This window comes from Rhinichthys klamathensis, unplaced genomic scaffold (genome assembly GCF_029890125.1).
Source record: "Rhinichthys klamathensis goyatoka isolate OS25496 unplaced genomic scaffold, OSU_Roscu_1.1 h1tg000803l_1, whole genome shotgun sequence".
Classification (NCBI taxonomy): Eukaryota; Metazoa; Chordata; class Actinopteri; order Cypriniformes; family Leuciscidae; genus Rhinichthys; species Rhinichthys klamathensis.
In genome coordinates, this window is record NW_026607195.1 from 156,456 (window position 1) to 300,634 (window position 144,179).

The 144,179-nt window shown below is 38.9% G+C and overlaps 2 protein-coding genes across 6 annotated transcripts in view; one reads left to right on the top strand and one right to left on the bottom strand.

Annotated features, from left to right (window-relative positions):
• Positions 1-15,708: 15,708 nt before the first annotated feature.
• plcb3 (phospholipase C, beta 3 (phosphatidylinositol-specific)) lies at positions 15,709-79,866 on the top strand. Of its 4 annotated transcripts, none has more exons than XM_056243540.1 (35): positions 15,709-16,310; positions 31,961-32,044; positions 57,934-58,002; positions 58,113-58,250; positions 58,516-58,595; positions 59,880-59,933; positions 60,070-60,160; positions 61,253-61,356; positions 61,698-61,864; positions 61,963-62,109; positions 62,189-62,346; positions 63,227-63,309; positions 63,400-63,484; positions 65,280-65,427; positions 67,115-67,216; positions 67,381-67,451; positions 67,532-67,628; positions 67,760-67,844; positions 68,225-68,349; positions 68,464-68,618; positions 69,500-69,661; positions 69,784-69,883; positions 69,992-70,096; positions 70,626-70,720; positions 72,034-72,196; positions 72,376-72,411; positions 72,524-72,633; positions 73,428-73,537; positions 73,633-73,722; positions 74,401-74,560; positions 74,681-74,757; positions 74,834-74,914; positions 75,035-75,095; positions 76,002-76,088; positions 78,716-79,866. In XM_056243540.1, exons 1-35 carry the CDS (start codon positions 16,212-16,214, stop codon positions 79,001-79,003), a joined length of 3,867 nt encoding a protein of 1,288 aa, XP_056099515.1. In that variant the 5' UTR covers positions 15,709-16,211; the 3' UTR covers positions 79,004-79,866. The 4 variants fall into 4 exon arrangements, with proteins under 4 accessions (XP_056099515.1, XP_056099516.1, XP_056099518.1 ...); XM_056243541.1 differs by having other exon boundaries at positions 75,038-75,095; XM_056243543.1 differs by lacking the exon at positions 73,633-73,722 and having other exon boundaries at positions 75,038-75,095.
• A 16,821-nt stretch (positions 79,867-96,687) lies between these two features.
• Positions 96,688-144,179, bottom strand: part of slc8a4b (solute carrier family 8 member 4b) — an 88,901-nt gene continuing 41,409 nt past the window's right edge. For both annotated transcript variants that reach the window (XM_056243545.1, XM_056243546.1), the window contains 8 exons: positions 139,778-140,869; positions 138,356-138,619; positions 137,684-138,168; positions 104,066-104,172; positions 101,702-101,826; positions 100,597-100,696; positions 99,563-99,835; positions 96,688-97,155 (listed from right to left, as the gene is read on the bottom strand). In XM_056243545.1, coding sequence (XP_056099520.1) covers positions 96,776-97,155; positions 99,563-99,835; positions 100,597-100,696; positions 101,702-101,826; positions 104,066-104,172; positions 137,684-138,168; positions 138,356-138,619; positions 139,778-140,824 — 2,781 coding nt within the window. In that variant the 5' untranslated portion in view covers positions 140,825-140,869 and the 3' untranslated portion in view covers positions 96,688-96,775. The remainder of the gene's footprint in view (positions 97,156-99,562; positions 99,836-100,596; positions 100,697-101,701; positions 101,827-104,065; positions 104,173-137,683; positions 138,169-138,355; positions 138,620-139,777; positions 140,870-144,179) is intronic.

Consider the following 144,179-nt stretch of genomic DNA (forward strand, 5'->3'; position numbering starts at 1 on the left):
ATTATTCATCATTATTTTTTAAAATCCATGTGTCGTCATAATATTTAATTAATATAACTTCCCCTCCCTCGTCTTGCAGAGCAATTTCTTCTCTTCTCTGATGACGTGTTTACTGGCGGGTGGACAGGGCAACCTGTCACTCACACGATATCCCAGCAATAGCAAACCACAATCAATATAGTGCAACAGTGCCCGTCCACTTTTTTTGAGGGGCTTTTAGATTTAAAAAAAAACTAAATATTGAAAGTGTTATAAGCCATTAACCAAGCCAACCAGCAATGAGATGAATCATAACATTACAAACTTTCATTTGAAACAAAAAAGTATTTGAAAATTAGACAAAAATACAAAGATACAAGACTGTGTACTTAACAGCTTTAGTGAGGGAAAAAACTACAATCCCATGAAGCATTGCAAACAGCATAATCAAATTAAAAATGATGATGAAATATAAAACTACACATTTTGAGAGTTACTCGATTACGTCATTTGCAGTGCTTCATGGGAGTGGGCGGGGCTAAGAGATCTTTTGGGTTTGCTTGTTTTCGACTCTCTGTTTGGTGGAATTTTATGTACAGCATCATGGATAATGTAGTTTTTCACCACAAATTCAGCTGTTAAACAATTATTTTTAACTACGTTGAAAAATGTGAGCTGACATCTTCAGAAGCAAATACTATAAATTAACAAACTCGTATAGCTCACAGTAAAGGTTTATAAGTTATCGTTAAAAATCAATTTCCCTATGAAGAAAATGAATGGGGTTTTTAATTCTGGAATCCGACTGTTGCACTTAATTCCCGATGGACAAAATCAAGTCCCACCCAAGCTGTTTAACTTAAACACTTTATTGTTAAAAGTGTTTGGACACCCCTCCAAATCATTGAATTCAGGTGTTCCAATCACTTTCATGGCCACAGTTGTATAAAATCAAGCACCTATAGGCATGCAGACTGCTTCTACAAACATTTGTGAAAGAATGGGTCTCTCATCCATTTCAGGATCTCAGTGAATTCAAGCGTGGTACCGTGATTGCCACCTGTGCAATAAGTCCATTCGTGAAATTTCCTCACTACAAAATATTCCACGGTCAACTGTTAGTGGTATTATAACAAAGTGGAACCAATTGGGAACAACAGCAGCTCATCCACAAAGTGGTAGGCCACGTAAAATCACAGAGCGGGGTCAGCGCATGCTGAGGTATGCAGTGTGCAGAAGTCACCAACTTTCTGCAGAGTCAATAGCTAAAGACCTCCAAATTCGTGTGGCCTTCAGATTAGCTCAAGAACAGTCCGTAGAGAGCTTCATGGAATGGGGTTCCATGGCCGTGCAGCTGCATACAACCTTTACATCACAAGTGTAATGCAAAGCTTCGGATGCAGTAAACCACGCCGCCACTGGAGACGTATTCTCTGGAGTGACGAATCACGCACATTCTCTGTCTGGCGAGCCGATGGACGAGTCTGGGTTTGGCGGTTACCAGGAGAACCGTACTTGCCTGACTGCATTGTGCCAAGTGTAAAGTTTGGAGGAGGGGGTATTATGGTGTTTTTCTGGGGTTGGGCTTGGCCCCTTAGTTCCAGTGAAAGGAACTCTTAATGCTTCAACATACCAAGCCATTTTGGACAATTTCATGCTCCGAACTTTGTGGTAACACTTTGGGGATGGCCCCTTCCTGTTCCAGCATGACTGCGCACCAGTGCACAAAGCAAGGCCCATAAAGACATGGATGAGCTAGTTTGGTGTGGAGGAACTTGACTGGCCTGCACAGAGTCCTGATCTCAACCCGATAGAACACCTTTGGGATGAATTAGAGCGGAGTAGGCCAGGCCTTCTCGTCCAACATCAGTGCCTGACCTCACAAATGCGCTTCTAGAAGAATGGTCAAAAATTTCCATAAACACACTCCTAAACCTTGTGGAAAGCCTTCCCAGAGGAGTTGAAGCTGTTATAGCTTGCAAAGGGTGGGCCAACTCCATATTAAACCCTATGGATTAAGAATGGGATGTCATTAAAGTTCATGTGCATGTAAAGGCAGACGTCACAAAACTTTTGGCAATATAGTGTATGTCACAATAGGAAAGAAAAGACCCATCGTAACTTCCGTTTAATGCCACTTTAAAGGTAGCCTACACACAAACAATTTGCTAGCTACATCAGAACATTTTTTTATACAACTGATTAATGATAAAAACATTAACAGCCAATCAGAATCCAAATGACATTCAAGGCAGCATTCAAAACATAATTGCAAAACATGCTCATAATAAACAGAACATTATCGCCTGTTGGTGTGGATGCTAGTTATCACTATTGTATGACCGGGCCTTAAGAAAATCTTCTAGAAAAACCTGTTTATTTCTATTTGGAGTGGGTCGCCCCCTCATGGGTGCTGCCATATTAACTTCACATGACCAGCCATGTTGTCAAGCTATTGACTGAGTTACTAATAATGAACCGCCAACAACGTGCGACGATTGAATCTAAGAATGTCTATTATTTAATGTGTGGTATGACATGGAGAAAAACAAAAAAATAGGAACAAAAGATAAACAGCTTCACCGTGAACAAGCAGCATTTAGTAAACAAATTCATGCATCCATTCCACCACACTGGTACATTTGGGACAAATAAGAGTAAGTTATTTGTTACACAGTGACTCAGTCGTCTGCCGCTTTAAATGATTGAGCTCTTTTTAAAGGTGCTCTAAGCGATGTCACGCGTTTTTTAGGCCAAAACATTTTTTGTCACATACAGCAAACATCTCCTCACTAACCGCTGGCTGCCTGTCCCCTGAACACACTGTAAAGAAACGCGATCTCTGTAGACAGCCCAGGCTCCACAAACAGTAACAAAAGCAAACTGCGGCGACCCGCTCCCCAAAACATAACAAACTGTTCCAGCCAATGACCGACAAGAAGGGTTTGGGGGGCTAGTGTGCGGATGAGGAGGAGGGAGGGTCTAGCTAGCCTCCGTTTTGTTTGACAATAGTTCGAACGTCAACAAGAAGTGACGTCACCCAGGATCGCTTAGAGAACCTTTAAATTATTATGAATTCTGATTGGCTGTCAATGTTTTCATCGTTCATCAGCTGGGGAAAAAATCGTTCTGAATTAGTTATTATTTTATATTTAGAAGAATTCTTTAGAACTATATCATAGTTATCAAAGCTATCATCCTTGGTGTGAACAGGCTTTTACTATAGCCTATACTACGGGGCTGTTGAATGCTTGAATCTGAATGGTTGACAAACTGTGTATTTGTGCAATTATTTTCAGGGAAACGCACGGATATAGTAGTTCCAGGCAGGTCTGGACCGCATTACAGTTCCATATCAATTTGCCAAATGATTTCAGTTATTTCAAAGGTCCTTACAGCATACAGCAAAAGAACCAAAACCCACATTGACACTGACTAAGCAAATTATGTAAACAATAGGATAAAAACAACAAATTATTTCCATGTTTTTTGCCACAATGACATTTTATTATGTATGCAATAGTAAAGTATACAATACGGACACGTACTCGCACAGAAACGTTTTATCAGTGCTTCTCCAACAATTGTATCAGTAACAAAGTTTAGCAACTTAAAAACTACATGACATTAGCGAGGTAACAACGGTGCTGTTCTTGAAGCAGATAAACTTACAGTTTTGCTTGTCGAAGACTGTTGAGAGACGCACAAACTCAGGTAATTCAAACACAATTAATCTCTCTCTCTCTCTCTCTCTCAATGGCTCAAGCCTCTGTATAGCTTTAAATTTAAATTTTGGAACGAAAGCTTGGGATGAGATGCGTAAGAACTTTTTCCTACATTCAAAAGCATTTCAAAGACAAAAAAGACAAATGTCTTGAAATATAACATCTGAACAATGTTTTGATCATGTGTGGTAACCATATAGTAGCGGAATAATTGACTCCGGTCCATTGAATTATTAGAAAATAATGCATACCCGAGGTGTAGCGGCCACTCCATTTTGGGTCGTGGCTGCATTATAGTGATGGGCGGATCGATCCTAAAGTATCGATACTTCGATACTGACGTGGTATCGAAAAGAATCGTAACCTGACTCCGCCAGATGGATTTGCTCCGCATATCCATCTGGAAACCTTCCGTTGAAGTAGTTTTGGTAAGGGGCGAAAATACTGGTTAGCTGATTGGCCTATGTTGGTGATAGACGGGCCAAATCAACCAATCAGATCAACGAAGCATATGACGTACTAACAGAGCGTATCTTTTCCTCTGAGAAAAGCCTCCAGAGCAGTGTTTTGCTCTTCTTTCAGTGAAGAAATACTCTGTAATTCCGATAAAACTTGCTCGATAGCCACGCTGATGCTAGTTTCATCCGCTGAAGCCGACATGTTCTTTAGACTGAACTGACGCGCTTCTCGTTGCGTCACACCTCAACCCGCCTCAAAGCCAACGCTGATTGGACGTTCGTTTGGTGAACTGCTCCCAAATTTTCTTTAACGGAAAGTATCCAGACTGATCTGCGAGTGAAACCTTGAAAGCTCGCGAGATCAGGATGGTCTCACGAGGCTAAAAGAATCGATCCTCACATAAAAATATCGATCCAAATGTGTTTTTTTTTTACCAGTAATTTTTTATTAATTTAGCACGCAATTCAGTGCGTAAAATAAGCTTCTAAGTGGAAAAATAAGCGAATGTTAGCGGGTAATTGTGTAGGATAGAACCTTTTCTCCTAGCCATTTGTATACAAGACGAAACCAATCAATCACAGAGAGCGTTCGATGCTGGTGCTTCGCTGAGCTCACAGGCCCAGTGCGTTTGGGAAACGAAGCCTTGCTTAGATGACAGAGAAACAATCGGGAGTTATTTCGCAATAAACAAACCAAAACTGTACATAAGGGTTTAAAATGTTGACGTCAGTAAGATCTTTTTTATGAAATTAATATTTTTATTCAACAAGGATCGATGCATTAAATTGATCAAAAGAGACAGTCAAGGGTTTTACACTGTTAAAAAAAATCTACTTCATATAAATGCTGTTCTTTCAACTTTGTTCATCAAATAATTCTGCATAAAATGTTTCAGGGTTTCCAACAAAATATGAAACTGTTTTCAACATTGATAATAATAAGAAATGTTTCCTGAGCAGCAAATCAGCATATTAAAATGAATTATCATCATGACTGGAGTAATGATGCCGAAAATTCAGCCTTGATCACATGAATAAATTACAGTTTACTATGGCATAGAAAACAGATAGCCTATGTTAAATTGTTAAATTGTAATATTACAGTTTTTACTAAGAGAAATAAAAATCTTACAGACCCCAAACTTTTGAACAGTAGGCTAGTACTAGTAGGCTAGTACTATAATTAGGGTAGTTTTGTAAAAGTCACTAGTCGCGTTTACATGGACACTTATAATCGGATTGACGGCTCAATCGGACTAAAAAACCTTTATGTAAACACCTTAATCGATCCGATTGAACTCGATCCGATTGAAATTTCGATCGGATTGAAAGGGGTGGTTTACTCCTTTTGTAATCCGATCGAGAGAACATGTAAACACTTGATCGTATTGAAAACCGAAACTGAAAGGACTGCGCATGTGCAATGACGTTAAATAAACGTAATGACGTATGACGCGCTGAACGAGCTGTTTTTCCTGTTGAATAAAGTGTCATACTAATAAGTTTCCCGTCATTTTAAAATTCTCATTTCACTCGCGCGTCTGTTAGGTGAAGCAGGACAAGGTCCCATCAGTCCTTGTTTTGGATTCTCATCCACAGACGACTGGTTTTGGCCGCGTGGAGGGGCATTTTTATTGCGTGATCAGTAAGCAGCACGGCAAAACTGTCAATATGCTCTAAATTTTGACCAGAGACGAATTAATATTACGTCTGCTGTTTAAAACAAATAAAGAACCAATAGAGGAGAATATTTATGCGTGAACAGCGGGAAACTCTGTATATTCGTGCAGTGTGCGCATGTCAAAAAATCAGATCGGATTTGAAACGTGTGACATATAAACGCACATATTAACCCGATTACTTTATTTATCGTTCATGTAAACACCATGTTCGAATTCATCAATCGGATTGATTTAATTCCGATTGAACCATGTAAACGCAGCTACTGTACTGACTAATTAAAGGGGAGTTGAGAGCACAAATCACAAAATAGGACTAGTAGTCATGAAAACGTGTTCAGATTTAGCATATTAATGATGCATTCACCTCATAAATCATGACACACTGCTCTAGCACAGGAAAGTGCATACAAGTTCAAATGCATGCTTTTAAAATGAAAAAGTATCGGTATCGGTATCGATATCGGCGATACTGGCCCTGTATTTACTTGGTATCGGATCGATACAGAAATTTGCATCGCCCATCGTGCATTACCACCTCAGGTGTGCATTATTTTCTAATAATTCAAAGCCCAGTTGTAAAATATATATTTTTTAAAATCCTTATATACAGCTGACAAAGAAAGTGCCAGTAGACATTTTAGATTCAGCCGAAACTTGCTGAGTTTAAAAATGATTTTTTTTTTTTAAATAGTAAGAAGTGGAATGTTGTTAGAATGCTGTAGGCTGATTTCAGAGGTCACAGCACATTCCTACCTCTAACTGTTATGTTTTACAAGTGGCATGAAGACAATTAATTATTCAAAATGCTGTGTCTGGATCTTACAGTCCAGTAGACCCACTGCATGCTGTGACACAGTTTTTCTCATAATATGCATCTGTACACTCAGATATATGTACAGATATTTGAATATGTATGACATTATTGCTGCATTATTTTTTCTATTGAATTATACGCTGTCATGTGCTAATAAATCTAGTGTAGATTTAGTATTGCAACCCTGCTATGGTCTCTAAGTAGAATTTTATGATCCCTAGGTGTGTGAGGGTTAAGTGGGTAAAGCTGCATTCATGACTTGATTCTTGTGTGAACTTGACATAATCTTTTAAGAATGGTTAATGCCACCAGATATACTCTAACAGCTAAAAATACAATAAATAATGTCAGCTATGCCTCATGAAATAAAACACTTGTCATTTTACCCACGTGTTGTGTTGTGATGTGTACGATGAATAGTTTTATTATAAAAGGTAAAATTATTGTGTGAGCATGAACAAAAAGGAAGTACCTAGGTGAAATTACTCAAAATAAGCCTTTTCTTTTCACTCCCCCAATTGCCGCAAAGGCAAACCAGTCACCCAGGCAAACGCTCAATGTGAGAGTTCAGGCACATTAAGTCCTGAGTAATCAAAAATCGCAGCAGTACAAGGTTGAAATGAATTTATGTGTAATATTTGTGCTTCCGTCAGGACTGGAGTCTGAATTCATTTGACACAGACCGGTTCAGATTTATAGAACATTTTCTCAAAATACTGTTTGTGAAAATAAACAATGAAGTTTGCTACATCTGTTCTTGTCAAACACCTCCATAGCATTTCTCTGAAAACACACGATTCACAGCCTTCATGACTGACCCAGGATAAAATGACAACTTAATCAATTCTGACCAATAGACGTATAAAATCACACAACCAGTGAATTATCAACCAAGACATTAGTTTCAGTTGTGCTGCTACCTGGCTGAAGTGAAAGATGGCATCACAACAAACAACAGATAAAGGAAGTTAATTGCAGCAAAGTGTTTGGCAAACAGAAAATGACCTATATTAGGGGTATAACAACAGAGAGCCAGTGAAATAGGGATCTGGGAAGGAACAGAGCGATGAGGATGCCTGCAGTGGGTGGGAAGAGGAAACAAAAGCGCCATTTTGATGAGAGATTAGTTTGATTAGTCCACAGCTGTGGCCATTGAGAGAAACTGAAGGAATGATGAGGGAACCGATGCATTAATAACACAGCTGTAGTGTAAAAAAAAAGAATCTGGCTCTAACACGGTGGTTTTCAACCTTTTTGTCTCCAAGCCCCCCATTGTCCAAAACAATAGCTATTTGAAGGCAGACATTTCCAGTTGTATGGTTTACTGAACAAAAAAACAAAAAAAAATACTACAATTTCCAATCCGAAAATTGTGATATTTAATTTTAAATTCTATAAACCTTCTAAAAACATATTGAGAGGTAGCCTGTTTAAAACCAGCCCATTCGTAACTGAGTTATGGTCTGGCAAAGCATCATAGAAAAAATCATTTCCAGAGGGGCGTCACCACTGATCTATATAATGACTATTCTATATAGATCAGTGGGCGTCACCAACGGACATCGCGGATAGACCTAAAACCAATCAGAGCGATGAAGGAGATGACGTATGCAGAGCGGCGGAGAAAACCGAGTGTTTTGCTCGGTTTTTAACAAAAGGGAAACGTTCAAATCGCTTAAAACAGACGCGAATAGCTGATTCGAACGAGTGATGTTCGACGGCGGCATCCATCTTTGCAATGTAGGCTACAAAATCTGCTTCAAAATCCCAGCGCTGTCGTCATCGTGTAAAGCCCGCCCCAACGTTTCTGATTGGTGCCTCGATTTCGACGGATTGGAAATGGGCTTGAATGAGCTCTTTGCCAGACTAATGCCGCGTTCCAGGCAACTTGTAACCCGTGTTTTTTCAACTCGTAACTGGGAGTACATCGTTCCAGGCAACCTGTTACCCGTGTTTTTCCAACCTTATACCCGTGAAAGTGCACTGGAACGGCAGTCAAACCCGTGACTTCCCACCCGTGAATTCGTACTAGATCGATGTACTCCCAGTTACGAGTTGAAAAAACACGGGTTACAGGTTGCCTGGAACGCGGCATAACTTTCAGAGCAAATCTAAATTTGCCGGAAGTTGTCTGGGTTTTCCCAGGCTAATTGAGAGGGTGAATTAAAATAAGAAATATATACAAATTTAGTTGTTTTGTCAACTAAATTCTAATTCTTGTTTTGTCTTATTTTATCTTGAGATCCCCTTGGAAGTTTGCTGAGACCCCTAGTGGACCCCGGCATCCTGGCAAAGAACCAAAGGCAATTGAAAACTAATTTCTGACTAATTTAAACCACATTTGTTGGCAGCACTAATAAACATAAATATCATATAATTAAATATCATATAAATAATTGATATATCTTAAATATCATATCAATTGCATGCTATAATTTTATAACAATATAGCATGTAGCTCCTGTGTTTGGAACTTTTTGTTCCCCTGGTTGGTATTACCGTTCCAGTTATGACGTGCCACTAGATGGCAACAGTCAACTGTTTGTCCGTGGAAGACCTTGAGTCAGTCCTGCCTGAGGTTTAACAAAGAAGCTTTTGAGGAGGTTTCAGAGCATTTGGCACACATTTCTGCTATCTAAAAAGTAATGTGATCAGCCTTTGCTGCTACTGTAGACTCTGTCAGGGATTTCTCATTAGGAAAAACAGATACACAGATGAAAAAATAGAGGAGGAACTTTGTAGAAAGTTCAGATGACATCTTTAAATGGCTTTTTTTTAAATATAATCGAATGTGTTCTGGATAAGGCTGTGTGTATGTTAACTTGTGTCTCTGGGCTATAATACAATGCGTCTTTGTGAGTGCTTGGCTTTCGGTCAGAAATAGTCTGTGATTAGAGTGACTGGACCACTCAGTTATCGAAGTTACAGTTATCTCTCCTCTCATGACCTTATATTCTCATTTTTCTCCCACTCTCTCTGCAGTGGTTATTTTTCCTCATCAAACTTTCTGTTCTAGCTTTACCAAAGCTGCATGCCCTCTTGAGTCCACAAATCTCATTCTTCACAGCTGGGGTTGTAAGACACATTCAGAGCACAGAATGAGAGGCCCAGCTGGGCTTGACATTGAAAATGTGTGTGTGTGCGCGCATGTGTGTGTGTGTGTTCCAAAAAGTAATAAAAGTTGAGAACATTTACAAGGTGCACATTTGAAGGGTAACTCTTTGACTGTCTTTCTGCTTCCTGACTCTCCCTGGAGAATTACTGTATGTTCTCATCTGGGAAGAGGACACCTGTTCAGGAATGAGGAGGAGGAGGAGGGGGGTACAGTATTAAGGGCGCTGACAAGCTAGAACCTTCCAGCACCGTATGCCGCAAAAAGCAACAGGGAAAGACCTGAAGACTGATCCTATGTCTCTCAAACATCCATGGTTTCACTGGACTCGTTTGTATTATCAAAACATTTGAACTCTACTGTGACACCGTTTGTTTAGCTAATTCGTACAAGCGATTTTATCAAACTGGTATGCACAATGACATAAGCAAGAGTGCTTGTATGGAATATAATTATTTTTATTGACACACATTTACCCTTTTATTTGGCTTTATTAAAAGCCAAATACAAGGGTACAGCTCTGTCAACAAGTGATCAACATAAAGTAACTTACGGCCAGTTAAAAATATAGGCAGTTATTTTTCTTTTCCGCCAATGAAAATGGTCCCTTAAAGAAGCGAAGGCAGTATCTGTAATCGCCAAAATGTCCTGGGCTGCGTTTCCCAAAAGTATCGAAAGCATAAGTTGATTGTAGAGCAATTGCCATCAATGGTCTCTACGATTACCTTAGGCTTATGATGCTTTTGGTAAACGCAGCCATGGTCCTGTTATGCAAAATGTCAGCATATAGTGTTTCCCAATCCTGCTCCTGAAGGACCACTTTTTCTTTGCCTCCCTAGTATGCATGTTAAATTATTTTGTTTTTTAGGGCTGTCAAAATTAATGTGTTCATTTTGCGAAAACTTTTTTCAGTTTAACCCGTTAAAAATATTGATATTTTTTAACAATATTGTTTTTTTTCTGTTATCCTTTGGCTGCACTACAATATAAGATCACGCTATCATTCAATGAAGTGCTATTAAACCATTCAAGTGCAATAAGATGCAAAAAAGAACCCAAATCTGTACTACACTCTCTGTGAACTAACACCCTAAATACGTGAACAGAATGCTTCTCTCTTTGTCATTAATGTTAGTAACAAGACAAAGAGAAAATCACACACTGCTCTTGACTGAATAACTTTTGTAGCTTTAATAAGGACAATCTTCAATTTACAATTTATGTAGAGAAGACTGTGCAGTCTTTAATTATTCAGTTTCTGTATATTTACCTGTTAGACCTGAAAATCTTAAAGCACTGTTTACAGGGATACCATGGGTCAAAAAACAACTTTTTTTGTGCTGTTTGGCAGGGCAAGTAAATCTGGGCCAGTAGAAAAAAAATTAGGCTGCATCCGAAATCACATACTCTCTTGAGTAGGTACTTATTTTGAATAAGTATGTTCTTCATATATGAATGTGTGTGAGGCTGCATCGGAAATTGCATAGGACCATATGGTGCATTCAAGTTCTTCTGGGAAGTTTGTTTTTACAAGTTTGGAAAACTCAAAGAATGCGCATTATGTGTCATAATTTATGTTTCATTGTTGTTGTTGTTGTTGTTGTTGTTATTATTATTATACTGCCACAGAGAATGATGGAAAATGTAGTTTGGTCACTCATGCATCAGCTCATAAACTGGCAAAAAGAGTAGCCTATAGTGTTTTCTGGCAAATTTTATCTCTCTTCTTCATTAATAGTATAAATATGTAAAAAATACATTAAACTGTCGAAATTGAGAATTAAATTTATCATGATTGAAAACTATTTTCTTCCGCCATTGCTTCCCACTTGTAATTACGAATTTTGTTGTGACGTTCATGCATTCAACTCGTAATTACAATCTTATCTGACATGACTTGAACGCTGCCATAGTCAATGAGTATATGTGTAGTGTTTGTTTGGTGTAAATGTTTAATATATGAATATGAACATTTATACATGAGGTGTTATGGGGTGTTAGTTGTAATTAGTAGTACACTGTAAAAAGTAATACCTAGATCTAACTTATAAAAAGTGAGGCAAGTGGCTGCATTGGATGTTTTATGTTGATTCAACTTGCAGCCTTTTTTAAGTATATTGAACACTTTAACATTACTTTATACAAACGCAACAAAATCAAGTTGAGTTAACTAATAGTACTAGTATTACTCAGTTAGATAAACCTACTTGTATTGGTACAGGTAACTTATTTATGAGTTGCTACAAGTAACCTGTACTCATTTTAATTAGGTTTTATGAACTTTGTTTTCTTAGTAAAATTAACTTAATCATATGTGAATAAACATTTTAATATATTTTTTTTAATTGTCAATAACAATTACAAATTCAATTGAAGAAGAAAAAGATGAGAAGATAGATTGAAAACAATATATAATTTATTCAATGTCAACCAGTGTCACTTTTAACAGTGACTACAAAACAGCAAATAAATGTGGCCGCACATGTACACTCTAATATAAAACAAACACTGTAGAAGTGTATTTTCAACCTGTTCTGAACAGTACAGTGAAATATCCAAACTGCCCAATCTGAAATGTTTGGATCAAGGTAAATGTGAGCCATAACATCACATTGTATCACACTGGAACTGCAATGTCAAAAATGACATGATGATGGTTTAGGACGCACAGGGTCCAATCCTACAAAAAGCCTCTGATATATCTCAAGTATACACCAGTTTTGAGGGATACTTGAGGTCGAGAGCATAGGTAAGTTCAAACAGGAGGCAGCATGCTTTCGACAGGTTTGGCACACCTCTGACCACGGGCTGTCCTTATATGATAATCCCAATCGTGTCGGGGTGATGGCACATGTAAATTTTCAGTGGGCAACTGCCAAGCTCAGCGTGCACCTCTGTTTCAGCCCGACTCTATTGGTGGAGACAAAAAAGAAACAAGAGTTTGGTCAGACAAATAGGAAATGAGATGAATATTAGCAGACAGGTAGAAGAGATAAGACACAAAGTCCAAATTGTACTTTTGTTGCTAAAGGTGGTGGATACAAGATGGATACTGTGACTAGAACATGTGACCAGAGTGAAGTCTACCATGACAATGCCATAGAGTGTGGGTACTAAAATATCATGATCTACTCTAGCATGAGTGTTGTATTTTTCTGGTTCAAAGGATGCATTACAATAAACCAATTGCAATTGTCCTTGCCTGTACCTGATTGGTCATCACATTACTGTTAATTAAGCTACAGTTTAAATATCTTTCAAGAGCAAACGTAATCACCCCATATCATCACAATATTAATAAACCCACTAAGCAAAATTATGTCCAAAAGACATCTTTTCAACGTCTTTGTCACAAAGACGTGCATTGAAAAGACGTCCACTGAGGAGCCAGAATGAAAGTTTTTACGACTTTTTTTAGGTGTTCTGTAATGAACGTTCACGGAAGCTCCTTTCAAGGTTGAAAACTAGTTCAGATGTGGACAATTTTCAACATCATTTAAGGTCTCATTTGGACAATTTATACTTATTCTAGACCAAATAAACACTCTCAGGATATATTAAATTAAAACTCACATTTATTTCAATGTAATTTCCATGTGTAATTGCAAAGCAATTAACAGACAGTGAAGTTTCTTTTCATGATTTTTGGACAAACACGCACTGACACCTTTAGACAGTTTAGCATCTGTAATTTATACATATTTGGATCGTGAGAGAAATCAGATTCGAACCAGGGACCTTAAGCTGCCTGCCCTAAGTAGACTGTGTTTGTCCAAAAATCATGAAATCATTACTGTCTACTTAGGGCAGGCAGCTTAAGGTCCCTGGTTCGAATCTGATTTCTCTCACGATCCAAATATGTATAAATTACAGATGCTAAACTGTCTAAAGTTGTCAGTGTGTGTTTGTCCAAAAATCATGAAATCATTACTCTGTTTGTGAGTTGCTTTGCAATTAGAAATTACGTTGAAATAAACATGAGTTTCAATTTAATGCATCCTGAAAGTGTTTATTTGGTCCAGAAACAGTTTAAATTGTCTAAATGAGACATTAAATTACATAAAATATGTCCACATCTGAACTAGTTTTTAACCTTGTATGGAGGTTCCCTGAACGTCTATTGGACTTACAGAACACGTATAATCTGATCAAATTGTAATTGAATCTATTCTGAAGTTTGTCTTACCTGGATGTGAAGCTCGAAGACCCCAGGTAACAAAAGTGCTTGGGTATCTAAAGACCGGGAAAATGTTAGATGTTAGAAATAAGGTTAAAAAATCAGTTGTAAATGTAACTTCTTTAAGTAATAGATTAGAAATAGTTTAAAAATCTAGACCAAAAATATGTCATTAATTGACTATGCAGCATTAAAATAACGTGGATCAAATCTCTAAAATCAGACAGACTACTAAACATACATCTCTACAGTCTAATCTGTGCATCTGCTTTAGTAATGCAAAAGTATAATAACATAATCTCTGAGTCCTGTCAGACAAACACACAAAACAAAGTGTTGTCCATAAAACATCACATCTTACTTTCCCTTATTTGCCCGCACAACTATTGCCTGAAGGCTCGAAATTGCGACCGTTTCGATCGCATTTGATCCCGAAATTTAATCTGTGCAATCTAACAATATAACTGAGGGCATTTGTGCAAATAATTATTACATACGTAACTTGTATGTGTTTTTAAACGCTGCTGTTGTCTGCCGATCGACCACACTGTGCAGCCATCTTAGCTTACCATGTGTGCAGGATAGCTAGCTATACAATTTGCAAACCTAACCTCAGCTCCCTAGTGGAGTAAGCGATTTTGCGTGACTTTAGTTTACATCACCAGTCATTCGGCTAAATTTGCTCAACTTACCGTGTTAATCAGACCCTGAAATTCAGATCCGCTGCAGCGACCAAACAGTTGAAGTGCCGAGGAAGATATTGCATCTGTCTGGAGTCCCCGCCAGTGAAAAAGGGATAATGCCAACTTATTAAATTTAAAATATTTACGTTTGATGAACACACCTGTCACATCGACAGCTGCTCAAATAAATTGTGCATTGTCAACTCACTTTTATAACATTTATTGTACACAACAACCACATACAAATAACTACCCAAATAAATTGCATGGGTTTTATTTAAAATATATTGTTATATAAAAACTGATATATTTTAAGTAAAGAGGAAGTATTTTGATACTTTTTTTGTATAAAACCAATAAAATAAACTAGATTACAAATATTTAAAATATATAAAACCTACTTTGTGGGTGTAGCACTTTTTACAGTGTAGTAGCTAGTTGTTTTTGTTAATTGTTTGATGTTTGTGATTGCTTGAAACCATTTGTGATGTTTGTTTGACCATTTGATGTTTGTCAACAATATTGCTTGGCATTATTAGGGGGCATTTTTTCCCCCCAAGAAACAAAAAGTCATGCCATAGAGGGTTAAGGGTTTATCTGAAGATTGTTTAAATTTAAAGACTTAAATGTTATGATAGCTTTCGATTATAGACTTAGCCTAATGTTGAATAACTAAATTAATGACTAAAATTGAGAAGAAGAAAAAAACTATTTAATTAGTAGAGATCATATGGTATCAACGATACTGGCTTTAATAGTGCTTAGTAATAAAATAAGATGCCATCAAACAAATATTAAAAATGTCCGTCATTATGTTGTTTCTCTACATTATTTTGGAGATTAATTGGGAAAGTATTACAATATAAAAAATATATATAATAAACCTATAGCCTAATGTTAGTGCAATTAATCGAGATTAAATTTGCGATTCGTTTTTATTTTTTTAATCGATTGACAGCACTATTTTTTATTTTTTTATGAACTCAAGTGCTTTGGCCCCCAGCGAGATTCGCGTTTAACATTCTTTCTTGGAATGAGGAAAACACAGGGGCAAAACTAGGAAAGCGAAAGCAATGGTTCTTAGATACAGCAGCACATGCTTCTATAAAGACTGGAATGACAACGGAAAGACAGAAGAAAAGAAAAGAAAAACACTCCCTCGTCTGTTCGCTTTTTCTTCCTTCACTTCCTTACTCCCCCCGTCTCTCTCTCTCTCTTTCCCTGTTCTTCTCGCGCTCTCATTTAGTTCGGAGAAAACATGAAGGAAAAGAGGAGCAAATTCCAGCGGGGACCACCAAAGTCAAGTGAAAGTTTCTCCTGAGCGGGGATCTCATCATTACCAAGCGGATGGACGGACAGGAAGGAAAATATCAATTCAAGTCCTTGCCGTGATAAGCGCTTAGATTAATAAACAATCGCAAAAGTCATAAACTGCGCTCGCTCGTGAATGTGTGACAGTCGCGTCCGCGTGCGTTGAGCCAGCCGGACTCGAGGCTCTGGTTCTGGTTCTGTATACACTAAAGGTCAGAGACTTCAAACCGAGAAGCAGAGGCGTCGCCACCCGTCGATTCAGCAGCAGTCATGGCCGGGGCGAAACCGGGAGTACACGCGTTACAGCTCAAACCGGTGTCTGTCCATGAGGTGCTCAAACGGGGGAGCAAGTTTATCAAGTGGGAAGAGGTAAGAAGATCGCGTCTCTGTGATTTTATGTGGCGTGATTCCCGGCTTGTGTTACTACATGTTGAAGTAATTTACAGGAGAACATCTGACACCAAGGAGGACAGATCTTGAGTTCAACGCTCTTCCAGCAGATCGAGTTCTTGTGTTCTGGGTCTCATGTTCATAACACTCTCTCAACTTGTGTTTTATGTAGGCTAGCCTACTTGTTTGATGGTTTTCCCTCTTACCGAGTTGTTCTACTCGCAAACTAAATGATTTCTACCAAGAAATAAGATAGTGCTAAATATGTAAGAGCATGAAATTCATGAGTCGTGTCGCATATGGAGTTGAGCTTAACCCTTTAACTGCTTCTAGACATTTATAGAACAGTTTAGTGTCAAATCAAAAATACTGTGGATCAGGTCCATTTCAAACCCCATCCTCAGAGTCTTTAGAAAGGAAACCTGGTTGGGGTCTTTTAAACCTTTTCAGGAAGGAGGAAGTGAATCTCAAAAGCATTCTCACATTATTATGCTTATTTTGGGAAATTGTTTGGAATCAGAGGGAGAACTTGACAAGCCTATCATGTTTCAGAAATAGGCATAATATTAAACACCACATTTTTAAAAACCTGAATCAAAAGGTACAGTCAGTCTGTCATTTGAAAGCAATGCAGATGACCAGTGCATAGATAAAGTTGATTTATAGCAGCTATATAAATGATTGCATATAGAACACAGTTCAGGCCTTGGAGCCTTAATTGATATCATTGATATCATCCTTTGATTTAGGTATGCTACATGAAGGTAGACTTCTAAAATATATCATCCACCTCCCACAGATAGAAATCAATGTAAGATGTGCCTGTTCTGGACAATTTGAAGAACACCTACTGCTAATATGAAGGCAATCAGAATAAATGTAAAAATTGGAATGAGATCAATTATATTTCCTTATTTTGTGTTTTTAGTCACAATTGCATTCTTCTTCATCCATCCATATTTGGATCCATCACTGGAAAGGAAATAGAAAAAATAATTTCCCCTTGAGTATATCTCTGGGTTAATGCCAGCATAAACCCATATGTTTACAAGAAATCGCCATCTCTTCTAAATTCTTCTGTGTAGTTGCTCTCCTGGCAACAAAGGGTCTGTGCATGTGTGTGTGTTTACGGATCATTTTTCAAATCTCGCATTGGATAGCCATTACAGTTGTAATTATGTTGGAGGATTAGAGGGAGAAAATCTTTGCCTCTTTTCCATTATTTGATCAAATCACTGAGCGCCGCTTTAGCTGATCCCTAACAGGAGCTTAAAGAGCCAACACCTTTTGATAAGGGCAGTGTTGAGTAAGGAGAAAGTAGGCCTGTACAACTTGATGCACTCCATGTCTTAAAAGTCATTAATAATTAACTTAAGCAGCCCATAAATACTGAGTGGTTTGTGTTGAGTTCGCATGCTGCAGGTGTGTGTGTGTGTGTGTGTGCATGAGAGAGAGAGAGGCTGTCTCAAACCTTAAATATGATAGAACTTGTCTTATTGTTGTACATAGAAAGCGGCATTTCATTTGGAGTGTGTGTTTGTGCATCATTGGCAGATGAGTGTGTCTTCAATGGTATCCATAAATAAATAACTAGCTGTATTTAACTATAATAGGGTCTTATATCCTTAACTGAGGTCATAGCTATAGTTAAGGACATAATTGCCTATCTGCATAAAGCCAGTTTAACCTTCTATTGTCTTCAGGCAATTTCTGGCCCGTTTTTTTGGTAAAGAGTTTTTGCTGTTGGAACCAGACCTTAAGACTTTGTCAAGAATATCTAAACAAAAGCCAATTTTATTCTTTAAAAAAAAATTAAAATTATTATTAATTATTAATTATTATAACAATTAATAATTGACTTTATTTAAAGAATTAGCCCTTAACACATAGTTTTCTCTATGAGGAGCTGCAGCTAAAAGCCCATTGGATGTTTTCTCCCATGCTACAAGTATACTAAATACCTAAACACCTGTTATATAGCGTAACAAATAGTGTTGCATAAGTGCGGATAAAAGGATTTGTTGAGATGGGTGTGCAAAGTGACGGATCCATATTGACGGATTCAATCACAATGGCGAATTGTTTGTGTCACTCTTTATAGCTCTAAGATGTACACTGCACATTGAATAATAGCAGAATAATACAGAAGTTGTTTCAAAATATATGTGAGATTATGAAATTCCAAAAGTGATTGAAACTTACCAGGTAGTTGTGTCTCAGAGTTCTTTAACATGTTACTCAAATTGTGTTCAATATAATACTTCATATTTTTTTCTTTATCATAATATACTTGTCAAGATAAAACCACATTTTCCTTGAGGGAGTCTTTAAACACATTGCACCGTAATGAAGAACACCTGAATTTTTAATGGTTTTCAAAGATCACAGGTGAATGCTGTTAAAGGTATAGTTCACCCAAAAATGAAAATTTTGTCATCACTTACTCACCCTCAAGTTGTTCCAAACCTGTATGAGATTCTTTCTTCGGTTGAACACAAAAGACATTTTGAAGAATGTTGGTAATTAAACAGTTAATGGTAGCCATTGACTTCTATAGTAGGAAAAAAAATACAATGGAAGTCAATGGCTGCTGTCAACTGGTTATACATTCTTTAAAATATCTTCTTTTGGAGTAAATGATGACAAAATTTCATTTTTGGGTGAACTATCCCTTTAAGTTACGTATGGGAGAAACCGGTGTTACGTTTTAGCTTTATAACTCTTAAGATGAAAGGACACAGTGCTTATGATGTCATAATGCATTTTGAACGATCTTAAAATAACAGACATGGATAAAAGCTTTTAAGCTGTGCAAGCAAACTCACAATGCATGAATATGTCATGTCAGGGCTTGAACTCTTAGTGATGGTATGGCTTTTTTGTTTTGTGAAGTAATAGTCTGTGGTGTGTTTGAGTCCCTTTTATGCCTTGCATGCTTCTAATGCTGTGACCGTGCGGTTGTGTCACTGATGATGAGGACATTCACATGGTGCTTAATGTCAGACATCAACGAGAAAGAGGATGGTGCAACAGTGCCTTTCTCTTCATCTCTGCCTCTCTACCACCCTCCCTCCTGATTGTGTGCTGTTAATCTCTTCTTCTCTCTGAAAGAAACTGTAGTCAAACATTGTGGCTACTGATGTGATCTAATGATCTAAGCCTATAACACATTATCTAATTCCCAGAATGAACCGCTTTGAGTCAGACTGTAAGATGTAATGCTCTAGTGCACCTTTAAACATTTAATGGACCATTTCCCAATCTTCGACTTGTCTGGGATTGGAAGCTGGCTCGGATAGGATCCCAATTGATCACGGAATGGACTGCGGCTAAACTTAATCCCCTCCATCAAGTTTGCTGCCTCTCTGGATACATACAGAGTGCAGCTAAATAGAGTTGTTACTTCTATTCTCTGAGTGATCAATCTCACTTTGTATACAGAGTACACAAATTCACAATGTCGCATTCTACCACCAAATGTCCTCCCGAAGACTGTAGGTAGTGGAAACCGAATTTTCATTAAATCTGCAGACTTTGTGCAGCACTCAACTGAGCAACTAAACTGTAATTAGAAGCATTGAACTCTTAGAATGTTGTTTAAATCATCGACTTTAAATCACTGTCCCTGTAAATAATGTAATTTCGCTCACTGACTATATTCATAATGCCCTGGTAGGTATTTCTAGTTTTGCAAGTGCAGCTCCAATCTACTTGATTTGGGGAACGAATGACAGCTATGTAACTGTTTGTTGAAATCTGACATACTTTTTAAAATTAAACTCATTATGCAAAAAACACAGGCTAATTTAGCCCCCTATACCCTCAAATAGGGTATTGTATGAGGGGACAGCCATTTGTAGTGGTGTCCAAAACCATAGTGGACGTTATAGAGTGCACTCATTCTATCCCACATTGCACCGCAATAACGAGTGTACAGCCGATGTACGCTCACTCGTTTTCATTCACTCCTTCAATCGAACTGTATTAGTGGACTAACGTAGGGAATTCGGATTCAGCCAGCCACAGTTTTTCAGATTAATCAATCTAATGTACGTATGTTATATCGTAAACCTGGAGTGTCAAACTCAGTTCCTGGAGGGCCACAGCCCTGCAGAGTTTAGCTTAATTTAATTTAGTGCACCTGATCCAGCTAAACAAGTACCTTAGGCTTATTTGAAAACTACAGCACTGCGTCAGTAATTGAATACTTCCTTACTATGTTGTGTGTGAAAAACAGTATGCCAAAAGAGTAGTATGTCCGAATACAAAGTATTCGAAAAACAGTAGGCAAAAAGTATACCCTGATGATCAACTATTTCCACCAAGATTCCAAGTGTGTATTTAATGGACACTTTGGCTGCGTTTACACTGGCACAAAAAAATCTGATCTTCCAAATGGGGTTTTAAATCTGATACATATCCGATATCTGGACCTAGACCTACGTCTAAACACGCATATGCGATTCCCCTATGCAGTCCAAGGCAAGAACAACACGTGCATTCACAAAGATAGCTTTTTAATGTTGTATTATGAGGCAGACGTGCCTGTATTTGCTCGCTCACAGCTTTTTATTGAGGTGGGAACTTTATATTTGTCTTTGTAAAGAATAGAAATTGGGCAAACACAGAAACATTCAGGAGCTTGTTTTCAACCTCTGTCTGTGACTTTTATAAATAAAATTCGCTACTCAAAGCTACATTATATTTATCAGCATGAGGTGATCACTTCGTTGTAATTAATTAAACCAACAAGCTTCACTATTAGGTTACTCTCTCTAGCTCGCTCTGGTTAATTCATCAAAAAAAAAAATATATATATATAATATTACAGTGCTACTTTATTTCACTTCAGAATTCTGCATCTGAGCTGTAGATAAATGAAAATTACACAGGATCATGTGACGCTGAAGACTTTATTAATTGCTGCTGAAAATTCAGCTTTGCCATTACAAGAATAAGTTAAATTTGAAAATATATTAAAATAGAAACCAGTTCATTTAAATTGTAATAATATTTTGCAATATTACTGTTCCTTTTTATGATCAAATAAATGCAGCCTTGGTGAGTGTAAGAGGCCTAATGGTTAGAGATTTGGACTTTATACCCAAAGGTCGTGAGTTCGATTCTCAGTACAGACAGGAAATGACTGAGGTGCTCTTGAGCAAGACACCTGACTGAACATGGCAAGTGAGTAATTTAACATTTAAGATGGATAATTAAGTCCTTGGTTGTAGTTCAGTGAAGAAAGATAGTACTAATGCCCCTAAGCACATCAGCTAGCTGTGAACTTTGACTTGCAAATTTATCCTGTCTTCCTCTTGACAGGTGTTTGGGGTGAAAAGTGAGCACTGAGGGTCGTAGTTATGGGAATATTATGGAGCCGTGAAGAGTAAGAAACAGACAGTCATATATGAAACGGTGACAAATTCTGCATATCTTTGTGTGTGTTTGAGAGAGAAAGAGTCTCTCAGTACAGTACAGATGTAGATGTCTTGCATAACTGCTTCTCAAGCAGGAATATAAATGTTGTCCAAACCCAGTAAGGACAGTTTGTAATGAAGATACCCTCTGTCTAAACAAACCAATCTGATAGGATTCACAGGGACTAAATTATTCATCCTTTTCTCTCTGAGGGAATTCCAAAGGAAGTATTTAGGGGTTGTGATTAACTGTGTGAACTGCAAGAAACTATGCTAGTATTTCTTTCAATGGAGCAGAAAAACAGCAGCGACTTGGACACACAGGATGACTGAGTTAAAAGTTTGGCTGGTGTAAGAGGATAATTCTGAGAGGGAAGAGGGAAGGAGGGAGGGCGAACTGTGCGTGAGCGGAGAGAGGTTTCACACACGGAGGCCAAACAAGGAGATAACATGGGGGAAAAATATTGAGATGTGAGCAAGTGACGCCTGGAACTCTGAGGCACAGAGAAATGAGAGACCATTTAGGCAGAGAGGAGAAAATCACAGGAAACCCTAAAAGACCGAACATCTGATGAACACTAGATTCTCCTTCTCTTCCTGATGGCCCACTTGCTGTCTCTTTCGCTTACCAGTCTCTTTCCACTTTCATTTTTGCTTCCCCTTTCTCATTCCTCTTCATGTACTAATGCTAACTGCTCTATTTATTAGTCACACAACACGTGCATGTAAATCTGGAAACGTCACACTTTTAAGGCCACAAGTGATGTGTCCAAGGGTAAATATTGTTGTTTTGATTATACTGAGTGTGACAAAATCTGTGTGTGTGTGTGCTTAAGAGACTCTATTTGACTTTGAGGAAGAAGGGAGCTGTGCATGTTTAGTCATGTCTGGTGTGCATGTGTACACAAGAGCTTGGCACATCCTGTGAAGGGAATTGCTCCACATATTATAATATTAATGTTGTTTATGTTTTGTTGGTTCCTTAAATATCCTAATTGAGGCAGTGTGTGTTTGTGTATAGAGACTCATGACCATGCTTAGAAAGAATCTGATTTGTATCAGATTTTCCATTCTTCTTTCCTTTTACTTTTTGGGCCAGTGAGCAACCAAGCACCTAGCAACATGCTAAAGCCAATTAGCAACGCCCTGGAAACCACCCACCACACACCCTAGCATCATACTACTTTTTCACTTATAAGCACCTAGCATAGTCTTGTATGCTTACAAAGTGTACTGTGACACTTAATAGAGATTCACTAATGCATACAAAGACTATACTTTTACAAATGTAAGAGCCTCTCCTGCTTTCTTCAGAAAATTCAACCAATGTTTTTTTGTGGCTTCACATTTTCCTCTCATTCATTTCCTCCTTATGTTTTTCATTTTGTTTTTTTTTGCTCGTCTTTCCACATTTTTCTCTTTTTATTTCTCCATTCCTCACACTTCTATCTGGTGTTTGTCACACGACACCCCACGCACTCTTGGATGTTTGCATGCACACCAGAAATGTGGAGGCAAAGTTTATTTTTTTATCCAAATAAGTCCAAATTGTGTGCTATTTCCATTTGATTATTACTCTATTTCCAGATTAAGGTATATGGGAAAGCATTTGTATGACACAATCAGCAAAGAACTATCTACTGAATGTTCATTAAAATCGACTCCTTCGCAGATTATTACGTGATCAAGTTTGTTTTGATGATATCATAGTGAGTGAGTTGTTTACTTTGTGAATATTATCCCATCCATTTCCACCAGTTCTAGGTGATTTGCGTACCTGTTGCAAATGTAATAGGTAATCAGCCAATCACAGCTGCATGTAGGTCCACCTCATATTCATGTTGCACTTTTGGACATCATTGAGAATGCAGTGAGCTCAAGGGAGGACACCGTATTTTAGGACAGTATTGCTTTAGAAGAACACGTTTTGATCTTATATTTCATAATATTTTTTTGGATTGTTGATTATTTCTCATCAGAAATGTGTTGTGTATGCACTGCCTCCCTGCCTTCTCTGGGGAGAAACGCCCTTGGGGCTCACAGATGCACAATGCAAGGGGTTGGTGTGGTTTGCAACATGCAAAACTAGACCGACCTCATACCAGCATATTATTTTGGTTTGCTGCCAGAAAACTATTCAGCGAATTGAGATAATACAGGAAACAAGTAGCAACAAAGCACAAACACAAGAAAATACATAATCCGGAAGCTTTGCCTCCAGGAGCTTTTCGGTTGCGCGTGGTGATTATTCAGGATGAGAGCCGTCTATGAACCGTTTCCTGGAAAGGGCTGAGAGGGTAACACTCATCCAGGTGACCCACTGCAGCTGTATTTGCGTTTGTTGACTCTTACCACACTGCTAATGGAGTCTCACCTCACTGCAAAACAAGCCTCCACACACTTCAACAAGGTGAAGACAGAGACTGAGGAAGAACAGAGGCGTATTGCATGCTCAAACAGAACATGTGTCAGAGTCGGTGACCCACAGTTCACATATGGGTGTGTTTGACCTCTGCTCGCCCCCTCCAGCCTTTCCTCTCCTTCAGTTTTGCCCTCTCATTCAGGAAGGAGACCTTTGTGTGTGTGTGTAATTTAGACCAAGTCATTCGCTCTAATGAAAGGTTGCTGCAAATCAGTTTTTTTAGTGCATCAGAAAATGTCTCTCTTCCTCCTTCCTTTCTTTCTTTACTTTAACCTGGGACGTCTTTGGCATTTTCTTCCCACTCTGTCGTTCTTTGTTTTCAGCAGTCACTTTTATCCATCTTGGTAAATGTGTTTAAAGGTTAATTTACTCTAAAATGAATATTGTCATCATTTACGAATGCTCATATCATTACAAATTTGTATGAATTTCATTATTTTGTGGAACAGACTACCGAAGACCGTGCTGGTCACACTTTTTCTTTAAATTATGATAAATGGATACTGGCTGGCTGTTTGAAAATACTGTTTGTAAATACTTCCTTTCTTCTGCGTGACACGGAAAGTTGTGTAGGGATTTGTGTACTTGGGTAACCAAGATATTTCTGCTTTTCAATAAGTGCCACCTACTGTCAGAGAGTGATTGCATTTTTATTCAGCCTGTTGGGCTTCTTTTTTTCTTCTTCACAATGGCTGCATCCAAAATTGCATATACTTCCCTACTATATAGTAGACGAAAAACAGTATGTGAAAAACTAAGTATGACCGAATTCTTCTACTTCCGGCGAGATTCTGAAGTGTGCATGCATATGATGGGCACTTTACAATCCCATGAGGCCACGGGAGAGGATTTATGAATGGCAGTGATGTGACGTAACTGACGCTGGTAGGTCACATGATAATGACAACATGGCGAATGTAGTATATCCAGATTACATTCATACTACACATATTATTCATACTATGTAGAACGTACTTTTTAGCGGCCGTCAAGTACTTATTCAAAATAAAGATCTACTCGAGAGTATACGATTTCGGACGCAGCCATTGTCTGAACAGACAAATTTCTTGGAAACTAAATAAAGTTATATAATGTTAATGTTATATAATATAATAATGTAATATAAAGGGGGAATAATGTACAGTCAAGTGGTCATTATCTCAAAACCCCTTCCGGATGACCCATGACCCCTCTGCTTCACGTCAGGGTCTATTTAGCAATAATGAGCGACTGGCTTTACATTATCCCTCACTTACCTGCATGTATGTGTCCATGCCCTGCTAATCTGGTGAGTCCAAAGGTGAAGTCTAGACATAAAAAGCTGCATGTTGACAAGGCAGCGCATATAATATACATGCTGGCGAGCTAAACCCTGATTTAGTTTGATAGCTTTGATTATGCAGATATTCTCTGTAAAATCTTTCTTTGTTCCTCTGTCATTCTCTGTCCACTTGTCCTGCATTCCCAGACTTTGAGATGTTAAAGTCAGTCATGTCGTAGTTTGTGTGTGTATGTGCATTATGTAAGGGCTATAAAAGCAAGTAAATATTGGAGGCCAAATACACCCAAGAGCCAAGAGAGCGGGCCACTCACCCACTGAAATAGCTGACATTGTTGATGCATTAACTGTGTGCGCCTCTGTCTGAGAGAATGCACGCACTGCTGTCGTTTGCAGGCCACAAGCCTTCAGTTCACTTTAATGGTTTACCCAAATATCCATTTAAAGTTCTCTTACATGTGCACATGTCAACCATACAAAGACGAAGCTGTAATTTGGAAAAACTTGGATAAAGTTCTCCTCGCATATTAGCAAAATATGACAGAACCTCCATTAGTGGTCGTTGTCAAAGGTAAAAAGCAAAAGAAATATGTATAAAAGATATATTTATTTATAAATTACTTTAATAAATTACTTTTTATTACTTTTTTAATGTAAAGGTTTTTTCGTGTAAGGGTTTGGTTTTGTGTGTGTGTGTGCATGTCAGAATATTACATGCTTGACATTGGGAGTCAGAGAAGATTGACGGGTTTTTATAAGTCTGTACACACACACTAATGAGACCCTTACAGGGTGAAGGTCACTTCCCTCCCTTCCACACGTTTAAGTTATGTTGTTTACCCTGTTTTGTCTTTCCAAAACATTCCCAGTGCACCAAAAACACCAGTTTGTGAAGAGTAGTAACCAAGCACCTTAAAAGGATAGCTCACCCCAAAATGAAAATCATTTCATCAATTACTCACCCTTATGTCATTCCAAAATGGCATTGATTGCTTTCTTTTGCCTGAAAACAAAAGAAGACATTTTGAAGAATATTGGTAACCATACAGTTTTGGTGACCATTGTATAAAAAAAAAAAGAAGACATTTCTTAAAATATTGTTCTTTGTGTTCCACAGAAGAAAGTCACAAAGTTTGGTAATGACATGAGGATATAATTATTTTTGTGTGAGCTATCCCTTTAAGACCGTACAATCTGTTAAACACACTGGACATTTTTAACATAAAACATAACCTTGTTTTAATGTCAAATAAAATATGCTGTTTACCCAGAACAAGGTCCGCTACTTCTCATTCTTTCTGCTGTCTTTTACACTATATTCAGCTCACCTGATGTTTTTGAGAGCTCTGTGCGCACATATAGGTGCTTTAAATAAAGCTTATTCAGCAATTGCAACAGTAACATTTGTTTATGCAGTCAGCATGCAAATGCGTTGTATTGTTTTTAGAGACTGTGTGTGTGTGTGTGTGTGTGTCTGTCTCTCTCTCTCTCTCTCTCTCTCTCTCTCTCTCTCTCTCTCTCTCTCTCTCTCTCTCTCTCTCTCTCTCTCTCTCTCTCTCTCTCTCTCTCTCTCTCTCTCTCTCTCTCTCTCTCTCTCTCTCAGCACTGGGTGGGGTTTTTCAGAGAAGTTGTAAAAGAAATCTGTGCTCCTAGATTAATTTAATTATATGCAAACCTTCCACAAGACTACATCTATAGATCAGCAGCCACACGTCGCTTCACTGCTAACACATACAGATGAGATTAGCTCCTAACTGATTGTCCAAACACATTAGATTAAGTGCCCTGATGTAGTGTCTTTGAAATATTTTTAGTAATTGACTGGTGAATAATTTTTAATAAAAATAAATAAATAAATAAAAAACATAAAACACACAAATAGAGCTTTCTTTTAGCAATTAAATTTTTTTTTTTTTTTACTTGAGATACTTTTTGGGTTTGGCTGACAGGTACAACCAACCTTTTCAAAGTGCTTTTATACATGCGTTTCTGTGTAAACACTCTAAATCATCCACAATGTATAGGTAGGGGTGTGCCGGTTTCAGAATTGGTGATGACGGTTATGACGTGAGTCTAATGTGACGGTTCAACAAGCAGACACTGATTAGCTACTGGCTCTACGTTTATTTAACATGAACAGCAAGACAACTAGAAGTGAATGTGCTTTCCATTAAATGTATCACACAGTAAACAAATCCTTAACTAACAAAACAAACAAACGTTGCAATGAACGTGCTTTTTTTTTTTAATAAGTCACACACAGTAACAAAACCTTAACGAAAAAACTTTGGAATGAACTTTGCAATTTAGACGCGCAAACTGCGTGCCGGTGCGGTGAGACGTGCATGCTCGGGCAGATTCGGCTTGAAGTCTATGATTCGGACGCGGCGCCGCGCGCGCTGTTACAAAAAAAAAGCCGTGCACACAGCCAAGCCAAATGGGGTCTTGCGCACCGAACGCGTCATTTTTGCCGCGCGCACCTTCGCGATCGTGCGGACGCGTCGAGTATAAACAAGGATTCGGATATACAGATTCGGCTTGAAGTCGGCGGCGCCGCGCGCGCTGTTACAAAAAAGTCGTGCACACAGCCAAGCCAAATGGGGTCGCCGGTCTTGCGCACCGAACGCGTCATTTTTGCCGCGCGCACCTTCGCGATCGTGCGGACACAAGGCTCAGCGCGCGCTCTGATCGGTAAAGGTGCACAGACCTCTCCCGAATCATCTCCAGCAGTAGCAGCCTCCGTTTCCCTCTTAAGCTGATATTAGTATTTAAACATTCTCTATGATAAAAAATGTTTGTAAAAAATATTTTAATAGCACGGTTTTGGCGGTTATAGAGTTCTAATGACGGTGTTCAACTATAACCGTCGGTCTCACGGTTATATAATAACCGTCACACCCCTATGTATAGGTGTGTGAATGCAAATACCAGCTACACTTGCTTGATTTTCAAAATCGCATACAGTCAAAATACTACATTTGAGGAAGAACTTAGTTCTCGATATCTGCCATTTTGGCATTGCAATGTAAATTGTGTTGCTTCCACGCAAGTCCTTTCCCAAGGCCTCATGGGATAGTAAAGTTTCCTTTGTATGCGTACTTTAAAATATTGCACAATTTATAGGTCATCCAGGTACGTTTTGACTACTTTTTTATGAAGACATACTACTCTCCTAATAGCCTAATGTGTTTTTTTTTTTTTTTTGCCTGCTAAATAGTAAGAAAGATGACATGTTTGGGTGTGAAGACTGCCCGGCACTATTCTGATGTGTAACAATCACTTTTCATTACCCAAGCAGTTCCTTTCCAGTACAATAAGCCAACTAAAATACTGCATACATGTATGTGTGAGTAACATTTATGAAATTGTATTTTAAATTCCATTATTATTATTATTTTTTACCATGTCTGCTTGATGAAGAAATTAAATATCCCCATGGTCATCCTCATAATCCACTCTCAAATTCCCCCTATTGTCTTACTTCAGTCTGTACTACCATCTGGCTATTTTCACCCTTTATAGACATATCAACCGTATGGTCACGCATATTGGAAAAGTATGGGAAACTGGTGTTTCTGTATTTCTCTTATATTTTACTATATTTGTATTGTTTAGACTCCACCCTACTAACTACAACATTATGATTTGATTTCCTACTTAACTGATATCTTGTTTGACCCGATTATGTGATGACCGATCAGCAACTTTATTATTCTGTGTGACCGACTGAAGTGTGTCACCTGAAAACTTAAGTCCTATCCCTCCATGCCAAATGCAGACAGGGTGTGGGGCTTCTTTTGACAGATTTTTTTCACACTCACAGTAAGGTAAGGTCTACTGTGAGAAATCAGTTCAACTTTATGTAAAAACTTTTGGCAGTCCAGTCAAATAATGAAACATATTTATAAATGATTAAAATGCTACAAAAAGTATAATTTTCTCTTTCTCACAAGGCTGCATTTTATTTTTTAAATTTATTTAAAATGATGATTGCAATTTTAAAACAACTGTTTAAACTTTAAACAACTTTAAAACAACTGTATTTTAATATATTCTAAAATGTCATTTATTCCTGTGGCAAAGCTGATTTTTTTCCAGACTTCAGTGTCATATGATCCATCAGAAATGTTTAATGCTGATTTGGTGCTCATGAAAAGATAACTTGTTATCGCCCAAACGGTTGTGCTGCTTAATATTTTTGTGAAACCATGATACCTTTATAATAAATACACAGAAATATTTAATTAATATAGATTTGAAATTTATAAATGTCTTTATTTATTCTCTCATCCTTAATGCGTACTTACTGAAAAAAAGTATTCATGTATTTAAAAAAATCTTACTGGCCTCAAACTTTTGAACGGTAGTGTACTTTGTGTAATATAATAAATGCAAGTATACAGTTGTAATCAAATTATTCAACCCCCATTGCAAATCTGGTTTATTGGCACAATGTACAGACTTTCAGCTGTTTGCAATGAACAAATCAAACAAATGTAATTGAAATAACTCAACACAACAATGGTTTCCGCAAATTCAACTGAAAATGCAGCTTTTAATGACTTCTGCAGTCTCAAAATTATTCAACCCCCTGAATAGAATCCCTGAGAACAGCACAAATCTGCAAAACAGGTGTTGTTTCAACCACACCTGATGCAACTAATCATTGAAATATCTGAACTGACTAAGATTGTTGAGTCATGTTTGACTGCACGTTAGACATATGGCTGAGTAAAAAGAATGGTCCAACAATTTAAGAGAAGATATCGCCCTTCACAAACAAGAAACCGGATACAAAAAGATAGTGAAGGCACTAAATGTTCCTAGAAACACCGTTGGAAGCATAGTTCGCAAGTTCAAAGTTAAAGGAACAGTGGTTACATTACCTGGACGGGGCAGAAAAAGGAAGCTATCAATGGCTGCAACCAGATTTCTGAGAAGGCAGGTTCAGAAAAACCCTCGAGTGACTGCAAAAGACCTGCTGCAAGGTTTCAGCTTGTAAGGCACGTACTAAACGCATGTCAGAACTCCATGACGTACACCACTACTGACCTTAAAGGGATAGTTCACCCAAAAATTACCCCATGATTTACTCACCCTCAAGTCATGGGTGTATATTACATTCTTCTTTCAGACGAATACAACCGGAGTTATATTAAAAATGTCCTGACTCTTTATAATGGAGGTGAATTGCCATTTCTGTTTTGAAGTCCATCAAAGAGCATCCATCCATGATAAAAGTCCTCCACGCGGCTCCGGGGGGTTAATAAAGGCCTTCTGAAGCGAAGCGATGTGTTTGTGTAAGAAAAATATCCATATTTAAAACTTTATCGACTGAAATAACTAGCTTCCGGCAGATGGCCGTACGTATCGATTTATGGCGAAAGAGTAACACTTGACCCGACGCACAACGCAATGACGAACGCGGAAGCGCAGAGGATAGAGCAAAACAAAAAAACAGACATGAATTAGAAGTTTAAAACTAGCATTTTTAAAGAGAAATGTGGGAGGAACTTGAGTTTGTTGCCCAGCCCTGTTTGAACCCCCGAGAGGCGTCTTAGCTTACGCTAATCCTACATCCTACGCCACACATCGTCAATGTTACTCTTTTGGCATAAGTCGACTTGCGTGGGCCGTCTGCCGGAAGCTAGTTATTTTAGTCAATAAAGTTTTAAATATTGATATTTTTCTTAAGCGAACATGGTGTCTGTCTGGTTATACATCTCGTTTACAGCAGGGTGTTCTAAAGTACTAAAGTTGCTTGCCATGGAAGGGGTTGAATAATGTTGACACTGCTGAAGTCATTAAAAGTTGCCTTTTAAGTTTAATTTGAGGGAACCACTTCAAACATTTGTTGTGTTGAGCTATTTCACTCACTTTTGTTTGATTTGTTCATTGCAAACAGCTGAAAGTCTGTAAATTTTGCCAATAAACCTGATTTGCAATGGGGGTTGAATAATTTCGATTACAACTGTATCCTATGGTAATATGCAATTCCAGTCATATGCAGCCATCAGTTTCTGTGGCTTGTGCATTAAACTCCACTAATGTCTCGCTCTGTGGCTTTTGAGGTTTTGGTTTCAGTCATTACATTCATTTCTAAACCGCACCGTCCCTCAGGACCATCCACCCATTCCAAGCACTTCCCATTTATCTGACTTACTTTTAAACCATTATGTCTGTTTCTCTGCAATTTTGCTTATTATTGGCTCTATGTTCATCGTTGACGTGCAGTATTGGGATGGCTGCCGCTGTGACTTGGTTACTATGGTGTCAGTTTAATTAAGTTGCAGTTGAATTAACAATTAGTTGTATGTAATAAATGTTCTAAACCATGTCATTGTTTCCCAGTGATCTTCATTAGTAGTCATGTCAATGTTGTTCATATCATTAAGAGAATTACGTTATTCTGCTCTCTGTACAAGGAGTACTAATGTTGTTGGTAAAACTTTATGAATTATACTGAATGCCACCTAATTGTTTTTTTTATTTCCATTTGTGTGTTTAGGACCCCAGCATCCCACCCAGCCTCGTCACCCTCAAAGTTGACCCAGATGGATTCTTCCTCCACTGGTCTGGAGGGACCAACATGGTCAGTAATTTTCCCTTTTTTTTGCGTGTACTTGCTAATACCAGTCCTGTCATGCCACACAGTTACACAGAGTTTTGCAGAAATTCTCCTAAAATATGGCAAAATCCTGTTGTCAGGTTTCTTATTATAGGGACACAAGGTACTTTTTTATTTATTTTTTCATCCCCACAAAATCTTCACTATAAAACCTAATAAATGTCCTTACTCAATTTGCCTAAAATTGTAAAAATCTAGTAATCTGTACTTTTTGCGTACTATGCCTTTGTGACTCAGAAAAAACTAGTTTTGTATTTATATTAGGCAGAACTTAAATTGAATGAGTTACAGCAGATTTCTAATTCCAAGCATGCTTTGCTTCAGACTAGGGGTAAATGTTGAAATGAAGTGTAATTTTATGTTTTTGCACAAGATTAATATAGGGGGAGATTTGTGTTTAATGTTCTGTTTGGTTTTAAAAAGGTTATTATTAGGGATGCACTGATTTTGCCCGATACCTATAACCAATTATTCTTTTTTGAAAATTTGAAAGCCGATATTCGATATATTGGCTGATAAATCTAAATGCAAATGTTTATATAATTGAGAGCCTGATTACAAAAACAAAGGTCTCAACATGTGTCCCAAGCACACATTTATAATGTTCTCATTATAATTTTAATGTTGCCCATATGACAGACTTGCACTGCACGTTGCACTTAACTGTATTTTCTTTTTCGACGTGATTCCAATCATATTTCAAGCTATTCAAAACCATCATGGTGAACCGTGCACAGCTGAAGGAACTAATCCATTATTTATCGGCTTTAATATGTCGGCCAAATTTTCTTATTTCTTATGTATATTTCTTTACCTATTTATTACTTTGTATCACCTCCAACTGTGCAATATGTTACCTTTATCCATTCGCATATTTATTTGTATATTTGTGTTTATAGACTGTTTTTTTTTTACCTAAGGTTGGTTATTGTGTGAATACAGTTGGTTTATCATTATTATTATTATTATTATTGAAAATAATTTTACTCTATCCTATTCTATTTTCCATTCCCTATATTTTTGTGTTTTACTTTTATATTTTTAAGCTGCTGTAACACAGGAATTTCTCCAGTGTGGGATTAATAAAGTTATCCTTATGCTTAACGATAACATTAAAAATGAACATATCAACGATACCGATATGGTGGCCTATATATCGTGCATCCCAAGTTTCTGTTGTGTCTGCATTTTGGAGAGGTTACTATTGTGCTGAAGAGTAGAGCCTGTGGTCTACAACTGTTAAAAAAAGAAAATTCTGTCATCTTTGGCCTTGTGTGTACACTGTAAAGTTTCAGGAGTGACAACCATATTTAAATGCAGGAGTGAAACCCCTAACTTATAGTTCTATGTGTGTACAGAACGCGACTCCTGCTATGATTGACACCATGGTAATCATAGCAACGTTCTCATATCTGCTATTCTGACCAAAGTAATATTACAGTGACAAAACACTCCTTGTGTTCAGCAATTTTAACTAAAGCACAGTTGATTGAGGTGCTTTGTTTTGTTTATGCTTAAAGGCTGCTTCACAGAACGCGTTCTTGCAGTGTTGATAATGTCTACTAATACAGCGATAACGCTCATACAGCGATCAAATTATTAAAGTGATTTATTAAAGTGAGCAGGTGCGGGTCGCGTATTCAGATATTTTAGTCTTTTTTTCAGCATTAAGCATTTCCATTTATTCTGTTGTTTTTTACTGGCTTTTTTTTGTTCGCCAGTAGAATATCGATAGGTGTCGGCGTGACCTTGGCTGAAGTAAAATAACTATTTTTGTAGTAAAGTTGAGTAGATATGTATATTTTTACATTTTAAATGTATTACTATTTGTTTTATTAAAAAAGAGGCCATGGAGTGTGACGTTATATCAAACTAGACTTTGAGCTCACAAAATTTCTATGGACACTGTAATCATTACGTGATTTTGTAATGAATTCATCAAGCGCTCTATTGAATGGAGAAAAAGAGTACTCTTGAAAAACGAACACCAGGCATGGGCGTAGAGTACGGAGGGGACGTGTAAATTCACCCCCCACACTTCGGGCAAGTGTCCATGTAGAGGTTTTTTATGGGCCAATGTCAATAAATCTAGATTTAAATTCAAAGAGACAAGATATTCTGTGCATGACCTGATGTTTTATTCTTATCCAAAGCTGGGCAATGTAAGCATTATGGAGCTCTGAACACTGTTATGTAACGTATGTTTCATTCATACTCAAAGCCGGATAACCCACCGGCAGAAACCTAAAACGACACCTATGTCCAAGGGGGATGGAGTTTAGCGCACAAATAAAATGATCACTGAAGTGTATAGTTAAGTCAGGTTTTCAGGTATTATGTGTCTTTCAATCATACTCATGATTTGGGATTGCTCCTGTCTGCCTTGCTGCTGATCGATTGCTCCTGTCTGTCTTGCTGCTGGTTTGCGTCTGTAAACTCCGTATAGCTTTCTGTTTTGAATCTCTATTTACTATCATTGCTTTTTGTTTATATTGCTAAAAATAACTTGCTCATCAAAATATATTAGATATAGTCTAATATTGCCTATCACATTAATCTGTCATTGCTAGCTTTTATCTAAATCATTAGTATCTCGGTAGCCTGTTAACCTGCCATCCGTGCTTGCTGTTTTTTTTTTTAGTCTATCAAACAACTGTGGATCAGTCAAACACAGTGAGTAATGTCTTCTCCTGTTATTGTCACTTGCGCTTTGTGTCACATGTACAGTATAGCCTTATCTGTCAGCACAGAGGGCGTCACAAACATGTGATAAATGCAGGGAGATAGTCAGGCTGACGGAGAAGATTCCAGAACTAGAGACACGCATCCAAACTTTATTCGAGGATAGTAAGAATGCAAGGGATTTAGATACTGCTTTGGATACGACTAGCTTAGTGAACTCTGTACATTTTTCAGTTCCGGCTGTAGAGCCCGTGCAGCAGGGCAACTGGGTGACCGTGAGACGCTGTAGTCGCGGGACAAAACACCGCTCTTCCGTTCTGATTACCATAACAAATAGATTCTCCCCACTCAGTGAAACACCCACTGAGAATCCTGTTGAAAGTGCCCTAGTTATTGGCGATTCTATTACACGGAACGTGAAAATAGAGACAATAGCAACCATAGTCACATGTTTGCCGGGAGCCAGAGCGCCTGACATCAAAGCAAATTTAAAAGTGCTGGCTAATTCTAATCGTAAATTCTCTAAGATTATTATTTGTTAGTTAGTTTCGCCTACTACCCCTCCTGGGGCATAGGCCGCCAACAAGGGATCTCCAGGCATCTCTGTCCTGGGCCATTTTTTCCAGCTGACTCCAGGTCTTTCCCATGCTCTTTGTGTCTGCCTCCAAGTCTCGGCGCCAGGTATTTCTCGGTCGACCTCTGTTTCGCTTTCCTTGCGGATTCCATTTTAAGGCTTGTCTGGTGGTGTTTGTCGCTGGCTTACGTAAGGTGTGTCCAATCCATCCCCAACGTCGCTTCTTGATTTCCTCTTCTGCGGGTAGCTGGTTTGTTTTTTGCCAGAGTTCGCTATTGCTGATGGTCACTGGCCAGTGGATGCGGAGTATCTTTCGCAGGCAGCTATTGATGAACACCTGTACTTTCTTGGTGATGGTTACCATGGTCCTCCATGTTTCTGCTCCATAGAGGAGAACTGCCTTGACATTTGAATTAAAAAGTTTTATTTTGGTCTTGACGGACAGTTCCTTGGAGCTCCAGATGTTCCGGAGTTGTATGAATGCTGCACGCGCCTTTCCGATACGAGCCTTAACATCCACGTCAGTGCCCCCCTGTTTGTTGATGACACTGCCTAGGTAGATAAAGGCCTCGACCTCTTCCAGGGCTTCTCCATCAAGTGTAACTGGGGTGTTGCTGTTCTTTTAGACAGCAAAGATTATTATTTACGTCGGCATTAACGATGTTCGACTTCGCCAGTCGGAGATCACTAAAATTAACGTTAAAGAGGTGTGTGAACTCGCAAGTATGATGTCAGACACTGTAATTTGCTCTGGCCCCCTTCCTGTTCGCCGGAGTGAAGACATACTTAGTTGACTGTCCTCACTTAATGGTTGGCTGTCTAAGTGGTGTCCGCAAAATAATATAGAATTCATAGACAATTAGAAAAGTTTTTGGGGCAGACCTGACCTGTTGAAAAGAGATGGTATTCATCCCCGTTGGGATGGTGCTACTCTTATCTCTAGTAATATGGCACATAGTCTTAGAGCTCAAACATGAATTGGGGCTCAGGTCAGGAAGCAGACAGACGGGTTAAAAACCGACCATCTGCTAGCTGACTCACGTCATTGAGGTCAGATAAATCCCATCACATAGAAACTCTTTCACCTAGATATCATCATATAGAGACTGTGTCTGTTCCCCGAATTAGGAAATACAAAAAACTCCCAAAAATGTAATTGATGTTCAACAAATAAAAAATGGATATAATACAAATTAACAAATGATAAAGCTCGGGTTGCTAAATATTCAATCCCTTACTTCAAAAGCACTTATTGTTAATGATTATAACCTAGATGTGCTGTTTTTGGCAGAAACCTGGCTAAAACCAGACGATTATATTACTTTATATGAGTCCACCCCCCAAGATTATTGTTATAAACAAGAGCCTCGTCTGAAAGGCAAAGGGGGAGGTGTTGCTGTAATTTATAGTATTATCTTCAAAAGAATTATATTTGAAACAAGACTTCTCATTAATTCCGAAGTGTTGGTGCTTAATGTAACACTATCTAATGTAAATGATAAATCACGTTTGAGATTTGTGCTGGCTACTGTATACAGGCCACCATACAGACTTTATCAAAGAATTTGCTAACTTTCTATCAGAGTTAGTACTGGCTGCAGATAAAGTCCTAATTGTTGGTGATTTTAATATACATGTAGATAACGAAAAATATGCATTAGGATTGGCATTTAAAGACATTCTGAACTCTATTGGAGTTAGACAACACGTGTCAGGACCTACTCATTGTCGTAATCATACTCTAGATCTTATATTATCACATGGAATCAATGTTGATGCCGTTGAAATTCTGCAGCAGAGTAATGACATCTCAGATCATTATCTAGTCTCGTGTATACTTCATTTAGCCAAGGCTTCAAACCAGACTCCGTGTTACAAATATGTTAGACCTATCACTTCTGCCACTAAAGATTGCTTTATTAATAACATTCCTGATCAATTTAATCTTTTCAGCATCCCAGATAGCTTAGTCAAAAGTTTCTGTTGCAATATCAGTTCTTCTATCTCTTTTCCAGCACTTTAGACACAGTTGCTCCTTTGCGCTTAAAGGAGATTAAAGAAAAGAGTCCAATGCCATGGTACAACGAGCACACTCAGGCCCTTAAGTAGGCATCCAGAATGGAGTGCAACTGTAAGAAAACAGAGTTTAGAGTTTTTTCGGATTTCATGGAAAGAGAGCACGATTGCGTACAGAGAGGCCTTAAAAACTGCTAGATTGCTTATTTTTCAACCCTATTAGAAGAAAATACACAAAACCCTAGGTATTTATTTAAAACAGTGGCTAAATTAACGAAAAATAAAGCTTCAACCCCAGACGTTTCCAAGCAGCAGAGCATGACTTTATGAACTTCTTTACTTACAAGATTGATAATATCATGAAGAAAATTATAACTATGCAACCGTCTACTGCAGTATCGCATCAAACAGTGCATTGTAGTCTCCCTGAGGAAAAATACGATTCATTCATTGCTATAGCAGAGGAAGAATTTTCTAAATCGACAACATGTATATTAGACCCTATACTGACTAAGCTATTGAAAGAGATGCTTCCAGAGGTCATAGATCCTCTTCTTAAAGCTGCAGTCCGTAGCTTTTTTGGGGTTAAAAATGATCCAAAATACATATTTGATCAAATACATAACCAGCCAGTGTTCAAAACTATCTGCTTGCCTTAGCTCGATTCAAAGCGGTAAGCCTGTAATAATGTTTTTAATTCCAGTGGTACTGGTGGATTTCCGCAGGAGAATCGAGCATGTCTTTGCGTCATTACGTTACATCTGTACACATAAAAGAGGAGTCTCGGCTAGTAGGCTATATTGCGTGTGAGGATGCTGGAGGTGGAGATTTATAGCCTTTTCTCACAGCACTTGATATAATTAAACTTAGCAATTTAATGGCGGATCCAGAAAGGTTCAAACGACAATCACCAGTGACAACAGATTCACTCGCTGTAAAATGCAAAAGACTTCGTTTGGACTTCGGAGTGGCTGCAGACAAAAAGAGACTGCAACCGGACCCATGCGAAAACAAGGATACATATCGTTGTTAAAGGGATTATACGTTGTTAAAGGGATAGTTCACCCAAAAATGAAAATTAAGTCATTAATTACTCACCCTCATGCTGTTCCAACCCCGTAAGACCTTCGTTCATCTTCGGAACACAAATGAAGATGTTTTTTATTAAATTTGAGAGCTGGATCACTGCTAGGCTTCCTAAGGGAGTGAAACTTGACGGCCCAGAAAGTCATTGAAGAAAATGTTTAAATATTCCACAAAAACAAAAACAAAAATAATGACTTTATTCGACTACCGGTATTCCTTTTCTTCCTTGTGGGCCTGAGACGAGAGTTCAAGAGATTTCTACGACGCATGCGCGAGAACTGAGAAGAGGACGTTCTTCTTCTACTACTTCTTGTTTAGTTCTCGCGCATGCGTCGTGGAAATCTCTTGAACTCTCGTAATCAAAAATATCTTCATTTGTGTTCCGAAGATGAACGAAGGTCTTACGGGGTTGGAACAACATGAGGGTGAGTAATTAATGACTTAATTTTCATTTTTAGGTGAACTATCCCTTTAACATTAACAATTTGAGAACAAAGTATAATTTGCACGGTTTTGCGTGATATGATAAGCGATTGTTAGATTTAATCAGCGTGATTTACTGCAATGTCAGAACCAGAACAAAAGTGGATGTTTCTTACTTGTTCAGATGACATTTTCCGGTGAAAATTATTATGTTGGTCATACTTCCAAAAAGAATATGTGATTCTGAATGCCAGTATCGACACCGGTGCGGTGACTGACAGCCTCACAGTCTCCTCAAACACTGTTTTCATCCGCGCTGTGCGGTGTCGAGGGTGTTGAAGTACAACTCACGTAAAGTTGATAATTCCGCGAATAACTGCAATTGCAGATTTCGAACAGAGATGGCGACAAAGAGGAAAAACGCTGGACTGCAGCTTTAATATCATTAATTCATCTTTGTCATTAAAATACGTACCAAAAACTTTTAAGCTGGCTATGATTAAACCGCTTGTTAAAAAAACACAACTTGATCCTATAGAATTAGTCATTTACAGGCAGATCTCGAATCTACCTTTTCTGTCAAAGATACTAGAAAAGGCAGTATCCTCACAACTATGTTCCTTTTTAGAAATAAGGTCTAATTAGCATCTTGATATGCCACACCTGTGAGGTGGATGGATTATCTCGGCAACAGAGAATTTAGAGATTTTGCAGGTTTTCCCACTTACAAAGCTTGTAGAAGTCTGTAATTTTTATCATAGGTACTCTTCAACTGTGAGTGATGGAATCTAAAACAAACACATTGTATGATTTTTAAGTAATTAATTAGCATTTTATTGCATGACATAAGTATTTGATCACCTACCAACCAGTAAGAATTCCGGCTCTCACAGACCTGTTAGTTTCTCTTTAAGAAGCCTTCCTGTTCTCCACTCATTACCTGTATTAACTGCATCGGTTTGAACCCGTTACCTGTATAAATCAGGGATAAAATTGTAGACCTGCACAAGGCTGGGATGGGCTACAGGACAATAGGCAAGCAGCTTGGTGAGAAGGCAAAAACAATTGGCGCAATCATTAGAAAATGGAAGAAGTTCAAGATGACGGTGCCATGTATCGCGAGATCTTGGCCAACAACCTCCTTCCCTCAGTAAGAGCATTGAAGATGGGTCGTGGCTGGGTCTTCCAGCATAACAACGACCCGAAACACACAGCCAGGGCAACAAAGGAGTGGCTCCGTAAGAAGGATCTCAAGGTCCTGGAGTGGCCTAGCCAGTCTCCAGACCTGAACCCAATAGAAAATCTTTGGAGAGAGCTGAAAGTCCGTATTGTCCAGCGACAGCCCCGAAACCTGGAGATCTGGAGAAGGTCTGTATGGAGGAGTGGGCCAAAATCCCTGCTGCAGTGTGTGCAAACCTGGTCAAGAACTACAGGAAACGTATGATCTCTGTAATTGCAAACAGAGGTTTCTGTACCAAATATTAAGGTCTGCTTTTCCGATGTATCAAATACTTATGTCATGCAATACAATGCAAATGAATTACTTAAAAATCATACAATGTGATTTTCTGGATTTTTGTTTTAGATTCCATCACTCACAGTTGAAGAGTACCTATGATAAAAATTACAGACTTCTACATGCTTTGTAAGTGGGAAAATCGGCAGTGTATCAAATACTTGTTCTCCCCACTGTGTATATATATATATGTATATATATATTTATATATATAAAAAAAATTTTCAAGGCTTGCACCTTGAAACCTATTTCAAGGTTTGCGTTCTCGAGCCACCAAACAAAACACTGTTGTTGTGCGAATGAGCGGGCTGGAGCGCGTTAAGGGTTTTCTCTTATAATGGTGTCGTGTAAGCGTCCCCTAAGTTAATAACTAATGATCTTTGCAACGGAAGTGAATCGATCAAAACTAACTTTAGCTTGACAATAACTTTTGTTCTAGAGCTGCTGTAAAGGCAAAACAATCTCTGTTACTTTCATTTCCTATTATCACTGTAAAACTGCTTTGAAACTGTCCATATTGTTAAAAGCGCTATATAAATGAAGGTGACTTGACTTGAAGCATGATTGATTAGTTTTATGACTGCAGTTTTTTTTTTTTGACCCCTAACTTAATTTGACCTGTCCTCCCAATTCTGCCATATCTAGTATCAGTCCTATCTGCGTCAATTCTCTATTTCTGTCCGTGTCTCTCTCCTCCTGCCATACAGGCTACTGGCTTATCATGTGAGTGCCCATGAATGAAATTAAATTTTAGACAGTGAAATTCAATCAAAGCATCCTCCCTTCCTTTCTCTCGCTCTCTCTTTAGTTAATAGATATGTTCTTCTCCCTCTTTTCTCATGTTCTTACGCTGATCAGTGTGGCATGTGTGGTATGGGGACGCAGCTTAATCTGGTTCCAGTGAATTTAGATAAGGGACTTTCTGCAGTCTAAGAAGACACAGCACAGTGTGTGTAAAACTCGCACAAACTCGGCAGCAAATTTATGTCAGTTGCCAAGACCAATTGTTTATATTGCTAGCTGAGTATGTTATTTGGAGATTCCTTCATGTGCCGAAGGTGCTAATGTGTTTAATTCCTAAACATTGAAGCAACAAGCTGAGAATCTTCTTTTTTGGGGGGGCTGTGTATTTAAATCGATAAGGAAGTTGCATTTGTGTTCCGAATCCGATACGGTATTAGGACACTAGGCCGATCTTTGCCTGAGGAAAGACAGTAACCTTGTTTGGTGTAGGGAATATTGGCCCTGGGGAGCCCGTCCTCTCCAGTTAATAGTAAAGAGGCCACCTCATCTCATCTCTTCAGTAACTTACTCGCACATTCAGGCACATTTATATTTAATGTCGCTATTATTATATTTAATGATGCCATTATCCAACACACTCCATTTCTTTTCCTTCTAAGTACTGAAAGGTTGTTTAAAGTCAGCCACACTTCCATGAATCCAGTTTTATGTCATTCTCTGTTCCTTTTTCTCTTTTTTTTGGGCAAGTTGGATAATGTTGGTGATCTCTCACACACACGTTCTCACTGGCTCACCAGCACATGCGCAGTCAAGCTTGATCGTTTCGTCAAGAAATGAAACTTGATTTTGCAGGCACATTCACACGCGTTGTGGTAGAACCGGTTTTGAGTAGGAAAACACCCTTGCACTCTGAGAACTGTATATTTTTTTCTGCTGTTTTGTTGTTTGTGTGGCTGAGCCACAGGGTCCCTGTGCTGCCCACTGAATATTCAAGTTTGCATGTGTGTTCCGTCACAATGCTCTGTTATTCTGTGTACCATGTTTGTGGGTGTGTGATGGCATGTGTGGCCTATTTTCAAGGCAAATCGAGTAACTAGATATGACATAGCCTTCAGCTCTACAGGTAGAGACATGACTACCAGGAATCAGTTGTCTTTTAGGACTTTCTCCCATTGTCCTGGTCAATTCTTTTCCTGGGTTGCTTGTATTTATCAGTTACAACTCACACAGTATGTGTAGGGATGCGGCATGTCCAGACCCCCGTCACGTTAAAGGGGGCCTATTTTGCAAAATTCACTTTTACATGGTGTTTGAACATAAGTGTGTGTACACAACCACCCTGATAAAAATCCACCCAGTGCTTTTTAAAACATTTTTTTTATATAAATCACAAGCACTGTCTCGGTACAAGCTATTCGCAGATTCTGGGCAAACTGACATCAATTTGCACAGGCCCCGCCCACAACTGTTGACTGACACTGCAGCTTTAGCATAGATCCGCCCCGACTGAGCTGCACACAGTCCGCCACTGTTTCGACGCCGGAGCAGCTGTAGACAAGAATGTCTCCTAAGCGATTGATGTGTAATGGTGTTGGATGTAAGAATGAACACAGCAGTCGTCATCTACTCCTGACATCTGAGCTGCTGAAGATGCTGTGGATTACTTTTGTTTTTGAAGGGAACGCACCCCCCAATCTACCTAAATGAGTCTATGTATGCGCAAATCATTTTACACCAGACTGGTTTGTGAATGAGGGTCAGTAGTACAAGACTTTGCTAAAAAGTTGTTACTCAAGGATGGATATGTACCAACTGTTCTTGATCCAGCTTATAGTCTCCAAAGCGATAGACTTAACGTTACTGGCCAAGGTAGTGGCGCGCACTTTATTACAGTTCATCTGATTTGTTTTACGGATATACATTTTTGCAGTTTATTAAGCACCCGCTGAAAAGGTCTGTATATATTTGTTTAGTTGTTATGAGTGTTTTGTGTAGGTCGCTGTGTATGTTGATGATAATGAAAGGGAGAGAGAGAGAGTTTATGGATAAGACTTTAATGCGCACTTCTTGTACTGTTTTGTTCAGCTCTTACAGTGATTTTCTGCTTCATCTTTTGTGTGATGTACAATAAACTTTATAAAACTCATCAGTAAATTTTTGGTCATCATTCGGACGGGATCCGCTTCAGCAGGCTTGTGTTAATAGTGGATAAAACCAAGATGACAAATCAGTTATAACTGTAATTAAACAAAACTATACCTGTTCTATCTCCATATAGCATATAATCTCTGGCACTGTACGCATTATTGTCCGACTCCTGTTCGAACTGAACACGGCTAGTACAGTTTCTGTTCTGATATTTTCATTCCGAGATGAGATTGTCCTGACACCGGAGCCTGAGCTCATGAAGCTCCGCCCTCTTCTTGAAAGGAGGTCAGAGGCACCAGCTCATTTGCATTTAAAGGGATACACACAAAAGGCGCATTTTTGCTCATCCCCAAAAAGTGGCAATTTTAACATGCTGTAAAAAATGTTCTGTGGGGTATTTTGAGCTAAAACTTAACACACACACTCTGGGGACATCAGAGACTTATTTTACATCTTGTAAAAAGGGGCATAATAGGTGACCTCTAAGTCACAGATACCAAATGAATAGTCGCTTTTCTTTCTCTTACAAGCAAAGTCATGTCACAGGAAGGAGAAAGAGGAAAAGTGAGTGTGTGTATAAAAGTACACTACTATTCTTCCTAATTGACCGAACACGTTTGTGTGTGTCTGTGTATGTTGTATATTTTACAACTGCATTCAAGTGATATAATGTAATCAAGCTACTTGAACTACAAAAAAATGCTTCTTACCAAATACGTGCTGTAGGTCATTTATAATGGTGTGTATAAACAAAATGGGTGTATAAGCTGTCAGTAAGACAGCAGAGATCAGTCTGTGATTCTAGGCAGTGTATCTTTTCAAAAAATCAAAGAAATTACTGTGTGTGTCTTATATCGTTTTTATTGGGTGCTTTAAGAAATCGCTTTTGACTGTCTGACTTGCTAAACCATTCATTTTATGGTTATATTTCGGAAAGCATAGCACCTAACATAATAATAATAATAATAATAATAATAAAAAAACTGAATTCGATACAAAGCGGGGTTATTATATCCTATAATAAACATGGTTATCTCAGACATAAAATTTAATAAATGGCTTTTCTCAACAAAAGGAAGCTTTGCATAAAACTTGTAAACCACTGCCATTGAGGAATCAATAATAGATTAGCGTTAGCATCAAAAAGCTCCATCAGACATGCATTTGATCAGATTTTAGAAAAGTTGTGGTTCTCTAAACTAAAGGATGTGGGATTGTGTACATTAATATTGCTGTCCTTAATGGCAGACTGTGGCTTGTGATCGGAGGGTATAACAGCACTCTTGCGTTCACTCTTCTTCAATTAGCTGGATTTGTTTGTGGTAAAGCAGGATGAGTTGCCCATTTGCACTGAAGCTAATGGCTAATGATGGGAATAAGGCTGCATTAGCCTTTCCTCTGGTTCATTTTAGACCACACTCATTTAGGCTTTTCTTGCTCTCCTCATGTGTCTGTTTTCACTCTTTATACATCTTTCTTCTCTCCTCTTGCTCTCTGCGTTTCATTTTCTGTTTCTTCAGCACTGCCATTCTCTGACATGGACAGCTGGTTGTCATCAGTGAGGAACAGAAAGGCGTCAGTGTATCCGTTAATTGTAAACGGAGACATGACACTTCCTCTCTCCTTCTCTATATCTCTCTCCGTAGTATCTCCCTTCCTCTCGTTCTTTTTACTTCTCTTGGTTTCTTTCTCTCCCCCTCTCACTTTCTGCTGGCGTGGGAAAGCATACAGGAAATCGTTCAGACTGTTAGGGTAGTTTTGGAGCATAACTTGCCCTGTGCCCTCACCAATAGCATGCCCTCCAAAAAAAACAACAACACTCACTCACTCTCTCCTTCCCTCTTTCACTCATTCACGATCTCTTCTTCTTTCTTGCTCTCTCACTTTCACCTTTAGTAGTGAACAAATGGTCTGGCGTGACGACAGATTTATGCAGTGCATGTGGTCCCAAGGTCCACAATAAAAATGTGGGATTCAAAATCTGGAATTTAAATCTGGAAATCAGCAAAAAAATAATAATACTGTGTACATATATATATATACATATATATATATATAGATATAGATATAGATATAGATATAAAAAAATGGAAATTAATAAATCAATAATTACATTTAAATAATGAAAAATGACATTTAAATGTCACACTTTAAAAAGCAAATGTGTGACTAATCATCCCATTAAACTACAATGTACTGCATTTTTATGCTGATTTTATTTGTTATGGAAAAATATAAAATGTAAAATGTATATACTACTGTTTAAAAGTTTAGGGGCAATAAGATTAAAAAAAAAAAAAGATCTGAATACTTATTCAACAAAAATGTTACATTATAATGTAACGAAAGATGTCCGCTTTGAATAAATGCTGTTATTCTGTTTTTATTCATCAAAGAATCCTGAAACAAAAAAAGTATCAATTTCCACAAAAATAAGCTGTACAACCATTTTCAACATTGATAGGAAGAAACTTTTTTTCTGAAGGATCATGTGACTGACGTTAATGGCTGCTGAAAATTCAGCTTTGCTATCACAGGGATAAAATACATTTTTAATATGTATAAAAATAGAAAAGTGTTATTTGAAATGGAATAATTCACAATTTTATTGGTTATGCTGTATTTTAGATCAAATAAACGCAGCCTTGGTGAGCATAAGAGACTTCTTTCAAAAATATTTACAAATATTACAGATCCCTAGCTTTTAAATGATAGTGAATTTTATTGCAAAAATGCCAAATATAATCATTTTACCCCTTGTAAACATTTCTTTTCGCGCTCTGAAAAGTGTAGAAAACCTGAAAAACTGAACAGTCTAACCAGTTTGTCCAGACTAAGAGACCAGTCAACCTTCTTGCCTGGTTTTTAAGCTGCATTTTTTTTTTTTTTTTCAAGAGGGTCATGGACAATGAACAACAGTCTGAGAGAGTTCCATCCTTTTAAAAAGTTGTGGTTTCAATCTTCCCCGAGACACAGCATTAAAACATACCCTGTAGACTGAGTAAAGATAAGAGCGCATTTTCAAAATACCTCAGGAAAAACAAAACCCATTAATGAAACCAAACCACAGAAAAAGAGTGCGTAGGAGAGATAATGGAGGAGAGATATCAGTCAGAGAGAGCTCTTCAAAGCCGTCAGGCCTGATCCAACTCTAATCTCTGTGTTTCATTATGTATTAATCTAAGTTCAGTGGCTCCCAGCCTGTTATGGCTCATAGTGTTTCATAGTTCATTCATAAGGAAGCGCTACATTATTGGCCACTGCCACTGGTCATTATTATTTGCTGAAGGTGACTTGCCTGAAGAGACTAACGGGTGTGTAGACTTTTTATATCCTCTGTAACAGAATAACTTATACTTAGCTTATCTGCTTTAAGTATAACTTATCTGCTAATATACAGTGGCCCCAAAAGCTACTTTGACACTTAAAAGTTCACATTTAGAAATAGTTCACTCCAAAATTGAAATACTGTCATGATTTATTCACCCTCATGTTGTCGTTTCAAACCTTGATGACTTTGTATGACCTGTATTGTTATTATTATTTTGAGAAATGTTTATTTATTTATTTATTTTTTACCAACATTAAATAGCTTAAATAAATAAGTTAAATAGAAAGTCATACAGGTTTGGAATGACGTGTGTGAAAATGTAGACCGAATTTTCGTTTTTGGGGAGAACTATCCCTTTAAGTCAGACTTGATGATGAATGATTTTCATTGTTGAGAACAGTATTCCATGTGGTATATGGAAACAAATGACCTTTAACTAAATTAAATTGTACAATTATTTTGCCCCAAAAAAATGAGGTAATTTTTAGTGAATCTGTAATGGACCTATAGTCAGGGAAGATGACATATTTAATTATTAATGTTTCCAGAGTTTTTTTTTTTTTTTTTTTTTTTAAGATTTAGTTTTGGTGTTTTCTCGATTTTAAATTCAGTGCAAAGTTGTCATATTCAATATGATGTCTGCCCTGACTAAAGTTGTTACGCTCCATTACCTTCCAGTCACACACATGAATGTGGGACAGTCAAATTACAAGCAGATCCCTTAGATGTTTTGTCTATTACTCAACCAAAGTTCAAGTTTGTTGAACTCTGACCTATGAATTTGCTTGGTGAAAAGATGTTTGACAAACAGCGGTACATAATTACCCTTTGGCTCAATACAAAGAATGCAAACTTCAAAGCTACAGTTATGCATGTATTGTGGTGGTGATGATGGTATATTTTAACATTTGGGATTTGGGATATTTTATTTGCCAACAACAGAAGCGCTGGAGTGTGACATCAAATCCTGTGGCCAATATTCATTACAGTGCCTGAAGTGATTTCACACACTCAAACACCTTGTGTGACCGCAGTTTTAAGTTCATGGAGTCAGTTCCTCTCGAGTTCACAAAGGTTCCCTAACTGTAACCACTAACTATGAACGAGTCAGTGTAATGACTTTATTTAAAGGAAATGACACTGGTATGTAATGTACAGTAGTGACATTCATAAGTATAGCTTAAGTGTCCAAATACCCACCTGATCTCGTGAAAACTTATTTTACAACGTGGTGATTTTGTATATTTGTACAATGTGATTTTTATAAAAAAAAGCAGGTGAAGGTCCACCCCTAAAACTAACCGGTAGTGTATTAGCAGATTGTTTGAAAACATACAAATGAGATGTACAAATTGTGTTTGTACAATATGACGTTTTGCAACATGAGATTTTGTTGCAAATACTGGTTGATGCCATTGTAAAAATTAAACCAATCCCTCAGAAATGACACACATTTACACACACAGACAGGAAATTCGTTTTATGGGTTGATAACATAATGGTTTCCTTTCGTTCATATCCTTGTCCATCTTTCTTCCTCTACAAGTAGGCTTTTATTCCTGACATCTAATTTTCCTGTTATAGATGGTTCTGGACTCATGCCTGAAAATCAAGCCTGTACAAGCCATCATTAATACTCAGTGCTCATATGTTTCTCTCATTGTTTTCTCAAGTGTTTATATATATATACACTACCGTTCAAAAGTTTGGGGTCAGTGAGAATTTTATTTTTATTTTTTGGAGGAAAGAAATCAATACTTTTATTTATCAAGGACAGTAAAGACATTTATAATGTTACAAAAGATTCTATTTCAAACAAATGCTGTTCTTTTGAACTTCCTATTCATTAAAGAATCCTACAAAAAAACAAAAAAACTGTACAACTGACAGACCAACAACTGTTTCAACATTGATAATAATAATAAATGTTTCTTGAGCATCAAATCCTCATATTATACTGATTTGTGAAGGATCATTTGACACTGAAGACACTGACACTGGTGATGCTGAAAATTCAGCTTTGATCACAGGAATAAATTACCCTTTACTATATATTCACACAGAAAACAGCTGATTTACACTGGAATAATATTTAATACTATAACTGATTTTTGTTGTATTTTTAATCAAATAAGCGCAGCCATGGTTAGCAGAAGAGAATTCTTTTAAAAGTATTTAAAATCGTACCGACCCCAAACTTTTGAAGGGTAGTGTGTATATATACACACTTAATGTGTACTGCTCAGTTGAAAAGAGGGTTTTCACTCTTATGTGGCAAAAGAATGACAGGAATCAACAAACTCCTGACCAAGACCAATTTGATTATCTGCACTGAAGAAAGAGAAAGGAAGAAACAGAAAGACGAGAGAGAGAGAGAGGGGGATAAAGCTGGAGCGACAGTCAGGCGACAAGGTTAACAAAGCCGCCCTGTGTTGATGTGGTGCGGTGAGAGTGAGTGATTGAGGGAGAGTCACTAGAATGGAGAAATACATAATCTATTATTAATCATTTTCTGTTTGCCTGTTTCACCTTTCTCAATACAAACATGCTCCGTTCTCTGCCGACTCAAATCTAGTCTCCTGAAGCCTGACTTTTGACTATCGGCAGGATGCCTGGTCCAATCTGCAGCTCATTCTGGCCAAGAACCGCCCATTTAGACAGGAAGAGATTGCTGTATGGCGTTATAATACAGTTACAGTTGTGCTGCACCTTAATTTTCTTTACCCAAACACTGAAACCAAAATGAAAGTTTTCATTTAGCCGAAAACCAAAACTGTAAATAACGTTTATTTAATAATCAATTGATGAATCAAATTAATTTAAATTGCACATAAGGTTGTTTTGATGTCAACTTTTTAATGCTAACCTATCATTTATTTTATGCAAAATTATGTGCTTAAAGGGTAACTAAACACTAAACCAACTTTTTTTTTAATTAATGATCTGTAAGACTGGGGCTTTATTAGTGCTGTTCATTGATTCGAGTAACTTTTTTGACATTTGGGTATAAAGTGTTTTAATTCTACAATATATGGTGTAAAAACGTCTGAGTGCTGCCCTCTTCAGGTTGAATGGTGGCTACTGCAGTTGAATTTTCCTATTGGATGTTTGAGGTAGTTCGTGACGGTAGCGGTGAGAGCTGACGTAAGCAGGTTCCAGCTTACCACGCCCTTGGTACGAGCTACCACGTCCATGGCAGTATAAAAACCATATTGTTTCGTCAAAACCACTGTAGCGAGTCAGGAGTTGGAATTGCGAGTATTGAAAACGATCAGGATAGAGTGTCCGTTCATCCCCTCTATCTCCGCTGGGCTCCGCCCACTTTTCCAGCATTTTTCAAATATTGCCAGTGGGTGGAGTCAGGCTCTGACCAGGGGTTTAGTTACCCTTTAAATCAACATGAAATCACAGCATGCAGCGCTCTGCATTGAAAAGTTCAGGGCACAATGACTGACAGCCACAGCGGATGAAGAGTTTCCGTGATCTTTAATTTAACGATGTAAATATTCATCTGTCCTTCAAATTTACCTGGGATATAGTCCTCAAAAACATTGATGGTACTTTATAATATGTTTTTGCCTTTTGTGGAGCTTAACAGTAACACAACCATGACCTACGCACCATATCGGATTTGGACCAGTCCCGGATCTGTGCATTCCTAGCAGACTAAAAGATCGTTCTTTGGATTGAAGAATCTATATTGGCTCATCAAAAAGAAGATTGTTTAAAATTGAGAAAATAATATTTTCAAATCACACCTGACATGTTTACCTGTTATCCACATTGTGTGCACGAAATAGACACTGACACAGTCAAAACACTTATTACACGTCACTGTTTCTTTCAAGGATTTCAGCCAAACTTTGGCAAATCTGTTCTTCCTCAGAAGTGCTCGTTTTATCATCCAGGGCATTTTATCATGCTTCATTTCCAGGTGAACTGACGCAGCAATCCCTGCAACTAAACACCACGAGTAAGTTAATATGAGTCTTCCAAATCTCTTTTAGGAATCTTGGCTTGTTCTTCCTTTGCAGAAAAGCTTTGACAGATTGGCACAGTAGGTCTTGAACCGGTCCTGCCACATCACCTTTGTATGGGATTCAGGTCAGGACTTGAACTAGGCCACTGTAGTTCCTTAATTTAGTTTCTTGTCAGCCATTCCGATGTGGAATTGCTTCTGTGTTTTGAATCATTGTCTTGCAGTATCAATTACAATGAAGTTTCAGCTCACACTCAGATCATGATCAGACTTTCCCCTGAAGAAGTCTGGTTTATTTCTTCAGCCGGCTCTTTTAATGTGGCATTGTGAGCATGTAGACATTTTGAAGTGACCACTTCTCTTTGATTGAGTAGTTAAAAAGTAATTAAATATTTAGACTGAACACAGGCATACTTTACAGCAACCAATCCTAACATAACTAAAGCTTTGTTAGTGTACTGCACTATTTTGCATTATATACATTAGTCACATTTTCTATTACATTAATGAAATAATGATTTGTGTATTATAAGTTTCCATTGTCTATGTATTATTTAATTTTTGATATTTCAGTTAGAGAAAGATGCAGTTAAAAAAGGAATCAGGAAATAATAAATACTTCTTCATTCCACTTTACATCTAGTCTGTCTCGCTCTCTTCTTTTGTCTTTTGTTCCCCAGACATTTACTCTCAGGTTCTCTAAATTGCCCTGTGATTCAGCACATATTCCTGCTTGAGTAATTCTCAGCATAAATTGCATGTGCTGTTTTGTTGCTTTATTTACGCAGTCAGACTTCCTGGAGTTCGAAATAACCCCCATACTATTAAATAGTGCACACTGAATGCCTAAAAAATACCTGTGGTCCCTCACAGTGCATTATGGGTATTTTTTAGCCATATACCGCGTCTCAGCAGGATATGGTGTCCACAGCAGAATCACACAGGTGGATCATTTTAAATGGATTCTTAATTGTTTGATTAAGGCTTATACAAGCTAGTTTCCATTACAGATTTCAAGATAAATCCTTTTGATTAAACATTTATTATTATTATTATTATTATTATTATTAATAAATGGCACAAACTACGCAAAAGTGTCAGTCCTTCTGGTGCACCGAACATCTGAATTCACTAATTTCTAATTCACTCTTTCAAATGCACTATGATAGTGCACAAATGAGGGTATGGGGGGTGATTTAAAATATAGTTTCTGTCTGTCTGTTTTGCTTTCTCTCGCTCGTTGTTTCTTTCTCAAGTCATCAGGAATCAGTTCAAATATCAGTAACCTTGAGTGAAACAAACAGAGGAGAATGGGGGAGGGACAAAATGTGTGTCGTTCTCATGGGTGTTATCTTTTGACAGTGCCACTCAAAGCCATGGGATTTTACCATCATTACAGCTATCACACGCTCACTCTCAACACACATGTGCCCGCCCCAGTGCCAGACGCAACAGGAAGTGACTGTTGCCTGGGCTACACAAGGAAGTTACAGCATATGTTCACAGAAACACACATGGAAGTTTCCCTTTCACCAGAATCATCTGCGTGTCGTCTCTTGTGCTCATGAGTTTGTATTCATTAATCAGCAGGGGAAGGCATATTTCATTTTGAGGGCTTTCTGTTTTCGGAGATTAATTGTTGCTAGTAATTAAGGACTGACCCCACAAGATGCATCTAGAAGGCCAATCACTCGAGGGTTCAGGGCAGTGAACAGCCGCTGGGGCTTTGTGGAAGATATAATAGGAGAGGTAGTACAGGGGAAGTCACATCTGTCATGCATATGACCTCTGCACTCACTCATCTCCTCATATAAATCTCATTTTCACATGAAAGAAACTTCTTTATCTCACATGCACATAGGCAAAGACAGTAAATTGGGGTCAGGGTGTGGTAGCTTACTATTGTGTTGTACTGTTTTGCATTGTAATAATAGGATGAATGACTGTGCCCTGGAGATTCCCGCTCGCTCTCACTCTCTCTCTCTCTCTCTCTTTCTCTTTTAAGCTCATTTTTTCCCCAGCTGCTGTTGACATAACCATCCTAATTTTGTTGTGTACTTTGGAAAGTTACTGAAATTAAACCAACTTCTGTAGAAGGTCCACTATCATCTGGATATCACATCTTTTTGTGGAGACCTGCGATTTGCGTCTCTTTTAAGCAATATTCAGTTCAGTTTCATTGGTTTTTATTGGCATGATTGTTTTACAAACAAAGACAAAGCATCAATACAAAAAAATAAATAGATAAAAATAAAGTGATTCCATAAGTGGAATTAATTTAAATTTAAAAGATATGATATGATGTAAAAATATATGTATGTGTCGGTTTTATTAATTATAAAATAAACAAAAATAAAAATTTGTATTTAAAGAGACATTTAAGGAAGTGGTAATGTACAGTCAGACAGTCATTACAATAACCAAGAGGGTGATCAGGATCTGAATGCAAGTTAAATATGGGGGCAGGAAATATTGATTTGAGTTTAAAATAATTTGTTTTTCTTGTAGAGACCATGAAAAGAGAACAAAAGCACAGCTTTGTAGGAAATGCATGTTTCCTAGATGAGCTGTCAGTTATACAGTGTTTCCCTGGTCAACAGCTGTTATTCAGATATATTTAAATAGTTGCATTTCACGACTGACCAGTTGGAATCGAGTATTTCAGTGCACTGTGAAATTAACTTTGAGAACAGTCTGTAGGCCTACATACATAGACAAATAACTTGTAAACATGGTGGCCATTGGTGTGTTTTTCTGGTTTATATAAATTGACACTCTGTCAACTGTTGTCATGCTGATGTAAGTTAACAAGTCAAGACCAAAGTCGGCTGTGTGTCAGTGAAAGGTAAATGCTGTAATCCAGAACAGAGCAGGTGAATTACTCTGTGTCCGTGAGAATGCTGGCTAATAAATAAAGAGAACGGATGTTTGATCTGGAGTGAAGTCACTGCCACAAATACAAGAGTCTTTGTGTCTATAAGTATATTTGGTGTTTCTCTCACTGAACTTTATAAATGACATAATAATACTACAATGACAGTGTGAGCTAAATATTAAACTTTAGGTCAACGGTCTTCGCTCGCCAGGAATGAGGGGAATGTGTGTATGCTAGGAACAGCCGCACACTTGCATACACCGTTGTGCTTACATGCTTGCTCAATTTTCAGGAAGATATTTCACAAGTCTGAGCCTGTAGTGGTTAGTCGAATCCAACCTGTTACCATCAAGCTTACTTTACAGTTGCGCTCTGGTAAATATAGCTTTGTGCATGTCTCTCTATTTGGATATGGATTGGTTGTATTCATAGTTTATTATGTCATATTGTTTAATGAACATGTGAGCTTTAGGTTTTTGTTTTGGTATGCAGTAGGGCTGCAACAAACGATTATTTTGATAATCGATTAATCTAACGATTATTAGAACGATTAATCGACTAATCATCGATTATTTCGCAGACTAATCAGTAAGTTTGGAACGATTATTCAGCTTTTCCAATTATTTAAAACATTGAGTTATACATATTCTAACTATAATATAAAAAAAGAAAATCACTTCAGCTTTTGAAATAGTTGTTTTAATGAACTTTGAGCCAACTAAACAGGTCATTCTCTTTAAGTTTTCAGATTTCGGTCCAACTCAAATCACACACAAATGCTCTCTAAGCATTGTTTAATAGGCCCACTGCTTTTCTTAGAACTGAAACAGAAAAAGGGACATTTACTTCAGGACACAAAAAATGATAAATATTAATCTGCAAACAATTATTATAATTTTAAAATTACAATATTTTTTTACATGACAATTGAGCTGACAGAGACGTTCTCATTCACCTTTTAATTTATAGTATGAAAAAGTAACTGCCATGATATTCGTCCTATATCATAGGAAGGATAGGCCTATAACATCTCGTTTTGTAAGTCTTCATGATTATTGAACAAAATACAGGCAAGTGATAGCCTAAGACTATAATAATACCTAATATACTAATAGTGTTACAATAATAAAAACAGCCCTGACTCCTAAGCTCGATCAAGCTTTATTCTATACAAAATAAGTCATCACATTACTGTAATTATATTACTATTGATAATATTATTACTATTATTAGTAGTATTGCATTCTCTAATAAAGAGAGATTTACCGCTGGTTAGTAACGTTAAGCTCCAGCTGGAGAACACTCACTTCTCACCGGCTCCTCTTTTGCCGGGATGTTTCCTCTTGCACTCCAACATGCATGTTGTGCTCCCGTGAAAATTGCACACGACAGCATTCTTGATTTGAAGTTTTGTGAAACTTTCCCAAACCTAAACCTTGCTAGTTCGGATTCGTTTGCACTGTCATAATTCGCGCTGTATTTTCTTCTACCGCAATAGCATTTGTAAGGGCTGCACTACACTCTAGCGCTACAGCGCCGTAGCGGTCAAATCGCGGGATTGCAGGCCCTTACATTAGGTCACGTGAGATCAAACGACTACTCGACAACAAAGATATTTGTCGACAAATTTTTATTGTCGACGTTGTCGACAACGTCGACTAACCGTTGCAGCCCTAGTATGCAGGAACTCTGAGGTAGAAATCTCACATTACTTGTTTACACTCACACCCACAGAAGTGGGGAAAAAGCAGGGCTAAAAACTTTCCAATTTCACATCTCAAATAAATTGTTTTTTTATAACTTTAATGTAATTTAATGTTATGTTTTATTTATAAATCCTGAATAAATATTTCAAAAACATTCTGTTGTACATGTACTGTATGGATGGAGTGACATCACTGGCTCAGAAAATGTGGGAATGAAAAGTCCCAGTATCTGAAAATGAATCATCAAAATATAAATAAATTGTCCCAGTATCACTTCAGAGAGGTGTGTGTGTGTGTGTGTGTGCGCGTGTGTGTGCGTGCGCGTGCGACCAGTAACCCGCGACCCTCGCACATACTCTGGGGAACGGTCAACTCAGCAACTTCATCCGCACTGTTGCACTCCATGGTGGGAGGGGGACAAGAGTACAGAAAAGCGAAAGATGATGAAGAACGAGAGAGAAAGGGAGGAAGCCCTCTGCTATAGAGCAAGTACTTACAGTTCAGATCTGCTTTGTTTATTGTTGAAGTTTACAAGCACAGTCCTCCAACCGCCGGCCCAGCTCATTTACTCAGCTATTCTCTTTACGAGCCCACGAACTTTTGAGTGTTTAAGTGAGAGATGTTTATCTGAGATGTGAATCCTGAAGTGTTGAGTGAATCTGTCATGAAGTTAAAGTTCACTCTAAACTTATGACTGCTTCTCCGCATCAGTGACAGTATCCTTTACTTTGTCAGTGCTTACGTGTATGTGGTGTGTCAGGGATTCTCTGGACCTCTGTTCAGTGTTATTTCATTCCAGATTGCTCTTAAAGATCCCATGAAATTACTTGAAAAGTGCAGTTTTCTTTTTACTGTGCTGACATATTTTCCTGAAACAGACTGGACAAATTAACTGCTCTTCCTTTTTTAAGCTGTAAAACGTCACAGCTGTGAGCAGTGAGCTATGATTTGCTTCTTCCTAGTCAGTGACAGGTGTTATTGAGGGGAGGGGCATTCTTATTCTAAATATCATCTGATTGGACAGAAATCAGTGCAGTGCAGGATGAGTCATCAATATATCTCCCAGGAGAGATAAAGTGTTAAATGATCTCAATGATCTCATTGAAATCACTGATCTCAGTTGTCATGGTGCAACACCTTGAGGCGGTCTACACTAGATGCGACAAAGCGACCGTTGCAAATCTGTCTGTTCTTCGTATTAGAAGTAGTGCAACCGCTTTGAGTGCATCAAAAATAGAACGTGGCCTCAGTTTACTCTTACATCTAGCGTAGACAGTATCACTGATTGTAATGGGTTCTTATTGTCTTTTGTCACATCACATGTCATTTGCATCTGGGATAGACATGGTGTAAGTGACCACCTAGCAACCAGCCACAACACCCTACCAACATGGTGGCGAATTTTGCACAAGCAAGCACTGCTCAAATAAAGTGCTAACTACTTTTTTTATTTTTATTATTATTATCTACAAAATTGGTTCTCAACATTTTTGACTCCCTAGGACCCCACTGTCCACACAGGGATATTCAAAGGCCCCACAAATTTCCCAGTTGTTTGTGATTTACTAGTTAAGGATTAAAGATAAGGATTTAAAAAAATTACAATTTCTACCTGACCAAAATTTTAAAGCGTGGCATAACTTTAAAAGTGTGTATTTGTGTATATATATAAGTAATTTTGAGGCCCATTCGGTAGTTTGCTGAGGCCCACTAGCCCTCCTGGGGCCTGTACCATGATGGTAGTTGAACAAACTCAGGGTTGCAGGATTAGTTTCAAGTTGACAAAACCAAACCAATCCAACCAGACTTTGTTGGTAGTACCATGATGCTGAGCATCAACTTTCTCTGTCAACTCAGGCTTTGATCCTGAGTATAGGAGTTTAGGTGTGACATCAGTAGCGAACAGCCAATCACATGCTGAGAAAGAGTGAAATTCATTCAAAACTCATTTAAATTAGTTTCTCGCGAGAGAAGCAGCGCAATTCAATTATTAAATAAAAGTATTAAAATATTAAGAATTTAAACAAATTTACACAGCAAGAAGAAAATAGCTGTCTATGAAAGAGGACACCTAAAAGAAAAAGTCTCGCTACTGTATATCAGTCCAAGTAAAAGTTGTGAAGTTAGTTTATACAGTTGATAAAGTTATAGAGAATTGAACATTTTAAGCTCTTATGTAGTCATTTTATAGCTTCATCTATTGATTCTAAAGTCTATTTATATTACCTTTTATATATTTATTAATTTAAAATCTGCGTAATAATAATTGATGAACAAATTTTTTACATGTGTGATCGATTAAGCGTATAATAATTACATAAATAATTTCTAAATCATACAAATTTTTTATTCTAAATAAGCATTACTAAAAGCCAGATGATTTTGCCTTTAAAATCATTTGCTATGTAGTGACCTTTAATTTGGAGTAGAAACAGGTGGAGTGACTTTATCACTTCAGACATGTCACTTTGCTCACAGCTGATTGGTCCAAGTTCGCTTTGCAACCTCTTCCTTGGAACATAACCTGCCCCTGGACCAGGTTAGCCGTGGAGCGTAATTTCCTATGGCAATGAACACTGCTAAAAGCCAAACCACTTTCATGGTGCCTAAAACCCAGGGTTGGCGCAAACTAAACTGAAACATACCTGGCTAGCCTAAACCGGCTTCATACAGGCCCCTGGTTGAGGACCAAGAATAAACAAGAATAATTATTATTTGTTTGTATATTTGTAACACATCATCTCCTGCATATCTCTTTTTCACTGTCTTACAGGAATTTGAAATCCTGGACATCAGTCATATCAGGGACACCAGGACGGGGAGATATTCCAAGATACCAAAGGTACATTTTGAGTTGTGCCTGTGTTGGAAAAAGTCTGCGTGAACCTTTCCAAACATAACCTTCATATATCAGGAGTGTGTGTGGGTGGTAAACTTTGCCTGTGTTTGTAGGACCCACGTATACGTGAAATGTTGGGTTTGAGCAGAGAAGGGAACTCCGACTCAAAGCTGCTAACTGTTGTCTACGGCAACGACCTGGTCAACATCTCCTTCCTTAACTTCCAAGCTGTGATGGATGGCTATTGCAAGGTAACCACGGCGACCGGACCCTGTCACCTAGATACCATGTCCATGCTATCACTCCCTCTCGCTCTGTCCTGCTTTTTCACTTTCTACCTTTTTGCAAGTGTGCGCTCTGAATGAATTAACTCAGATGACTCTCATTTTATATTATTATCCTCTCTCTTCAAAACCTTTGGCACACATGACGTTTTTATTTATTCATAAGATTATCATATTTACATAAATGCTTGAGTTCATCTAAACATGTTTTGTGTTATGATTGGGTTTCCAGCTGTGGACTGACGAACTGTTTAAACTTGCCACAAACACACTCTCCCAGAATGCTTCCCGCAACACCTTCTTGTTCAAAGCGTGAGTACTCTTCTTGTGTGTGTGTGTGTTTGTGTGGTCCTGGTAAACCCTACGTTGTGGGGACACAATGTCCTCAAAAAAGATAGCAGTATCCGAAATCCTTGTTCCTGGGGGGGACATTTTTGCATCTCCGTGAGGAAACAAGCTTATAAATCATAGCAAGTTTTTTTGAAAAAGTAAAAATGCAGAAAGTTTTCTGTGATGGGTAGGATTAGTGTAAGGGGGTAAAATATACAGTTTGTACAGTATAAAAACCATTACATCTATGAAAAGTCCCTATAAAACATGAATGTGTTTTTTGAAACAATTGTGTGAGGCCAAGTGACCTTACAAAAAGTCTCAGTTGACTTCACTGAACTTAATATTTCACAGTTGCTCGTGATTAATTCTCTGAATTGATGTTATCGAAAATGTGACCTCACAATGCAACATTATTTCTCCTAATTGTGTCTGTTTCTCGTAATTGCGACTAAATCTTTAAATGTGACTTTAGATCTCCAAATGCAACTTTATTACTCATAATTGTGGCTATTTCTCACAATTGTGAGATCTTGCAAATACTACTTCCTTTCCTTTCTCTGCTACTTTATATCTTACTGTTGTGGCTTCATATCTCTAAACTGCAATCTTGTGTCTAAAAGTGTGACTCACGGTTTCAGCTTTATTTGTCAGAATTGTGACTTTTATTTCTCAAAATTGCAACTTGTGGCTTCTTTCTTTTCACATTTGCACTTTATTATATGATGCTTAAGTCACATTGTGACATAATATATCTCCTCTAATTCTCTCAACCCAAGCTCGACTGTACCCTACAAAAGTTCAAGCCAGTTTTTCACATAACTTTGGGTTTGCCTCAAGAGTTGGTTTTGTAATTGATGGTCACGTAAGGTTATATAAGGTTAGCTCACCCAAAAATGAAATTTTAAAGCTCCAGTCCCCAATCATGGAAGAATGAAGGTCATACAGGTTTGGAAAGGGTGTGTAAATGACAAAATGTAACATTTTGGGTGAACTATCTCTATAAAATTTGACAGTCCCAAATCCATTCAGCAGGACTTGGGTTCAGCTTCGTACCCTCCAAAATAAAATACCACAGCCCTTATTGTCATAGTCTTTGCCTCAGTTGGATGCAATGCTGGTGTCAGGTGTTTTATTTTTTTTTATTTTTTTTTAAGAATATGTAGTTGATGATAGGTTTATTGACAAACAGTACATTAAGCGCAAATAATCAGTGTCATCTGTTTCTCACGGTCTGCCTTTTTTTGTTGTTGTCATTTTTCATAGTTACACAAAGCTGAAGCTGCAGGTAAATCAGGATGGGAAAATCCCAGTGAAGAAGTGAGTAAACACAAGCTGTCTTACTCAAACACGGTTATGTTTCCAGTTCTTCAGGGCGTCCGTTGCTAATGTGCCACTTCTCCTTTCATCATTCCTTTCACTTCTTCTCTTTTTTTTTCTCTTTCACTTCTCTCAGCATCATGAAAATGTTCTCGGATAAGAAACGTGTGGAGAATGCGCTGGAGCACTGCGGTCTGGTCAATAGCAGAGTAATCAGTCGTGCACAGGTTGTTACACATCGAACCTTTCAGTTTTGTCTGCTGAGCTTTCATAAAAAGTGTTTGTGTCCATCTCTCTCTCATTCTCTTTTGTTGTTTCTATATATAAATGCACTGTTTTTAAATAACCCACATTCGTTTAGATTCAGAAGATCCCTTTAGTGTAATATCTTATAGCGTCTCCCTCTGTTGTCACATGTTCATTTGTTTTTCTTCTTCGTGGTGATCTGTGATCAATCCTTTTATGGTTCAGTTTGGACACAGAGGAGCTGGTCTTAGATCAGCACATGTCCACATTTCAGTCTGTCTTTTCACTGTCTTACACTGCCCTCTGCTGGTTACATTTCAGAATTAATTGACACTTAAAGGGATAGTTCGTCCAAAAATGAAAATGTTGTCATCAATTACTCACCCGCATGTTGTTCCAAACATGTAAGACTTTCGTTCATCTTCGGAACAAAAAATCTGACACGAACACGGGACACAATCACTTTATATGATGGACAGATTGAATTTAGGCTTATTCAATTTATTTAATATAGCCTAAATTCAATCTGTTCATCTTATAAATCAATCGTGTCTCTTCAGAAAATTTTGACTAAACCGCTCGATTCATATGGATTAGTTTCACGATCTCTTTATGAACTTTTTGAAGCGTCAAAGTGGTAATTCCATAGCTGCCAATAGAGGGACAGAAAGCTCTCAGATTTCATCAAACATCTTCTTTTGTGTTTTGAAGATAAACAGTCTTCTTTTCTAAAGTCAGAAGTCTTTTTTTCTAGTCATTTGTTCTAGTGAACAACCCCAACGACGTAGCACACCTCAATACATAGTGCAGATCAAATGTTTGCTTGCAACACAGAGCGATTGAAATGGATTAGATTACAGCTCTAGCCATATTGATCTGCGCTGCGCTGTCAGGTACTGTCCGCTGGTTAATGTGGATATGGGTCAGTGCTGTTGAACCCATTTTGCATCTCAGTTTGCAGATGCAAAATGGGTTCCATGGTTGGAGAAACTATGGAGACTTTGAAAATTCATTTATTTTATTTTATTTATTTGTTTATGCATTTATGTATGAATGCATTTATTTTCTCTCAGGGGGATCATGGTATAAAGTTAGAGGACTTTACCTGGGAAATGTTCCAGAACTTCCTCATCAAACTATGTCCCAGAGCAGAGGTGGAGCGTGTCTTTGTGGAGCTGTGAGTGAGCAGAGTCCAACGGCAATGACACAGATACAGTGGCCCCAAAAAAGTATTTGGACACTCGAACACATTTAAAAATGAATGAATGGCATTCCATTACATAATATATCAACCAATATCAAAGAAAGATTTCAACATTTCAAGAAAGAGTTTTTATATCATAAAATATAGAAATGCGATTCTAAATATTTGTATTAAAAAGTAACTAAACTAAATTAATATTTATTCATTATTAAGTCTGTCCAAATACTTTTTAGTGGCACTTTATGTCTTAACTATGTAAAGATCCTTTGAACAATGTGTAATTCTGTACTGTGTGTGTGTGTGTGTGTGTGTAGTGGCTCTAAAGGGAAGCCCTTCTTGTCTCTGGATCAGTTGATGGACTATATAAATCGGAGACAGAGAGATTCTCGACTAAATGAGGTTCTTTACCCACCGCTCAAACGAGATCAGGTCCGCCAAATCATGGAGAAATTTGAAACCAACGTCAGCCAGCTGGAAAGAGGTACAAAGCACACACTCACACACACACACACACACACATTTAGACATAGTGACGATGAAACTGATGGTAGTTTGTTTTACGTGTCCATGTGTGAGCAGACCAGATCTCCCTAATGGCCTTCGCAAAGTATCTTGGTGGGGACGAGAACTCTGTGGTTCCTTCTGAGAGGTTAGACATCATCGATGATATGAACCAACCCCTGTCCCACTATTTCATCAACTCTTCACACAACACATACCTCACAGGTATATACACACACACACTCTAAAACACAAATATGGTCATAAACGCACACTTACACCCATCTATCCTTTCTCGCTTTAGTGGGGCAGTTGACGGGCCTGTCGTCAGTAGAGATGTACCGGCAGGTGTTACTGACAGGGTGCCGCTGTATAGAGCTAGACTGCTGGAAGGGCCGCCCACCTGACGAAGAGCCAATCATCACGCACGGTTTCACAATGACAACTGAGATTCCATTCAAGGTGTGTTTGTGGTCCCATCTTCCACTTTACCATCTCAGTGTCCATCACTCTCATGATGCAGTCGTTTTCAGCGAATTTTCATGGCAGGAATCCAGTCATTTCGGTAGAAAGCCTTTTGGGATTGGGAATTCACATTGGGAGTTTACATGGCAGCCAGATACATTGTATGTGTCTTTCCTAAGGGCTGTGAATCTAGAAAGATATAAGCTTAAATTATACTAATATTAGTGCATCATCTGACTGCAGCATCAGTTTATAGCCATTTGTTTTTTTTTTGTGCTTTAACTGGATGGATGCGCAGTCAGTAGCCGCACAACACAAGCACATCGCCATCATTTTTTAACTTCTGAATAATAGTTTAATGAAATTTGCGAGCCTAACTCCATTCATGAGAGTGCCACATTTGATCAAAATGTTTGAATGCAATGCATTATGTTCTCTTCATCCCTTTGATCACAGTGCGTTTGGTCCAGAGTGTGTATTGCACATATTTAAACTGTTTATTGATTATAAATCGTAACGTGTGTGACAAGGTTTATATATATCAGGTCTGTCTCATCAGCGCAAATGTATTATGTGTTACATGTATAAATTGAATTATGAAGAACAATGGATTGGAGATGCTTCTTTGCGTTATAAGCCTAGTGCACACTATTTATCAGTGGCTTTCAAAAAAAGTGGTGAGGACAAATTCAACTTTGGCAAAAAGTAGTGGAGACATGTCCCACCCGCAAAATACACCTATGGTATGGACATACATCGGCACATTTAGCTAATGTGCTATCGCTAATTGCAAATGCAAGCTGACCATATATACTGCACACACACTGAACTGCAATGAGAGACCGTGTGTGTAATGTTTCAATCTTTGTGTTTTTAGGAGGTGATTGAAGCTATCGCTGAAAGTGCATTCAAGACGTCCCAATATCCTCTGATCCTGTCCTTTGAGAATCATGTGGACTCGTAAGTATAAGGCATGAGTGTGTGGATAATGGATACTGCTTGTCTTTTTTCCTATTTATGTTTTATCTTGATTATTATCTGGTCTTTTAGAGCAAAGCAGCAGGCTAAAATGGCAGAATACTGTCGCTCTATGTTCGGGGACGCGCTACTCATTGATCCACTAGACAAATATCCGGTGAGTTCTTCAACATAAAAAGAGCAGTTTTCAAATGTCAACTGTCAAATATGATATATTATTTTGTCTATTTTCTTAATAAACAAAAAATCCAAATCTAAAAAGATAGAGCAGGCACATCCCATCCATCCATCATTTTAAACTTCAAGATTTTAAAATCCTTTCAAAATTTCAGGCCAGGCCTTTTAAAGGGATACTCCACCCAAAAATGAAAATTCTTTCATCATTTACTCACCCTCAAGTTGTTGCAAACCTGTATGAGTTTCTTTCTTCTGCTGAACACAAAGGAAGATAATTGAAGAACGATGGGAACTAAACAGTTGTTTGGCACCATTGACTTCCACAGTAGAAAAAAAAAAAAAAAACTATGGAAGTCAATGGTGCCAAAGTTCCAATCGTTCTTCAAAATATCTTCCTTTGTGTTCAGCAGAAGAAAGAAACTCATACAGGTTTGCAACGACTTGAGGGTGAGTAAATGATGACAGAATTTTCATTTTTGGGTGGAGTATCCCTTTAAAGCCAACATTGCTATGCTAAACTTTACTTATCTAGTTAAGGATGATGTGCAGTCATTTGTTCATAATCACAGACTAAACCTTGACAGGGTGATCAGGACCCCAGTGCAAAAAGAAAGGGTATTGTATCATCCTGAAAGCACAGGTACTTAATGGATAAAAGAATAGGTGAATGTTAAATGTTGATTTGACCTTAAATCGTTGTATTATTGTTAGAAGAACGAGAGCATGGACAGCTGCACAGTATCCACCTTATTCCTACGCCCCATGACGCTTTGCGCGAATTATGGGTGTAACTTCCGTTAAGCTGTAAACAATCAGTGAAAGGCTCGCTCTATGAACGCAATACGTTAAAAAAGTGTCACAATGAGATGACATTAATCGACTCACCCTTCAACCATCGAACATTTAAAATGAAATTTAAAAGTTTAAAAGAATCAACAAGCCAAGGTACTTTCAACAGACCAAAAATAGCACTAAAAACGCGAGTCTTTGGTTAAATATCACTGTAGTAGGCAAATATATATCTGTATTGTAATAACAAGCCTTAATCAAAAATGTTCATTAACTTCAGCATTACGTGACACTATATCAAAGTGATTTCCGTCATTTTTGACAGATTATAAATTGCATTTACCTGTGAAAATAAACCTGGAAAGAGACGTGAGGATTTAAGGAGAATAACGAGAGATTCTTCGGGCATTCCAGTGAATTATTAATGGAATATCGTAAATTAAATTCGGGAGAACAGACCACAAATGTGGCGTATATGTTATCCTTTTTCATACTTTTACAGTGGATTGCAAAGGAAAAAATAAAAATCATCATGAGGAAAAGAAAGCAGCGACTGAAAAGAGCTCTTGCCATAGATATTCTTGTTATAACATGTCACGTTAAAATACCAAGTGTAACGTTATTCTCATGATGTCTGAAAATAAATCATGAAGGAAAATTGACAGCTCATCCAGTCAAACTGACGGATCAGCTTTATTTGTAGGGCAACCTTATGATTTGAAATGATTTGTTTTAGCCTTTTTAAATGAAAGTTCCCCAAACGGGAAGTGCCACCCATAATTCAAAACGCAGTAAGGTTGTCAGGAATAAGGTGGATAGGGAATCGCATGGCTGTGACAGTTGTTCATTATACAGTTTTGGTCATTACAAAAATATTTGACCACAGAATGCAGTGATTGACTGTGTAATAACCAAGAATAGTAAACAATCATATTTTTAGTTTGAGACTAGATATGTAGATTTTACAATCATGTTTGTTTTTACAGCTGGAACCTGGTCAACAACTGCCAAGCCCCCAGGAGCTGATGGGGAAGATCTTGATCAAGAACAAGAAGAAACACCACCACAGGGCATCTAACGGTGGGAGCATCAGACGCAAGGACGGGACAGACGAACAGTGCTCACCTTTGAATGGTGCGTAAATGCACACACACTCATACATATACACACACACACACACACACACCAAAACATAGCCTGATCTGCTCTAGATGGGGTTTTCCAGACACTGTTTTTCGCATTTGAAAAAGCTAGAGATGCATTTTTTATAAGTTGAACTTTGAACTTGTTGCGTTTTAAGAGTGCATGAGATGCAGCTAAAGACAGGAGACGGAAGCACAGTGGTCAAACGCATCTGCCCAGTGCAGTGGCGTAGCGTCTGGGTATGCATGTTTGTGCATATGGGCCCGCATCCATAAAGCTATGACGTCATTAGTTTCATTACTGTACGGCTTGATTGAAGCGCATGCGCACACATACAGAGATCATGCCGCGCACACACAGAAACATTCAGGAGCACAGAAAACTGTTGTCAACTTTTATTGCTAAAATGGCTTCACTACTGAAACGCTACATTATGTATAGTGTTATTAGTGTTATAGAGGTAATGTCGCTGTTTTTTTAAATAATTCAACACATTGCTTCACTATTAATAGACATACGCTGCTTAGACAAAGGTAATTCACAAACGCACAATCTCTCTAATTCATTCAAATAAATGTAATCTTACCAAACTACTTTATCACTATGTCTGATTTAAAGCGGGCAGAATGCTAGATCTAACGACCCGTTGACGTCACTTTTACCATTTCAGGCTTTGCGTCGGGTCGTTGCCTCCAAGTCATTGTATTGTCGGGTGGTTTGCCTCGACGTTGTACATTTAAAATCGTTTAATGCACACCTAGCCGTGGGTTATCCCTAATATGTTAGTTCGGTTCTGGTTGTGAAAAGTTCTTGGGTAGAGGTATACCACTCAAGGTTGCATTTTTATGCAACGCTTATTGGTTTATTACATTTATTTGGTAACTCAATAGACAATTTTTGACTATTACTAATACTACTCTTGTGTTGGATCTGGATGGCCTGTAACTTTACATAGATTATCTATTAGGCTACTCGGATGAAAAAGATAAGGTATAAATGTCCTTTGCGAAGCAACGCGTTTGGTCTGGTATTTTCCTGATATGCTCCATTTGCGCCTCTTCGTTGCATTTTTGTTTGGGGGCCGTTAAGATTTTTTTTGCAAATGGGCCCAGGACTGACTTGCTACGCCACTGGTCCCGTGCATGTTTTTACATAGGAAAAACATTGGAAAAGCACCATAGTGAAACAGATGTTTCCTGCATCAGCACATCGTTGTGTTGTCCTACTTGTTGTTCCTGCAAGCACTGTGCAACCTGTGATGTTCAATTTGTGAATGAAAGATGCAGATGAGCCAACTCTTTTAATAAATCAAACCCATGACTTATTTCTCATCTGATATTCTATTACAAATTATAACATATCTCTTTCATATCTGCTTGATTAGAGAGTTTGCTCATAAATGATCTGTCATCATTTACTCACCCTCTTGTCATTCCAAACTTGAATTGCTTTCTTTCTTAGCTCTAAATGATGACAAACATTTGGACTCTTTCATTATCTACTTTTGCAACTCAACTGCAGTGCAAATGTATGAGGGGCTGTTTTAAATTTGAACTCTTCTTGTGGTTCCAAAACCATTCTGGCTCATTCATGAACAATTAAATATACACATGATCCATTTTTCATTTACCGATTTCATTTCACTTTCATACCCATTCATCATGAGATTTGTGTTTAGATTGTCCGTTGTCTGATGGGGAGGTGGGCCAGAACATGTCCAATGGGGGTGAGAAGCTTGCAGAGAGGATGGCCAAAGACCTTGATATCCGCAAGTCTATTGGTGGGTTTGTGCCTAGTTGACATTGAGGTTTCAACCAATCAGGATGAAGACCGAAGTCACCTAGGCAGCAGTATAGAAGTTCATGGTCAATGCATTTGTAGTGTATATTAAATTTTCTGTGTTTTTGTGTGTGTGTGTATTATTTTTTTAATATTACCCTGTAGACGGAGAGAGTGACGAAGAGGAGGAAGAGGAACCCATTCCAGATCCAAAGAAACATAACAACACTGATGAGGTAACTTGTTTACTGTCCTGTTCACTTTTCTGCTCCCTGTCTCTTTCTATGCACATTTTTGACATGTCTCTCTGTTTCAGGGTACTGCGTACAGTGAGGTGAACGCTACTGAGGAGATGTCCACATTGGTCAACTACATAGAACCAGTCAAATTCAAATCCTTTGAGGCGGCCTGCAGTGAGTACTGATACTTTTCACATCACGGCTGTTACTATACTGTGTATTCTAGCATGGCTGAAACAGCAAAATTCTGTTGACCAATCAGAAGCCAGGACAGAATCATCCATTTTTGAACTCTCTGTTTTTAGAGAGGAATAAGTATTTTGAGATGTCTTCTTTTGTGGAGACCAAAGGCATGGACACAATGAAGAATTATCCCGGCGAGTTTGTTGAGTATCCTTCACCAGCCCAGGATATTGATCAGATATTGATTGTTAATTACTTTAACATCTTTTCTAAACTTGTCCACTTACTCTTTTTATTTGTGTTTGTTGTCCTGATCTGAATTCTCCTTCAAAGCGTTATGTGTTGTGGGCAATATAAGCCATTATATAGTGTGTACACATTTCCACCAGAAATAGCAGACCATCCAAATACCATTGGCATAATCATTTCAACATAGTGTGGTTAAGGACACACTAATTCTAATGCTAATTTGTATTTGAATCAAGACTAGTGGGTAGTGGTTTCAGTTACATATGTTTGATGTGTCATGTTTGCGCTGTCATATTCAAGTAATGTTGTTCTTCCTGAGCAAAAATGTTTTTATTCAGATACAATAAAAAGCAGTTAAGTCGCATCTACCCCAAAGGGACACGTGTGGATTCCAGTAACTATATGCCACAGCTCTTCTGGAACGTGGGCTGCCAGATGGTGGCGCTAAACTTCCAAACTCTCGGTCAGACATGCAGATAGCACTCTGTTATTGCCTTCTTTTGGATCTGTTGTTCTACATTTACGTATATTTTTGATGCCTTTGTATATTAAAATAAGCTTGAGCTCTGTTTCTCAGACTTGCCGATGCAGCTGAACATGGGGGTGTTTGAATATAACGGCCACTGTGGGTATCTACTGAAGCCGGAGTTCATGAGACGCACAGACAAACACTTTGACCCCTTTACTATGGACATTGTAGATGGCATTGTAGCCAACACAGTTAGAGTCAAGGTATTGTGTTCACATGGATCATTTTGTTTGATACAAAATTAGTTTGATGTCAAGTTATCATAATAGTATAGACCAATTTCGAGCCGACGTCACAGTTACGTCACGGCGCTAGCTGGAGGCAAAACAAAGTGAAAACTGGAGGCGGCCAATACAAACCAGCACAGATTCGGCTACATAATAAGGAGCTTAAATTATTGTTATTATTATTAAATGTCATCTTGTTGTGTTTTTGGGTGCAAGAATCGATGAAAAATGAATATGCTTGTATCTGGAATTTTTATTTCTAGAAAATATTCACATCATTAAAATTGCACCGTAATGTCACTCTTTACATTGTCGTCTTCTCGGCGCTGGCTAGGCAGAACTGTGGATCGTACCACACAAGTCTTGTACATGACCATTCAGCACATAGTTGTAGGCATCTAAAGATTTATATGCCCTCAGTTTCTTTTTCCGCTCTGTTTCTCCATCAGGTAACGTTAACGTTAGGTGTAGAAGTCAGGCCACTCAACTGGAGGTAGCGTTAACGTTAATCCTGTCAGATCGTCCATCCATTGACAGCGTGTACAGTACGGGTCAGCCAATCTGGTTACGTCGGTTAAAATTAACTTTTGCAAATAACAATCTCGTCACTCACCTGGACAGTGAGTGACCTTGCACATTAAGATAAAATCGGATTTTCTCCAGTCATTGTAAAAAAACAAGCTAACAAAACTTGCAAACTAACGTTAGGGAAACGGCCAGAGGGATCGTTCTGCCTCCACCTAAGCTCCGCCCACAAAAAACGTCACCATGTTTACCAACTGAAAATTGGTCTATAGTAATAGTTTTATGTAGCATGTACAATCAGATCACATCTCATCTTTCACTCACACACACAGATCGTCTCAGGCCAGTTTCTGAGTGATAAGAAGGCCAGTGTTTACGTGGAGATAGACATGTTTGGACTTCCTGCAGACACTAAAAGAAAATTTCGAACGAAAACTTCTAACAACAACTCTCTGGACCCAATCTGGGATGATGAAAGCTATGTGTTCAACAAGGTAAAAAATGAAAGGAGTAGTTCATCCAATAATGAAAATTATGCCATGCACAAAACTCTGAAGCTGACTAATGCTGTACTTTTTATCAAATGAAATGAAGTATGCTTTTAATCTCTCTCTAGGTGGTATTACCCACCCTGGCATCTCTTCGATTAGCAGTGTATGAGGAAAATGGGAAGTTTCTTGGTCATCGTATCTTGCCAGTATCGGCTTTGCGCCCAGGTTTGTGCAAAATACATGGCAGTGGTTTAACAGACTTGCTGATCTGATAACTGCACTGAAGATCTGTTGGTTCGTATATGCTATATGTGTTTGTGTGTGTGTCTTTAGGATATCACTACATCAGTCTGAAGAATGAACTGAACCAACCACTCATGCTGGCATCCCTGCTTGTGTACACTGAAGTTAGGGACTACATCCCCAACGAGCACCAAGGTAGGAGAGAGATCTATTGGACTATGAATGTCATGGATGTCAGAAAGACACATGTTGCTACACAGAATTAATATTTGCAACTAGTGGTGTGTGTGTGTTTGTTTGTTTTTGGCAGATAAACATTATATACTGTATATAATATAAAAAAATTATATATATATATAATATATATATATATAGTGTTTTATTAATTCTTGTTAAACTGCTTTAAAACAGCATTAAACAGTTCCAGTGATCAAAAAGAGTGACATCACTGCATTAAGTGGTGCAAAGCTAGTTGTTCAGTTCAGTTCTGTGCATAAAAGTGACTAGTGTATTTAGCTGTAGTGTGTACAAAAATCTTTTTTATGCAAGTAGTCATTTACAGTAGCAGAAACAACTGTAGTTAAGTGTCTTACACAATGGTAATTTGAAGACTGGGATTTACACCAATAGTCTTTTGGTTACAAGCTCTGATATGCATCTAGCTTTGTAACAGAGACTTACTCTAATGTTTTTTCTCTGTCTTCCTTATTTTGTGTGTGTGAAGAATACGCAGAGGCTCTGACAAACCCCATCAAACATCTCTCTCTGCTGGCCCAGAGAGAAAAGCAGCTATTAGCACTTATGGAGGATCTCCCTTTGGTAAGTCATACTTGTTTTTGTGTTTAAGGCAGCATCAACTTCTTAGTTAGGTGCCATTTAGCAAATCGCATGTAAGTGGCGCTATATAAATTACTAGTAGAAGTACTAGTAGTTCCTGCAGTCAAATTGGAATCTCTGTAACCAGCCAGTTCTTTCTTCTGATCTCTCTTCTGGACTTGCAGGCCACCCAGAAATTGAAAAAGTGCTCACCTTTGTGTCGTTCCAAACTTTTATGATTTTCTTTATTCTATAGAACAGGGTTCTGCAAACTATGGCACGCTTGCCAACATTGGCACGCGGAGGGATAATCATTGGCACGTGATAATAGCTAAAGAGGTGTATTTATTTCATTTAAATAAAGTCCCTTGAACTTGCATACAGACGTACATTTTGAGGTAGTCTTTCCTCATAGTCACTGAGCCTGTTTTATTAAGTTAGATACTATAAAAACAATTTTAACCTTCGTTAGCAGCACGCAGATCCAACAAACCGTACTCCCGTGTACCATAAGGTTGCCAACCGCTGCTATAGAACATACTTTTTTTTATATCCTGGCCACTCTTTTTATTATAATGAAAGTGAGTGAGGTCGAGGACAGAGACTGTCAAACTCCAAAATGACCGCAAAACAAATTCACCATAAAAGTATGATATGGCTAGTGTCTGTACTACAAGTTGTGTGAAGAACAGACTGAAATTTAAGCCATTGTTCAGTGAAAACCTGAAATCCAAGTACTAGCCTACTCCTTGAGAAAAGTAGCTATGTCTTATTCATGAGCAAATCATTCTTTCGACTCATATTTTCAATTAATCAGTTGATCGAGTTGCTTTTATGGTGCTTTTTCAGTTTTTTCGAAGCTTGAAAGCCCCAGTTCCCATTTATTTAACTACTGTACATGAAAAAGAGTGATATATTCAGACTTTCTCCTTTTTTCTGAAGGTGAGGATAAATGATGGATTTTCATTTTTGGTTGAACTAATTTTGGTTGAACCATGAACTAACATTTTGCAGATATTTAATCAATTGTGAATGGATATTGTGTGTGTGTGGTCCTGGTAATCCCTACGTTATAGGGACCAAATCTCCGCAATAGAATATTAATACCAGTTATTTTTTACCTTGTGGAGACATTTTTTGGGTAACTATGAGGAAAACAGCCTATAAATTACACTGTTTTTTTTTAATGCAGAAAGTTTTCTGTGATTGGTAGGTTCACGGTTAGGGGTTAGAATATACAGTTTGCACAGTATAATAATCATTATCACTCTGGAAAGTCCTCATAAAACATGAAAACCCAACATGTGTGCGTGCAGGAAGTCAGAAGAGGGATGCTGCGATACCAGGATAAGACTGAGAAACCAGAAGAAGGAGACTGCTCTGACTCTGGCTGCGTACCCTCTGCTGACCCTTTCTGCCCTCTGCCATCTCCAACACTTCCTCCTGTAGTCAGTGATGTCATGAACCCTCCTCCATCAGGTTCGTTCTAACCTCTGAAACAATCTCTATTTGTCCTGCCATCACCCTCTCGCTCTCTCTCTACCTGTCTGCATTTTAGCCATAATGTTAGTCATGTCAGTTTTGTATTGATGTCTACTCATGAATATGCATGTACTGTCCATTAAGTGACATGTATGTCCGTGTATAATATGTTATAGGCCCAAAAGAAGATCTAGTCAACAATATTCTTAAAGGTAAGATCATACTCACCATCATTTGCTCTTCTTCATCAGTCACTCGCCTCCTGCAGAGCACTGAGAGAGGTTTCGAAATATCATGGTCAAGCTGTGTGTTTGTGTTTTGCAGTTATCGAACCTCAGTCTATTGATGAGCTCAAACAGCACAACTCCTACCAGAAGCTGATGAAGAAACAGTCCAAGGAACTCAAGGAGTTGAGCAAGAAACATGTGAAAAAGGTCAAAAGCACTTAAATTACGTTTTATGCAAGGAATGTACCATCATGGTCACGTTCAACCATCATTTTTAACTAGATAAAAGTTCATCAAGGTTAATTTTGTTGTTGGGTTGAGAAAGCCTGGTGTTTAGCAAGTTGCTAGCATGTTTCAACAATGTGCTAAAACGTGTTAGCAAAACATGTAGGCCTACACTTGTTTATTTCGAGACATTTTTCCTTTGTAAAACTGTTGCTTGTAAACCTGGTTTCTTTTGCCGTTTTTAAGCGTCTTGCATTGAAACTCCCCAAGCCTCTGTTACTAATTTGAAAGTCTTACTTTAGAAGTCGGGCTGTTTCTAAGCAGTTACAGTGTAGCAATGTTATAGAGAGAGAGAGCATGACTTAAGTCTGCCGCAGCTCTCAGTAGATAGCAAAGTTAACTTCATTTTTCAGTAGTGAGGCAAGAGCATCATTATTTAGTTTTTAGATGCTTTTATTGATGTTTTAAGTAATGAGCTATCTGGACAGTCACATGATAAAAAAACACTTTGGAGAAAATCTAATTTGTCATTTCTAGTAGTTTTTATGGCTTTTTGAAGTTCTGATCAATTGATGGAATGATATGCAACGGAAATGCAGTCAAGGATTATTCTGTTATAGAAAATGTACAATCTATAAGCCAATCTGAATCAAGCTTTCAGAAGTGCTGTGGCATAAGAATGGTGAACTTATATCAGAGCTGTAGCGCTCAAAATAAAGGCAGAAAGGCCAAAGAGTATAACTTTCTAAAAAAGAATGTGTATATGTGTGTTTCAGTTGTGGGCTCTCAGTAAGGAACAAAGGACTCGATGTACTCAGCTGAACTCTGAGCTCCAGAGGAAACGAAGTCAGGTGGAGAAGCGTGTGCGCACCAGTCTGAAGAAAAAGTGAGGGCATTGACGTTTTAACCTTAATTAATGTTAGCCAGGTAGATATTGTGCTTGTGTGACAACTGTTTGCTCTTTATTTCATATAATGAAAGAGAAAGTGACATGACGTGTAGCCAAGTATCGTGTCCCATACTCGGACTTTGCGCTCTGCATTTCACGCATCCGAGTGCACACACACAGCAGTGAGTATTGAACACACTCGTACTGTGAACACACTCACCAGGAGACATTTTTGCTGCGGCGCCTGGGGAGCGATTGGGGACCGCTTATTCAGCGCTGTTCATTCAGGTTGTGGGTTCAAGTCTCAGTACTGGCAGGAAATGTAGGTGGGGGAGCGATTGGGGAATGAACAGCGCTCTCTTCATTCACTCCCCTAGCTACATTTCCTGATGGTACTGAGACTCGAACCCACAACTTGAATGAACAGCGCTCTCTTCCACACTTAGGCTTAGGCCCTCTAATGGGTATTTTACATGTTTAAAGCAGGAAACAAACAACACCAGTAGATAAACGCAGACTGCCTCATTTTGTTACAAAAAAACAACACTCTGACCTTTCATAGAACATCTGAACTTTTTTTGCAGTTGTCCCATACTCAATGTCACAAATTTGCTTATTTGATTAGTGACCCAGAAATAGTGCAGAATCTGAAATATTTCTTCACTTTACTGTAGAACATTTCTTTGTTATAAATTGGATCAAAATCCTACTGTGATTTTGAACTTGAAACCGACCCTTGGTTTAAACAACATTGGAGAGTGTTCACTTTATGATGAGTGTTCATACAGTAATATCTTTATGAATTATTATTATTATTATTTTTTATTATAAATGTTTTTTTGTTGTTTGCATGTGCGCAGTGGGTCAGAGGAGCCCGCACAGAGGGAATTGAAAGAGCTGGATCTGGAGCTAGAGAGACAGAAAGAGCAGTTCAGAGAGGAGCAGCTGCAGGAGCTTCTTGCGCTCAGACAGGCACAACATCAGACAGAGAAAGAGGCTAAACAATGCCACCTCAAAGAGGTATGACAAGCATAACAATAGCGCAAAGACATCGCTATCACAGCTGCTCTGAAAGGCACTAAACACACACACTCGCTGCTAAAAATGCTGATTCTTTGTGACTCTGTGCTTCTGTCTCAGGCCAATCAGAAACTGAGGGAAATCGCCCTAGAATGCCAAGCAGCCCAGATCAAAAAACTCAAGGAAGTGTGTGACAAGTAAGAAATGTTTGGTTGTGTTTTGAGGTGCATTTGTGTGTGCACAAATGCTGAAATGTCACATTTCTACTTGCAGAGAGAAGAAAGAGATACAGAAGATTTTGGAAAGGAAGAGGCTAAACAGCATCATTGAGGCCAAGAAATCTGAAAAGGAAATGTTAGTAATGGGTTTTCTCATCTCAAGGACAGTGCGTGTAGCAGTCTGGGGTTAAATGGTTAACTCACCCAAAAATAAGAGTAAAAAAAAGTAACCACCTTCTTTCATTCTCTCACTTAGCAGGGAGCTGACCGAGATCAATAGAAAACATATCAATGAATCGGTCAGCTTAATCCGTCAGGTGAGTTCTGGAAGTGTCTGGATGTAGTGTTATTTGGATTTCTGTGTAAATTACACCTTGTCCTAATTTGGTGCCACTCAAGTTTCCATTGTCTTTTTTTTTTTTTTTTTGCCTGTACTGAGAGCATAAAGGCCCATACGCACCAAACTGGCATTAAAGAACTAGTGGCAACAAAAGCCTGCCTTGGTGTCACCTCACATCGCCTGCGTCTGAGCCAAAAAGTTGTGTTTGAACACACTGCATAGACTACAGCCAGCAGCCTGCTACCACATACATTCTGTGCCTGCATGATTGGAAACAGTAGTCTGCTGCATGCGTCTTTCAAAAGGGTAACCAGAAGAGCCACGACTGTGGCTATGACTGTGGTATAAACCTTACACTCAGTAGCGGTTGCTTGCTTTCGTCGTTTTAGTTTTCTTTCTTGTGCACTGGTTCACTAAGCTGCACAGCCATTCAGAGTGATCTGTCTCACGGCTTGACTCCATCGCATAGTCAACATGCTCAATTGGCCTGAAAAGCTGCCCACGGGGGTCAAGACTAGTGCCAATGCTGTGCAACAGAGAGCAAAAACTAGGTAGACACTCAACGATGGCCGAGATTTGCCGATCGTAGAAAAATCTTAGCCAATCAGAAGATATTAGATGTTTCCGTTTGTTTCATCGCTGGGTAGATCCACCCATAGTAAACCTGACTGGTTTATTAGACAGCTTTCTTGAGTAGGACAAGCACTCGACAGAATGTCTCATCACTTTTGGACAGAAACTCAGATTATGGCTTGATGCTGTTATTGCTCCTCACCTTGTTAGGACAAAGTGTTACAGAGCCATATAAAACATACTCGAGTACAAACAATCAAGGTCAATCTTCCTCATAAAGTCCCTTAATTCCTTCTCTCTCTTTGTGTAGCTGGAAGTGTCTCAGGGGAAGCGTCAAGAGAAGTTGAAAGCCCTTCACAAGGACATCCTTCAGAAAATTGAGGAGGAGGTTCCACTGGTCAGTCCCATTCACATATCTATTCAGCCTTCAGTCCTAACATGCTAGTCCCTGTTCATCTTGATCGATTCGTCCTCTTTAACACAAAATTTAAAAATGTCCCATACTAACTAAATTCCTTAGTTACATAAGTTATAATGCCAACCAATGCCAATCATCAAGAAAAAAGCAATGGTTAATTCAGGTTCTGAAAGCTTCTTGCACTATTTGAAGTAGGGGTGGGGGGTATCCCAGACACGATTAACCAGTGTGAATTTGGTATACATTATATACAACCGGTATACATTTCTTTGCCTTGATTTTAAATTGTTCAAGCACAATAAGGTGAGAAAGAGAACTCAATTCAGTATTTGCATTCAGTTTGACAGACTGTTTTCTCAGCGCGCACACATCCGAAGCGTATGCGCAGAGAGCCGCCTGTAATACAGTTTGTAAGTTCTTTTTTCATGTCTGATTGCACTTGGTTAGTTCACCCAAAAATTAAAATTATCCTGTAATTTACTCGCCCTCAAGCCATCCTAGTTTTATATGACTTTCTTCTTTCAGTCAAACAAAATCAGGAGTTATATTAAAAAATATCCTGGCTCTTCCAAACTTTATAATGGTTGGTCTTTGAAGCCCAAATAAACGTGTCCATCCATAATAAAAATAATCAATATGGTTCCAGGGGGTTAATAAAGGAAAATATTCATATTTATAACATAATCTATAATCACTGGCTTCCGGTGACGGCCATAAGCGAGTCTAGTTCCAGCTGTAGAGTGACCTCTGACCCGACACATTATGTAGGATGTAATAGTTGTTCATGGTAATTAAAAATTCTCATTTTAGACTTCTAATTCCTGACCGGTGTTTTGATTTGCTCTATCCTGCGTTTCCACGTTCGTCAATACGTTATGCATTGGTTCAGAGGTCACTCTTCCACTGGAACTAGACTCGCTTACAGCCGTTACCGGAAGCCAGTGATTATAGTTAATAAAGTTATAAATATGGGTATTTTTCTAACAAAAATGCATCGCTTCGCTTCAGAAGGCCTTTATTAACCCCCTGGGGCCGTATGGATTACTTTTATGATGAATGGATTCGGTTTTTGGAGCTTTAAAAACTCTATTCACTCTATTTTTTTTAAATAACTGTTGTCTGAAGGAAGAAAGTCATATACACCTAAGATGGCTTGAGGATGAGTAAATTATGAGATAATTATAGTTTGCCCAAAAATTAAAAACATTTACTCGCCATCATGTCGGTTCAATTCTTTAGTTAATCTTCGAAACACAAATGAAGATGTTTTAAATGAAACCTGAGAGGTTTTATGTCCCTCCATTCAAAGTACTGCCAACCAAAGCGGTCATAAAGGCATCATAATATGAATCCCAAGTCTTGTGAAGAGATACAATCCCTTTATATGTTGAACAGATTTAATTAAGGCTTTTATTTTATTTACATTTTTGGGTGAACTGTCCTTTTGAAACGGTCAAATACTGTACACACAAAGTTATGTGCCCGTCTATCTTTAATCGTCGCTCGATCTTGGCGAGTATTCGGGTAAACAAAGTCGTTTATGTCTTAAAGCTGCAGTCGGCAAGTCTGGCAGATTGAGTGGACTTAGGCAAAGTTTTGAATGTTTACAACTCTCACGCCCCTCCCCCACTATCAACGGATACCCTCCCACCGAGTTCGTGCTCGTCAGTGCGTTTGCACCAGGTTATCTGTGAACGCGCCCGTCTCATCAGCATCCATCAACACCATGGAGTATTTGGAGGTATGCTGCCCTGGCTAATCTACCGATAGATTGCAATTGCTAACGTCATTTATACTCTAAATGAGCTTACTTGATTTGTTAGTGTTTTGAAAGCGAGATATATCCGCCATCACTCTTCGTTACTGCGCGAACTTCAGGCGTGTGCATGTGTATGTAACGTGCGCGAGGGGTGGCGTGTGCCCGATCTGTGATTGACAGTCAGATCTCACACCCCCCTGCGCTGATTGGACCCGATGATCCGGGAGCGGTGGATTTTTGCAAAACAAATAACACACTCCAGGTGGAGTTAGAAGCTCGGGTTTTTTTCTAAAACCACTTTATTTATGTTGTTCTGTTGGATTATAGTGTCGATTTCACTGAATATGATCAAAACCAATTTGCCGACGACAGCTTTAACCAGTTGCGGGGGAAATCGAATATGTATTGGATCCGTACATTCACCTAATATATCTGCTGCTGTCAGTGTCTTTAGTTTGATCAATTAAAAGAGTCACTCACTGATCTTGACCAAGTAAATTTCTCAGCTTTAATAAGAATCAATATATATATATATATATATTTAATTCATTCAGTGTTTTATTTGATTATTATTTTATTTGATTATTCAAATTTCTGCAGAGAACTGTGAAATGTAAGTGTTATCTAAAATGTTGATATTGGGACTGACAACCTTTTTTTTCCCAGTAAAAAAATAACTATATTGTGATATACATTGTTATCATGGAATAAAAATGCTAATTGTGATTGAATCTTGGTCATATCACCCAACCCTAGTTGGTCATATCGCCCAACCTTTTTGTTTTCTTTTGTTGCCTTTTTTAAATGTTTTGTGGAATGGCACTCTTAAATCCTCATGTCTTTGCAGAACCAGGCCCGTCTGACACGCGAGTGCGAGGCAGCGCTGACGCTCTTGCCAGAGGAGGTGTCTCACTTCCTGCAGGAGGTCGAGAGCAAAGGCTCTCGTAAAGACACCCTGATAGGTCAGGCCAATGACAGCCTCAGCTCTGGCCCCTCCTCCAACTGCAGCACGCCCCCTTACACCTCCCCAAACCACAGCTGTGGGAGCAACATGGGCAATGTCTCACTGCTGGAATCCTCCTCAACCTCAAACACTCCCGTCAAGTCAGAGACGGATACTACAGGAGTGTACTAGTGATACTACAATTTGTTTTATTTGTCTTTCCCATCACTCTCTCCAATCCATTTCTATCCGCAGTGGATTTAAAGAATAGACATAGTATTACTAAAACATTTTATGATTTTTTTCTGAGGATTTTTGTTGTTGTTGTTTTTTAAAACTGCATACACTTTGCCACTGTCTGTCGGAATCAAATCTGACATCTTTTTATTTTTTTTAAACCAAAGTTCTGTTTTAATGGATTGTGGATTTTATCCAGCTCTAACGACGTGGGCTCTCGTACATACTAATGCCTGTTCGTAAGACACCTGTGGAAACCAGAGGGACGGGCTTCTCCATTTCTGTTGTATATTTTGCACTTTGCAGCTTTACATGTAGTTCCACTAGTCGTCCTCAAGGTGGCAGTGTAAATTTGACAGTAAAGAATTCTGAGGCTGTGATGCTAGCGCTAGGCTATTGCTTAATCTGGTGGTACATGTTTACATAATAATGCACAGATGGACTATTGCTTTATCCACCCCCGAAAAACACAATTTCATTCATTTCATTACACCACTGCAACCGAAACATCCTGTCATGTGAATGTTTATCGGGTTTTAAATTCACTGTCAGAAAAAAATCTGCAAAAATGATACCAATAAGGGAACAGTACCTTGTCACAACTGGACAACTTTGCTCCTTATCTATCCCTATAAGGTGTATATTAGTACCTTAGAGTTGTAATATGTACTGTTAAAGTATTACAGGGAATCTTTTAGGGTTAAATATGGTGTGTTGTCCATTTAACACAGCAGTTGTAACTAAAAAAAAAAAAATTCTGGGTGTATATGGTGTTTGTTTGTGTCCCATGACACTTAAATGTTTAAGTGCCTCACATCTACTTTGCTTGAACTCTTTCACCCAGATAACTATTTCTAAAATCGTGTAATCCCACTCGCTCTCTCCCCCGTATCCTCCTCTCTGTCGTTTGGCTTAATCTAATCCCGGGCAGTGATCCCACATCTGACACTGTCTGAAATCCAGTGATGTCCAGGAAACTTCATGGGCCACCCCTTGTATTTTTTGTCCAACCGCAGATCACGGCTTGGGTGCGGTTCCATTTCGGATCCCATCTCAGGACTCTGCGTGCAAATCCCCCTTCCGGCTTTATCAACATGTTGCATAATATGCAACAAAAAACAGCATATGATTTTTTTTTTAATGTGAGATTGAAGCAAGACTTTTACAGCTTAGCTCCGCAATCCAGGGCTTTTTTAAATCCATTAGAATGCATGGCGGTTGGATTTTGCTTTCTCGTATTGTAATCTGGTCTGCTGTCACCCTCCTCTTCCTGTTTACTTTTATAAATTGGGTCAGTTTTCTGGTTCTGTGTCCAGTTGCTTTTCTTCCCCTCCTTCCTTTCACTCTCTTTGTGTCTCTCAGGGCTCCGAGGCTCAAAATTAAGACAGTTGGAGTTGACGTACATGCATTCAGTGCTAGCGTGCATCATTCACACTATAATACCAGAGCGTGTAAGTGTGTTTTATGATCTCGATCAAAGCACTTTGAGAAAGACAATGATTGCAGCACTTATGACTATCAAACCATTACATTCGCTGAGTGAGTAACATAATATGCCACATGCACGTTACGTTTCTTCTGCATGCATTGATGGAAATATTTCCTAGAGTAATTTACAAAATGTGTGTTTGTGTGTGTGAGGTAAGTGCTGGCTGCGAGAATGGACACTGCACAGTAGAGTTTAGAAGGCCAGAAAGCAAAAGGGCTGAAGTGAGATGGACAACACCATCTTTCACTATGAGAAGCGAGGGTTTGTTCGTTGAGGGTTTTATATGACTCGGCCCATTTAATGTGTTCTCGTGATAAGTCAATAGCTTTACATACCCGTATAAGCAGGGATAAATGGTACTTGCATGTAAACATTTCCTCTCTCCATGTCTCATTATCTTTGGAGAGGGACATTAGTAATGTACATACTACCAGGAAATATTAATGCGTGTATTTCAGTCGAAACCACACGAGTTTATATCGATCTACATATAATTCATTCCATTTTAGAGGTAAATGAATTTTTACTACTGACTAGAGGAGAAGTCGTGAGTGACGTCTGTCTTTTTGCTTGTCTAAGGCTGATCTAGTGTCCCAACAACACGCACACATTCTACAGTCGTCCCAAGCACCATTCAGCTGTCTTTTACTATCTGTCTGTCATTTTATTTTATTTTTTTGGTTTCAAATGAGGTACAAGCGTTTAATGAGAAGCACCTAAATACTTTATGGCCTGTAATTTTACTATTTTTTAAATTGTAGACACTTTGTGATTGTCATTTTCCTCAAAGTGGCATGATTCTGTATCGTGCCTGTGTTATATCGTGTTATGGTTTTCTTATGTTTAGTAATGTTTGAATGGCACTATCATTTAAAAACCACAAAATTCCATTTTTTTTTTAATTATGGGATTTAGAACCCCACTTTTTAGTGTCTTAAAAGGGGACAAAATTCAGGTTGTTCTTCTGTTTGTTATTATTATTTTAATTTTAGCACCTTTTATTTTGAAAATGCTTTGCAAATCGTGTCCTGTAAATTGAGTTCTTTGTTGGTATACAGTTTGTGTTTTCAAAGCAGACAATAGCATGCTAATTTCAGTCTATAATCAGATGTCCTCAGGGGATGAGCCAGGCTGGTCCATCACACTTGTGGGCCCAAACTGAGGGATACTTTGTGTACTGAAATCTGTGAGGACTGTCGTCAGACTTTAAGGGACAAAACCTGCTTAACCAAGGGCTAACTTCTGCTCGGCCTCAGTTACAGCTATAACCAAGTATATATCTCATAGTTAGTCTCTCTCTCTCTCTGCATCTGTCTCTTTCTCAGCTTCTACTGAAATGCTCTTTTGTTAACACTGTATGTAGATAATGTACTGGTCTGCCTTGTTTAAAGGGAAAACTATTACTCTGGATGTAATTTTTATTGCCTCGATAAATAATATAACTGTACATTCAATAAATACAGAACATTGTCAAACATGTCTTGCTTGTTGCTTCCCTTTTTCAGTTCTACTTTTTTAAAATGAGTTTTCAGATTGTGAAATGGTTTTGATCTTGTGTGAAGGACAGATTACGTGACATGATGGTGTGCGAGACATCCTCAGTTATGCAAAATTAGTTCTTTTTATTGCTAAAGATGAGTGGAGAACAAAGCAATATAAAATTTAGTTTAGTAATATTTATGAACTATAATAGTATTTATTATATTTTGCTTATTAGCTTATCTATTTTTATGTGCTTTTAAAACATTTGACTGTTTAGCTTTTATTTTTACATGTTTAGTTATTTTAGTAATTTAATTTATTTATATATCAACTTATTTTATTTGAGTTAGTAAGGCAATATTTCTGTTTTGCTTTTGGGTTTGCATTTTTCATGTAGTGTAAATAAACTAGTTTAAGTTAACGATAGCTCTGCAAATTTAGACTTAATGTGATTTTTTTTTTTTTATGTAAAAATGTAGAATGTTTTATGTGATGGGTAGGGTTAGTGTAAGGGGATCGAATATACAGTGCTGGTCAGAATTATTTGCCCCCTTTTATTAAATACTTTTTGCAACCTCCTTTTTCCAAGACAACAGCTCTGAGTCTTCTCCTATAATGCCTGATGACTTTGGAGAACACCTGACAAGAGATCAGAGACCATTCCTCCATACAGAAGCTCTCCAGATCCTGCAGATTCCCAGATCCATGTTGGCTCTGCTTCTCTTCAGTTCAGCCCACTCATTTTCTATAGGGTTCAGGTCAGGGACTGGGATGGCCATTGCAGAAGCTTGGTTTTTTGCTCAGTGACCCATTTTTGTTTTGATTTTGATGTTTGTTTTTGGATCACTGTCCTGTTGGAAGATCCAAATATGGCCCATTATAAGATTTCTAGCACAGGCTGTCAGGTTTTGATTTTCTATCTGTTGGTATTTGATCGAATCCATGATGCCATGTATCTGAACAAGATGTCCAGGACCTCTGACAGAAAATTAGGCCCACAGCATTAAAGATACAGCAGAGTTTTTCATTTTACACATGGGGTACTTTTTTATCCCTGTGTGCATTTGTGAAACACGATTTTTAGAATAAACTTTGTCCCATTTTTGTCTAGTTTATAAAGTTTTACCACAGAGTTTGAGATGGAAGAGGGGATTTGTCGCCTTTTTAGAGCAGCTGTTTAAAAAACATACAATAACTGTGAGGCTTATGAAAGCGCCTCAGAGCTGAATGCAATTTCTAAGACCCTTCAACAGCTAAGTACAAAAGCTTCTCCTGTCTTCTTCGTTAATTTTGAAGATTGCGACAGTAAAAAAAAAAGAAGCCTGTTTCCCTTTACAGCTGGGATTGCTTTGCAAGGCTTGTTTTTGTGATGGAACAGTGATGTTGCAAAAATGCTGGTTGGAACTGAAGTTACTGAAAAACACAATCCTTCGCAATCTCATTAAATATTAGGATATCAATTTACTTGGATAATTTAGATACTTGTTAGTTGATGCTATGAAGGTTATTTGGATAAAAAATAATAAAAACATAAAAAATCAGACGCAAAAAGTGTGTCAATCTTCTACACAGTGGGAGACCACCAGTGCAAATTCTTTTATTTAGCTTTTTTTCTTATTAAATACAACAATATTCATTACAAATTATATTATCAGCTCAACAATATGAGACAATATGAAAAATTAACATGAATTGCATATTGTCATATTTTAAGATATGTCGCGACTCGCAAGTTTTTTTCAGTTAAGACAGTTCAAGCTCAAAAACCACTTGTACATTGTGATATATTTCATGCAGTTGTGTACTTACATTATTCCAAAAGTTCCCAAGAATTTGTAAATCCAGAGAAATTCCAGTTCTCTTACGAGAGGTTCTCTCGTATTGCGTAAGCTAGATTACGCTGCGGGAAAGATTCATCTTTGCTGAGATATTGAAGCCAAAAAATTATTTCATAATTTGTATCCATTGACAACGCAGTTCCTCTGCGGCAGACCTAGAGCAGGCTAGCTAGCAGCTCATTGGTTCGCTCAGAGAGAACTGCTTAAGCCTATGGGAGAGCGGGGCTGAACCCGCTTCCAATGAGAGGCGCCCGCGCGCTCATTGCGTCATGGCCCGCCAGAATGGGCGTGGCTATGGTGTATATAACAGTCTCTCCCAGGCTTATATGTTGATTCATTTCATCTTCAGCAAGCTGCACGCTTCTGCTGTCCTGAGAAAAGCCGTCGCCGTCGAAAAGGCATCACTCTAGCGAGCTCCCGGACCCTGAAGAAGCCGGCCGTCTTCGCCACCTTCAGCCGCCCTGCAAGCTAGCGCCATCCGACGACTGTATCCTTCTCTTTTCTCTATTTATATCTAAAAGAGCCGAGCGTCTTTTTAAAGATGTCTCGTTTTTCCTGCGGCTCTTGCCGCGCTCGTCTCGAGGACGGAGACCGCCATGTCATCTGCGCTCTCTGCCTGGGACTCGAGCACGCAGAACTCGCCCTCGCGGATGGAGGGTGCGACTTCTGTGAGAGCCTGCCGTTGTCGTCCCTGCGGGCACGACTTCTGGCAGCAAAATCCGCTCCCGCGCCGCCTCCCTCTTCGCCGCGTAAGACGAAACGCGGCTCCCAGAGGCCGCCGGAGCCCCCAGCGGAACCATGCGGGCCGCCGCCGCCGCCTCCCGCTTCCCGCTCTCCCTCCCCGCCCCTGCCGGACATACAGTTGCCGCCGAGTGGCCGCTCTGTCGCATCCGATGACGCCGCGGAGGAGAAGGACTCCTGTTCACTGCTCGCATCAGACAGTGAAGAATGGTCATCTCTCGGTTCCACGAGAGAGTCGGCGGGGATCCGCGCCGGGATAGAGGAGGAACTAATGCGCCTCCTCTCACAGGCCATCGAACGCCTCGGTCTCGAGTGGTCTCCTCCACCCGAGCAGGCCCCGAACCGGATGGACGGCAGCTTTTTTCATCGGCGCTCGACCCCCGCGTGCAACCGGGCCGCCCCATTCCTGCCTGAACTTCACGCTGAGCTGACGAAGTCCTGGAATGCCCCGCTCTCGGCTAGAAACCGCTCTGATATATCCGCCTCGCTGCGCTCGGTGGACGGAGCCGCCGAAAAAGGTTACTCAGCCATGCCGCCCGTCGAGGACTTGGTCGCCGCACACCTCTGCCCGCCCTCTGCTAGATGGCACTCTTCCCCCACGCTTCCTTCGAAAGCTTGCAGAGCGACCTCGAGCTTTCATGCTCGCGCCTACGCCGCCGCCGGTCAGGCCGCCGCAGCGCTACATTCTATGTCTGTCCTCCAAGTATTACAGAGCGATATTCTCCGTGAGTGGGCCGAAGGCGGTAGAAACCCCTCCCCCGCTGTCAGGGATCTGAGAAGTGCTACGGACCTCGCCCTTCGCGCCACTAAAGCCGCCGCACAAGCTCTGGGGAGATGCATGGCCAGCCTTTGTGTTGCCGAGAGACACTTATGGCTCACGCTCGCCGACATGGGAGATTCTGAGCGCGCCGCGTTTCTTAACGCGCCCCTCTCTCCGACGGGCCTTTTTGGATCTGCTGTCACGGGAATCGTCGATCGCTTTTCTGAGGTCCAGAAAGCTACTCAGGCGATGAATTTGTTTCTGCCCCGCCGCGCTAGCTCTTCCGCGGGCCGCTCTCGCGAGCCTCCTGCCAGAGCTCCACCACAGCGCCCCCCTCCGCAGACTCAAACAGCCCAGCGCAGACAGGGCGGCCGCCCTCGCTCTCGCTCTGACAGCCGCCGCAGACCGCCGCCCCCACGAGGCCCGCGACCTAAGATCACGCTGAAGCCTGATCATCAGAAGTCTGCCTAGCAAAGTCAAGAAAACGACGGTGCTCTCCCGCTGCGGCCGGACCGCCGTCAAAGCTTCGCCCTCTGCCAGTCCCCGTTATTTCGCCGACTGCTGTAGTGTTGACCGCCACAAACAAGCCGGTGTCCCAGCCCGCTTGCGAGAGACAAAAAGCCGTTTTTACGGCTACCCAGAGAAATCTCAAAAAGAGAAAATTTGCCAGTTGTGTAGAAAATGTGCCCACAATCATGTGCTCACCCATACACACAAGCATAACATATCCCGTGTCTCTATCAGAGCCCCGTCACATGAAACGGGCACAGCCCGCTCTAATATCAGAGAACATAAACACGCCCACGAGCTCGTGCGCGTGTCCCCTCTCTGCTCGCTCTGTTTCACGGCCCATAGACTCCTCTCTGAGTGCAAATCCCGTTGCCACACACATTCAAAGCGCGCCCACACACTGTCTCCAGCTCGCTATGTGCAGCAATCAGGGCGATATAGCCATTCGGCCACTAGCCGCATGCTCCAAAGCGTGGGAAGCCAGGCATTTCCCCGTGGGTACTAAGCATTATAAAGAACGGCTATCTGCTACAGTTTCGCCGCCGCCCGCCTCGTGCGCGCGCGCGGCTCGAATCTACTGTCAGCCTGCTGGCCGCCGGCACGCTCCGCTCAGAAATTGCGACGCTGTTGCAAAAGGGCGCCATAGAGAGAGTCCCACCATCTATGACCGAGTCGGGGTTTTACGGCCGTTATTTTCTGGTTCCCAAGAAAGACGGCGGCCTCAGACCGATTTTAGATCTCAGGTCTTTGAACAAAGTGCTCATGAAGAGACCGTTCAAGATGCTCACTACCAGGAAACTCCTCGCGCAGGTGCGCCAGGGGGACTGGTTCATCTCTCTAGACCTGAAAGACGCCTATTTTCAGATCCAGATAAATCCCCGTCACAGGCCATTCTTACGTTTCGCCTTCGAGGGTCATGTTTATCAATACGCCGTTCTCCCGTTCGGCTTATCCCTGGCGCCCCGCACATTTACGAAGTGCATGGATACGGCGCTCGCCCCCCTGCGGAGCCAGGGGCTACGCATATTGAATTATCTGGACGACTGGCTGATTTTGGCCCAATCACAGACGGAGCTTCTGTCGCACCGCGCAGTTCTCCTCGACCATCTGAAAACGCTGGGCCTCTCTGTCAACTGGACAAAGAGCTCCCTTCAACCCAGTCAATCGATTTCCTTTCTAGGAATAGATTTGAACTCGGTCACGATGACGGCTCGCCTGTCTACACAGCGCGCGCGCAGTGTACAGCGACTGGCCGCCTCGTTTCAGATGGGCACCCGCTCACCTCTGAAAACTTTTCAGAGGATGCTGGGTTACATGGCCTCAGCCTCCGCTGTGCTTCAGCTGGGCCTTCTGCACATGCGTCCGCTTCAGCTTTGGTTAAACAGCCGTGTACCCCACCGCGCGTGGAACACGGGCCGCCAGCTGATCAGAGTTACGCAGACATGTCTCACGGCGCTGCAGCCATGGACAGTAGCAGAATGGTTTCGACAGGGCGTCACGATGGGGACCTTTTCCCGCCGAAAAGTCATCTCGACAGATGCATCCAACACGGGTTGGGGTGCAGTCTGCGAGGGCTCACCGGCCTTCGGCCATTGGTCGACACAGGAAAGCCCCTTACACATAAACTGTCTGGAAATGCTTGCGGTCGAGAACGCGCTTTCGCGCTTCCTCCCGCTCATTCGGGGACACCACGTCCTGATCCGTTCGGACAACATGGCTGTGGTCTCCTATCTCAACCGTCAGGGCGGTGTCAGGTCCAGGAATCTCTTCCTACTGACACACCGCATTTTAGTTTGGTCTCAGAGCCGCCTGCTCTCGCTCAGAGCGACGCATGTGCTGGGCCATCTGAACGACGGTCCAGACATACTGTCCAGGAACCTCATCTCCTCAGGAGAATGGTCCCTGAACACACAAACGGTCCAAATACTGTGGCGGCTATTCGGCAGAGCAGAGGTGGACCTCTTCGCGTCAGAAGAGAACGCTCACTGCCCAATATTTTTCTCAAGGAGCGAGGACGCGCTAGCCCAGGAATGGCCTCGCCGCCCGCTCTATGCATTCCCTCCGATCGCTCTGCTACCACAGGTAATTCAGAGGATCAGGGACACACGCCACTCGGTGCTCCTCATAGCCCCGCGTTGGGAGAGTCAGAATTGGGTTCCGGAGCTCACTCAGCTGTCACAGACAGCCCCGTGGCCCATCCCAGTCAGAGCAGATCTCCTCTCTCAAGCTCGCGGCACGATCTGGCACCCCCATCCACGGCGCTGGGCGCTACATGCATGGGTGATCAACGACTATTCGTCGATTTGCCAGAAGGAGTAAGAAACACTATCATACAGGCTAGAGCACCTTCCACGAGAAGGCTCTATGCGTCTAAATGGTCTGTGTTCTCAAAATGGTGCACCGACAAACATCTGGACCCACGGTCATGCGAGGTGCCGTCTTTGCTTGTTTTCCTTCAAGAGATGCTGGACAAGGGCAGGTCCCCCTCCACTCTCAAGGTTTACGTGGCAGCCGTCGCGGCGTTCTCTGAACCCTGACGCGCTCAGTCCCTGGGCAAAGACGAGTTAGTAATCCGCTTCCTCAGGGGAGCTAAGAGGATGAACCCTCCGCGCCCCCCCTCGGTTCCTATCTGGGATCTTTCTATAGTTCTCGAAGCTATGAAAGCACCCCCGTTCGAACCGCTCGAGTCTGTGGACCTAAAATACCTCTCGCTCAAAACCGTTTTTCTGACGGCTCTGTCCTCAGTAAAACGCGTGGGGGATCTTCACGCGCTCTCATCCAGCGCCGCGTGTCTCGAGTTTGGACCGAATGACTCTGTTGTCATTCTCAAACCTAGACATGGCTATGTCCCGAAGGCGATTGGTACCCCGTTCAGGGCTCAGATTATTTCCCTATCGGCTCTGCCTTCATCCGATAGTGAGCGCGACGCCAATCTCCTCTGCCCGGTGCGGGCTCTGAGATTGTACACTACGCGCGCTGCCGCGTTCAGACGCGCTGAGCAGCTTTTCGTGTCGTTTGGGGGGCGCACCAAAGGTCTGGCCGCCTCTAAACAGACACTGTCTAGATGGATAGTAGACGCTATCGCCTCTGCTTACGCATCTAAATGCCTGCCCTGCCCTCTGGGCATCAGGGCGCACTCCACTAGAGGCATGGCCTCATCGTGGGCATGGTCCTGTGGAATTTCCATTCATGACATTTGTGTGGCCGCGGGATGGGCCTCCCCGTCCACTTTTGTCAGATTTTACAACTTGGAAGTTCCCGCCTTGCAGGCAAAATTACTAGCTGTCTAACGACCAGCTCCCTAAGAAGCTGCATTACTGGGAGTCCCTCACACAACCGGTTCGCCCCTTGTGCTCTCCTTAAATGCTTATACACTTCATCATACATGCTTATGTATACACTTCATGTGCCCGCTCTGCCGGCCTCATAATACATTCACTCCACGTTAAAAATCCCCCGGTATCACCCTGGGATTCATGAGTGGATTCATAGCGCGCACGGCGTTGACCAGGTGTTCCCGCAGCGTAAGCTAGCTTACGCAATACGAGAGAACCTCTCGTAAGAGAACGAATCGGTTACCTAACGTAACCTCGGTTCTCTCTAGAAGAGGGAACGAGTATTGCGTTCCCGGCCGTGCTTGCGCTACTAGCGTTTCGCTTCACGCTGAAATAAATCAACATATAAGCCTGGGAGAGACTGTTATATACACCATAGCCACGCCCATTCTGGCGGGCCATGACGCAATGAGCGCGCGGGCGCCTCTCATTGGAAGCGGGTTCAGCCCCGCTCTCCCATAGGCTTAAGCAGTTCTCTCTGAGCGAACCAATGAGCTGCTAGCTAGCCTGCTCTAGGTCTGCCGCAGAGGAACTGCGTTGTCAATGGATACAAATTATGAAATAATTTTTTGGCTTCAATATCTCAGCAAAGATGAATCTTTCCCGCAGCGTAAGCTAGCTTACGCAATACTCGTTCCCTCTTCTAGAGAGAACCGAGGTTACGTTAGGTAACCGATTCGTTTTACATAATGGCTCGTCCCTTGTCATTGTCGTCTATTAGTGACGTAATGTCCGTGCTATCCTCGGTTTCCACTTGTAGAAACCATAGATATAGATTCCTCATTAGCGGCTGTTTCAATGGGCCGTATACGTAAGCCACTAATGAGGCATCTATGTATTTATATATATATAGCATCTAGTAGCTGTTGTGCCGTTCAGTCATCATAGTTCAAGATTAATGATTGGCGAGTACGGAAAATCCAAAAAAAAAAAAAACGTATAGATCAACTGAGGCAAGCAGGCTTTGGGAAAAACTGAGAAATAAAACAAGGATCAATATTGGCGTGGCGTTTTCGAGATGGAAAGAGCTTCGCAACAAACTTGGACATGAGTCATGACAGAGACTCTCCTCTCGCATGTGTTTTAATAGACAGGTAAGCAAATATATATTATTTGCTTTACACATACAGTTATATATTGCACTTTGTTTGTACTTCAGTAATGCTTTTTTCAAGTCTGGTGACCAAGTCTATGGCAGTGAAATTAAATACAGTATGTGTTGCACAAAAAATGTAGCCTTTACTTGAAAATACTGTGGGTTTTTTTAAATGTACTTTTAGTAAGATTGTTTAAAAACGTGTAAAACTGTGCAGCATTAACCCACCAAATCATTTGACAAATAGTCACATATCATATCACATATCAGTAAAAGGCTAATATAGCATTTGTACATCCTTGCAGCTAATTCGTGATCAAACGTAAAGGTAATACAAAAACTAATTTATTACCTCATCTGTGAACATGATTCGTGAATTCCATATATCTCTGGATGGTGAAAACTACATCTCCCAGTGTTCATCATCAAGCTTCGCCTTTGTTATTGTTTTGAAAATGCGACCCCTGGTGGCGAAAACTTACATATTGTACCTTTGACCCTTGTCTGTGAAACCGGCCCAAAAACTGCTGTCAAACCTGATGATCATACATAATTTGAGAATGATCCAAAGAGCGTCTTGTGGTTTAATGGAAGCAAGGACATCTGACCATTTGTACAAAGGAGTTAACAGATATGCTTATTTGCTTAGTAGAACAGAATTGGAAATTAGTTTTGCCATAATGCTTTTTTAATGTTTCAAAATCCTAAATATTTTAAATTAGATTTTAAACCTCAGTTGTGGTCTCAGACTTTTGAACCCCACTGTATGTAACAATGAATGCACTGAACAATCCAATTCACATAACCTGTGCATTCAAGTTCTCTTTTAGTCTCTCAATGGCCTCAGCAGCCAGTCAGTCTTTAATTAGATTTCCAAGTAATTTCCCACTCATTCATGTTCTTTCTCTTTCTTATCTCCTGCCTTTGTATTTCGAGCACAAAGCTTCTCTCCTCTCTCCCTTTTTCTGTTTTATTCCCCAGTGAGCATCTGCTTCCGCCTCATTCTTTCTGCTCTCGTTCTGTCGTTTCTTTCTTTCCAGTGGACAGGTCTATGAGCGTAGTCAGAGCGTTGAGCTGGCGCCCGAATGTCATGCCTGACATCCATCAACTCAGTTTACAGAAGAATATGTACATCCCACTCTTCTTGCTCACTTGTAGCTCCTCACGCATCCAATCTGCTTTTCTAGAACTCAACTGAACAAGTTCATCTAAGCAATATCATGTGAACAATCTGTTCTGGAAATTACCATGTTTGTTATTCGACTGTATCTGCTTGTAAAGCCTGATGTCATGCGTCATCGTTTACACTTAATCAGCAATTGACAAGCAAATAACAAACAGTGTTAATAAACACTCAAGGGGAGCTGTAATACTACTGAAAAATTACGATCCTCCTATCATCTCTATACTGAAAGATTAGTTGGCCAGACACGGATTAATTTTTTTCTGAATCATTAATCAAATATTAGTGTCTGGGACACAGTGAGCTCGGAAACTGTAGACTGACGATGTGAATTTTTAAAAGAAAGATGTGCTATAAATGAAGATTTCTCATTAATTGCTCTCACTTGAAATGGAGTAAAGGCTTAGCCCCGGAAACAGCATTCATCACCCCACAAGCGGATAGTGTTGATATTCAGCAGTATCTATAGTGTATATATGTAGATATTCAGACTATAGCAGCATAATTGATTTTGATATTGAGGCCCTGTTTACACCTGGTATTAAGATGCGTTTTGGTCAATCGGATCACAAGTAGATGAGGGAGACGCATACCGCAGTTTACACCTGGTGTTTTAGGTGTTGTTAGAAATCAGGAATGGTGAGAGAACATTGTGCTTGGTAAGTTTTTCATCTTTTAACCAAACTTGGGTCTTCATGCTGACAAAGTTTAACTCCTGTCTGGCTAGCGCGCTTCCTATAATATTTACGCGTTGAGTCAATAGGCGAAGATTAGGCGGTCTTTTGTGGCTGTTTGAATACATTCGACCACATGAGCGTCGCCGTCTACACTACGAAAGCAATCTGGTCGTTTTCGACTACATCTGGAAGAGGCCAAAAGTGGACAAGCTCAAAACGTTTTAGACCCTGTTTACACCTGTATTTAGAGTCGTCCACTTGTGATCCGATCGACTACAACGCATCAGGTGTGAGTATCAAATCAATTATTTCCAGTTATTACTTAGTATATTTTTGCTCACCAACACACAGTAGTGGCATTTAGTTCATACATTATTAGTTCAGTATCAAACAAACAAAATGTTTGAGTGAATGATTCAATGATTCATATTGGTCGCTGAGAATGTTCTTTGTCTGAAGTGAACCTTTTTCTGCACAAAAAAAAGTTGTATGCACAAATAAATATCATCCATTTAATAAGTGATTCGATATGTAGTGTAGATTTTTTAATAAAAGACATTTTAAAAAAAGATTTTAGGACAACAATTTCGAAAACATTTAATAAGGGCAAGCGGATGTGTCATGCATCAAATCAAGAGACATGAAGAGAAATTAAAATAGGAAGAATCCAACTAAAATCTGCTATGTAAAAGGAAAAGAAAAGCACTTGGTGATTCACTCATTATGCGAAACAAAGACTGAGAAATTAACAATGAAATCAATCGAAACATTAATGAAGGAAAAATCAAAAGACTAGTGAACAGAAAGATCAGAGAGATGCATCACACAAGGACCAGACTACGCAGAACAGAGTCCAGCCAAGGGCAACACACACAATGATACAGGATGACATGGTAACTACTTCTTCAGGGCACTTCAAATGACCTGTTAGATTATCATATTAACCTCTTCTGTTAGTGTATCTTCTGTACACACCAAAGTCAAAGCTGCACAGAAGTCCAATCACACAAACAAATCCAAGAAATAAAAACACAAAACGTACATTTGAGCATTGCCTGGTTTCTTTTTCCTGTAACAGAAAGGCGGTCGACAGGATGGGTTAGCAACAGGAACCACACGCTTGTCTGCTTATCTTTGATTTTGTGGCTTTAGTGTTTTTACAGCTTCCCCACACAAAAAAAAAAGTGAAAACTTAGGGCACACTTGGAAATGTATGAATGTCATTGCATTAGATAACGAATATCAAAAGTGGCGATGTAACGGTAGTAGCGACAGATCTTTTTTTCTGTATTGTGACGCATCTGAATGAAACGTTTGATCGAAAAAGAAAAATGTCGGACGAGAACATGGTTCTAACTTCTATTCATCGGTTGTTGGTTAGACGAAAAATAAATAAACATGCATAAATTAATTATTCACAATAAGATGATATACTGATATTGAACTTGATATAATGTTTATGGAACATGAACATTTTCGAAAACCTCTAGCATCATTTGTTTGCACTTGTCACTGTTTGATATTGTATTCAATGTAATGACATTCCTACGTTTTTAAGGGTCAAACATCATAGTGTGTCAGTAATCGGTTTTGCACGTGTTAGACACTTAAACATGCACTGAAACGACTGCATCACAAAACTGATTAAGAGGCCAGCAGACACAACACAAATACATACTTTCTCTTGCAGTGTTAGAATGCTATAAAACACACACATAATCTTTACAATTCCATCAGGTAGGCCTATGTGTGATTGTGTAGTTGGGGGAAGTGTTTACATTCCCCATCTCTCTCTTTATCGTTCTCTCTCTCTGGCCAGGCTGCTTAATCCAATTACGAATGCTGCTTTTCAGTGTGACATTTGGGATTGCACTTCAATTGCTACAAGAGTAACCTGACAGAGAGAGAGAGAGAGAACGGTGATCCTATAAAGCGATTATGTGCACAGTCTTCTGCTGTATGTCAGTCTGATGTGGGATTCATTACTGATGATAGTTGATCTTTGTGACAGCATGGGCTGGCCTGATCGTTAATGATCATCAATTCAAGTCAATTACACGATCATAACTGATCTCAATGATTATCTTTTCGCTAACCACATTATAAAAAACTACGTCTTTTTAGTTCAGTTGAAACCCCCACTAAACTTAGGTTAGTATAAGAAGTTCAATTGGTTTATTCACTGATTTAAGCCATAAATAGACTTAAATAAGTGGGTCTCACACATATACAGCAAACCCCACCCCCACCCCCACCCCACACGGACTCGTCACTGGGCCCAGACAAGACAATGACTCTCTGGGCGGGTCGCCTAGCAACAAGATACTACTAAAAATACTCTGTTTGCACTTTCTCTCACTCCGAATACTGTACTAGACTGAGGATAGAAGCTACTTGTGAGAGCTAAATTTCTACGCTACAGCTAAATCTCTCATTCATTCTTTCTCTGTGCTCTCCATCATTCAGCATGCCAGAGCCTCCCACCATCTCCTTAAATGTCTCACAGAATAATTACACAGCAGTCAGAAACAGATAGACAGAAAATTCACTGTGGCAGACATAATAAAACAACCAATACTGATATGAAATGAAAGCGTTTGTTGCAATTAAGTGTATTCTTTTTTCATGCACCCTCATTTCATTCTAAACCCGTATTTTTAATCCAGAAATCCTAAAAAAAAAGCACTATAAAAGTAGTCATTGTGACTTGTGTGCTATATTCTGAAGACACACTTAGCTTTGTGTAAGGAACAGATTGAAAATGTTTCCTTCCACCATATGGTTTCATTTGTATTTACTCTTATGGACTACTTTTGCAGTGCTTTTATGGTGAGTTTTAGCCTTTTTTTTGGAGCATGACAGCACATGTCCTTATATAAAAAAAAGTGTATTCAAGTGTGCTATCAGTATACTATTTTTAACTAAAAATAAGAGATACTTATTTCAGTCGCATACTTTTTATGTACTTAGGTATACTTAACATCATACTTAGACAAAATTGAAGAAAACAGGTATACTTGCAGTATTACATTTATTTAAAATTAGCAGTTTACTTTAAAGTGCACTTTCATAAACTAAAAAGTGGGCTAGAAGTTTATAGCTAGTGAACTAACTGGATAACTTCAGTTCACTTGTATAGTTGGAATAACAAATTTAAATTTAGATGTGAACTAGTGTACTCAAAGTTTACTACACTTAATTGTATACTTTATAAACTAAAAAATGGGTTAATTTTGTGAAGTAGTATAACTTATAAGTACATTGATTTCAGTATACTTACTATATCGACTATATTTACGTTTGAAATATTTATCTTTTATGTAAGGGTGGTGAATGTCGGCCTATATAGAAAAGAACGGCATGGGCATTCTGCTAAACATCTCCTTATATGGTCCACGGGTCATATGGGTTTCGAATGACATGAGGGTGAGTAAATGCTCAGAATTGTCATTTTGGGTTGAACTAAGGGATACAGTGTGGAATACAGTCAGTAAGAGCATTTGTCACCATGTCAAATGTCACATCATGTTAACTGGCTAGTATTTCCAATGGAACATTTGATGTCAAGGAGCGTGACCATCATGGGACAAGACAAATACAGATAGATACAGACAGCTAATTACATCAATTACGTGGTTTGTTATTTCAAGAGAACATCAGATGAGCTGCTTATTCTTGGTTGGGTTCTCTCTCTCTCTCTCTCTCTCTCTCTCTCTCTCTCTCTCACAGACACACACACACACACACACACTATATACATGTTTAAATTATAATTATTTTATATTTTCCAATTGCTCTTCCGTCCTCTTTAGGATTATTCCAGTCCATTTCCCAGTCACTTTTTTTGAGTTTCATTCCTTTTTACTATTTGACTTTCCAATGTCAGCCTTCATTCATGATATGATTAGTTATGAACTCGACATGCTTTTCAGACCATATGTCCGATTCTTATTAAGTCCTGAAACATGCTTTTCTTCTTACACAAGATATAGTCCATTCAGTTTGTTTAGTCTGTTCTGTCAAAGTTCATGTTTGATCACTCTGTTCATTTAAATGTCTTTTAAAATATTACCATTACAGTTACACGAGAGTAATACTGAAACATAACATATAAAAAGAGAGCAAAAAAGTAAACCACTTCATTTAGTAACCGAAAACTCGGATTGGCTCAAACGGGAGTAAAAAATAAATAAAAGAAAGTCATTTGGTTACAGGTTTGGAAAAATTTAAGACAGCACTGAGAGACGGATACAAGTGTAAGGCAAGGGAACAAGAAAAGATGTTTAAGATACTGCATTCAAACTAATTGAAAGGGATAGTTTATCCAAAAAATGGAAGAAAAAAAAAACTGTCATCATTTACTTGCTCCCTAAAAGTACATTTCTTAAAATTTCAAACAAATCACTTTTTATATGGGAAGATGTGAATGATGACTTTTTTTGGGGGGGGGGTGGGGGGGGGTGGGGGGGGGGGTGAACTATCCCTTTAAGGAAGAAAATGGAAAATTACAAAAAACTGACTTAGATAAATATCGAATAAATACAAAACAAAAATGCTCCTTCAGTGGCCATTTTCATATTCCTCTCAAAGCTTAAATAATATGAGGCCTTGCTGCCTCAGAATCCAGGGATGTGGCAGTATGTTTCCAGTGAGGCCAACAGGATATAGATCAGCCAGAGGCAAACGAAAAGCAAGGATGTCAATATCTTGCAAGTCCGTGGACCGCCGAGCTCTCCTCCAGCCACTGAGGGGCGCCGGCGATACAACAGCACAGCGACAGCCACCACAGCCATCGCAGTGAAGAGTGTGACGGAGAAGGCCAGAGAGCCCGGCTCCACGAGGAAGGGTTTGCCTTTGGTACGCCAGTATACAGCAGAAATGGTCCACGCCACACCGATGCCCAGGAAAACATTGACAGCGTTGCTGCCCGTCACATTACCAATGGAGGCGTCAGCATACTGGTCTTGGATGGCAGCAACCTTACTGGCAAACGTGTCTGTGCAAAAAGAGACATAATTAAATGATCATCAGACTAATACAATTACAATTTGAACTGCAAGATCTTGTTATTGAATTAAAAAGAGAACAGGATTTGACTGAAAGTTGAAGTGGGAAGTAAAAGACAGAAGCAAAAGAGGAACTGAGAAAAATTAAGAGAAATAAAAAGGAGGAAGAGAGAAAAAAGAAAAAGGGTTCATGTGAAGTGCACTGGAAAGAATCAAAGAAAAAATAAGTAGACACACATAGTACAGACATGTACTGATACACCAGATGCAAACATAACAAGCCACGCTAAAACACACACGGCCAAAATCATAAACCTGGTCTACGATGATGAAAATACATGTCTACTAGGTAATACAGCCGTGTAGAAATAGCTCTCATTTGTCATTCGCATTTGTAGGCCGTGTACGTCATTGAGGCTGCTGCATTTCAGTAAACTCACCAACACATTCCAAAATAAAAAAAAACTATTTACGCTTCACTAGGAATAACAGTCAATTTTATAATGGTTACTGTTCTGAAATAAGGCATCTTTTATGACGTACTGTATGTGACATCCTTCGAAATTAGACACAGCTAAAGTATTATTTTAGTATTGTTTATGTACTACTATAGCATTTATTAATATTTTGAATTAGATTTTATTTTTTTATTCTTAGTTAATTTTTCTGTTTTGCTTTAATTTATCTTAGTTTTAGTCATTTTACTACTTTGTTAAACTTTTTTTTTTTTAAGTTTTTATCTCATATCTATATTTTATTTTATTTCAACTTTAAAGCTGCAGTCCGTAGTTTTTCCTCTTTGTCGCCATCTGCGTTCGAAATCTGCAATTGCAGTTATTCGTGGAATTATCAACTTTACGTGGGTTGTGCCTCGGCACGGCACAGCACGGATGAACACAATGTTTTGAGGAGAATGTGAGGCTGTCAGTCACCGCGCCGGTGTGGATACTAGCATTCAGAATCACAGATTCTACTTTTTCGAAGTATGACCAACATAAGAATTTATCAAGAATTTATGAACAAGTGAGTAACATCCACTTTTGTTCTGACCAATTAAGCATTGCAAAATCGCGCTGATTAAATCTAACGATTGCTTATCATATCACGTCAAACCGTGCAAATTATACTTTGTTCTCAAATTGTTAATGTTAACATCAGCATTGCGTGACTACCTGTACATTTTATGTCCTTCCGATATTTATCCTTTTTTTTCGCATGGGTCCGGTTGCAGTCTCTTTTTTTCTGTAGCCACTCCAAAGTCCAAAGTCTTTTGCATTTTACAGCGGGTGAATCGGTTGTCACTGGTGATTGTCGTTTGAACCTTTCTGGATCCGCCATCAAATTAATAAGTTTAATTATATCAAGTGCTGTGAGAAAAGGCTATAAATCTCCACCTCCAGCATCCTCACACGCAATATAGCCTACTAGCCGAGACTCCTTCTTTATGTGTACAGATGTGACGTAATGACGCAAAGACATGCATGAATTTCCCGCTGAAATCCACCAGTACCACTGGAATTAAACACATTATTACAAGCTTACCGTTTTGAATCGAGCTAAGGCAAGCAGATAGTTTTGAACACTGGCTGGTTATGTACTTGCTCAAAATTTTTATTTTACCCCAAAAAGTTACGGACTGGAGCTTTAATTAATGAAAACAAATTTTTTTTTTTTTTTTCTTTAGTTTTAGTTAATAACAACACTGGTGATGGAGCTCCTGAATTATGATTTTATTATTAGACATTTTAAAGAAGTAATACTACATGGAAAATACCATATATAAAAAACACTAAATACATTATTACTGTTCGTACTAGTGGTGCTTTCTAGGTTATAGAGACTTAGGCTAGGCTCAACGACCCAGAACATCCTACAAACTGCACATCATCTAGTCAAAAACAACACATACACACACACACACACACGTCTGGTTCGCTATCTTTGTGGGGACTCTCCATAGACGTAATGGTTTTTATACTGTATATACTGTATATTCTATCCCCTTACACTAACACTACCCATAAACCTACCCATCACAGAAAAACTTTCTGCATTTTTACATAAAAACAAAACAAAAAAACTCCTCCTGTATGATTTATAAGCTTGTTTCCTCATAAGTTTCTTGTTTTCCATAAGTCCCCACTGGGATAGAAAAACATGAACGCACACACAGACTGGAAACTATCCACAACACTAGCATACTACAGGAGGGTTTTGAATGTGGAAGCACAATTCACGTGTTCTTCAGAAAATGTAAAAATATAGATTTTTCTTTGATTAAAATTGGATTTATTATTTCATACATTAATTTAATCCCTGAATTAATGAATTCTCTCTTACATGTAAAGAGAGAGGAGAAACTATTTCTCTGTATTATGTGGTAACTTGGACACTTACCTGGGACAGATGTCCCCAAGGCAACAAAGACCACAGCAGTGACTGAATCCTTCAGACCAATAGTGCACCCGAAGTGAGAAGCGAGATCTCCTGTGACCGCTGTCAACGCACCAATCAGACAGATGGACACAATGAAGCATGCCCATCCGTTCCAGTATTCTGTTGGCGGGACGAAGGCAAACAGAACCTTCCAGAAGACTGTGAGGAAGTGCATGATATAATCAAAGCAGGACGGAAGACGCTCTTCACCACTCTCTTCCTCATTGTCATCACCTGAGAGTTCACAGAGAGACGAGTAGATTGTGTTAGTGGGCATTAGAGAATTAAAGCTGTATGAAAATGTGACTCGTAAAAGAACATCTTTGCACTCTTTTTGTCACTTTTTGTAGCAGCTAACTGTATTGGATCTGACAGCCATTACATTGTAAATCATAAGTAAAAGATTCCATAATGCTTTGTATGTAAATTATGCTTTTACCTGGATAATGTTTTCAAAACACACAGAGAGTGGGTGTTGATACTGATTCTTATGCAATGTGTCATGATCCCAGCCTGTGTTCCCCGGGACTTTTATAAATAATCATGTTTTTGTGAACATATGACTGTTTTATATTTGTGCAAAATACTTAATTAACATTATTATTATCGAAGATCAGGGAACATACTTCAAACATATTTGTTTTACAATTTAGAATAGCTGTTTTCTATTTTAATGTGTTTTAAAATATATATTATAATGTATATTACAGAGAACCAGGGAAAAACATATATTTTAAATATATATTAAAATGTTTTATAATATATTCTTGTGATGGCAAAGCTGAATTTTTAGCATTATTACTCCAGTCTTAGTCACAAGATCCTTCATAAATCTTAAATCATATGATGATTTGGTGCTAAAGAAACATTTCTTATCATTTCTTATTTTGCTGCAGTTATTGAATGTGTCTTTGCACATTAATGCATATTCATAATTGTACAGGTGCCTCAAATGTGACAAAATATAAAGGATGAACAAACAGGAAGTAGCTTACCTGCGCTCACAGTAACAGCACTAACAAACTGCTCTCTCCAGCTACTGCTGCCGACTACCAGAGCCAGGTTAGTCTTCTTAATGAGCTTATCCACTGTATTCTACACACACACACACACACAGTTGCAGCCACATTTTAAAAACTTTTCCAGTTAGAAGTAAACTTCTATTTTGTTGGTGGAGAATTTATATATATATAGCCTATATTTATATATATATAAATATATATTGAATTCGCCTTTGGCTAAGCCCCGCCCCCCTTAGTTACTGTTGCTACTTCCGACAAACAAACTTCATCTGGGCTCTGGTATCAACATGGCTTATGCTGTGACAGCTCTTCCTGCTAAAATTTTATCAAACTTTTATAAAGCAGCAAATAAAGTGTCCGATAGAAGTAGGCAAAAGGGCTGCAATATACGTTCGAAGGCTATATTCATGACATACAGGTGAAACGCAAGGAACAACAAGGCATCCAAATAGAGGCAAAAGTAACGAAAGCATACCGGTCACAGTCAAAAAATGAACCACCGCAGCATATCCTACTAATCGAGACGGAGGCTGGGACTAACAATATCAAGGAGCAACACTGTTCATGCAGTGACTTCTATATTTGTTATTATAAAGCAAACGGACTACGCGAGTATAACGTTGTATTTATTAGCAGCGTGAGCTACACTTGTCAGGATTCGGTTTGGGAAGGGAAAAAAACGGACACCCCCCTCCAACCTCTCTGGGAAACGCGTATCTGTGTTACAAATGCCCCAGGCACAAAGTTTAACCATATTTTTCATAAAATTACGACGGTAATAGCCTGCCGAGACCAAAAATATGAGACGCCTGTGTTAAAGTCAATGGAGCGCTGTGAAAAAGTGTCGGACCTCTGTGGGAGCTCGTTCTTGGCTGCGCTGTGATTGGTCAATCTACATTCTAGGGTGTGGCTTAGCCAAAGGCGAATTTTTCACACTCACAATAATACTGAATATTAGCATGGCTGTGGTGGTACTGCTTAAATATTTCACATTAATCACCATGCATTGCTAAATAACAATATTCCGTAACTCATTTTGCATTGTTGCTCAACTTAAGGGAGATAGAGGAAGTTCTACCTTAAACTCATAGGACTCTTCAATCACCACCTCCAATCTGTTGTGTTCTCCCAGACTAGGACATCCCATTTTAGCTACTTCCTCTTCATCCGCCCCAATCTCCGGCTTATTTTCATTAGAGTCCCCTACAGTACACACATACACAAACATGAAAAAGTAGACAAAGAATGACAGTATATCAGAAACATATTGCCTATATTTCTCCAGCTATAGAATGTAGATATTAAATCTCATGAAGATAATCAGAGAAAATAACCAGGTACAGTATAACTGTGACTGATGGCTGGATGGAAAGATACACTTCTCAATTTCTAAAACTGACAAGCAGGAAATTTCATAAATCTTATATGAGCGACACTATGCTAATTGAATTGCAAAATAAGGCGTTTATGATTGAAGGGTCATTGGCGGAGAAGGCTGTATAAATAATGTAGAGAATAGTGATAGCCTCAAGTCACACTGCTAACATGAGGTGATATTGAGACAGCCCACTTTTTCCTGAGGTAATACACTTCACAGCTTGCAGGTATTATAGTATCGAATACTTTACTGTAAACATATTTCTTACAGTGCACATTATTTACTAAGCCAAAGGATATGAAATGATATGAATGAAAATTCATGAAATAGAAATAGTTCATTTGAAATGAAATAGTTCATTTTCATTCCATTAAAAATACGTCTTTAAGCTTAAAAGAGCATTATGTAATCACTGCTCATCCTGAACGCTCGATTCGTCCACTTCTGTTTTTTTAATTTAGCCCTTTTCCTTTCTTTTATCTGCAACCTTTCATCTTTCATTACTTTGTTCATGTTCTCCTCATTAAATGACACACACAATCATTTTATTTGCAGCTTCGACAGCACTGCTCATTTGCACGCTTTATTTATTTTATTGTCTGAGAGCATGCAGCAGAAAGTGGTACAAAAGCAACTGCTGGTGTAAATAAAGCAGGAGACATTCGGCTGTTTCCGTCTGCTGTGATCCAATGGCTAATTAGCAAGCAGTCTCTTATTACTATCAATCCGATTAGCAAAAGTGTGAAATTGTGAGAATAATGGATGGTAAATTGAAGATCCACACTCACAAATGTTGTCCACACACAAAAAACGTAACCTTTACTAATGACTAATTTGACCAATTTTGCATGGAAGCTTGTTTCCGCCACAGAATAAAACATTTTAAAAGATAATTGCGACTTTTTATCTCACGATTGTGAGTTTACAGTTCTAACAATAAGAAATAAAGTCAGAATTGCGAGATATAAACATTTGCTTATTTTGCAAAGGGGCAAGAATAAGAGATTTTAGTACTTCTATATTTATTTGAAGAACTTATTATTATTGCAAGCCAACACTCGAACTTTCGTTTTCTAGTTAAAAAATACACATTGCGTGAATTTCTTTGAATTTTATTCCATTTTAATCCTTTAAAATTCAAATCCGGATTGCAATTCTGTGTCAGGTTTGCTATGTCACTTAAAGGAGAACTCCGGCGCAAAATGAACCTTTGGTCTAATAAAACATTGGTACCTAGTCAACCATTCTCTGACATTTGTTTTCATGATAATCGAATGTAAAGAGTTTTATCTCTAAAAACTGTTTAGCGTATAACGCTAGAAATGGGGGCATATAATAAGTAAAAAGAAATCGCAAGTTTATACCACTAACAAGGCTCAAAATAGCCCCACACGAACACAGTAGCATAATGAGGGTCCCTACATGCAAAACGAAGCATTGAGAACTTTGTAAGTGTACAGACCGTTTAATAAGAAGATAAAGATAAAGACAGTCCACTTCGTGTATACAGACAGGAGCCATCTTTGGAAAACAGTCTCGACTAATCAAACCACGAAAGACGTGCTAAGTGAGCTGAACTGTATAAAGTTCAGTGAACTTCTGAACTGTATGAATGGCGTTCGTGGTTTGACTAGTCGAGACTGTTTTCCAAAGATGGCTCCTGTCTGTATACACGAAGTAAGCAAATTCAGTAAGCAAATTCTGGGAAACGCTGTTGAAAGCGAATCGGACCGAGAACCAAAACACACTTGTACCCAATCAGAAGTGAGGGGCATATACAGACATAAGGGGGGAGGTGCCTGTGTTTGCATAGTGTGTTTGTGAATTTGGGGGTGGAGCTATCAATATAGGGGTGTGATGCTTTTGGGTAGAGGCGTGTTTGTTTCGGTGATTTCAAATATCAACAGCGTTTCTCAGAAATCGCCTAATGCACCATTTAAATTTAATTCAAGTGCAGAAATGTAATTGAAATTTGAAAGTCCTTTCAATTCAGCTCTGAATATTGCATAATTGACATTCAGACATGTAAAAATATATGTGCACACACATATTTAAACAATTTACCATGTTTTTGTCCAATCTCGAGCAGCACAGGCTCTCCTAACTCAATGCTGAAGGCTTTGTTCTTTTCATACTCTTCATCATCTATAATCTTCACCTCAATTATTTTCCTGTAGAGAGAGAAAAATAGACACAGAAGACACTAAGCTCAAAAACACTGTCATCGCTTTAAACACACTTACATCATTTCTATTTTAATTACTCTGAATCCCATACACAAGCTGTGAAACTATGACTCCAAACAACAATAATATCAGTTTAATGAACTCATTTGGATTCATGTTTAATTCATGCCAGGATTTGCATAATCCTGACATATAGTAAACAAGCACACACCCAAAATACATCATTTCATGCAGTAATAATGACGTTTTGTAGTGTCAATGTAAATGCCAATGGGGTGGAAACTTTAAGGATTGAGAATAATTGCTTCATAATTAATAAACAAATTGAGAACATCATACTCACATTGAGATACAGCAGTAACAACAACCTTGAGTTATAATAAGAACGGCACAATAGCTTAACAAGTACACTGAAACTGGTCGCCACTATTCAGCACAGAAACCTATGATATTCATACTTGCGTGTCGTGGTATTATGTGAAGTAGCATAATACTCAACATGTTCAAAAGTTCGGGGTCGGTAAGATTATAAAAGAAACTCTTTTTGTGAAATATTTAAAATAACTTTTCTTTTTTTATTATAATATATTTAAAAATGCAATTGATTCCTGTGATGGCAAAGCTGAATTTAGCAGCCATTTCTCCAGTCTTCAGTGTCAGATCATCCTTCAGAAATCATTCAAATATGCTGATTTGGTTCTCAAGTAGCATTTCTTCTTATTATCATTGTTGTGCTGCCTAATATGTTTTGTGGAAACCACTTTTTTCAGGATTCTTTGATGAATAGAACATTATTCATTTGAATTAGAAATCTTGTGTAACTTTATAAATGTCTTTACTATCACTTTTGAATTTAATGCATCATTTCTGGAAATAATAATAACAATATGATAAACTGTGCATTTTACAAACAAATTCAAATTAATTCATTTATCTATCTGTGAACCATTTACCTGGTGCATTTGCAACCTGACTTTTGAGCTGTGAATGTAAGGTTTTGTCAAATGAAAACAAATAAATGTCCTGAAAAAGCTAAGGAAAATTACAATATATTCTTATTAAAATTAGAGAATATGCAGAGGTCTACTCAAGTCTACTCACTATACCATATTTGATTTTGGTAAAGGGATATCAAATCTGAGACAGACTGAAAAGCAAGGAGAGATGAGTGATATATTATTTATTTATATATTATATTTTATTCGTTTTAGAGTCTCAACACTACACACACAAACTGTTTATTTGTGTTATATAGATAAGCTAGGGTACACAAGCCCCTGTGTCAACCTCAAGAAGAACAGACTATTATTGTGGCTTGAATACCACAGCTTCCCCACTTTCACCACTGACATTATAGATTCATTTATCTTTGTTCAATTAAAACTGACAGATACATTAAATTAAAGCAGGCTTAATCAATAGCCCTCATCTTCTTCTGTGTGAGGAACAGAGAGAGAGAGAGAGAGAGAGAGAGAGAGAGAGAGAGAGAGAGAGAGAGAGAGAGAGAGAGAGAGAGAGAGAGAGAGAGAGAGAGAGAGAGAGAGAGAGAGAGAGAGAGAGAGAGAGAGAGAGAGACAAAGGGAGCGAATACATTTTTTAAGAGGATAAAAAATTCTTCAGTTGACGTTGGGATTTTCTGTTCTACAAAGAGACGTGCATTCCTAAAGTATATAAGCACACTGCACACACTCAGAAGAAAGTGTTCTGAATCCGAAAGTATTACAGATTATAAGTGCCTCTTCTATTTAATCTTCCTTCCCAGTGCAGAAATTTCAACACATTTCCTCTCCTCGTGTTTCTCTCAATCCATTAATTCAATGTCAGCTTGACTGATCAACCTTTAGCTTGTATTATTGATGATGTGAGATTCGTGCATCTCCTCAGAGGACTGAGAACATTCAGTTGTATTCTTCTTACCTATCTTCACCTTTCTCTGGCCTCCTGGTCTCCTCTTAACTTTTGTACCAACACACTCTTACACTCCCACTCACCATCTCTCCTTCACCATCTACCTCTCCTCCCACTAATACATTTCCCCATGCCCTCCATCCCGTTCCCTCCTCCTTCCCTCACTTCGCTGTGCTCTTATTAGATTTTTTTGTGTGTTCTTGAGCTGAATCCAGAAGCTCAATTAAGATCTTGTCAGCTATGTGTTTTATTGCGTTTGCCTGCTTCTCCCACACACACACATTATTATTTCATGTAAAACAGTAGGAAGAATGGAGCTGAAGAAGATGGAGAAGAGGTAAAGAAACAAAGGAAGGGCAGAAAATAAGAGAGATGAGATTCTCTAAGATTGAAATCGTGCTGTTTATTTACCCATGCTCTCTGTGTTGTTTTAACATCTAATTCTCTAAATGATTTAAGCAAATCGGGTCATACACACACAGTGCTCCCAGGATTTAGAAGTAATGACTGTGGAGTGTAGACCCTTTTACATGCCCAGAGAGCTCACAACGGTGATCATTGTAGCTGTGTATATTCCACCAGATGCTAATGTTAGCACAGCGCTCTCTCAACTGTACGCCACCATAAACAAACAAATGCAGGCCCACCCAGAGGGAGCTCTGATTGTGGCTGGGGACTTCAACCAAGCTTGCCTTAAGTCTGTACTCCCTAACTTTGTACAGTATGTACAGTGCTCAACCAGAGGGAAGAATACACTTGACCATGTTTATTCCAACTTGAAGCAAGCTTACAGGACAGTACCCTTCCCACACCTGGGCATGTCGGACCATCTCTCACTGCTCTTGGTCCCTGCATATACCCCTCTCAGGAGGAAATCCAAACCTGCCACAAAGAACATTCAAATCTGGCCTGAAGGAGCACTCTCTCAGCTTCAAGATTGTTTTGAGCGCACTGAGTGGAGCATATTTGATCATCTCGATTTACAGGAGCACACAGAGACCGTTCTGTTTTACATAAAGAACTGCACCGACAGTGTTACAGTGGAGAAGCGCATCCGGATATATCCCAACCAAAAACCATGGATGACCTCGGATGTCCGGAAACTCCTGAGAACCCGTAACCATGCCTTCAAGTCAGGTGACAAAGAACAGTACAACGTGGCGAGGGCAGAGCTGCGGAGAGGCATCAAAGCTGCTAAGGTGGCTTATAAAAGGAAAGTGGAAGATCACCTCGCCAACAACAACACGCGGCTGGTGTGGCAGGGGCTACAGAGCATCACTAACTATAAAGGCCCCACACCCGTCACCACCACCATCGCTGAAGCATCGCTTGCTGAGGAATTGAATATTTTCTTTTCCCGCTTTGAGACTGAGGCACCACACACAGCAGCACAGCCACCACAGACCTCCAGCAACAGCACACTCACACTCCAGGAACATCAGGTGAGGCAGGTGCTGAAGACTGTGAACACCAGAAAAGCAGCCGGTCCAGATGGTGTACTCGGAAAAGTACTTTGTGCCTGTGCTGACCAGCTAGTTGGAGTTTTGACTAGGTTGTTTAACCTCTCACTGTCACAGGCTACCATCCCCCAGTGCCTGAAGTCAGCTACCATCATTCCTGTACCAAAGTCTTCTACCCCAAAGTGCTCCAACGACTACAGACCCATTGCCTTAACGTCAGTAGTCATGAAATGCTTTGAGAGGCTCATCTTGCACCACATCAAGTCCTGGCTCCCCTCAAACCTGGACCCACATCAGTTCGCCTACAGAGCTAACAGATCAACGGAAGACGCCATCGACACAGCTCTTTACACAGCACTTAGCCGCCAGGGAGCTACGTCAGGATGCTGTTCATAGATTACAGCTCGGCATTTAACACAATTATTCCTGATATCCTAGTGGACAAGTTGACCAACATCGCTCTCCCCCCCTCCACCTGTGCCTGGATTAAGAACTTCCTGACTGACCGCCCTCAAACAGTTAAGGTAGGCTCCACCTGCTCTTCCACCCTGACCCTCAGCACAGGCTCCCCTCAGGGCTGTGTGCTGAGTCCTCTCCTGTATTCCCTGTACACGCATGACTGTACACCCATCCACCCCTCCAATACCATCATTAAATTTGCGGATGACACTCCGGTCATTGGCCTCATCTGCAGAGGGGATGAGTCTGCGTACAGGGACGAGGTTAACAGGTTGGCAGGTTGGTGCCTCGAACACAACCTGCTGCTTAACACCAGCAAAACTAAGGAGATGGTCATAGACTTCAGGAAACATAAAGGGGAACCAGCCCCACTGAGCATCAATGGGGACTGTGTTAAGCGGGTGTCCTCCTATAAATTCCTTGGTACACACATAACTGATGACCTCTCCTGGACTGCTAACTCACTTGCAGTAGTAAAAAAAGGCTCGACAGCGACTACACTTCCTAAGGATACTCAGACGGAACCATCTGGAGGAGAAACTGTTGGTGGCCTTTTACTGCAGCACCATTGAGTGTGTCCTGACGTATGGCATTACGACCTGGTATGCCAACTGCAAAGTGGCGGACAGAAAGAACCTGCAGAGGGTCATAAAGACAGCTCAATACATCACTGGCAGTTCCCTACCATCGCTAGAAGACATCGCCAGCACGCGGTGTCTCAGAAGAGCTAGGTCAATCACTGCCGACCTCTCACACCCAGGACAGCACCTGTTCAATCTCCTGCCCTCTGGCAGAAGATACAGGTGTCTTAAGAGCAGGACAAACAGACTCAAAAACAGTTTCTTTCCTTGGGCCATTAGGTCACTGAACTCATATAGTGTGTGTGCGCTATGATGTGTAAATGTGGTGTGTATATATAGTTTACTTCCCTCTTCTTCTTTTATTTTTTATTTTTATCTTTTAACTTATTTCTATTTTTTTTATCTTTTATAGTTTATATATTTATTATATTATTATGCACTGGCCACAGATGCACTGTAATTTCATTGTATACCTGATGTGCAATGACAATAAAGATTCTTTCTTACTTAACAGTGCAAGCATGACCAAAACATCTGTGCTAAAAACAATTTGCTTGCCATCTTTCAGGTGGTGTCTGAGTGCTAGGTTGTGTAGGGTGCAGCAGATTACATTGTTCTGGTGTACCATGGGACTGAACAGCATCACTCCTGAAATGGCTCTTTATCATGTAGAAAATGCTTGCCTACATTTGGCAGAAGCTTTTATCCAAATCAACTGTGTTCAGCACATTTTACCAAGTTCATGCGTTCTCTGGGAATCGAACCCATGTCCGTGGAATTGTTAGTGTCATGCGCCACTGTTTAAGATGCAGGAACTTATATGTTTTAATGAATTACTGCTTCTATGATCAATAAAAAATGTAAACATGCCCTGTGAAATTAACGTACATTTACCACCTGCTTTTCATAGCACAATATGCAATAAATTGTGAAATTAGCTGGATAATGACACTATTGTTTTCTGATAAGCTGACTTTGAAGTTGTTTCACAATTGAATAACTTGACTCATTTATTGAACTGAACGGAATCAACACTGAACAGACTTGAGCTGAATAATGAGATGATCTTCTGTAGAGCTGCTTTACAGCAGAAATTGAATTTGTTTCTTAACTGATTAATTTAGCAACATTCTCACTGTTATTTTCCTATTACTGCTGTAAGGTTGCTTTGAAACAATCTGTATTGTATGATGTGCTTAAAAAAAAAATGACTTGACTTGTATTTTATGATCGTTATTAGAGTGGTAGTTCACCCAAAAATGAAAATTCTGTAATTTACTCACCCTCAAGTTGTTTCAAACCTCTATGAATTTCTTTCGTCTGCAGAACACAAAAGAAGATATTTTGAAGAATGTCAGTATCCAAACAGTAGATGAGCCCCATTGACTTCCAAAGTATAGAGAAAAAAAATACTATGGAAGTCAATGGGGACCATCAACTGTTTGGTTACCGACATTCTTCAAAATATCTTCTTTTGCGTTTAGCAGAAGAAATTCATACAGGTTTGGAACAACTTGAGGGTGAGTAAATGATGACAGAATGTTCATTCTAGGGTGAAATATCCCTTTAATCAAACAATGTATAAGATGAGTCCGGTGAGATCTTGTGTAAAAGCCATCCTCAAATATCTTTTGTATTGCATTACTGTAGCTCAAACAGTAGAGTGTGGCACAGTCATTTGAAACCTTCATTGACGCATAAAACTGAAATGGTAACTCAAACCGAAGGAAGATACAGTATTTATGCTGCATGCCATACAGACAAGCTAGTATTAATATTTGTTATAGAACATCTCTTTCTCACTCTCTGTCTTTCATTGCTTTTCTCTGATTGGTTCTTTAATAGACATGTTTGCAGAAACTTTTCGCAATTATCGGTCAAAGAGCCTTACAACAGACTATAAAATTGTCAAACACTGTACATTGCAACCAATTTTTGGCACTGAAATGACATACGCAAAAGTGAAATTGTCCCAGTGAGTTTCATTTTGCCAAGGGTGTTGGCTATAAAAAGGTATGCTGAGTGTTTTCTCCACTTGAACTGCATTTTGAAGCATTAATGAGCTCCTTCTCTGAGTGCGGGTCCTAAAACTCTCCACTTTCATTTTCTTGAGTGTTTTCATTTCTAAAAAAAAAAAAAAGCCTCGAAGCATAAAATTAAACACAGAGATGAGATTCATCTTCAATGAAACAGAATCACAGCCAGAATCGCACAGCGCCAAAATTGGCAATTATGCACTGAAGGCACCTTCAGCTAAACATTTTGTCCCAAACATTCTGCACATAACTTCCAGTTTAGTCCTAGCTTATCATAATGATTAGCAGGCTGTGGTTACTGATAATTAATAAGAGACAAGGACTGTTCAGTAAATTGAACTGTGTACATAGTTCAATTAATGCAACTCACATACGAACGGAAGCTGATTAATAAAGATAAATGCTGCACACCAACCTATAATTACATGACCGGAGGAAAGGATTGATTAAATTTCATTATTATTATTAGCATATCATTATTTAGGAACTCATTTGTACAGTGTACAGCAGTTCCTTCATATAAAAGCCCAAACATATATTATTTAGGTAATAAAACAAAACTACACAAGGCAGTAGTACATAAGGTTTGGATGGATGACCACAATTTACTCAAGTTAACGCTGCAGTGTGTCATTTGTGCCATAAATAAAAATAATATGATCATTGTTTTCGAATAGGTTTTACCCAATACATTTACCAGCTCTCACACCACCACCTGACTGAAAGTTTGGACAAAGACCCCCTAAATCACGCCACTGGTAGAACCAAAAGATGATATATTGAAACGCTCAAATACAGCAAAGTTTTGAAAGTGGCACCGAGCCGCCATGTTTCCACTCTTCAGGAAATCTGCTTATGAATAGCTTATTTATAGTTGTCTCTGCACATTAGCCTGGGATAGGAGAAAGTATTTTAACATCAAAAAAATTACACACTTCACCTTTAAGGGTGGCAAAGCTGAGGGCAGATGTGATAGTCTGGGTCCAGACTCTAGAGAACCCTCTTCAAAATAGTCATGGATGTTTTCAGTCACTATGTTACAGTCAACAAATTCCACAAACTGACACCATAAAGAAAGAAAGAAAGACAAAGATAGTCCAACCGATGTGAAATAAAGAGGATTTCAATGGCAGTCACTCTGAGAAGTATTGGCTTGACAGAAGCAGTCAAAGAATCGGAAGCAAAAAAAAAAAAGGTAATGTGGTGCAGCTTTCATATGAACTGAAAAGTGTCAGATTGAAAAGGTTTGCCCACCACTGCAGAGTAGAGAAAAATACAGTGAAAATGTCTGAAGAAGAATGAATGACATTTACAAAAACAGATTTTTGTTGCCTAAGTAATACCTTAGTATTCTTTAAAGTACCTTAGGAAATCATGCAAATACTATTGTTTATGAATACAATGGTTTATGGGTCAGTCTTAAAATAAATGAGTTTTTCCAACTTACAAGATGTAAAGTCATAAATTTAAAGGTGAATTAACTTAACCATCATGTATTAAACAACCTACTTTGAACCTTTTTGCAATTTTAAAATGCTAGCTTTTAATATTACTAACCACCAGTGGTGTAGCAAGCAACCTTGTGTGTTATACCTCAACCTAAAAACCACCAGAACCAAAAGTGGAGACTAGAAATGGAGAAACTAGAAAATGGTGGTTATTTTCATCAGTTATTTTGTCAACTTGTTTGTTAGATCTAGCATTCTGCCCGCTATAAATCAGACACAGCGATGAGGTAGTGCAGTAAGATTGCATTTATTTGAGATTCTGAAGTGTGCATATGATGGACAATTTACTATCCCATGAGGCCACGGGAGAGGATTTATGAATGGCAGTGAAGCACATCTTATGCAAACTTTTATGGAGATCGGCCCATAGGTGGGGCTATAACTGTTAAAAAGCTTTTAAAACCATATGGTAAGTGTTTACATGCTTGCTAAATAAAATATAATATATTTTTGCGCATGTACATAAAAGGCCTTAAAGTGCTTGAACCCCGATAATTGCTGCTTGCAGCTATATATTTTTTTAAGTTTGAAAATCTGGGTGGGATGAGCTTTTAATGGAGAGCCAAAATTATTATTTTTAAATGTCACAATTTAAAGACAAAATTAACTTATAAACTTATAAATACATTTAATAAAATGTTATGTTATGTCATGTCATGTCATGGAATGATGACTTTTTATATAGGATTTCTTAAATAATGTTTAATGACTGAAATGACAAGGGACATGTTTGTCACCATATTGTGAGAATGACCTATATATTAATACCATCTGATCCCATCACTGTACTATGGTACTTCTATGTTACTTCTGTATGTAAAGAGGTCATATTACGACAATGAAAGCCTATCACAAAAACAAGTGCCATTAAGTGGACAAAAAAATAGATTCATATTGGCAAACACATGCTCTGATTTCATGCTTTAACTATTCTTTGGACAAAGGCAATATTGTAAGACACAGAGACAAAAACATATACTGCACACACACACTTTCACAGGCAAATATAAAATACTAACTCTGAATTAAAATCTAATCTCTTGCTCATACTGGAGTGTAGCAGTACACGCATGTGTCATGTGACCGTGCAGATCTCTCCTTGAGTCAAACATTCAGTATGAGTTAATGCAACATTACTTTAGATTAAAGTGGTGAGTGTTCAACATATATAACCTTCAGCACGCAAATATGGAGGTCATGACATCAGATTTATAATCAAAAGCATGTAATGTCCATGTAATCCATACAGCCTCAAATCAAAATAAACATCAAATCAAAAACACTTCTGCAATTATTATTAACATGGTAATGCAATCTACATTTTCATCATAGGGGGTGAGAGTGCATTGATGATTGTTTATTAAGAGACGGGTGATTTGATCACATCCTCTTATAATTACTTCCACTTAGGGCTGTCAATCGCATAAAATAAAAAATAAAAAGTTTTATCTGAAATATTGTTTAATAGAATTTCGTCATTTGCATCCTGCTCAGATGCAATTTCTACGATTTTTTGAGGTTTATAAAAAAAATATGACACTTTAAATTAACAATCTCTTAATTATATTCATTCTATCAGCTAATATTGTCATGTTTGATCTGTTTGTTTTGTTTCCTTTGGACTTTGAGTTAGTTTTGCACTGCTCTCAGTTCAGTTTCCTGTGTTTTATTTGTTCGTGCTCTTCTGTTGCCATGGTTTTTGATTTGCCCTCATGTGTCTCAGCTGTGTCTTGTTAACTACCTCCTTCAGTCCCTTGGATTTCTCTCTCTGCATTTATAGTGCTCGTTTTCAGTTGTTCTTTGTCAGACCTCATCTTTTAACCCTCTGGGGTACTTCATTTTAGACTCACACTCAGGACCTTCGGGTCAAAAATGACCCGGAGGGCGGCATTAAGATACATTTTATTTGAGTAAAATCAATGAAATATCTTTTTGTTCAATAATATTTTTTCTTTTCTTTTTTGGTGTTTTGAGATAATTTTATGATTTATAATTAATATTTATGCAATAATTAAGACCCATTTTTTCCCATTGAATGTAATAGAAAATTTATATATATATATATAATTAAAAAAAAAAATGTATTAAAGCTGTATTTCATTTTAGAGTCAAGTCTAGGCCTCATGAAAGCAATTTTTGAAATGAGATCGGAGCCATCTGGTGGACACACTGAGCATTTTTATCACGCAATAGCACATTTTTACCACTAGTGGATTTACAGCTCTCTGTAGAAACCTATGGTAGAAACACTTTAGTAATTTTTTCACATATTGTTGAATTTTTTTCAGGTTGTTGATTTGAATATATACTAACAGATTCTCAAATACTATTTTTGTCATTTTTTTTAATTTAAAAAAAATAAAAAAATTTTTGGTTGGTTTAAATGGTAATTTGAAGTGGCAGTTTTACTTTATAATACAGTCAAACCTGAATATTGCATTATAAAGAGAACAAATGGGAAACATTTTGTCACCCATTGTTTTAAGAGATTCACCCCTTCACTGTTGTGTGCTTTTTTCTGCATCCTGGCTGTTTTGTAGATTGTATGCACAAAAAAACTCTGTATTTTCAAATTTTTGCCAATTTCCCATTCATTTCCTATGGGGGTCATTTTTGACCCGAAGGTCCTGAGTGTGACTATTTTTTTTACGACCACTTAGACTTTTCAAATCCTGTCCCCAATTTTTTTGGGTGTTCATATACCAAGTACCAAAAAAGTCACCAAGTTTCGGACCATTCCGATGAAGCTACAATTTTTTACATTTTTTTTAAAAACGCTTCGGGACATTTTTGTCCCGAAGTACCCCAGAGGGTTAAAAAGTGGTTGTTCTGTGTCCCGAATTCCTGAGAAGAGTAATTTTGAGTTTGTTTTCAGTAAAAGAACTGCTTGCAAATAGATCCAGCACTTTTATTTCCATTTTTATTGCAACCATTGTCACCTGACAAATGAGTTTGTTTGCATTTTCAACCTGCTTTGTATTGTTACGATGTCGGTAGTATATGTAAGTGAATGTTTACTTGTTATCTATTAGGGGTGTAACGGTTCACAAAATTCACGGTTCGGTTCGATACGATACACTTGTGTCACGGTTCGGTTCGGTACGATTCGGTACGTTTCCGATACAGCAAAAAGAAAGAAATGCCAGAGAAATTTCCTTGATTTAATTTTTTTAATTATATTTTTATTAAAACTAACATCATAAAGTATGATATTTTTTAACTTTGAGCAATGAGCTATACTTGACTTTTCTTAGGAGCTTATAAAACAAAACAGCTCCTTGGACAAAATGAAATGTAATATTGTAGTAGCTATAAACAAAGGTTTATTTTAGTTCAGATTAACATTTGAGGGCAGCAATTGTATTCATAATGTCAAAATAAAACCGACAAGATGTTACTTGAAAGCATTATAGCCTACTATTCCTGCCAAACTTCCATGGTTACATTTAGTACTGTTACTACAGTAAATCCATGGTGTTGCTGATCTGTGGACACTGGATAGTTCATTCATGGCACAATGTTTCTTTCTGGTTTCCACGTCAGCGCTGTTTGATCTGTTAATAACGGAGAAATGTGTGTTTCTCATTAGATCTCGCAGCGATGTTATTACTTCAGTGGCGAATTCAAATGCTTTCTTTACTGGATTTCGCTGTGTAGTAACAGTGCTGATGATTAAGATCGGCTCGCGCTGCATTGGTCCAAACTGAAAAACGGTCCGTCAACCACACAATAACGAGTAGCTCAGTTTCGTTCCACTTACATTACATTTGCCATTTGATGTTGGGCAATGTTGTGGTCACGCCAGCGTCTCTTACGTTATGAGCGCGCTTGCAACGCGTGACGCGCCTACATTTTGGTCGGCAGGAAAAATGGTCCAACCATTTGTTTAAGTTTAAGTTCGGTTCAAAAATGTGTACCGAAAACCGAACCAAAAGCCTCGTACCGAACGGTTCAATACGAATACGTGTATCGTTACACCCCTATTATCTATGTAACATGGACTGAGAAATTTACATTTATTTGTCAGCAAAAGTCCAACTTTTGACAACGCCAGGGCTTTCGTGAAAACTACAGATTATACTTCCCCGCCCACATACAAGTCGGATGACAGAGGGCTAACAAAACAGTTCTTGTAAGGGTAGGTGTATCAATGAAAATTGTATTGTGCTACGTCTACTCGATAAATGGAACACTATGACAAAAGCTTTTTGACCATGTATGCAAAGTTTTGCTTCAGGGGATTGGGAGGAAATGACAGGGCAGCAGTTTCTTTCAGTTTTTCCCCCCTGTTTGGTCTAAAACACTGTTCATAGTCATTCTTCACTGGAAACCGAAATTAGATCACTCCCGCAAAACATTTAATCTTTGAGTGTTCGCACCAGGGAACAATACCAGTCGACACCATTATGAGTAAACGTTTTGGTAAGTGTCCAGAGTCACTCAGAGCAGACTGGTGCGAGTAGCCTTGGTTGGCAACATGGCCAGTGCATTTTGGGTGTTAATGTTTTCTTACCTATTTAGCAAAAGGGAAGTTTTTCCCTGTTTTCTCTGGTCAGGTAGCATCAGTTAAGCGTCTGTTTGTTCAGCAAAACACAACGTGTGCTTGAGAGAGAGACATGAGGTCGTGCAGCTTTATATATCATAGATGTGATGCATCCAGGCAGGGCAATGGGACTGAGATATTCATCATTTATGAGTCGGTCATGTTCTCCAAATTTCACCACCTGCTCCCCGCTCTAAACACACACACACACACACACACACACACACACACGCGCACGCACACACACAGCAGACACTGAAACCAGGGCAGAGCTGCTCGAGGCAGTCCACGCACATGCGCTCTCCTCCCTCATGATGAATGTGACACATCTTGGGTGGAGTAATTGATCAAAAAGTGTCAGCAATGTAGATTTAGGCAGTTGCATTCAGTCATAATTTAAATTGCATTCAAGTCTGTTTTCTGCTTTCTGCACGTGTTTCTGACGCTCCCTGAATAACAGCTTTCTAATTAAAGAACAATGACGAGCAACTTATGGCTGGCACGGACAGTGTCTCTGAATATTGCACTAATGTTGAGGAACTAGTAAGCTTATGAGACAGAGGCATGATTCTCAACCTTGCCTGTCAGTATGTCTGCTACAAGCCTAAAATATCAAAATATCAAAAATGAAATAAAATTATGTGTATGTGTACTAGTGATGTACTAAAGTCTAATAATTTTTTTGCGAACTGGTTCTTTCGGACAGTTCGTTTCAATTAACTGGTTCAAAAAATTAGGCATTGGTCCCTTACATTATCAAACAATGATGTCACTACGCATTGCTTTTATAACAACTCATTAAATTTTCAGAAATAATAACACTGAAACCGTTAAATGTAATCTTTAGCAAATCTCAAACGTGAGTATTCATTTCTCATATATACTACATCAGGGGTTCTCAGCTTTCCTGCAGAGCTTAGCCCCAACACTAATCAAACACACCTGAACAAGCTAATCAAGGTCTTCAATCTTCAATCAAAAGGCTGTTTCTCAATTCCAAGAATGCAACGTTCTCGTGGAGACCCGTCTTGACAGGCAACCTTGAAAGAATGAACCCGGAAGGATGCAAGGACACAGAACGCATCCTTGTTGCTCAACTGACCATCCCAGCATATTACAAGTAGCGACCAATGCACAATAAATACAATATAACAGCACAAACAAATGTCATCATGACCTATTAAAACATTTCTTTCATTTTGTTATAGACATTATTTTCAGATTACCATGTGTATTTGTGAAAATGAGTATGTATGTTTAATGTTACCTTTGCTTTGTCAACGTTAAGATTCTTTTTCTTTTATTCTTTTACGAAGTTTACTTTTATACACTTAAAATTGGGCCAATTTAGTCCCAAGTACTGAAACAGTACACTTACAAGTACATATACTACTAGTACATTGATAATAGTATACTTACTTCATAAAGTTATTAAGTTATTCAATAAAATTAACTAATTTTTGTATTTCATTACAGCCTAGACATCATTGAATTTCTGTCATAATTGACAGCATTTTACAGCATTTTATTGTGTTAAAGATTAGCCGATAGGCTGTCGATTGCTTAAATAATCAGTTGTTTACCCACAAAAGCAGATTATTCAATGTAGTTAAGCCTCTCAACCATTGATATCCATTAAAAAAAGCCTCTGGTCTAATTTCCTGCGCACCGCAGCTTTACGTTTTTTTGTTTGTTTTTGTTTTGCTAATCTTGAAGGCTTGCCTTAAAGCAGATTTGCTAGAAAGTTACAGGCAGGTGAGTATGGTCAGGGTTGGAGCTAAACTCTAAGAAAGTGAATCTAGAGGCCCAGAGTTGAGAATACCCCTGTACTACATTTTAATGTTGTGCCTAATGTAGCATTTAAAACAAGTGATTTTAGTGTAGGGATCAAAACAGAGGTGAAACATGAGAGAATTTTCAGAAGTTAAATACATGTAGGACAAACAAAAGAACGTGTTGCATAAGCTTGTTTTGAGCAAAAAAAAAAAAAAAATTAATGGCACCTCTCTAACCACAAAGTGTCTAGGATAAAGGCCTAATTTTTCAGAAAATGTAAATGTGAGGCAGAAAGATTGAGAAGCTTACTGCAACGTGGTGTAAAAAAGAGACAGGTCCTTGAGATGATCCATTTGATTGACGAAGTCAAGCGGTTGTTACTGAGGAAGGTAGACATGTTTCTGAATATCCCAACTTTCAAAGAGATTGTCAGGAAGTTATTACCTGTTTGGGATGTGTTGACAACGAAGAAAAGGTAAGAGAGAAGACCAGGAGAAATTATAGAGGCTGTAGGTATTTGCTTTGAATCAGTTGGAGACAGTGGGCACGTCTTCGAAGTTCTTGAAAAGGATGAGAAGTTAGATAATACATTAAACTGGTTTAAGAGCCCAGCTCAAACCAGTCCAAATATTCTCTACCTTCTCATTCATGTTCAAGTGTTGCTTATAGAAGTGTCTAGCAAAGGATAGATGAGATTGTTCTTTAGCAAGGGTGGATAAGTCTTCTGGAATTAGGCATGCAACAGACAGGGATCAAGATAGGAGCATCTTATGTCTGGTAGTGGGCCGAACAGAGAGCATTACATAATTTGCTGTACAGACACTCGTCGGATCTTTCAACATCTGCCCTCACACGCTGTTTCTGTCTTCTGGAGATAGACTCCTTTGTCTTTGTCTGAATGATCCTACGCTCAACATAGAGGAGGATGAAAACAGCAACAGCACAGATTAACAGAGTAAATATACTGATGACGATTAACAGATGATTTATTAGAGGGTGTGGAGGAAATTGGATTATTAGACAAATTACTACAATGATACACCCTCGCAGTCCTTAGTTAGCAGACGGAGTGATAACACTTAGAGAAAACTATAATAGTCACTACTGTCAATACTGCAATTTACTAATGATTCTAAACAACATACAGTCAGGTACTGTATACTTATTACAGGGACAGATCCTCTGTAGCAGCCTGGCGATTATGCAATGATAATTGTTCATGCAGGTTTCAATCTACAGTGTTTCACCTACTCTAACCCAGCAGTGAGAAGAGGCCACATTATACACACCCCTACACTTTAGACTTTATGAAACTGTAGCTATGGACTGTTCCACTAATGTTTTGGACTAATATGGAGCAAAACATCTGCATTGCTGGGAAAAGATGTCAAAATATATGTCGGTGAAGGCTGGCTTTCTCTGTCCGCGCTTTAGGTGTGTGGGTCACACTACACTTTTTGTTCCATTCACTTCCATTCATAGGCATGTGAATGCTGGAGACTGGAAATGCAAGCTCATGAGAAGAAGATTCACATTTAGCTGTGTTCCAAAGGTCAAATATGGTGAACTATGACTTGCGGATTACATTTTGAAATTGCACACAAAAAATGATAAGTTCACACTTACATATCATTAGATGGAGTAAAGCTTTATGCGTATTTGACGTGCTGTCCGGGGGGAGGGCTCCGAGTTCGGAATTTGGCCCAAACCCAGAGTATTAAAAATAGTATTAAATAAAACATAATTTGTCTTATTATATAGATTAATATTTTCATATTTGGCTGCTACAAATTAAAGTACATGAGATGTGAATGAAAAGCTTGCATGGATGTTTTATGGAACTTGGATGTTGTGAAACAAGTGGGACAAAATAATAGAATGGTGACAGAAGGAGAAGCCAACCCCAATGAGAAAACTTATGGGGCTAAGGAGCTTTAGAAGGCTGATCCGCCAATCTGCCGGGCACACTGTGAATGGATGAGAACTGTGGGTACACCAACTACTGCAAAAAATGGTTGAGACTTTTCTCTTTGCCAGCAGGGATTTCAGGTCTGATGAAACTTCGGCTCAATCTACTGTTATTTGGGATAAGGATGTTGACTGGAGTGCATGGAATGATGGCTGTAAAGAGACAACAGACAGTGCTGGAAAGCTGGAGAGCCAGTTGGATGTGATGTTCCCACTCCAAAAGACCTTTAGTAACAGCGAAGCCTGCTGTGAACGCTAGGACGAGTGGGATGACAAATATGCTATTCTTTGATGATAAGCTGGAAAGCAGGTCAAAGGAAAGAAAGGCAGTAAAGAAACACAACAGGCTCATAAGTCATCTGGACCCATGTACATGAACGACAAGATGGACACACAAGGTTTCCTTTGCCACCTCTAATGGCCGCCAGCATGCCATTGCCACCTTTGAACGCTGAGACGAGTGGGATGACATATGCTGTTTGCTCCTACAATGAGGAAATAAAGAAGACGGGAAAGAAACCCCACATCTTTGAGCGCTGGGATGAGTGGAGTGATATAACCGACTGAGACACAGAGAAGATACAGAGAAGAGAAGATACAGCAAAGATTGACTTGTCCCTTTCAGTGTCTATGGTGGTTATGGCCCTGCCTCAGAGAAACCTAATCTGTAAAACTTCTACAGTAAAAAACTGTTAATTGGTTAACTGTAAGTTACCTTACCATATACAGTGTAGAATTGTAAATGTGTTAATACTGTATTATATTGTATCTGAATTTCCTGTGAAAAACAAGAAAAAAAGGACATTCTCATAACACATCACGCATTGTTATATTTGATATACATAAATGTGTCTCTTCCTACTTTTGTAATCAGTAACATTATGGTGTGTTGTGTTATGTTTTATGTTATTTTAGTATTGCGTGTTACCCTGAAGGTGTTTTTTTTTTTGCTGTCATTTTGTCTGTTTATATGTTATTTGAGTATTGACCATGTTTTATAGACAGGCCACTTACAATGAACTCTGATTCATTATGAGGCTGTTTTAAACTACCTATGCTAAGTTGAAAAAAAAAAAAAAAACTACAGGCACCAATATGCTATACCTGAAACACTGTCACAGTTCATAAATAAAGTACTGCTGGCATTCCATGTGACATAAAAAAAAGAATTAAAACAATAGGAATAAACTCCTTCCTTTAATTATTTGCATAATGTTATAATTATATCACTTATATAATGTTTTTTTTTTTTTGTGAGTTTCATGATGCACAAGTCTAGAGAACATGACCTTCAGTAACAAAGATCCTAAACACTCCTAAAAACTACAGATCTCAATGCCATCTGAATTATTACGTGAAATAGATTGAATTTGCTAAAATAAATGTAACTCAAAAGTAATTTCAAAATCCAATCCTGTCCGAAAGTGCTATTGTGAGATTGAGAACTGAATTGAATCATCTTTCTCAAAGCTACAACAGAAATTTTTTCTCATTCTCTCCTTCTCTCTTGTGGTTTTCTAAGATCTTCATATTAAATCAAACCTGCGAAAGCTTTAACAGGTTTGATAACCACATAATCACAGCTGTTTCTTTCTCACACACCTAAACATAGACAGATGGTGTGACTCTTTCGATATCTCAGTCTATGCGGAAATTGAAATATCTCGATATTCCAATCCCACAGCAAGAGAAACAAAGATAAATAGATGAATTGGCCTCGATAGCAGCAAAGTATTGCCCCCTCCCTCTTTTTCATTAAACTTTCCATCTTTTATGTGGAAAAAATAGTTTTCCACCCGCTCATTTGGCATCTATCACATCCCGGTTCTTTTTTCTGCTCTCATGTATGTTTTAACATCCTCACATCAGTCTTTCTCCTCTTCTCTCCTGCCATCATTACCTATTTAGTATACTTTGAACATTAAAGCTCGTTAACGGGCACTTTTCACAAGTTGAAGGTGACTCTGTGATTGGATGAGGTTAATGGGATGACATGCCAGCTGCTTCCAGTCAACATCTTATGGGAAACATGCCAGCTCATGGAGCCAATGTTTGGCACTAGCAGCTGTTTTCCTGCATGTCTCTATGCGTCTTCCTCTTTCTGTTATCTTAAGTCTAAGACATGACAACCAATGGCATTTGGTGTTGTGTGATGTCAAACATGGTGCGACATGTCTGGCCAATTAGCAGTACTCAATTCAAAGTACTGGTACTTCTATAACAAACTTTCTACAATATCGGCATTACCAAGTCCTGGCTCAATTCAATCCACACACTCTGACTGAGAGGTGGCTGCATTCACACACTTGTATGCCCCTTGTGCTAATGTGGCTGCATGCCGGTCAAATTGTCCATCTTGGGAAGATATTAATGTAAACTCCATTGTTTTGGGCCAGTCCATAGTGTTTTCGAATGGGAGCAGTGAGAACTTTATTCAAAATGTATCTTTCTGTGTTTCACTGAAATAAAGAAAGTCATATGGGTTTATAACACGAGGGAGAGTAAATGATGACAGAATTTTGATGAACTTCCACTGTAATATTTACTCTGAAATATATTCTCTACCAACTTTTTTTAGTCTGTTGACTTGATCTCTGCATTACAATCTTCCTCCAAATCCCCCAAAAACATTCTTTCAGCATCTCTTCCTTAAACAGTTTGACTGGTAGGCCTACTTAGCATACTGATAAATAACTCTTCAGTTCAGCAGACAGTGTTTTTTTTTCTTTCACTTTTTGTTATCTCACTGTGCTCGCTCTCTCATTGTTGCACCTCTTCCCATGTCTACTTCGGTCTGACATCTCCCATAAACATAGAACAGCACACACAAGCACACAATGTCACTTCAAGTTAATCGTCAGGAAACGCCTCAACGAGTTGTCTCTGCAGTGCTAATTAAACCACTTCCAATTTAAGAGTGTATGATTTAGATGACAAACAGTAAAGGGGGAGGGGGGGGGGGGAACTAACTAAGGGAAGGGCATCATCTAAATTCAAACAGAGCAAAGTTAAACAGCATACGTTCTGAGTTTTGTTGTATAATCACAAACCCACTATCAAAATGAAAAACAAAGCAAACTGAGTAATGAGACTAATCCTAAATCATGCTCAAAATATGCAAACATTAATCCAGCAAACAAAGGTCCAGATTAGAGATAATAAACGGTCAGGATGAGACTTTCAGGGGGGAGATAAGACCTTAAAAAGCCAGAATGTAAAAGAGGTCATTACATACCATGAACTAAATGAGGTGTTAGATGAGAGCAGGGGTGTTGAAGGAACATTAATGCTCGGCATTCAGGGAAGCCACTATAATGTCGCCTTATTGGCTGCATCTTAAGTGGGTGTGATATACGCACAGGGCTAAAAGCTTTGTTTAAGCAAAGAATGAAATATTCCCTTGATAACTGAACATTTGCTGCATTGTTTTATCTAAAAGTAAAAGAATGTCAATTTTTCAGTGTGTGAGTGAGCAGTGTCGACATTTTCAGTGTGTGAGTGAGCAGACAAGGAATGAGCAGAGAAAGAAAGGTGACAGAAATAAAAGGAAGAGAGAAAAGAAAGTTGCTATAGATCACTGACAGAGCTTTAGGTTGACCACCACAGGTCTGATCCCACTTATAATTACAGACAGACAGGGAAGCAGAGATTGAGTTGGCGTTTAATAACACTGGAGTGTAATATATTTTAATTAGGTTCAACCTGTCAAAGCCGATAGCCTCGCAGGTAGCACTCCGACAAATAGCATGCCTGCGTTGCCGGTGGTTTTCTCTCCTTTTTGCCAATCGAAACGCAGATTGAACATGTTCAATTTGCTGGGTCATGGAATGTCTGAGAAGTGACTAACTGTAATCTGGTGATTGTCCGCATTGGTCGGCGCGGTGTGAATTGGCCTTAACACGATCACGCAGCAACATTAACTAGTTTTCTGTAATTTAATGGCAAGATAATGTAACACAAAGTATAGTCCGATGTATAAATGTACATGTTTAAAAAAAAAATGAAAGAAACACGTTTGCAATTTACTATGTTAACTGAATAACTGTGGAAACACGTCATCACAGTCTGTGAAAAGGGTGCTAATGTGGTGCTCAAGTGACATTTCTGATTATTATTAATGTTGAAAACAATTGTGCTACTTAATATTTTTACAAAACCGTGATACATTTTTTCATAATTGTTTGATTAATAAAACGTATTACAAAAGTCTTTACTGTCACTTTTGATCAATTTGTCCTTTCTGAATAAAATGATAAATACCGGTATATTTTAAAGATCGATTGACTTTCATTGATGTCACCATTATGTTCTGTTACATTATCATGGACTTTTAGTTTGTTTTCATTCACGTAATTTGTTCCTTTGTTCAGTTTTCCCGCTCCTCATTTGTGTTCTTGGTTCCAGCTGTGTTCTATTAATTATCCTCGTTTGTGTTTGCTATATAAGTTGATCCCTCACATTCATTTTCTGTTCGGCCTACATTCACATTTAGTGTGTGTTGCGCTGCCTGTTTGATGCTTGATCTTTATTAAACTCCGTGTTGGAACAAATCTCCTTTGTGTGCCTTCCTGCAACCGCCCGTGACAATTGTATGGTCAGTTTGTGTGTTTTTGTGTTAAATTAAGATTAAACAAGGAAAGACAGAGAGTAAGAGGAAGAAAGGCCTCTCTCAACTGGCTGCATTTCTTTTCATATTCGAAGTACAATCACCATTATTGAGCTATAGATTTAAATGTATTTTCCGTGTTTCCGTCTCAACATAAACCAAATTAGTTTTTTGCATTTACTTTAACAAATTGGCACAGGACTCACTGCGATGGCAACGTGCCGTGGTTTGTCTTGCTTCCATCACTTAAAAGTACACAATGAATCAAATCACAAAGCACTTTAATTTAGATGCATTTCAAAACAGCCCTATCAAAGTTTTAGTGTATTGTATGCCATTTATACTCATAAACTTAATGCAGCCAAGGACTTTACTGGCATGCGTGCTGCTGGTGTCATGCATAATAATAGATGCAGAGTTGGGAAGGAGGCCTTGGCTCTCCACAGAGGCTCCAGGGGCCCGAGAGCTCTTATCAAGGCTTGGACATCAGGCCTGCAGTCTCCCTCTGCCTGGACATCTGCCCTCTAATTAAAGAGCTCCGTAATGTGTGTATGTGGATACAGGCTATATAGGCTATGGCATGCTGGGGGGATTCCTGCGAAATGGCCCAGAACAAATGAGTAGATAACAATATCTGACACACAGATGCTTAAAGCTAAATGTAGCAAGCATCACACTGCGACAATATATAATCAAGTTTCCCTTCATTGCTATGACATACACTAGCTGTACATAACTATGTATAGGCCTGTTATTAACACCTTGCTCGAAAATGCTCATAGTTGACAGAAAATCATCAAGATAAAGTTTAGTTTGTGGCTGTTTTAGTCTTGTTTGCTTACTGTTTAATGTTTAAAGCACGTTCGCATGGCAGAAACAGTGCTGGTCACAGGATAAGGTTAACAGTGCTTTCTCAAAAATAATACTGCTGATATACACTCACCGGCCACTTTATTAGGTACCCCATGCTAGTAACGGGTTGGACCCCCTTTTGCCTTCAGAACTGCCTCAATTCTTCGTGGCATAGATTCAACAAGGTGCTGGAAGCATTCCTCAGGGAGTTTGGTCCATATTGACATGATGGCATCACACAGTTGCCGCAGATTTGTCGGCTGCACATCCATGATGCGAATCTCCCGTTCCACCACATCCCAAAGATGCTCTATTGGGTTGAGATCTGGTGACTGTGGAGGCCATTTTAGTACAGTGAACTCATTGTCATGTTCAAGAAACCAATTTGAAATGATTAGAGCTTTGTGACATGGTGGAAGTAGCCATCAGAGGATGGGTACATGGTGGCCATAAAGGGATGGACATGGTCAGAAACAATGCTCAGGTAGGCCGTGGCATTTAAACGATGCCCAATTTGCACTAAGGGGCCTAAAGTGTGCCAGGAAAACATCCCCCACACCATTACACCACCACCACCAGCCTGCACAGTGGTAACAAGGCATGATGGTTCCATGTTCTCATTCTGTTTACGCCAAATTCTGACTCTAACATCTGAATGTCTCAACAGAAATCGAGACTCATCAGACCAGGCAACATTTTTCCAGTCTTCAACTGTTCAATTTTGGTGAGCTCTTGCAAATTGTAGCCTCTTTTTCCTATTTGTAGTGGAGATGAGTGGTACCCGGTGGAGTCTTCTGCTGTTGTAGCCCATCCGCCTCAAGGTTGTGCGTGTTGTGGCTTCACAAATGTTTTGCTGCATACCTCGGTTGTAACGAGTGGTTATTTCAGTCACTGTTGCCCTTCTATCAGCTCGAACCAGTCTGGCCATTCTCCTCTGACCTCTGGCATTAACAAGGCATTTCCGCCCACAGAACTGCCGCTCACTGGATGTTTTTTCTTTTTCGGACCATTCTCTGTAAACCCTAGAGATGGTTGTGCGTGAAAATCCCAGTAGATTAGCAGTTTCTGAAATACTCAGACCAGCCCTTCTGGCACCAACAATCATGCCACGTTCAAAGTCACTCAAATCACCTTTCTTCCCCATACTGATGCTCGGTTTGAACTGCAGGAGATTGTCTTGACCATGTCTACATGCCTAAATGCACTGAGTTGCCGCCATGTGATTGGCTGCTTAGAAATTAAGTGTTAACGAGCAGTTGGACAGGTGTACCTAATAAAGTGGCCGGTGAGTGTAGAGATGCATAGAAGAAGCACGGAAATTTGAGCACACTTTCATCAAAGGTCTGATTTTTACACATTTAGTAGCTCACCTTGAAAAACGATTTTTTTTTTAACCCTGTAAGATCTATTTTCTTGAAATGGAACAGTTTATTGAAACTTTAGACAAAATATTTTTAAAAATCTAAAAAAAACTGCCTTTGTGTTTTTTTGTTGAGTATTTGATACATCAGACTTGTATGCCTCATACAGTTTGATTTATAATGACATAGAGCTCATATTCGAGGAGGGGAAAAAATACCTCAATTTTATTTAGAGGCCCAAACTGAGCAAAAATATGCAATTTGGTGGAGTTGCTGATATTTATATAGCCAAAATGTAAGAAATGTTTATAGCTTGTAATGTAAATCAATGATATCTTTGTACCAGTTTAGCAGACTACATAAAATGCAATAATCAAACATTCCTCAAAAACATGTAAATCTCAGTTGCTTCAGTCCAGTAGGTCGTCTTCTTGAAATATTACTTACAATAAAAAAAAAGTTATTCTTACATTTACTTCATAAATAAATAAAGATTTCACAGCAAAAAGACACATGGACCATGACCTAAAAGGGGGTAATTTTAGAATTATATTAAAAGGTAAAAAAAGTATATAAAAAGTATAAACTATCTTTTTTTACATGTTTTTCAGCAAAGTTATGATCATGTTGATAATTCAGAGGCTTTTAATCAAATATCTGATGATCAAATATGCTTTTTTGTAGGGTTACTTTTTATTTGAGTGAACTATCCCTTTAAAGATCACAGATGCACAGCCTTAACAGTAAAGCGCATGTGGCTTTGTCTGCAGAACACAGGTTATTTTACATAGCACCTTGAAGTGAAGAGCAATTACTCTGCAAAATTTAAGTGGCTTATGACACATGTTTTCACAAGTCAGACCATTTTACTGTTTCTCTGGCTATATCAATCATACACACACTCATGCTCACATGTTATTATGCTATGCAGTCCTATTGCAATGTTCCTAATTACAAACAAGGAACACAATTTTCTTTCAGGTTAAGGCAATTACAGCTTTTGCATCTAAATCCAAACTATCTTCAAAGCACGACTGGAGGAAACTCAGCAGACCTCTGTATTTTTCAGTAATGTGGTTTTACATGTAGCCGGTGGTAGAATGAGGTTAGGGCAGGGTAAACCCATGGTAAAATTAGTGACAGGCACACTGATGATAAGGCTCTGTTGCAGTGTAAAGAGTTGAATGCCCACACACACATACTAAGAAGCAGAATTTCCATGTTGACAATTATACAGCTATGATTTACACTATAGTATATTTTCATTACTTTGCATCTAGCCTATGCATGCCAATGTTTTGTTCATAACAATTAGTGTTTATTATTACATAATTTTCTATGATGACTGTCCATCACAGTTTTCCTGAATTGCTAAAACACTAAACCCCATTCTCTGAACCAAATTCTCAATAGTCTAAACCAATTTGTCGAATAAATCACTCTTTCTGTAAAACATTAAACAAGTTCAGGTGGTTAAAACACCCTTTGCTAATCTCACGCACTCTTTTTTCAAAACTCTAAACACATTCTCACTCACTAAAACACATTTTGCACTGTGATGCACTTGTTTCAAAATGCTAAACACAGGTAGGCAAAAGTTAAACACAACTGCAACACAGTTGTCACCGTTTACACACAACAACTCAAAATTGTTCAAACTTATTTCTAATGATGTGAGCAAACCAACTGTACATAATACAAGTCAGTTCAGAGTCCCACAATTTACTCAAAATGTTGCTCTGAATGTTGATACCAACAATGGATGGAAACAATATAAGAGGGAGAGGAGGAAAAGTATGTGTAAGAGGTGGTGAACAAGCAGGAAGAGGTTGAGGACGAGGAAGAGCAAGGTGTGGAGAATGTTGTCATGGCTGACTCTGCTTTATGGGTTTTCCCTTCGCCTGCAGAGATGACATAGTCTGAGATGTGGAGAAACTCCTCCGGCCGGACCAAAAGGAAGACATGATGCTGAAGCAGAATCAATCTCTCTCACTGACCTTGATTTTACAGTTGCACAACTCTTCTGAGTGTACTTTACTGTAACATGCTTTTCATTGAGAGTTTTTTACTGTAACCTTTTTGGCTTTTGTAGTTGGGTCACTGTATTTTCACAGTATGCAAGTGGTGAATATACAGACATTCGATAGGCCTACTATTCAATATTCAGTACAATACTACACTTGCAGTGGATACAGTATACAATTTATTCACCTTACTACTGTAAGTTGTCATTATACTTTTTTACGTAATTGCAAAATTTGTTTACTTTGTTACAATATACTTTTTTTATACGGGGTTTATGTAAATTTTAGGGTTCATGATGTCACTAACCCGGGGGGGGGGGGGGATGTCATGTAGTCCCTACCAGCCGTTTGTTGTAGTCCTTAAAAAGCGATTTCTTTAAAAGAAAATATCTCCCTTTGCTTTGAACTTTGAGGGTCATAACTTTGCAGATGTTGTTTATGCTCAAACAGCAACATTACACACTAACTAAAGTTAGAAAAGTGAAATCATATTAAACCACCCCTTTAAGCAGTTACATTTTGTATTTGATGAAACTCTCTTTTTCACATACACACACAGAGCTCCAGAGATACCTGACCTGACACTGAGAGACAGACATTGAGAGTGAGTTGAGACTGTTTTTCTCTTATGTCTTTCTTTGTTATATTTACCAAAGGTTATGATCAGAGTTTGCCCTAGCAAGCCCAAGGTTGCAATTCATGTAAAAAACAGCAGGAATATAGCAAATAGTAAAATAAACTACAAAGAGATCTGAGAGTAGATGTTGGAAACTGCAGATTGTTCAAAGGTACAGAGTTACTCTTCAAAAAATCAGTGCATGTTCACATGAAATCTGGTCAACAGAAAAGGAAAAATCTGTCATCATTCACTCTCCATCATCGTTCCAAACCTGTATGACAGACTAGGCTGTCAAGCTCTAAAAATTACAAACAGCACCATGAAATTACAAAAGCAGTCCATATGACTATATGACCAAATGGTTATTTTTTAAAGGGGTCCTATTATGCCCTTTTATGAAGTCTTGATTTTGTTTTTGGGGTGTACTAGAATATGTTTTCATGCTTGATTTTTCAAAATACGCATTATTTTTCACATATTTTTCCCACGCCGATTTCGATGAAGCCCCTCCTTCCGAAATTTGCAGTGATTGGTTAGCTAGCCTAGTGTATTGTGATTGGCAGCGCTTTAGCGTGTGTTCGGGAAATGTCCCGCCCCTCCATAACTGCGAGTTCTTTTCTAGTGTAAATATTGAGGCGTAAATTTCAAACCAATTCGAGCCCGATTCAGACCCTGACAATGTTAACGAACAAGCGGATCGGACAGAACGGATTTCATGCACGGACTTCAGAATACTGCACTTCACAGATTTCACTGGACGTTTCAATCCACCATTTAATTGTGATATTTGTCGGAAAATTATGGAAATACAAACAATAATCGATCACAAAAACAATGTTTAACTTTCCTAAAGAGCGGTGAACCATGAACCATCTTACAAAAGTGAGAGCTTACAAAAGCAACAGAAAACAAGCTGTTTTCCATAAAATGTGCAAGGCAGAGGTAAACGTTGGGGTTATAATGTTCAGGAAAAGTGTTTCAAATCAATTTTAACCACTCTCGTCTGCCTTAGGAAGGTCAAACAAATGGGTTTTGGAAAAGTTGTTGTCTTCGCAAGTGTTGCCGTCAGTATTATTATTTTCTTCACACAAAGCTACCATATGACTTTAAACTACTTGGAATGCAGTGCACAAGTTACATGGACTTGACTTGACTGACTACTGGCCCCTGGTCACCACTGCAACATGGCATGACAGCATTGTATGTTAATATGTTATATATGTTATATGTATAACATTTTGAGTGAACTATCCCTTTAACATTACATTTTATTGTTTTGTCTCTTAATAAAGAATATCCATTTTGCTTTCTGTGAATTGAGTTTTTTAAGTTTAATGTATTTTCAGAAAGTGTAAATGCTGAGCAGGTTTTTAAACAGTCTGAGTCTGCCTATACAGAAACTGCTCATGAATCTGAAAAGTGATCTACTTTTACTTTGCCCACAAACTCTAATATGAGCGATTTCATGCTGTGGTCCACTTGGAACACATATCTAGTGCTCACAGTATTCTGGGTCACCCTAGGGAAAGGCCTAATGCAGGATCCCATGTCACAGGAGAGAGGCAAAAGAACATTTGATATGACAAGGAACACAGAGGGGTTGAAGAATTAGAAAAAGTCAGCGAAGAAAACAAAAGATTTGAAATTGAGAATTGAAAGGACAGAATCAAATTTTGTGCCTGAAATATAGAAGCTGTGCAAACACAGCAAAGGGAAATCTTATTAGAAAGACAGATTGAGCGTAAAATGATAGGAATACAAGAGACAGGATGGCGAGACAGTTCATATGCGAGTACGCGTATGAGAGCGCTTCTCATCATCTCATAAATCCTTCATGAAATATGAGCAATAAATCAGTGTGAAAGCGATGGAATGACATCAAGGCACAGCCCTCGATATATCGTAGCATGAAGATAACAGGCAAAGACACATTCATATACATACAAACTAATGCCCCAGACCTCCTTGCCTGTCTTCATCTCATCCGTGTCTCCTCTGTACTTCATTTATAGTGTGTTGCCACCTCTTCACCCGTCCACTGGTCTCTATGTTTATGTCAAGCTCAGGGCGCTGCACTGAGTTCCACTGGGGCCAGACAAATATTAACCTACCCACCTCTCTCTCACACACAGTCCTGCACACACACAGACACATACACACATTTATATTTTATATTACACTGAAAAATATTGGTGTAGGATTTACTCTGAAATAAAATTCACTCAGAAATTGCTAGTACATTTCTCGAAAAATTACAAAGAAATGGCAAATAACACATTGAATTAAACGTGAATTTTGAAGAGGAAAGACTGAAACAGTATTTTACTTTAATAATCTTTGTTTTATTTACAACTTCTCTCAAAGAGATTCATTAAAGCTGCCGTCGGCAACATTTTTTTATCATATTCAATGAAATCTGACTATAATCCGACAGAACAACATAAATAAAGTGGTTTTAGAAAAAAACCCGAGCTTCTAACCTGGAGCGTGTTATTTGTTTTGCAAAAATCCACCGCTCCCGGATCATCGGGTCCAATCAGCGCAGGGGGGTGTGAGATCTGACTGTCAATCACAGGTCGAGCACACGCCACCCCTCGCGCACGTTACAATCACATGCACACGCCGGAAGTTCGCGCAGTAACGAAGAGTGATGGCGGATATATCTCGCTTTCAAAACACTAACAAATCAAGTAAGCTCATTTAGAGTATAAATGACGTTAGCAATTGCAATCTATCGGTAGATTAGCCAGGGCAGCATACCTCCAAATACTCCATGGTGTTGATGGATGCTGATGAGACGGGCGTGTTCACAGATAATCTGGTGCACACGACGAGCACGAACTCGGTGGGAGGGTATCCGTTGATAGTGGGGGAGGGGCATGAGAGTTGTATTAAAATTTTTGCCTAAGTCCACTCAATCTGCCAGACTTGCCGACTGCAGCTTTAAATGAATGATGATGGATGAATGGAAGGCTGGGAGACAGAACTGAGAAAGGGTAGTAAACTGACGAAATGACGAGAGACAGAGAGTGAAACCCTGTTGGAAAACCCAGATAAATGGTTTCTAGCTGGTCATTTGCTGGTCAACAGACGCTCAATCTACAAGACTACCAGCAGGTGGACTTGGTTTCAACATGATAGACGATCTTGCTCAGGATAGTTAGGACTATAGGCCATCTCACACCAGCAAACACAAATAAAGGCCCGTTCACACCAAGAATGATAACTATAAAGATAACTATAGCGTCCACACATAGCGGACGATTCGTTCGGTCAGTACATAAATGCTTGAGCTTAGTACAGCAGGATGGATTCTGATTGGCTGTAAATGTTTTTACTGTTCATCAGCTGGATAAAAATCGTTCTGAAAGTGATTCCAATGATATAATTTCTCTGTGCGGTTATCGTTATAGCTCTGGTGTGAACTCTGCTATTCTTGAATTTTGAGAACGATTATAGAACTGATAGAATGATAATATGATAGAACTTTTAGAACTATATCTTTATTGTTATCTTTATAGTTATCATCCTTGGTGTGAATGGGCCTTGACATTTCCAAAAAACCCTCATGTTCTGTTTTCTAGCCATTTAAATTCTTAAATGTTTAGTTCACCCAAAAAATGAAACCCATAAATACTGAAATTATGAACCTTTCAACAGAGGGACAGAAATCTATAAGGTTTCATTCAAATATCTTCATCGAAACTTATGGGTTTGGAACAACACAAGGGTGAGTAAATGACGGCAAAAAAAGTTCAGTTTAGGGTGAAATATCCCTTTGACATTGAAGTTTTAGGTTCATGCACATGATTTTTCTCAATCTAATGAGACTTGATTATAAACTTTATAACACACACAGTTTTCCTGTAAGAATGTTACATTATTTATATTTACATTATTTATATTTACATTATGTATAGGGTCTCAGAGACCCCAGACCATTAGATAATGCAATGAGTGTTCATGTCATCTGATTCTCTGAGCGATGAACATACTAGCAGTACACTCCTATCAGTTGACTATTTTATTTAATTTTTCTAGTATGTGTTTTTGCTTGGGTCAAATTTTGCTCAACAAGATGACAACAAGTGACATTTCTCAAACCACATGCCTACTTTATCGTTAAATAGAGAGATCCAGCTTTAATAATGTCAGTCTATTGGGTTTTGATAGGTCAGATGAACTTTTGAAGGGAAAATAAGAGGTCATTTTCGAAAATTACTTTCATTATTTTTACACGAATCAATCTCAAAAGAACAAGAAGGTTAAGCTGGTATTTGACCTGGTTTTTCCAGCAGGACTGAAAGTAAGAGTGACTTGAATTGAAAAGGATAAGAGGGAGGGAAGATTGTGAGACAGGTGCCAGGGAAGTAGAGATATGAGAGGAGAGTGTATCAACACTGAAATACAGAATATTGCTGATTGTCTCCAGCCCTCCTTTGACCATTACAGACCCCATGATGTGTGAGTGTGTGTGAATTTTCTGTTTCATTTTGCTGTAGGTCTGCCTCCTGTGTGCTCCTGTTGTGAAGGCTTATTGGATAATAAATCAACAGAGACGGATTGTAACAAAAATGATACAAGCCATTCGCTTTGTCCTCTGTCTGATCTCTTCGAATTCAGACCAGGGCTCACCACCATAACCCCCCTAAGGCTTTCAAATGTTGATTTGGAGTGTTTTTTTAAAATATATTTTGGAAACTATCTATCTATCTATCTATCTATCTATCTATCTATCTATCTATCTATCTATCTATCTATCTATCTATCTATCTATCTATCTATCTATCTATCTATCTATCTATCTATCTATCTATCTATCTATCTATCTATCTATCTATCTATCTATCACAAAAAACTTTTGCTTCTGGGACTGAGGAACTATCACAGTTGTATTTATGTTAGGATCCAGATACCAAAAATAAATTAACTTACAGTATGTTCATAACTGATCTAAAAAAACATCACTAAGGCATTTCTGATCTTAGTGTAGATGATGACATATTTACTATAGACTAGGGAATGAAGCATTAGACATAAGAAAGCTTTTACGAACCTTTTTTTAACAACAGATCAACAAAAAAACAACAGCTGTAGCCTTTTATTAATATTGGAAAATCAATATGGTTACATTTAATGTAATATCCGCCTTATATTATGATCAGCCAACGACTACTGCTGTTACCTGTGGCTTGAATGACACAAATGTTATGCACAGTTGAAACTGCATTACACATTATTGCAAGCTTTCTCAATATTAAACCAACCATAATCCACAGCTTGAAGTAATTTACCAGCATTACCTTAAGGTTAAATTGGCCCACAGAAACAGGTCATCTCACAAGGACACCATATAACCCCTTTGTTAGCTGTAGACTGTCACAAACTTTACCTGAACACTTTCACCTGCTATTTTGTGTATTACAGCCTGAGGCACGTCAAACGGCCAAATCGATTGTATGTTCCCAACATGCTTAATATATATATATATAAGCATACAGTATATATATTAAGTCTCGACTGGACATCGAGTCTAGCATAGTCCCATCGAGACTAGCGTGGAATTTTCTCATTCAAAACACTACCTGCTGCTCCTCCTGATTGCTTTTAGAGGGAAAATCTGCCCATAACTGCTGGTCTAGGATCAGTTTTCTCCGTAATGATAGCATATTGTCGAAACAAATTTGGCAAATGCTCCAGTGCATATCTGTGTTTACGCTCTGAAGAGTATCAAAGGTTTCTATTTACAATATGTTTTTGCAGCGTTGAGCAACGAAGCCAATCACAGACTTATCTGTTGATTTTTTTAAACCAATGGTCAATCAGATTTCACTCACCGATCAATCCGCCTGAGTTTTTGCTAACATAGTGTAGGCGTTATGTAAATAAGAGATTCATTGTGCAGTCAGCTTCACTGATTATAACGGAACTTGCGATGAAGATGAGTGACAGCTTTTTTAGTGATTATAAAGAGACCCCCCCCCCCTCCTTAAAGGGGTCATATAATGGTACATGCACTTTTTCAAGTTGATTGTACTGAAATGTGTGTTGGCAGTGCCTGTACACAATCATCATATAATGATAAAAATCCATCCAGTGTTTTTATTTTAATCTCCTTATATGTTTTCCCCTGCCTCAAATCGAGCCGTTCGACCGTGTGACGTCACACGGTCGGACGCCCCTCCCGCGATTGTTGATTGACAGCCGGGTTTCAACACAGACCGGCCCTCGCTCGTGAGCCAGCTGTCAATCATAGTCTGCGCGGACCGGCGCGGTCATTGTTGATATGCTGGAGCACTGTCTATGAGCAGAATGGCGTCTAAGCGATTGTGGTGTTCTGTTCTTGGGTGTAATAACGAACACAGTCATTTTAATGTTCCCAAATCCGAACCGCTGAAGACGCAGTGGCTGTGTTTGTTTTCGAAGGGAATATTCCCCACGAGCAACGTCAATGCTTTCATGTTTGCGCGAATCATTTCTCAGCAGACTGCTTTATAAACGAGGGTCAGTATAAAGCTGGTTTTGCTAAGAAGCTACTCCTGAATAAAGGATTGGTACCAGCTATTCGTGTTCCTGCTGAACCTCTAGAACAACTGAAGTGAGTGTAACGTTTTATTAACCTTTATATTAATATTTATATCTTTGCAAATCGCTTGCATGCTTCACGATGAATGAGTCTAAGGTTTACACTCAGGGTACATTATGGCATGTTTTCTATGTACGACGTTCTCAATATAATTCATAATCCCACGTTTATAATGAACAACGCGTTATGGTTATTGTGTTACAAACGGTGTACGCATAGAACAGAGGGGCGGGGAGAGCAAAGCTCATGATCATTTAAAGGCATATGCACTGAAACGGCGTGCTGAAAACAGAGCTGTTTTTGACCAGGTAAAATAAGTGTTTTCTTACAATACTAATGAGAATTTTTAATTAAAGTATATTACAAACTTTTAATTTAGACCCTAAAGAATCATATTAGCTTGTACAAAATAGGCATTATATGACCCCTTTAAAATAAACTTTGCCTGAAAAATCCAAACTCGCACAATATAATAACTTTACTGTCCCTAAAAGCATTTTCACAGTGAAGGTTCACTCCAGCTGTGCAATCTAGGTCTGTTAGTACAACTTCACTTAAAATGGAATGGTGCAAATTTCAGTTGAACTAAAGCATTTACATGACATTTTAAAAAAAGTATTGTTACAGTCGGGTTTAAATCTACTTTTAAATTGCATGTTAATATACTCCAATTGACAGAACAACATTTAAAGCAACACAGAGACAGAGCATTTGGAAAATCTATGAATAGCTTACTTACAATTGTCTCTGCATACTAAACTGGGAGATTACATTATAGGCCTGTCGTAAAAATTACACACAGCAGTTTTAAATGTGTTGGCCTGCAAATGATGGAGCTTCATGGAAATTCACACAATAATGTGATTAGGATCATAATATTATGTTGTTTTCTGATGCAAATTCACACAATAATGTGATTAGGATCACAATATTATGTTGTTTTCTGAAATCTAGACAAAATGAAAACAGAGAAGACAAGAAAGTTTGAAGTCAATTTTCTGATAGAGAAGAAAATTAAAATATACTTCCTAGATCAGTGGTTCTTAAATAGTAGGTTGCTTTAACTACTGTGTGCCTAAAATAATTTTCACTGTAAAGAGTCACTAATGCGGTTCAATCTCCTGACAGAAAGAGCTAAATTAAGGCACAAACACTCAGACACACACATTCTCACACACACAAACACATTAGCTGAGAGAAACCTCTTACATTGTCTCGTCGTTCTGAAACTCCAGTTTTCCAGACACTTCCTCATAGTCCTCCCCTCCGCAAGCTGTCGCATCCACTGTATGGTACGGTACTGCCACCAGACCACGTGCTCCTGATGTCCTCTGGACCTTCACCTGCATGATGCCGATGCTTTCGCTAACTCGTATCGATTCACTCTCAAATGTAAAAATTCCTGCGTGGTCGTCATCGTAGATGGTCACGGTCGCCGTGTGGGCCTCACCAAGGGCTGCGCTAGGGGCGGGTGCTCCAGTCTCCAAAGCAATAGGATGTCCATCAGCCCACCCAACTATACGGGGATTGCTCAGGCGGACGTAGAAGTATTCATCTTCCTCAAAGATGTCATCATCAATAATGCCGACGGTGATCTCTTTAAGGTTCTCGCTAGGTTTGAAGATGAGTGTGCCCTCAGCAAATTCATAATCAGAACCGGCATTGGCTGTGCCGTCCTCTGTGCGATAATCCACCTGGAGTTTCGCATGAATAAACATTTGAAAGGATCAAAGATCTTCCTTGTTCTCATTAAATAAACAAACGAAAGAATCTGTTCCATAATTTGCATCATTTAATAGTCAAGATCAGAGAATAAGTTTAGAAGTATCTTATTCCCTAGTAAAAATGAATAAACTAAAGAGTATTTTACTTTAAACTCACCTTAACAGTACAACCGGCATCTCCTCCATGCCTTTGCACAGAAAGTTTTAAGGACCCACAGTTTTCAAAGCACTGGTAGAGGGCAGGTTCAAAGTCTATTCTTGTGACATGAGGGTCATCCTCCTGCTCTTGGGGTTCCCCACTGCTGACCACTTTACGGGCCTGATCTGCTGCGTGTTTCTTCAAAATGTTCCCAGCACCAATCATCATCCTTGTCGCCTGAATGCGGTAGAAGGCTCTGCTCTTCTGCTGCTGTACCAGAACCTGCAAAGGTAAGTTTGGGTAAGTTTGTTTTATCCTGCAGTTAAGTTTCAGGCTGCTTTCTCAAGCTGTAAAACAACTATTTTAAATTTGCAGCATGTAAATTCCGCACCACAATCAGCACTAAAAAGAATTTTCAAAAATAATCACTGTTTTCGAAAAGGTTTGCCAAACAATTCCCTAGTCTTGCACTGTTTAGACAAACAGCTGGTGTCGCCACCAAACTCACACCATTGATAAGCGATTGGGAGTCAATGAGTAGCCTAAAGAACCAATAAGCAACCGTTTTCATTTGACTATCCGACTAATGTGCAGTGTGCACACATGCTACAACCACATTATCCAGATCTGGTGCGATTTCAGTTGAAATAAAGCATTTACTTGACATTTAAAAAAAAATTATTAAACGTATTTAAAAAGTAGGCTATTGTTATAGTCCAGTTGACAGCTAAGAGTCAAAGTGCATGTACACATAAAATAAACAGAACAATGTTTAAAATAGCACAAGACAGTGTTTATAGTTTTGGGGAAATCTATGAATGGTTTACTTACAAATGTCTACTAAACTAGGAGAGTACTTTAATATTATAAAAATATAAAATACACACAGCAGTTTAAAATGAACAGGCCTGCAAAGAATAGAACGTCATACAACTTTAGATTAGATCTATTTAGAGTTGAATAGAGATTAATGCAAATTTTCACAAATCCTGGGCAAATTCTGTAATATTCACACAACAATAATTTGTTTAGGATCAAAATTTCATGTTGTTTTGTAATATCTCAAAGCACGTCTGTAGATTACCTTCAAACGAAAATGAGAACAAAGAAGAGAAGAAAGTTTTAATTTAATTGTTCTTTTAAAGAAGAAAATTAAAATATGCTGCATCAGAAACTCCCAAGACCGGTGGTTTCTACTTGTTGGTTGCAACTGAAAAATAGGTAGCAGGTCTGTTTAAAACTACTTTTTTTTTTTTTTTTTTTTTTTTTTTTTGTGCAGTGAATTTTAATATTCTTAATATTTAAGAGGATAAAAAAAACAATATTTATATTAATAAATAAATAATAACTATGCAATTATAATTTTATAAAATAAATTTGATGTGAATATGGTAAATTATTAAATAATTAAAATGTGCTAATATCTTTCTTCTTTTTAACCTGATAGTTGGCCATCTCTATGAGCTGCTCCATGTCCTTGTCAGGATGTCTTTGCTTCAGTTCCTTTAAAGTTCTGGCCATATCTCTCCTGGCCTCGTCCTCTTGATCCCGTCCTCCATGCCCACTTTCCCCTCCCAGGACTCCATCCAGATGTGTTGTGATTCCATCAATTTCAAGCATGTCCATCTTTGTGAATCCTGCCTCATTGCCAATCTCCTCCCCTCCCTCGGACACAATAATTCCACGGCCCTTGTCGGTTCGGTAGCGTTTGCGAGCATACTTGTAAAAGAGCAATCTCCGATCAGCGATCCAGGCCTGGACCACGCAGAGAGGAAAGAAGAGGAACGTCAACACTGCTTCCCACACTTCCACCTCACCAGGCGAGAACACCGAGATGATAAGATAGAGCCAGACGTAGGCAAACATGCTCCACGCCGCAGTCACGAAAAACACACGAAGATGTTTGACCTTCCGCCTTTCACCATCAGGTACCACGTAGACGCAGATGCCAATGATCACAAACATGTTGAAGGCAGCGCTGCCCACGATGGTGCTGGGACCAAGAGAACCGGCCTCAAAATTATGCCCACAGACCTCAATCACCGAAAGCAAAATCTCAGGGGCTGATGAACCCAGAGCCATGAGGGTCAGATTGGAGACGGTCTCGTTCCATATGCGAACTGTCGTGGTGACCGTTTCACCATTGGGTCTCTTTGTAGTGATCTCTTTTTCTTGAGAAGTTATAACTTCGATGGCAGTCATGAAGCGGTCAGCAATTATCGACATCCCTAAGAACATGTAGACTAGTGCCACTAGGTACACAATGGCACGAGCCACTTTGTCACCAACTGAGGGATTTAGAGGATTCCACACTGGCAAAAGGACCCCGTCTGCACACACGTCATTCTGGGAACAGTTGGAGGTAGATTGGGCTATATCTTGGGAGTCAGCTTGAGAAGGGATGGAGAAAGACAGGAGAAGGACAGGGAGGATCAAGGGAATGAAGGAGATTGGGAAAATGCGGGATGAACTGAAGGACAAAGGCATGGTGAGGTGGGGCCGATCTGTTTCTGCAACAATTCTTCACACCACCTAAGGAGAAACAGAGAGACACTGGGTGAGTGAGTTTTAAACCCTGACTTGCATTTTGTTCATACAGTATACAGAGATTGGAAAAGAAAATTAGAAGCTGATAGAGATGGAAATTAAAATATGCTACACTATACTGCACAGAAACCTCCTTAGAACAGTAGTAAGTCGTAACTCAAAAATTGGTTCATTCAAATTCATCATTTTTTGTTCAGTGAACTCAATATTCAAGAGAAAGTCAGAATATTGAAAATTATGAATTATTTGTAACATAACATAAATAATTTTTCATTCAAAAGTAACAAAAAATTATTTAAGTATTGTGTTGTGTTGCCAGATAAAATCTAGATATGTGCTTTAGAATATATAGGTTGAGGTTGTGGCCATTTCTACAAGGCCTTTGGTGTGAAAATCCTTCTTTCTCTTGTCACTGTCTCTGTACGGTTGTACACAGGGCTTGACATTAACACCCGCCAACCCGCCAAATGCGGGTGGATTTTGCTCGTGGCGGGTAACAGAGTCACTCCAACTAGCCACTTTGGCGGGTTGAATAATTGTAGTCTTTTCAAAAGGCGCGACACTACAACTCCCATGTATTACATGCACGCAGCGCTGCTTTGCGCTTGCGCGCTAGTGACCGACAACACTGAAACCTGACTGAAACGAAGAGACAGCTAGCTGCCCTGCTTGGTGAAGTTATGTGGCGACATATCAAAGGTGTAACAAAACCCGGTGAGCAGATAACACACAAGAGAAAACCTGACGATGAAAACAAAAAGGAAGAAGAGACAAAGAAAAACAAAAGACTTTTCAACGAAAAGTGGAAGTTAAATCGAGAATGGCTGGTATATGATCTAGCAAACAAAATAATGTATTGCTCCGATTGTCGGGCGTACGGCGGTGAAAAGGTAAAGGGGGCATCTTTTGTGGTTGGGACAAGTAATTTTAAAGTTGAAACCGTAAAGGACCATGAACTTTCAATTGGTCATATCGGAAGCATTTCGACTAAACGGCTGAAGGCAGCTGGTTCGCTACAAGAAAGTGTGGCGGTGAAATCTCTGGTCCTCATGAAGTCGGTGGAACTTGACATGAACTTGTAACAAAGAATTTCCCATCGGGGCTCAAAGTAATTCCGAGTCTTGAGTCTGATATTTAAACAGACAGTGTTTCTAATGCTAAAGTTTTTTTTTTTCAGTTTAGTTTTTTATCTTTTTTTTTATTAATCTTCTACATCCATGTACCACTTTTATTATGTAATAAGAAGCTACTTTTTTATGTCTTTATCTTAATACATGGTTTTATTTAAAAAAAGGAGCTTTACACACAACCTTATCAGAGCTAATGATAATGACCTGTATTGTTATACATTTATGTAGTCTTGATTTGCGTGTGTACAGTGGTTTTACATTTAAAAGGGTTGTAAATCTAGTTCTAGTTAATTTTAGCACGCCATAGTCAACTTTAATCAGGTAATTTCACAACAACAAAAAAGTGGCTAGTAAAAATGCTGTGTGGCTAGTAACTTTTGAAAACCACTAGCCACATTGGCTAGTGAGCAAAAAAGTTAATGTCAAGCGCTGGTTGTACAGCTCTCTCTGTAGTGCTGTCTCAGGACATTAATTCTGCTTCATCTCAACGCGCCTACACTTTCGTACTATACATCCCTCTCTTTACTTCCTTCATACACATTTGATCAGCTTTCTCTTTCAATCCCTCCCGATTGCTGAGTTGACATTTATTTACTCCAGCTTCTCAATTTTTTCATCATCCCATGATGTCTTTCATTATTTCTATAACTTTCTTGACCCCCTCTCCTAATCAACCACTTTCTGGGGATAAACATCATAAGTATGAGAATAACAACACACACAAAATCCGCTGTACTGTTCACAACTCTCAATATTAAGATTGGTGGTCAATTTTTTTTATTGACCAGTTCTTAAACTTTTACCGTAGGTAAGGAGACATTATTTCATAAGATTCCATTCATACCCATGTGGATTATAAAAAAATAATGAACGATGTGTGTCCAGAAAATTTTAGACACGTGTGTCCAGAAATTTTTGCAAAATCAATACAACTATTCTGAGCCCTTACACAAATAAACCGCACATACACACAGATAAATGTGCTGTGATGTCATCAGTAAATTATGACTGCGTTAATAACCTAATGGACGGCTTATAAGTGTGTGTGCAGAGGGAGATGTCTGAACATGTTTATAGGCTTGTAGACTAAAGTCAGTAAGTCCCTCTCAGATCTGTAATGTATGTGCGTGTGGTGTGTGTGCGTGCGTGCGTGCGCACGTGTGTGTGAGACACAGCTTGAGTGGAGAGCGCTGCTGTTCTTGAGCTTTCTAATGCTGAGAGCACAGTGCTGACTCAGGACACACACACACACACACTGACACATAAGATAAATTAAAGAGGTCTAGCAGGCTGTGTACGTATACTTGAATGGAAAAGAAATAGAGCCTTAAAGAAGATTAGTTGGTTGGGTCACCAGTGAGGGGGTGTTTCTTCAACCACAGGCGCTTTTGGCCCTGTGGCAGACTGATCTCATGAAATGGCGTATGTATGACACGCGAATTCGTATTTCTATTTTTGGCGTGCTATCAACACGCATAATCGCTTTTCAGCGTGTTTATCAACGCCTTTGACTTAACTACATTACTGTATATATAAATATATGACCTACCCCAGCCCCGTCCCTAAACCTACCCGTCACTGGGGTTAATACCATTTATGAGTCTTCTCCTACCATCCTAGGAAAAGAAATATCGCTCCACAGATGTAGATATAGATTTTGCTTCGTTTCGCTCGGACATTTAACGGCGTACACATACACGCGGAATCACTCGGACATTTAACGGCGTACACATACACGCAAAAGATTTCGGCGTGGACATACACGCGGATAGCTCAAAATGCGTATAGATAACACGCCACTTGACTTGAAAGTGGCGTGTATGTTTACGCAAAGTCATGATGTCATGTTGCCTGTGGAATTTCAGAAAATTGTCTCTCTTAAAATACACTTTTCTCACTCACTAGATGTTCAATAATAGTGTCCAACAAACTACATACATCACAAGAATATTTTGTTTACTCTGAACCAACATGAAAATGTCCACCACATTATAATTTCTACCACATTATATATTATTATTATGTATACAAATGATATATTATGTTCAATAACATTCTTTTACATTTTACAATACATTATAACAAACAAAAAGCAGTTTGCATGTAATGGATTTACAAGTGGCCTGAGGCTCACAGTAATTTTTACGTTCAACTTAGCTAACTTA

Bases quoted from the DNA above. Each gene is read 5' to 3' on its own strand.
- plcb3 (XM_056243540.1), top strand. From the start codon at position 16,212: ATGGCCGGGGCGAAACCGGGAGTACACGCGTTACAGCTCAAACCGGTG. The intron at 70,097-70,625 runs GTAGGAGAGAGA...GTGTGTGTGAAG, and splicing joins CATCCCCAACGAGCACCAAG to AATACGCAGAGGCTCTGACA. The intron at 72,412-72,523 runs GTAAGATCATAC...TGTGTTTTGCAG, and splicing joins AGTCAACAATATTCTTAAAG to TTATCGAACCTCAGTCTATT.